We start from the raw sequence: 144,179 nt of genomic DNA, 5'->3' as shown, positions 1-144,179 counted from the left end.
ACTTTTTTTCTGAACTCGCAGGAGCACCCAGGGGCTGAGGGGTGGTGGTGATGCTGACAGCGACAGCAGCTTGATTCCTTTGGATAATCTTTGTTGAGAATACTGTAAAGAATGCTGCTGTGTGAGCCCTGTCCACAAAAACATTTATCAAGACTCACTGATTGGGATACACAAGCCATTTTTAACTGCCTGAAATCCTTCCCTGCCTTATCTGGTTTCACAGTCACTGAACCCTGCTTTTATAGGCTTAACATAACCCCTGTTGTAAGAGTACCTTGAACTTTAGTTGCCCTCAACTACCATTTAAAGGCAAGCCAGGCGTGGCTGATTCATTCAAATTGCTTTTTTTATGTTGATGGTTACCTGATTTCTCTGAATGGAAGGAATGGTGAGAGTTTTATCTCTACAGCATTAATAGCGGATATAATGTTACTCACCATGTATAACCGCAATGAAGGAGACATCCGTACCTTGGTACTGATGACCTCCTCCTGCTGCCTCCTAAAGTGATGTAATGTTTTACAATCATGGGAGTTGCACTAATTTCAAGCTGTCCTTGAAACTAAGCAGGCTGAAAAAAAACCTGTTAAGCATGATTCCATTTTCTTTGGAACTACTTCAGTCAACTTTGTGCCAAATTTTGAATGTTAAGATTTAAACTATGGTGTAATGCTGAAATCATAGCAGCCACCAGGTGAAGTTATGTTCAGTTGCATTGGTGGTTTCCCGAATGGGAAGTATTTCACCTTCAACATAGCTAATGGGGGGAAGGAGGGAGTAGGAGTGGGTGGGGTACGTGCTGAGGGAAGGTCAAGAACTTTCCCAGAGTGGAAAACCTATGGCTCAAAGCTTTCCTTCACACACTTTGTGAAATTGTTTCTGAAGTGAGGGCGGAAGTGAGTCAACTGCTCGTAGAACAAGCTTATCAGGATTTAATACAGCTGTACATAGCCCTCGTGGCTCCGAGACCAAAGCAAAATTTTAACTGAAATACACAATTTGGACATTATCTTACTCAATTCAGAATTAGCTGCTCCTTAAGAACATAGGACCATGAGAAATATGCGCAGAATTAGGCTATTCAAGTCTGATCCACCATTCCGTCATGGTTGATCCTGAATCCCACTCAACCCCATACACCTGCCTTCTCGCCATTTCCTTTGATGCCCTGATTGATCAAGAAATTATCAACTTCTGCCTTAAATACACTCATGGACATCGCTGTATTTGGCGGAGCATTCCACAGATTCACTACTCCCTGGCTAAAAAAATTTCCTCCTTACCTCTGTTCTAACAAGTCGCCTATCAATTTCAAGGCTGTCCCCTCTAGTTCTGGAAACTCCCATCACAGGAAACTTCCTCTCCACATCCACCCTATCTAGTCCTTTCAACATTCGGTAGGTTTCAGTGAGATCCCCTTGCATTCTCCTAAATTCCAGTCAGTACTCTTGGCCATCATCCCCATAGTTCAGATTAAGCAGACAAATTTAGGCAAGGTTCCTGTCCCCTAACTCCAATCCAGTGCAGTCCAATAGGATCTGCTCACAGTTAATATTAGGTGAAATCAAATCAATGTGAGATAGATCCTGTGATTCACTGTCTGATTCACTTCAGCATATTCACATCTTGGCTGTCATAGCCCAGAATTACTATAAGGAGTGCTCTTCAAATGAAGAAAAAGAGAGTTGGAAAGAACATTACAGAAAAAGGAAAGAGAGAGAGAATATTACAAATTAGTGACCGAGGACAAATTAAAATCACATCATTTTTGGAGATGGCTACCACAGTCAGCTGCTCAGCAGAACTTGTCAAAGACAAAGCAGTGGTTATTAAACGTTAGGCTAAACATTTTTCTAGCAATTCCTGCAGACCCACAAATTAGTATTTATTTCCATCATTGCTGGCCTCTGCCTTTGCAAGTAAGAAAATACCCATCCCAGTATCCACTTTACCCCAAGGCTGAATTTGCTCCTAGCCTTTAAAATGGGTCAGGCCTTGTGAGTAGCTCTTCCTCAATGACTCAAAATGGGTGCATTTCAAAAACCAGTTGTCATAAACACAGGCTCAAACCACTCCACTGAATGATCCACACTGCTTTCCCATACCAACTATAAAAATGCAGGTACTTCATGTCTGTTATTTATGAGAGCATGTCATGATGGCCAAAACCATTCAATGGACACTGCAACTCTGGGATCATGATCAGGCACCAATTTCACCAGCAGCGTATTTCTTAATATGTAGATTTAATTGGACTTAGCAACACAGTGTCTCTTCACACATTCCAATCATGCAAGGCAAGTTTTTCTCTGCAGCTCATTACAAGTAACAATAAAATAAACAATTTACAAATTTACCCCTCTAAAAGATTACCCCTCAGTCACCTGACTGCTACAAAGTAAAGTCATAGATTGCTCAAACTTTCCCTGTAACCAAATACCACAAATCCTGGCAACGTCCCTGTAAATGTTTTCTGCACTCTTTCCATCTTACTGGCTTCTTTCCTCAAGCAGGATGACCAAAATTTAGGAACGGAGCAATAACGTCGGCAGAAGTAGTAACAGGAAGAAACCAGTACCTTGGTTTTGCTCCTATATTCAATAGGATCATGGTCAATATGATATTTCTGGGTCGATTTTCTGTCTTTTCCCCATATTGCACAGCTCCCTTTTAAGTTAAAATTTCCTGTGTCAAATAGATCCAAATACTTACTACCTTCTGACAGAACTACGCCTTAATCTCAGTCTTCGGAAGGGAATTGAAATTACAGAGCATTTTAACCTCAAGGGAAATAATGGCAGTAATGCGTTGTTTCTCTTCCAAAGGACAGAGTATCCAGGAATATCTGCCAATTGAATCTACCTACAAGTATGAGAGTATCTCATCAGTTTCCACCGGGATCTGAAAACAAATTTTCCTTTTCACCAAGTAAGTGTCCATAAATTGAAAAAAACTGGCCAAAATGCTAGATGGCTATTTTGGTGCAGTTTATTCCTATGGGTAGCAAATGGCAAATTATGGGTAGAGAATGTAACTCCACTCTTCAAGAAAGGATGAAGTCAAAAGGCAGGGAATTATAGACTAGTTAACCTGACTTCAGTGGTTGGTAAGATGTTGGAATCTCTTATTAAGGGTGAGGTTTTTGGGTTCTGGAAGGCACACAATAAAATCAGCTAATGTCAGCATGGTTTCTTTAAGGGGAAATTTTGCCTGACAAATCTGCTGAAATTCTTTGAAGAAGTAACAGGCAGAATAGACAAAAGTGAGTCAGTGGAAGTTGTTTACTTGGATTTTCAGAAGGCACATGAGGCTGGTAAACAAGAAAAGAGTCCATGGCATTACAGGAAAGATTAGCATGGATAAAAGATAAGCTGACTTGCGGAAGACAAAGATTAGGAATAAAGGGGGCCTTTTCTGGTTAGCTGCAGATGACTATCAGGGTTCTGCAGGGGGTTGGTGTTGGGACTACTGTTTGTCAATGATTTGGATGATGGAATTGATGGTTTTGTGGCCAAGTTTGTAGACAGTATGAAGATAAGTGAAGAGGCAAGTATTGTCGAGAAAGCAAGAAGTGTGCAGAAGGACATAGACCAATTAGCAGAATGGGTAAATATTGTGTACAGAAATATATGGTCATGCACTTTGATAGAGGAAATAAAGGCATCGATTATTTTCTAAATTGGGCACAAATTCAGAATTCAGAGGTACAAAAGGACTGTGCAGGATTCCCTGAAGGTTAACTTGCAGGCTGAGTCGGTGATAAGGAAGGGAAATGCAATGTTAGGATTCATTTTGAGAGGACAAGAATATAAAAGCAAGGATGTAATGCCGAGGTTTTATAAGGCAAGGCCGAGATAGAGTGGATGTGGAGATGGTTCCTATAGTGGCAGAGCCTCAGACCAGAAGCCACATTCTCAGAATACAAGGAATTTCCTTTAGAACAAAGATAAAGAGAAACTTCTTTAGCAAGAGAGTAGTGTATACCCAACGTGTAAGTCATTGGGTATATTTAAATCAGAGATCGATAGGTTCTTGATTAGTAAGGATGTCAAATGTTACAGAGAGAAGCAGGAGTATGGGGTTAAGAGGGATAATAAATCAGCCATGATGGAATGAGCAGACTTGATGGGCTGAATGGCCTAATTCTGCTCCAATGTCTTATAGGTTTACTATTTATTGCAGCAAACAAAGAAATTTAAATCAAATTATCCTAAGACATCCATGGCATTAGTCTGAAAAGACAGGCTGCTAATCATACAGTAATTGGAATGAAATTTGCTCAGTTTTTCCTAATCTGTTTGTAAAAAGAGGATGTTCTGTCTGGAAGGAAGTTTCATTGTTAAAAAAGAATAGTTTTATATTTCTTGTATGTCACTGAAGCTTCTGTGCTCTGCAATATCAGTTGTTGTATGTAGCACACAGCTCTCTTCTTTGTTTGTCATTTCACCATGGGCAAAGTCCAAGACCAATATATGTTTGCTTTGGCTTCTAATTGGAGGCATTAAACATATTTATTTCCTAAAAGACAGAGCAGATTCTGAATGACGATAAGCTACTGTGTCTGACCTACAATGCACTGTGGTACGTGCATCCTTGCTCACTGCAAGTAGCTCTTTATCACCAATGTCCATCAGCCAACGTTTATAATGATCCCATAAATGTAAGTGCAATCTCCTTTCTGAAAGCTGTTCAGGCCCGATAAAGTGTAATATAACATTATAAGTTTCCGTATAAATGTCAGGTTCGGTGTGTAGCATGAATAGTAAAAACAAATTTAGTTGCTAAATTGTGATTTCTTAACTGTTAAGTGTTTTTCCAAATTAACCTAATTCCAGAATTTGAACCTAATGCTCAGATTATGCATACGTAATAGCAGAATCATGGTATCCGTGGTAGTTCTAGGGTGAGGGTTGACCAACAGTGAAAGGGAAGCTAGCTGGCAGCCACTGACATGTATGTGCCCAATCTTAATAAGATTTTTTGCTATTGACTGCTAACCTTAAATCACATCCAGGCCAGATAACCTGAACAGAACAGGCCCGGCACTTGTGCAGCTCCCAGACTGTCTAGAAACAAACAGTAACCCGTCATTCAAGGGCAATGGGCCTAACATTTATTTTAGGCAGGTGTGTGGAAAATAAGCAAGGCTAATACAGCTTTACATAACTTTAAATGTCCTTGGGAGCCAGTGTAATATTGGTCACCTTTTAACCATTTTCTGTTTGTAAAACTAAGCTTACATTATGCAATTTTTACCATCATGCAACTGAGTCAGTAAATAAGTCAAATAGATGACTCCTTTTAGAAATGTGCTACCAAAGTACATGTGATTATCTGGAAAGGAATCACCATTGCTCACTCAACCATTATTATTGGGCTAAATAATCAACTTTAGTTCAATAGTGTGAATGTAGCGCCAATATGCTTAAGGGTGAAGTGCTGACCTGCTGAAATTAGAAACACATAAGCTAAGCAACTGAGTCAGCTTGTTGTCAATAGAGCGAAACAATCCCACATCTAATGGCTTCAATCAAAAGTCTGCATTCCTGTCCCAACCACTTGTGTAATAATAGTTAAACAGCTAACCATAGGATGCCAATGATATCCCCATCTACATCTGAAGTTAGAGCCTGGTGCAAGCACACCTGAAGCTATCTTTAGGTAGATGTGCAAAGCAGACTTACAATCCAGAGTTATTTCTGAGCCCCACCAGCACCAAAACAACTTTTCCAGAAGTTTCACACAATACCATGGAATAGCTGAATGCAGTAAATATGTCAAAGCCTAATTCTGCTCCTACATCTCTGGTCATATGGTCTTATCACTTTTGGAGTTCCTCAAAGCAATGTTTTAAGCCTTTAAACCATTTTATCTTGCTTCTCAATAACCTTCTCACCATGATAAGGTTTAAAATGGCTATGTCTGCTGATATTAAGATAACAAAGTATCTGTGAACAGACATTAATACCTAGACAACATTCAAAGATTGAAAGATTCGAAGTACATTTATTATCAAAGTATGTATGCAGTACACAACCCTGAGATTCATCTTCCGCACAGACAGTCACGAAGCAAAGAAAACCATGGACCCATTCGACGGAAAGCATCAACCACCCCACCTGCTCAAAAGAAAACAAATTGTGCTACTGTAACAAAAGGAACAAACAAAAAACACAAAATATACATCTCAAAAGAGGCCATGCATATTCAGCTTAGCTCAACGTTCTGACAGTAGAGCACTTCTTTACATGAACTGCTAATAAGCCTTCCATCATTTTGTTGTTGGGAATGAGAGTGAAGAGATGAAACTGTAAATGCTGGACTGCATTTATTTTGCTACTAGAGCCTACCTGAGCTCGTTTACTCTATTACCTAGTTGATACAAATGATGTAACCTCCTGGGAAAGTTTGGCAAGAGATGCAGCTAATTCTGGAATGCCTGGCAAGCAAGATGTTTTCTGGTCCTGATTCTCTTGCTGTAGCTACTTCTAGATTTCACAGGGAGTGAATCAAATTGGCTGAAAACTGCTGGCATATCTCCTTATTGTGGCACGTCTGGTTTCTTTAGCAAGATGATGTGAGGAAACGCTGCTTGTCATTTAAACATCAAACTGACTCAATGCCTGGGACTTCAGATTTTACATTCATAAGCAACAATGTTTAAAAGGAAATTAGGCTGCTTTCTTCCTTATGTTAATCTGTTCTATAGCTGTGAATTTAACACCCAAGGGTACACATTGAATTGGAAGGACAGGAAAGAAGGAAGAAGGGCTGGTGTGGCTCTGTTGGAAAAAAATGATATCAAACTATTAGGAAGAGCTGCCATAGGGTCGGAAGGTGTTGAAAGGCTCAACCTATAAATTAACCTTCTGGATGCACAAGGACTCCTGTCCCTCTGCACCTCTGATGTTTGAACCTTCTCCCCATTTATATAATAGTCTGCACTATTGTCCCTTTTACCAAAATGCATAGCATACATTTCTCAGCACTGTATTCCATCTGCCACTTTTTTGCCCATTCTTTTCAGTTGTCAAAGTCATGCTGTAATGCTGCAGCACTACCTACCTCTCCACCTATCTTTGTATCATCCGCACTTTGCCACAGAGACTGTACTGTATAAGATACAGATGGGCTCAACCTTCAGTAATGGTTGATTTTTATTTCAATTCTATTCTCCCCATAACACTTAATCCTTTTACCAATCAAGAGCCTATCAATCTCTGCAGAACATATATCCAATGAGTTGACCTTCATGGCCCTCTGTGACAACAGTTTCCAAAGATTTCATGCTCCTTTGAGTATAGGTCTAGTTATTCATTCCAGGATCATTCTTGCAAAACTCCCTTGACCCACTCTCTTGGACCATGAGGTCTTTAGACTGGTATGATTATCTTCCAATAATCACAACCATCTTCACTCAGGTATGACTATATCTTGCAGAGAGTTTTCCTAATCCCAATGGCTTTAATTTTTACTGATGTCCATTGCCATATTTAATCAAATACAGTTTTGAGATCAAGCTCAAACATTTTTATCTCACTTTTGAAATTGAGCTCTTTTGACTCCTATAATGACTGCAATGCAGGTTGAATCTAGGTGATCCAAGTTCCTCTCCATTTATCACCTCCTGACTTGGTAAAATACTTCAGTCAAAAGATAGCACTTTTGAAAGTGCTACTCTCTTCCATGCCTCCATGGAGGTATTGGTCTAGAACATCTTCAAAATCCCAAGACAGTGTTACAAAGATTAGAAGATTATAGGCTCAGAGGAGAATACAAGTGTGAATTTTTTAAACCAAGCATCACTTTCTGTGGTTACACTGTAGATGCACAAGAATTACACAAGGGTGCTGAGAAAATTCAAGCAGTGGTGGATGCTCCAAGGCCAAAAGATGTGTCACAGTTGTGGTCCTTTTTAGGATTTGTCAATTACTACAACACACTCCTGCCAAATGTGGCTACTGTGCTCCAACTCCTTGAAGTCATTATTACAGATCAGGAAGAAATGGTAATGGACGAAGTAGTGTGAATTGGCTTTTAAAAGATAAAATAAATTGTATCATCAAACACTGTACTCACAAATTCTGATCCCATAATTCAGTGAAGCATGCCTATGATGATTCACCTTTTGAGATAGGTACAGTCATGTCACCTGTTATGAGTGATGGAAGTGAATGCCCCATAGCTTTTTGCATCACATTCCCTTACCGCATGAGAAAAATTATGCATAGATTGACAGAGAGATCTGGAGTCTGGTTTGGGTTGTAAAGTTTTTCAACCAGTACTTGTATGGGAGAAAATTTACCATTGTTACTGATCATCAACCACAAGTGTCCATTTTCAATCTGCCGAAGGGTGTTGCGCTAACAACAGCTGCATGAATGCAGAGATGGGCTCTGTTTCTTGGAGGACACAATTACAAAATCAAATTCAAGAGAACAACTAATCATGGAAATGCTGATGGATTGTCCCGTTTACCCTTGGAAAAGGAAACACCTGAAGAATTTACAAAAGAGAACATTATTCTTGACCTACAAAATGCTGGTGGAACATAGCAGGCCAGGCAGCATCTATAAAGAGAAGCAATGTCGACGTCTCGGCCTGAAACGTCGACATCGCTTCTCCTTATAGATGCTGCCTGGCCTGCTGTGTCTGACAAAGGATCTCGGCCCGAAACATCGACATTGCTTCTTCCTATTGATGCTGCCTGGCCTGCTGTGTTCCACCAGCATTTTGTATGTGTTGCTTGAATTTCCAGCATCTGCAGATTTCCTCGTGTTTACTATTCCTGACCTATTCTCCCTAACGCAAATCAAAAGTCTACCTGTTATAGCAGAGATGATCCAAAGGACAACCAAAAAAAGACCCCACACAGTCTCAGGTCTACATGGCAAACCAGAATGGCTGGAATGTGCAGCAGAAATCCCAGATATTCCATTTTTACCAGCACTGGAATGAACTTGTCCTTGACCGAGGTTGCCTTAGGTGGGATTGAGAGTTGTACCATCCAAGCTGAGAGCTGTAGTGTTGGTGGAGCTCCATGCTGGTCATCTAGGCATGGTCAAAATATAAGTGTTGACTCAACGCTTTGTCTAGTGGCCTGAGATCAATCAGCAGATCAAGTAGCTTGTCATACATTGTGTGGGATGTCAACACATCCAAAAGATGCCAAGAGCAGCACCTCGCCATCATTGGAAATAGCCTGCACTGCCCTGGCAGAGGATTCATGGAGATTTTACCAGACTATTCACAGGCACAAATTTTTTGGTTGTAGTGGATGCAGCTACAAAGTGGCCAGAAGTGTTCCCAATAGCCTCCACTATAGCCTTGCACACTGTTGATGTATTGAGAAGCCTCTTCTTAAGGACTTGTGTTTCTCACAAGGACTATACAGAACAAACAGCTGAGACAAATTGAAGGTTCCTCAAACAAGGAGGTTTGATGTTTCACTCCTGGACAAGCAAGGGACTACAGAGGTGATCAAAAGTAGGTCCTTGAAAAGATTATGGCAGAACTGGACCACATTCCTACACTGTGGATATTGCCTCAGATATCATCTGGAAATTACACATTGATCAGTTGAGGAGAGCTGAGTCAATTGTTGGAGAAGAAAGGTGTCCAGAGCTGCCAAAACCACTTCTTGCAGTCCCAGAGTCAACTCCTACAACCACCATGGAGGAGGTCTCAGAACCTGCGATTGTTTCACAGCCGCAAGTCTCACCTGCCAAACAGAGTGATTTCCCCTTGTCAGGAAAGACATCATCTTACAAGAGGTTTCAAAGGCTTCAAAAGTACATTTAATGTCAGACAAATGTATACAATTTACATCCTGAAATTCTTTTTCTTCACAACATCCACAAAAGTAGAGGAGTGTCCCAAAGAATAAATACCAGTTAAATGTTAGAACCCCAAGGCCCCCCCCAGCTCTCCTTCCCACGCATAAGCAGCAACAAACCAATGATCCCCCTCTCCCACCTACAAAAAAAGCATCAGCACCCCCCACCGAGCACTCAAGCGTGCAGCAAAGCATCAGTAAAGACACAGACTTGCAGTACCCCAAAGACTTCTCGTTCACTCAGTAATTCGACATACCACAGACTCTCTCTCTTCGTAATAAGGGAAAAAGCGAGAGAGAAGACATAACATACAACTCACTGATTTACTATGTTAAAAGTCTGTTGAGTTGCTTTTTCCGAGCTCTGTGACCAAAGAACTCGGGTCCCTGGGCAGATAGCCAGCAGCCAGCTTGCTGCTTTTGATCTTCCGTCTCCCATGACACACCGATTTCCTGCAGAGGCACCGACCTCTGATCCACAAAATCTCAAAACTCCTAAGGCATGCTGCATCTTTGGTATATCGAATAACAGCCAGTCTGAGAACCCCGAGAGCAGGTCCCATTGCTGCAAAGAACCAAAGTCAACGTGTAACTCCAGTTAAGGGTCTTCTGAAGAACCCTGAAAGGAAAAAAATAGAGGTATTAAAGATAGAAATAGAGCTGTTTCTGAAGATGCAAGCACAAGAATCACTGTTAGACACCATAGTCACTGTTAGAGTATGAAATCCTCCTCTGTGTGTGTGTATATATAAGCATTGTTTATTGAGTTGGAGTGTACAGCTAAGCAGGGAGGAGTATTTTGTATGTAATATTTGAGTAGCATTGTGAAAATACTTTGATTAAGTCTTCTTTGTTGTTTGAATAATTCATTACGGTTATATATACAAAGTACACGAATGGCATACATCATCATGCCACCAGGTGTGTACGTCGCTTAGTAAAAATGAAAGGACAGATGTTATCACCCAACTCCCTTGTTTTCCTTTCAATTCGTTTTTATGTTTTGGAGTCACAAACATATCAGTTGCTCCTTTTAAGAACGAAATCAAAAGAGGCAGCACACAATACTGTATAGCATAAATTAGGGGGATTGCTGGAGAAAGCTTTTAAAAACCAGCAAACTGCAACTAAAAAATCAGTAAGGACAGAAGGATGAAATATGAAGGCAAGCTAGCCAATAATATAAAAGAGGGTACCAGATGTCTACTTACAGATATATGAAGAGTAAAAGAAAGGCAAGAGTGGACAACAACACTCTTCTCCCTCCTATATTTGGCTCGATCTGTTCACATCCCCCCCCCCCCATCCACAGGCAACCATTCTCCTCTGGCCTGTGTCATTACTTCCCCCTCCCTTTATACTGATCATGTTCCTCTCAACTCCTGGTCTTGATTCGGAGTTTCAACCTAAAACATTGACAATTGCTCCCCCCACCCCACAGATGCAACTCAACACACACAAAGTACTGGAGGAGCTCAGCAGGTTCGGCAGCACCTATGGAGATGAAAGAAGGCAAAAGTTGCACATTTCTCATCTCACCATTGGAATACACTTCATATGATGGGGAGATATGCCAGAACATATTTGGACGAGATTTACATTACCGTGTTCCAAACAAGCAAAGCAGTAGGATCAAAACAATGGCTGAGCAATTGCCCTACTTTTAACTCTAACTAGAACCAGAGATTTATTTAATTTCTACTGAAGTGTTTGTATTGAAGGAGATGGTGATATTTCTGTGCTGGCTGAGTCACATCATACACAGTCAACAAGGAGGGCATAAAATACATTGCCATTATTAGCAAATTTGTTGTAATGCCAGCTTGTATTTTATTTATAGATTATGTACATTTTCATCAAGGATACATATAATAATCTTTAACATAATAGCTTCAAGAGATGTGGTGACTTTAAGAATGAAATGTTGATATCATTATCCTCAAAAGGATGTGTACAGCAAATTAAATAGTTCCGTCTGCACGAAGCTCCAATTAATTTTAGAATTGTCCCTCCCCCAGCTTTTACTTCATTCCCTGCTTGCATACAAACAACTTACCCCTCACCTGTCCTCACCTATCACTGCTAGCTTATACTCCTTCCCCTCCCCCTGACCAAATTTTCTGGCTTCTGCCCCTTTCTTTCCAGTCCCAATGAAGGGTCTCAACCTGAAACATTGACTGATAGATTCCTTTCATTCTGATCAACTTATCAAAGTTGGTATTAGTAAAAAGTGTTGTCTACAAGTAGTTTTATAACAATACATAAAGCACAGGTCATTTTCAGCTTTCAAATGTTCAGTTACACAATGGAAAGACAGCAGTTTCGACCCACTTTGAACATGTATTGCCTAATAATAGCCCTTCTAATATCCACCAATCTCATTCAGTTCTGCCAAGCCCATGAGTCGAGTGTGACAGCTGGTTGGTTCTTGCAAAGATTATTATATTGAATATATTCTTTCACTGTGTTTTCCATCTAGTTATCTGTATGTATCTACCAAGTAAAACATCTGATAGCTGGATTGATATAAGATGCAGCTCAATATCGTTCACGTAATAGCTTCAGGTAACTTCTCTTTCGTATAGTGGGACAACAGTACTGAATCTCAAAGGAACCAGACTATTCTGGATACTTATCTCATACCTTTAGAGAACAGTAGTAATGCTCCATCTTCAAATTCTTCTTCCTAACCATTACATATCTGAACACCCTTGAGAGGGCAGGATCATATCTCACCATAGCAGTAAGCTTTTGGTTTGTGACTAGAGCTCTATTTGTATAGGGTCATAGTGTAATTCAGCTCAGAAACGGGCCCTTCTGCTCAACCTGTCCAAGGTTACCAAGATGCCCCTTCTGAACAAAATCTGTTTGCTCACAAATACCCCATAATTTTTCCACATTTGGCCTTTCTTTCAGTAATGGGAGCATCTGACCCTGTTTTGAAGTTACATGTGGAATTGCAACAGTTACTAGTAGCTGACTCAGTGCATCCACATTCCAGTTGTAATCTCGATTCTTGGACTTCAGAACGTAATTCAATGCAGCTAATGTTAATGACCATCTCTTGAACTACTTGAGTTTTCTTCCTGGATTCTCCAAAAACTGCACAACATGGTCTAGTGTCCTATGAAAATGATAAAGTAATGGTTGCAGTCTAGTGGCTTGACATTGCCCTAGTGAAACCTCTAAGTGTCAGGCTTTGATCAGAGCAAGTATTTCAGATATTCCAAGACATATCTAGGTTAAAAAAGTCCTCTTCTGCTTGTTATTTTTATACCTTCCTAACAATTTGTGTGATTTCGCTCTCTCATCCTTAATCCATGTCCTTATCTCTTCCTGTACCAAATCAGATACCATTTGCACTGTTTGCTTCCCCATCATTCGATCTGTTTCTTCCTCTTTTTTTTATTTATAAAGGCAATGAACCATTGGGCATGACGTTCATGAGCTAGTGGGTGTGATGTTGACAACATTGCACCAATACATTCTGGCAGATCATCAAGTTCTGGGTCAACAGTGCAATTATAGGGAGTAATCTCCAGAAGAATTTCTGATGTTATAGAATGGAAGAATGTGGTTTAATTGATTTACACCCATCATCAGAACTCCAGGGCCTTGCACCTTTTTATTTGTACGAACTGCAACATTAACGTTGACATCTTGTTTAAATCTTCTTAATTATACTGCAAATTATGCAAATGTATTGACTGCACAATCCTGTAAATTAAGGTGCAGAAATGGTTAGCTTCATTTACTTGAATTAGATTCTGGCAGAATGCCATCAATGTTATGGTGGTCTGTTTGCAAGCAATGTTGTAATATACCAATGTTGTAATTGGACTGTGAATCCTGATCAAGCATGTCACATTCAATTCATCTAAAATAATGGGACCCAAAACAGTGCAGATAAAAAGGACATTCTGGTTTACTTTTTAAATTAAGATCCCAGCTGTCATGTTGATAACACCGCACTGGTGTTATTGTGATTTTTCAAAGTGTAAGGTAATCTGAATATTATAGAAAATAGGATTAACTCTGCTCAACTTGAAAGTTTTTCTTCCAGTTCCTAGTTTATTACACACATTTGTATAAACATTAGTATCTAAGAAAAGTGAAACAAAATCACTTGCTTTCAGGATGAACTGATGTAGTGACACATCTTCAGCTTTCTACCGTCATTGAAACTAATTACTGCTAAAATGACAATATCACTGCAGCTAAGAGATAATCTAATTCATGGTTAATGTGTAAGGCATTTCAGGAACCACAGTGATCAATAATACAGAACCTTGCTAATGTGGGAATAACAAGTAAGTAAAAAAAATCAGATTCATTTCATGTAGGAACAAATGGATCAATTGAGCACGTCTACAAGGAACACGGTCACAGGAAATCAGCATCCAGGCCATGTTCTCTCTCACTGCTGTCATCAGGAAGGAGGTACGGGAGCCTTAGGTCCCACACCACCAGGTTCCGGAACAGCTACTCCCCTCAACCATCAGAGTAGATAACTTCACTCACACCAACACTGAAATAATTCCACAACCTATGGGCTCACCCTCAAGGACACTGCAACTCTATATTTATTGTTTGTTTATTTATTTATTATTATTTTGTTTCTTTTTCTTTTCTATATTTGCACAATTTTTATCTTTTGTACACTGTTTGTTTATGCATCTTTGTTGAGTGCAGTTTTTCATTGATCCCATTGTGCTTTTTTGTATTTATTCTGAATGCCCACAAGAAAATGTATCTTAGGGTAGTACATATGTACTCTGATAATAAATTTACTTAGAACTTTGATCTTTGAATGAGATCTATTGGGAGCATTTGACACTGCAATTTAATGGAACATTAACAGGTCAATACAGTATTCACATTCTCATTGCCTTTAAAAGATTTCTGCATGTTTGCAATATTAGCAGAATAAGAGGATTTACCAAGATGTTTTGTTTAGTTCACTTAACATTGGATCATAAATTGAGGTGGTACATTTACCTCTCTGATTCTCTTTCCCCATAAACAGAATCATCTTTGACTAATGATCTAAAATTATGTGCATAGTTTGTGCACTATATTTCTCTATACTCAACTACATTAATAAACAATAGATAGTTCGACTCTTACAAATTTCTGTAGATGTACTGTGAAGAGCATTCTGATGGTTGCATCACAGCCTGGTACGGAGGCTCCAGAACACAAGGTCACAAGAGGGTCCTCATCACTATTATCAGGAAGGAGACATAGGAGGGAGGCAGAAGAAAGGAAATTATAGGCAAGTGAGACTACTTCAGTGGATGGGAAGATGTTGGAGCCCATTATTCAGGATGAGGTTTCGGGTTACTTGGAGGTACTTGATAAAATAGGCTGAAGTCAATATGGATTCCTTAAGGGGAAATCTTGCCTGACAAATCTGTTTGAATTTTTTTGAGAAAATAACAGGCAGAATAGAAAAAGGAGAGTCAACAATGTTGTTTACTTGGATGACAGAATTGATGGCTTTGTAGCCAAGTTTGCAGATGATACAAGGATGGGTGGAGGGGCAGTTAGTGTTGCGGGAGCAGGGCATTTGGAGAAGGATGTATATAGATTAGGAGAATGAGCAAAGAATTGGCCAATATAATATAGTGTAGGGATCTGTATGGTTGTGTACATTTGTAGAGGGAATAATGGTGAGAAACTTCAGAAATCAGAGGTACAAAAGAACTTGGAAATCCCTGTGCAGGATTCCCTGAAAGTCAATTTGCAGGTTGAGTCAGAGGTAAAGAAGGCAAATGCAATGCTAGCATTTATTTCAAGAGGACTAGAGTATCAAAGCAAGGGTATAGTGCTGAGACTTTATAAGGCATTGGTCAGACTGCACTTGAAATATTGTGAGCAGTTTTGGGCCTCTTATCTAAGAAAGGACGTACTGGCATTGGAGCGGGAAGTTCACAAGAATGATCTCAGGAATGGAAGGTTTAACGTATGGAAAGCGTTTGATTGCTTTAGTCATGGAATTTAGGAGAATGAGGCGGGTCTTACTGAAACCTATTGAATATTGAAAGGCCTGGATAGAGTGGATGTGGAGAGGATGTTTCGAGTAGAGGAGAGTCTAGAACAGCCTCAGAATAGAAGGATGTACCTTTAGAACAGAGATGACAAGGAATGTCTTTAGCCAGAGGAATTCATTGCTACCGACAGATGAGGAGGCCAAGTCATTGGGTATACTTAAAACAGAGATTGATAAGTTCTTGAGTAGCAAGGGCTTCAAAGGTAAAGAGGAGAAAGCAGGGGAATGGGGTTGAGAAGAGTAATAAATTAGCCATGATGAAACAGTGGACCAAATGAACTAACTTTGCTCCTATGTCTCATGGTGTAAGACTCACACTCAGTGAATCAGGCAGCTTGTTCCCCTCTGCCATCAAGCTTCTGAATGGTCCATGAACACTGCCTCATTAATCCTTTATCTTTCTCTATTTACTGGATATATTTTTGTAATTTATAATAATTTTACATCTTAGTTCTGTACTGCTGCCAGTAAACAACACATTTCACATCATAGAAGACAGTGAAAACTCTCCTTCACATGTTCTACCAGTCTGTTGATGACAGTACAATCTTTTATGTGGTGGTGTGTGGTAGCACAGAAAATCCTGGCAATTCTGGACAGTGTTTCTTACCCTCTGCATGTCACCTTGGCTGAACAGAGGAGCACTTTTAGTAATAGAGTAAGATAACTGCACTGCCTCAAAGAGCGCTATATAAGGTCAGCTTATCCTTTAGGCTCTATAATGAGTCAACCTATAGCCAGGGAAGTGATGATCCCCTCCTATTAGATAGTTTGTGGTAACATTTTTTATTCTTTCTACTTCTCTTCTAATACTTATATCTGTGCGCTTGTAAAGCTACAGTGACACTGTAATTTCCTTTGGGATCAATAAAGTATCTATTTATCGATCTTATCTTAAGTTTACTCTTGAAAGGTGTATTCATGCCTCTTAGTTGTAGATTTTCCATGCAATGGAAATAATTTTTCTCTACACACACTATTAACATTCAAATAGTTAAAAATCCTCTGTTACTCTGCCAGATTCCAAAGAATACAGCACAGTTTTGCAAGTTAACCCTTGGTATTGAGGTATCAATCTGTCAATAAATCTATGCTGCCCTCTCTAAGGCTAATGTATCCTTTCTAATGAGTGGTGATTAGAACTGAATACAGCTCTGGAATGGGAAAGGACTAAATCAAACAAGAACATTAAAATGGATTGATAGAACAAACAAATCCATAGGTATTCCAGAAAATACTAAGTTAAATAATATTAAAAATGTCATTACATTAATGATTATTAAAATGCCAGAAACATAAGTAAATGAATATTTTTCTAGTTAATTAGTTCTCCTGCTTAGAGAAGTTTCCGCTCAGACTTTCTAGTTCAATCTCTAAGTGTTTTACCTCCATTTGGCCCTTTTGAAGATAACTGAACGATTTGTACTATGTTAGAAATAAAATCTTGTTTCCACTCTTAAATTTACAACATAATCCAGGAACAAAAGAATCATATTTTGACTGCTCAGGCATATTTAATTCAATGAGATACAAAATGATTTCTCAAATTTAAAAAAGACAATACCTGTACTGGAAGGTAGGAAACTAAAACATACAAAATCACAAAGATATCCTCAGCCATAATTAAATATTAACTGAAAAAGTAAAGCACCAGCTTACAGAGTGCACATTTACTCTTCAACACTAATCGGTCAAGGCTGTAAACAGGTAACAAACCAGAAAATCTTAACTAATTCCTGTGCATCATACAAAACACAAATATAAACTAAAGCACAAAGGAAATGGGAAGACACTGTGCTTAAAACTATTGGTACAAAACCCTGGCTAACTTTTTACATTTCCAAACATCTAAAAAAATTACCTTGAAATGCTTATTGTGACACTTCATAGTTTCAAACCTCCACAACCTGGATCAACACATTGATGTTGTGCAGAGGCCTGTGTCCTTCAAGGTCTGCATCGTATGCAATGTCAACTCAGGGCCACCCACGTTGGAACGACTATGGACGAGAAGCCTGACCAAAACTGATCCAACCCTGGCTCCTGAACTGACAGATTCGTGTCTGTCCCTGTCAGGCCATGCCATACGAAACAACAACAATAGTTTCAAAGCTCTGGATAAATGGAAAAAATATGCAATATGAGCAGGATAAGCTGATTTCAACTGTTTGCCTTCCAGCCTACTGATATGATCCACAAACAATATTAATAGAATTCTTCTTTTTATTCATGTTTTTCAAATTCCATTTATCACCAGTGGAGTTCAAAATATCATTTTTTTGGAGAAAATAAATTATTGTTAAACTCAGTCATGTCAGCTCCTCAGGCGCTGATGATGAGTTGTGAATTGGAGAATTCTGATCCAATGATGAAGGAACAAGACTGCATATTCAATAGGCTCTGCACTCTATACACATGTGACTGCGTAGATAAGCACAGTTCCAATGCCATCTTGGATGAATCACAGATGATAGGGCAGGAAGCTTACCATAGTAAGATCGGACATCTGGTTGAGTGGTGGCACAACAACCTCTCATTCAATGTTAGCAAACTGTAAACACAAGTTAAAACTAGTTGGTACAAAACCCTGGCTAACTTTTTACATTTCCAAACATCTAACAAAATTACCTTGACATGCTTATTGTGACACTTCATAGTTTCAAACCTCCACAACCTGGATCAACATATTGACGTTGATTGTGACTTCGGCAAGTGGAAGGAGGGTGGCCACGTGCCATTCTCCATTGACAGAACAGCAATGGAGTCAGCCACGGCTTTAGATTCCTGAGGATGCACATATCAGATGTTCTGTCTTGACCCAGCGCAGAGATGAAATCAGAAAGAAAAAGTGCTTCATGCATCATGGTGTGGTACTGCAATTCAAATGAGCATGTAAGTAAGGAGCTGCACAGAATAGTGGACTCATATATCACGGGCACACCCCTCACCACCATTGAAAGTATGTACAGGAGGTGTTGTCTCAAGAGGACAACACTCATCATTAAAGATTACCACCATTCAGACCATGTCAACTTTTTGCAGTTACCATAGGGCAGGTTGGGTGGTAGGGTGGAGATGCAACCAAAGGAATTGAAAAGCGCTCCATCCCTCTGCTAGCCTGCAGGTCATTCTTGATCAAGGCAGAGCAGCTGCTTAGCTTCCCTGATCAGGGTCATATGAAGCCATGGAAGCAGGTGTTGGGTTGTCATATGAACAGCTGTTGCAAATCACAAGTCCTGGTTATGTGGCCACTGACGCCAGGCAGACAGTCTCTGAAGGGTATTGACAGTGGCTGGGGTCACCCGTCTTGTAAAGACACTGCCAAGAAGAAGACAATGGCAAACTACTTCTGTAGAATTTGCCAAGAACAATCATGTTCCTAGACTATGATTGTCCACATCATACAATACAGCACATAATGATATTGATGATGAGAGGGCAGCAGGTCCCACATCACCTGGTTTAAAGATAGCTACTTCCCTTCAACCATTCAATTTTTTAACTAACCAGCAGTTAGTCACCAATGCCGTTCAATAACTATTACACAATTGTACTTATTTCTTGTAAGAATTATGTATAATTTATGTTTTTCTTATGAATGCAGCTTTATGATACAATATGCCTGTGATCATTTTTCACTGCACCTCTGCATTAAAGTACTTCTGCACATGGCAATAAACTCAACTTTGAAAACACAAACAAGAGAAAATCTGCAGATGCTGGAAATCCAAGCAACACACACAAAATTCTGGAGGAACTCAACAGGCCAGGCAACATCTATGGAACAAAATACAGTCAAAGTTTTGGGCCAAAACCCTTTGAAACCCAACTTTGACTGTGACTTTGATATTGTTTCTCTTCCTTTTATATTGACAGTGGTGCAGTTAATAGAGCTTCTGCCTCCCATCTCAATGATCCAGATTACGTCCTGATCTCCAGTACTGTCCCTGAAGAGCTTGCATGTTTCCCCCTTGACTGAGTGAATCCTGTCTGTTTCAACCAACATTCCAAAGGTGTACAAGATGGTAGGTTAATTGGTCATGTTAATCAACCTAGTGTGTAGACAAGTATCAGAATCTAGGGAAAGTTAATACGAATGTGGCGAGAATAGCATAGAATAAGATTAGTGTAGAAGTAGGTGTTTGATGGCTGGTGTAGACATAATGGGACAAAGGGTCTGTTTCAACACTGTATCTGTGACTCTAAGGTGAAATTTGTACTCAATACCTGTACACCTGCTCATTAAGGCAAACATCTAATCAGCCAATCCTGTGGTAGCAACTCAATGCATAAACAGATGCAGACATGATCAAGAGGTTCAGTTGTTGTTCAGACCAGACATCAGAAAGGGAAGGAGTGTGATGTAAGTGACTTTGACCATGAAATAATAGCTGGTGCCAGACGAGGTGGTTTGAGTATCTCAGAAACTGCCGATCTCTTGGGATTTTCACACACAGGTCTCTAGAGTTACAGAGAAAGATGTGAAAAATATGAAAAAAAACCTCCAGTGAACAGCATTTCTGTGGTTGAAAATACCTTGTAAATGAGAGAGGTCAGAAGAGAATGACCTGACTGGTTCAAGATGACAGGAAGCTAACAGTAACTTAAGTAACTACCATATCAACAAAGGGATGCAGAAGAGCACCGTTGAACGCACAACACATTAAACCCTGAAGTGGATGGGCTATAGTAGCAGGAGACCATGAACAGACAATCAGTGGCCACTTTATTAGGTACAGGACAGAGTGTAGTGAACTAATCCTGCTAAGTTACCACAGCACATCCTGGATATTGTTCATATTGGAGAAACAACACCCAACCAGCGATAGTGATGATCAGTTATAATGATAACAAGGCAAAGATTCAGTAAACTGATTGCTGTCGAGCCTCTTGGAACACGTGACTTATCCATCTAGTGAGTGGAAACTATACTCCAGACCAGGTTTATACACATTAGACGGTCTAACGGGAATCGGAAAGTCATAGAGTCGTAGATTTGGCATGGCAGTGCAATCATGCTATTGATATTTTGAGCATCAGAGGGGGTCAGTTTTGCTCTGTTAGAAGGTCTCATGGTCAAGCCCTTTTCCAGAAGCACACAACAAATTCCAGGCCAATACCTCCATATTAGTACCTAGGTAACATTCAGCAATGATGAGGGGTAAATCTTACTGAAAACTGCTAAACAACAAAAGGCTAGGACAGAATGGATGTGGTCTAATGGCATAAGCTCAGATGTCTTTTTAAAACTGAGATGAGGAGGAATTTCTTGAGCCAGAGAGTGATGAATCTGTGCAATTGGTTGTCACAGAGGGTCGGGAAAGTCAACTCATTCGATATCTGTATTGCAGAGATTGATCAATTCTTGACTGGTAAAAGGATTTAGCGTCACCAGTAGACTGCTGGAGAATGGGGTTGAAATAAAAACCGGCCATTACTTGAAGGTTGAGCAGAACTAGGCCATCAGCCCATCTGTATCTTATGCAGCATGGTCTTATCAATATGGAGTTCTTCAAAACAATGTTTTAAGCCTTTTAAGCATTTTAACTTGCTTCTCAATCACCTTTCTCATCACCGTAAGGTTTAAAGTGTCAATGTCCACTGATAATTGCACACCTTCAGGAACATAAATTAGTACCTAGGTAACATTCAAAGATTGAAATATTCAAAATACATTTATTATCTAAGTATGTTGTATAGTATACAACCCTGGGATTCACCTTCCCCACGCACAGCCACTAAACAAAGAAAACCATGAAACCTGTTAAAAAAACATCAATCACACCCCCCATGCACAAAAAATAAATCTTGCAAGCAGCTACAAAAAAAGGTGAAAAACGCGAAATTGAAATTGTCCAGGCATATTCATTACACAGTGTTCATTATCTGCAGCCCCACAAGATTCAAAGTCACTCAAATTAGCAACAGAAAGGAACGACCAGAAACCAGAATCACATCATAACGTGAACTACAGAGTCCAGTCCACAATCCAATTCAATTAAACATTCCCCAAGACCCAGGATTGCGCTACCATCCTCCAACACTATCGAGGGACAGAGAGAGGGAGCAGCGAGTGAGAAGGAGAGAGAGATCTTTACATGCAGTTACCTTCCTCCGGCAGCAATGAGCAAGAAGCTGGTAGATGGTGAACATCCCTCCACCTTCTGCAGGCTTAGAATAACTACCAAAAAACTACCCCCAAAAGAGAAAGTTTTAGTATCTATGCTTGACAGATTTTCTGCTGCATGACTCACAGCAGACTTGCCAAATCCTTTAAGTCATATGGGACTTCTGACAGTGAAGCACTACTATGTGAATTGCTAATAAGCCTTCCATCATTTTGTTGTTGGGAATGAGAGTGAAGAGATGAAACTGTAAATGCTGGACTGCATTTACTTTGCTATTAGAGCCTACCTGAGCAACCTTTTACTCTACTACCTAGTTGATACAAATGCTGTAACCTCCTGGGAAAGTTTGGCAAAAGATGCAACTAATTCTGGAATGCATGGCAAGCAAGATGTTTTCTGGTCCTGATTCTCTTGCTGTAGCTACTTCTAGATTTCACAGGGAGCGAATCAAATTGGCTGAAAACTGTTGGCATTATCTCCCTGTTGTGGTAGGTCTGGTTTCTTTAGCAAGATGATGTGAGGAAATGCTGCTTGTCATTTAAAAATCAGACTGATTCAATGCCTGGGATTTCAGATTTTAAATTCAAAAGCAACAATGTTGTTTCAGAGGAAATTAGAATGCTTTCTTCCTTGTGTTCACCTGTTTTATCTTCCCCATAAAAGTTTCTCAAAAAAAAAGTTAAATGTACTTTGCTCTGCTGGGATTCCATTTACTGATGGAATCTGTCACCTATAGCTGTTAAGGAACCACCTAGGCATTAGGATGTTTTACTGTAGTTTTGCTTTGGAAAATACAGATAACCTATAAATAGAATCACCAAGGTCAAATTTCAGCATGCCAAATTAAACAAGTCCTGACTCACATGAATCAATCTTTCCTTCCTGAGGATACAAAGGGGTCAGTTTTGATCCCAGCAGGTGTTTGTTGCTCAGTTGGAATGCTGGAAGGCTTCATTGCTCACCTGACCAATGTCTGGTCCAACCACATTGTGGTGTGCGCCAGCAAATTGGTAGCCTCTGCTCTGGACTAAAATGTCTGAAAACCAAGTTAAACGACCTATCAGTGCAATATTTGTAAAAGAAAAAATGTGTGTGCTGAACAAACATTGCAACCTGAGTAAAACGCAGGCTATGTGGTTTGATTGGTGTCCACTGTGAAAGTCCATAATAATTCTTGAATGACTTTGTAGAGCAAGAATGCCCTTGGCCTTGAAGGACTCTGGCAACCCATCAATTGCCCAGCAGTCCTGTAGGGCTTTTGCGAATGAAAACAACGTTAAAAATCAAAATCAGATAGCAATTATTAGCTGCTCAGCTATCATCTCTGCTTCAGGTCTAAGACCCTCAATCAGAACTGGGAAAGAGGTAAAAAAACAAGACAATCCTCAGCAGCAGAGAAAGTATTGGGTAGAACAAAGGGAAATACTCTGGTAGGGTGACGTGACAGAAACACATTATGTTTCTTTCTCTATGTTATGTTCTGTATGAGCATGTCTTTATAAGGTATTAGTCAGACCACATTTGAAGTATTGTGAGCAGTTTTGGGCTTCATATTTGAGGAAGTACATACTGGCATTGGAGAGGATCCAGAGGAGATTAACAAGAATGTTTCCAGGAATGAGATGCTTGACATAAAAGAATTGTATTTTGGCTATGGACCTGTGTGCAGTTTTGAAGAATGAGCAAGAATCTCATTGAAATCTACCAGATATTGAAATGTGGATGTGGAGAGGATGTTTCCAATAGTAGGACAACTTAGGACAGAAGTCATATATATGTATGCCCCTTTAGAAGATAGGTGAAGAGGAACTTCTTTGGTCAGATGTTGGTGAATCTGTGGAATTCATCAGGAGATGGGTGTGAAGGCCAAGTCACTGGGTGTATTTAAAGTGGAGTTTGATAGGTTCTTCATTAGTAAGGGCGTCAAAGATTCAGGGAAAAGGCAAGAAAATGGGGTTGAGAGGGAAAATATATCAGCCTTGATTGAATGGGGGAGCAGACTCAATGGGCTAACTGGTCTCATTCTCCCTCCATGTCTTATGGCTTTACTGTGTTATGGTCTTACTGTATGACATACTCTGCAGACTGGTATATAACAACAGACAGAACACTGAGCCAAATTCACAGCTGGATATCTGGCAGAAAATCTCAGTTCTGTTACAGAAAAACAGAAAGAATCAGTCATCTGAAGTTGGAGAATTCAATATTGAGGCCAGAAGATAAGTGTTGTCTACGAAGCTTATAAAAGTATAGGAGGCTACAGATGGAAAGGTCAGAGTTGGAGTGGAAGGGAAAATCTGCACTGCTTCTCAAAGGTAGAGCAAACCGAATTATGAACATAATTATGAACAAATTATGCAGGACATTAAATAGAAAAATAAATAAGAAGTATCATTTGGGCCCCTGAAGGTGGAAGGGGGAGGAAAGTGGTAAAAGGAAAGGTGTTACATCTCCAGCAAGTGCATGAGAATTAAGAGAAATTGAGCTTTGCTTGAAGTGGACTCACAACTCACACTGGCATGGAACAATTTGCTCCTAAAATTCCTTCTAATTCCATGGAAAAATAAATCAAGCAAGGTACTTAATAACTCATGCAAGTTAACATCCTATTAATGGATATTATTCCAGTTTAAATAAAATCAGCTGTATCTAGCTAAAGAACTTCTCTAGTATTTGATTTCATATCAGTAAGGGGAAAGTGGTTTCTCAACTGTAATTGACGAAAGAGATGAAATTTTGTTCTTATGCTTTTTCATCCCATGCTACCAGCTTGTTTATTACCACTTTCTCTAAATAACTTATGATTTAATGCTTTATTTACTTTCCCCTGACAAAGTACTTTAATATCTAGAGGTCCTGCACATTATTTAGTAATACATCCCTTTGGGTTAAGGGAACAAAAGTATTAGATTATTCTTAAATTAGCGTAACGTTCTTCTATGCAATACAGGTTGCCTGTAAGTAAAGAAACAGCTTATTTACTTCATAGAAAATTGCTTAAACCTTATTAGAAATGTTGGCTATGAAGCAGCAACTAACATATCAAAAGAGACAGGAAATAATTATCTCTGCTAAGTGTCCTGTGGCATTAAATGGTCAGATTCCCCATCATGAGCATTGTGGAGTTATTGCTGGCTACAACTGGACAGCCACTTACATTGAGTTGAGCAAATGTGAAAGGCTGAGTAATTCAAATCCTGAGTCCCTGAGTATACTTTACATCCACAAGGGCCTAGACAGGAATCTAACGGCTTGTTCTGCACAGCTGGAAATGTGTAGATGTGTCAGTGAATGTTTCAAAGGAGTCATCGTGATGGATAATCCAGTCACCATCTTAAACTCTATCAGCATACATTGTTTGCTGTGCTTCCAAGTTCCTGAGGTAATTTTAGTCATTTTGATCTTTTAAAATTAATTTTTAATTAGTTGATAGCACATACAGTAGTGTAATGAGTATCATAATGACTCTGTGGAGACAGTTGCAGTAATAACTATGTTTTTGTTACCCTTCTGGTTAATGGAAATTAATTGTTATTTCCATTTCTCATTTTGGAGGTTTTTCTAAAATTGTTGGTAGACATGTGTCCTACTTTCATGCATTGTTCTTTTCTCATTGACTCAGACACCAAGAATCTTGATTCGGATAGCATACTGATCAATATAAAATTGGAACAAATTTTCAAAAGGCAATTAGAGAGTTTGGGGGCAACAATGGGAGATATTCAGGGAGTCTTAATTATGGGAACAGTACAAGAAGACACTGATAGAATTGCTTTTGTTATTAAAGAGACAGGTAAGAATGGAAGATGATGAAAGCAGTTCCTTTGAACTAGATAATGGAGGAGAGGCATTGCAAGAAGGTAGACTAATCTGTCTTGTTATAGGCTGCAAAAGGGCTTGGAGTTGGTCACAGCCTCAAAAGACGCCAGTTGTGGAGCCTTTTTAATAATGTGCCTGTAATTCGCAATTTAGACCTAACACCATAACATAGGAGCAGAATTAGCCCATTCAGCCCATTGAGTTGGCTCCACCATTTCATCATGGCTGATTCATTTCCCTCTCAACCCCATTTTCCTGCATGCTCCCTATAGCCTTTCATGCCCTGACTAATCAAGAACCTATCAACCTCCTCCATAAACGCACATAGTGACATAACCACAGTTGCCAATGGCAATGAATTCCACAAACTCACCATCCTCTGGCTAAAGAAATTCCTCCTCTTCCCTGTTCTAAATGGACATTCATCTGTGCCCTAGGGTTCTAGACTTCCCCACCAAAGGAAACATCCTTTTCACATCCACTCTATCTAGGCCTTTCAATATTCAATAGGTTTTAATGAGATCCCCCATCATTCTTCTAAATTCCAGCAAGTACAGGCCCAGAGCCATCAATCACTGCTCATATGAAAACCCTTACATTCCCAGAATCATTCTCGTGAACCTCCTCTGATCCCTCTCCAATGTTAAATAAGAATCTGTAAACTGCTCACGATACTCCAAATGAGGCCTCACCAGTGTCTTATACAATCTCGGCATTAGATCCTTTAATTTATATTTGAGTCCTCTTGAAGTGAATGCTAACATTGCTTTCAACTTCCTCACCACCGATTCAACCTCCAAGTCAACCTTTAGGGGATCCTGCACGAGGACTCCCAAATCCCTTTGCATCTCAGAGTTCTTGAATTTTCTCCCCATTTAGAAAATAATTGATGCTTTTATTCCTTCTATCAAAGTAACTTTCCGTCACTGGATTCCATCTGCCACCTCCTTATCTATTCTCCGATCTGTCTAAGTTTTTCTGCAGACTCTGTTTCCTCAACACTAACTGCCCCTCCACCTATCTTTGTATTGTCCACAAGTCTGACCACAAAGCCATCAATTTCATTACCATAATCATTGGCAAACAACATAAAAAGAAATAGTCCCAACCCAGACTATTGTGGAATACCTCTAGTCACTGGGAGCCAATCCCAAAAGGATCCCTTATTCCCACTATTTGTCTCCTGTCAATCAGTCAATGTTCTATCCATGCTAGTATCTTTCCTGTAATACCCTGTGCTCTTATCTTCTTTAGCAGCATCATGTGCAGTACCTGGTCAAAGGCCTTCTAAAAATACAGGTACACAACATCACCGATTGATCTTTGCGCTATCCTGCCTGTTATTTCTTCAAAGAATTCCAACATATTTGTCAGCCAAGATTTTCCCTTTCGGAAACCCTGCTGACTACGGCCCACTTAGTCATGTGCCTCTAAGTACCCTGAAACCACATACTTAACAATGGACTCCAACATCTTTCCAACCACTGAGGTCAGGTTATCTGGCTTATAATTTCCTTTCTTCTGCCTCCCTTGCTCCTTGAAGAGTGGAGTGACATTTGCAATTTTCCTGTTCTCTGGAACCATGTCAGAATCTACTGATTCTTGAAAGAACATTATTAATGCTTCCCTAATCTCTTCAGCTACTTCTTTTAGAACCATGGTGTGTAGTCCAACAGGTCCAGGTGACTTACCTATCTTCAGACCTGTTTCCCAGGCACCTTTTCCCTAGTAATAGCAACTACACTCACTTATGCCATCTAACATTTCTGAAATACCAGCATACAGTGAAAATTGATGCAAAATACTTTTTCAGTTTGTCTTCCATTTCCTTGTCCCCATTACTAGCTCTCCAGCATCATTTTCCAATGCTATACTTTTGCCTCTACTTTACTTTTTATATATCTAAAAAACGTGTTATTACTTTTGATATTCATGTTTCATCTTTCCCCTCTTCACAGTTTTGTAGCAGCCTTCTGTCATTTTTAAACATTTCCCAATCATCTGTTTTTCTTTTATTATATGCCCTCTTTTTGCATTTTTGTTGGCTTTGACCTCCCTTGTCAGCCACAGTTGAATCATCCTGCTTTTAGAATACTCCTTCTTCCTTGGGATGTATCTATCCTGCACCTTCCAAATTCTTCCCAGAAGCTCCTACCATTGTTGATCTGTCATCATCCCTGCTACTGTCCCCTTACAATCAGCTTTGGCCAGGCCCTCTCCCATGCCTCTTTAATCCCCTTTACACCATCTGACTTTAGCTTCTCCCCCTTAAATTGCAGGGCAAATTATTTCATATGATGATCACTGTTTCAACTTTGCCTTAAGCTCACTAATCATATCCGGTTCATTACATTACATTCAATCTAAAATTGTTGATCCCATAGTGGGCTCAACCACAGGCTGCTATCTCAGAGGCATTCCACAAATTCTCTCTCTTGGGATCCAGCATCAACTATATTTTCCCAATCTATCAGCAAATTGAAATCTCCCATGATTAACATAATAATGTCTTTTTGACCTGCTTTTTTCTATCTCCCTCTGTAATATGTAGACCACATCTTGCCTACTGTTCAGAGGCCTGTAAATAACTCCCATCAGGGTCTTCTTACCCTCACAGTCTCTTAAATCTACCCACAAGGATTCTGTATTTTCTGATCTATGTCACCTCTTTCTAAAGATTGCCAACAGAACTAATCCTCCTCCTCCTCTGCCTAGCTGTGTGTCTTTTCAATAGACTATGTATTCTTGAATATTAAGCTCCCAACTACAACCATCTTACAACTATTACTCTATGATACGCACAATATCATACCTGCCAATCTCTAAATGCGCTACAAGATTGTTTACCTTGTACATTAAACTATAACACTGTCAGTCCTGCATTTGTCACCCTTTTTAATTTTGTCACTCTTTTACACTGTAACCCATCCCACTAACTGCAAGTTTGCCTTATCATCTACCTATCCTTCCTGACAATCTCACTATACACTAGCTCTGCTTGTAAACCGACATCCCAATCATAAACCCTATCACTCTGGTTTTGAACCCCCTGCCAATTTTGTTTAAATCCTCTCTTAACAGCTCTAGTAAACTTGCCCACAAGGGTATTGGTCCCCCTCAGGTTCAGATGCATCCCATCCCTTTTGTACAAGTCATTCCCACCCCAGAACAGATCCTAATGATTCATAAATCTAAAACCCTGCCCCTGTACCAGTTCCTCAGCCATGCTTTCACCTGCCAAATCTTCCTATCCCTACTCTCACTGGTGCATTGCACAGACAGCAATCCAAAGATTGCTACCCTAGAGATCCTGCTTATCAGCTTTCTACCTAGCCCTCTAAATTCTTTCTTTAGGACCTCCTCTCCTTTCTTTCCTATGTGATTGGTGCCAATATGTACCAAGATGACTGGCTGCTCACCCTTCCTTTTTAGAATGTCATGCAGACAAACCGAGACACCCCTGAGTCTGGCACCTGTGAGGCAACATACCAAATGGGTCTCTCTATCATGTCCTCAGACTCTCCTGTCTCCTCCTCTAACTATGCAATCTTCTATCACCACTTCATTTCTCTTCTGGGCCCTTCCCTTCTGAGCCACAGTGTCAGAGACCCAGTCAATGTGGCTTCCCCCGTTAGGTCATCCATCCCCCACCCCCCAACAGTATCCAAAATGACATACTTGTTATGAGGGAATGGCCACAGGAATACTCTGTACTGCCTACCTACTTACCTTTCTTCTCCTGAGAGTCACCCATTAATCTGCCTCCTGCAACCTTGGGGTTACTTCCTCCCTGCAGCCACTGTTTATCCACAAAAATACACCTGCAGATGCTGTGGATGCTGAGAAAAGAGTAGCCAACGTTTCGGGCCCAGACCCTTCATCAGGAATGGCTACTCTTTTCTCACGAATGCTGCCTGACCTGCCGAGTTCTTCCAGTGTTGTGTACATATTCTTTGATCCACTATTTATCTCCTGACTTTCCCAAGGTCATCCATTTGCAGCTCCAGTTCTTTAACATGTTCTCTGAGGAGCTGCAGCTTGGTGCACCTGGGGCAGATGTGGTCATCGGGGAGGTTGGAGGTCTCTCAGAATTCCCACATCCCACACAGAGCATAGAACACAGCCCCAGGAGGCATTCTTACTGTTCTAGCTCTCCATTAACAGATAAAGAACGAGCACGAAAAAGCTTACCGGATTCTTACATCACCCACACATGTCATCGCACAAGCCTGTTGAGCCAAAGCCTAAAGTCTCACCACTCTAACACTGTCCCACTCCAACAATGCCCGCTCCTCTTGCTCCTGCCTTATTTTTATTTGACCTTGTTAATGAATCCAGAAACTCCGATTGGTTGCTGTTCAAGCTCCAAAATAAAGAAAACAGCTGTGAAGCACTAATTTTTAAAGCTCCCTCTTCAACCTGGGTGAAGCCACATTTCCTTTTTACCTAGGAATTCAAATTGGTCACAATTTAATTACGGGGATTAAAATTAGTGCAGATCTCACTGTTCCTGGCAGTACTGGCTCAGAAGGGTAGGAAAAGGAAGAGGATGGCAGCAGTGATAGGGGACTCTATAGTTAGGGGATCAGACAGGTGATTCTGTGTATGCAGGAAAGAAGCACAGATGGTAGTTTGCCTTCTAAGTGCCCAGCTCCGGGATGTTTCTGATCAAGACCATGATATCCCGAAGTGGGAAGGAGAACAGTCAGATGTCATGGACCCAGGCAGGAAAAGGGAGGAGGTCCTGAAAGCAGACTACAGGGAGTTAGGAAGGAAGTTGAGAAGCAGGCCCGCAAAGGTAGTAATATTGAGATTACTGCCTGTGCCACATGACAGTGAGTATAGGAATGGAATGAGGTGGAGGATAAATGCATAGCTGAGGAATTGGAGCAGGAGGCAGGGATTCAGATTTCTGGATCATTGGGACCTCTTTTGGGGCAGGAGTGACCTGTACAAAAAGGACGGGTTGCACTCGAATCCCAGGGAGACCAATATCCTGGTGGGGTGGTCTGCTAAGGCTACAGGGGAGAGTTTAAACCAGGATTGCTGAGGGATGGGAACCAAACTGAAGAGGCGGAGGGAGAGGTGGTTGGTTCACAAATAGAGAAAGCTTGGAGACATTGTGAGAGGGAGGATAGACAGGTGATAGAGGAGGGATGTGCTCAGACTGAGGGTTTGAGATGTGTCTATTTTAGTGCAAGGAATATTATGAACAAAGCGGATGAGCTTAGTGTGGATCAACACTTGAAGCTATGATGTGGTGGCCATTACAGAGACTTGGATGGCTCAGGGGCAGGAATGGATACTTTGAGTACCAGGCTTTAGATGTTTCAGAAAGAAAAGGGAGGGAGGCAAAAGAGGTGGGGGCTTGGTGCTATTGATCAGAGATAGTGTTACGGCTGCAGAAAAGGAGGAAGTCATGGAGGGATTATCTACGGAGTCTCTGTGGGTGGAAGTTAGGAACAGGAAGGTGTCAATAACTCTTCTGGGTGTTTTTTTATAAACCACCCAATAATAATTGGGATATCGAGGAGTAGATTGGGAGACAGATTCTGCAAAGGTTGTCATTGTGGGAGATTTTAATTTCCTAAATATCGATTGGTATGTCCCTAGAATTAGGGGTTTAGATGGGGTGGAGTTTGTTAGGTGTGTTCAAGAAGGTTTCTTGACACAATATGTACATAAGCCTACAAGAGGAGAGACTGTACTTGATCTGGTACTGGGAAATGAACCTGGTCTTTAGAAATGACTTGGATGAGGAAGCAGAGGGACGGGTAATAAATTTGCTGATGACACAAAGGTTCGGGGTGTTGTGGATAGTGTGGAGGGCTGTCAGAGGACGTTAATAGGATGCAAAACTACGCTGATAAGTGGCAAATGGAGTTCAATCCAGATAAGTGTGAGGTGGTTCATTTTGGTAGGTCAAATATGATGGCAGAATGTAGCATTAATGGCAAGAGTCTTATCAGTGTGGAGGATCAGAGGGATCTTGGGGTCCAAGTCCATAGGACACGCAAAGCTGCTATGCAGGTTGACTCTGTGGTTAAGAAGGCATACGGTGCATTGACCTTCATCAATTGTGGGATTGAGTTTAAGAGCCGAAAGGTAATGTTGTAGCTATATAGGACCCTAGTCAGACCCCACTTGGAGTACTGTGCTCAGTTCTGGTTGCCTCACTAAAGAAAGGACATGGAAACCATAGAAAGGGTGCAGAGCAGATTTAGAAGAATGTTGCATGGATTGGGGAGCATGCCTTATGAGAATAGGTTGAGTGAACTTGACCTCTTCTCTTGGAGCAATCAAGGATGAAAGATAACCTGATAGAGGTGTACAAGATAATGAGAGGCATTGATCATGTGGATAGTCAGAGGCTTTTCCCCAGGTCTGAAATGGCTAGCACAAGAGGGCATAGTTCTAAGGTGCTTGGAAGTGGGTACAGAGGAGATGTCAGGGGTAAGTTTTTACGCAGAGAGTGGTGAGTGTGTGGAATGGACTGCCGGTGGTGGTGTTGGAGGCGGAAACAATAGGGTCTTTAAGAGACTCCTGGTTGGATACGTGGAGCTTAGAAAAGTAGAGGGCTATGGGTAAGCCTAGGCAGTTCTAAGGTAAGGATATGTTCGGCACAGCTTTGCAGGCCGAAGGGCCTGTATTGTGCTGTAGGTTTTCTATGTTTCTGTGTTTCTGTAAGAATAGTCGTTTAATAATATATGGAAAAATTTGCAGTTTTAATAGGTGACTGCTGAGCCTTACTACATAGTCTCTTTAAAAACGACAATAAAAAGAACAGTGAGCTATACAACATTTATACTCACTGTATAATAAAGAAAAGGAGCAGATTGTCTCTCTGGTTTGACTGATGTTGAATATGATTGTACTTGGAACTGAAGATATAGCTTCAAGTTTAATTAATTGGTGTGAATGGGAATTTAAATAAAACACATCAAAGGAAATGATTCAATAAAAGAAAAATCAAAAACTATTTTCTCTTTATTGTAAATATTGCCCCTAACTTTATCGTGAAAAGCACAAGGTCTCAATTTTTTATAGAAAAACTGAGAAACACATAGATTCTATTTTCATTGTAATACAGAAACTCAAAGTCCCACCACACCAGGTTCAAGACAGCTATTACTCTTCCACTATTCAGTTCTTGAGCCAAAGCCCTAACCACAGTTTAGCTACACCATGACCACTTTGCACTAAAATGGACTTGATCTTTCTGTTCTAATTGGGATCTTCCTTATAATAATTTATGTTTATACTTTTTCTTGTGATTGCTGCTATATGATGCTATGAGCTTGTGATGCTGCTGCAAGTAAATCTTTCTTTGCATCTGTTCATTCATGTACTTGTGCAAACTCAGGTTGAGTTGAGGTCAAGGCTGGAGCTAGCGAGCTCCCTTTGGAATTTTTGATCAATGTAGGCACAGAGGTGTGTCCCAATGCAACCAAAAGTGCCACCTCACTGAGGTGTTGAAAAGCACACAAGTTCAGTTTCTGTTGTATAATCAATTAGACAATGTTCTGATTGTTATTTTTACGAATAATTTTATTCTGAAATAAATGTAGTTTTTGTTCAGTATTGATTACAATATAACTCACATTTTCGTTTTGAGAACCAATGTTCTTTGTATTACTTCTATTTTATTTGTTTGCCCTTTAAATCAGATGAAAAGGATTATGTAGCACAGTGCACCTGCATGTTTTATAATACCAGACTCTCCCTCTAGCAGCTGCTTGTTAAACATTTATGATTCAGTTACTTTGGCATTATACACACAGAGCTTCCTCATGTGGTATTAATGGTGAGGAAAACTTGTTTTTCTCAATTAAGATTTTTTAAAAGAGCAATTAAAAACTCACATTTATAAATTTAAGAAGGATTAAATTAATTGACCCAGGATTATCAGCTTGGTAAACATTATGAGGTTAAAAAATCTGCAGAGATATTGCTTTTGCCTTCACTTGTGCTTATTGCTCCCTACACTAGTGCACATGGTAAGTTAAAATCTACTGGCATTCAATTAAACATAAATATGTAAGTATTGAGTCCTTCAATTCACAGGACACGTAGATACAGTTTGGTGAATGCCCGAAGTTTTGCATCAAACTATATTTTCTCCACATATGTAATCTGGACATATCATTTAGCTGGCATCTTTAATCACGAGGTACCAAAGGAAATTATGTGCGAAGAAGATATCGCAGGTAGATGAGTTAATTTTGTGGAGTGATATTTCTAAATTTGTCAGAGTTATTATGAATTTCTTGATGTCAACACCAGTTAATGAGGATAAGTATAAACTATTGGATGGAATATGCATTACAAGTGAATAAATAATAGGGGCTTTAGTATTGTAAGATGATACATACTGTACAATCCCAGATTATATGTATCCCAGGCTGTGACAAGAAGCAAGGAAGGAAATCACAAAGGTTATCACTACAACTTTTCAATCCTTCCTGGTCACGGGAATGGTGTCTGAGAATTGGAGAACTACTTACGTTGCACCATATTTTGAAAATGGACAAAAGGGTAAACTAAGAAATGACAGGCCAGTGGATTTATCTTTAGTGTTGAGCAATTACTGTCATCTACAAGACCTTCCTTTAGAAAAACGCAGATTAGAGAAGTGCAGTTGATGTGTATCAAATGAAGGTCATGTTTGACTAACTTCTATGAACTCTTCAAGCAGATAACAAGAAGGTTGATAAGGGTAGTGGCTTTGTTGTAATCCACATGGATTTTAGCAAGGCTTCTGACAAGGCAGACTGGTCAAAAAAAATCTAGAAGCTCATGAGCTTGAGGCAAAATGGATACATAATCAGCTCAATTGCAAAGAAATTGGTTCAACTTCAGAGAGTTGTGAACTCAGCTCAGCATATCACAGGAACCAGCCATATTTCAATAGTCTTCCTGCCTCAGTAAAGCAGCCAGCAAAACCAAAGACTTTACACACCCCAGACATTCTCTCTTCTCCTGTCTCCCATCAGGCAGAAGATACAAAAGCCTGAAAGCACATATCACCAGGCTCAAGGACAGCTTCTATCCCACTGTTATCAGCCTCTTGATTGGACCTCTTTGTATGACATGATGGACTCTTAGCCTCACATTCCACCTCTTTATGATGTTGCATGTTATCATCTATCACTGGACTTTTACAGTGGCTCTTATACCTTCAATGTATCTTGGTCCACTGTATGTAACAATAATAAACGAAAAACAAAATGAAAAATTAAACATATCCATAAGACAAAGGAGCAAAATTAGGCTATTTGGCCCATCAAGTCTGCACCACCATTCCATCATAGCTGATTTATTATTCCTTTCATCTCATTCCCTTTAATGCCCTTACTAATCAAGACCTATCAAACTCCATCTTAAATATACCCAGTGACTTGGCCTCCACAGCTGCATGTAGCAATGAATTCCACAGATTCACCACCCCATGGCTGAAGAAATAAGTATTACTTCTGTGACAGGAAGTAGTCCACGGTGCTCATTTGTAAGTCCCTCTCCTTTTATTGTTACCATCTTCGGATATGGCCCAAGTGCAGAGTGAAAGACACTGAAGCAGGTCGATAGTTCACAGACTTTAATGCAAAGAGTGTTAAAGGGGAAAGAAAACAATATGCGCTAGGCCAAATAGAACCATAGAACCATAGAACACTACAGCACAGTACAGGCCCTCCAGCCCTCCATGTTGTGCCACCCATATAAAAAAAGTACTAAACCCACACTACCCCATAACCCTCCATTTTTCTTTCATCCATGTGTCTGTCCAAGAGGCTCTTAAATACCCCTAATGTTTTAGCCTCCACCACCATCCCTGGCAAGTCATTCCAGGCACTCACAACCCTCTGTGTAAAAAACTTACCCCTGATGTCTCCCCTAAACTTCTCTCCCTTAATTTTGTACATATGCCCTCTGGTGTTTACTATTGGTGCCCTGGGAAACAGATACTGACTATCCAACATATCTATGCCTCTTATAATCTTGTAGACCTCTATCAAGTCTCCTCTCATTCTTCTACGCTCCAAAGAGAAAAGTCCCAGCTCTGCTAATCTTGCTTCATATGACTTGTTCTCCAATCCAGGCAACATCCTGGTAAATTTCCTCTGCACCCTCTCAATAGCTTCCACATCCTTCCTATAATGAGGTGACCAGAATTGAACACAATACTCTAAGTGCAGTCTCACCAGAGATTTGTAGAGTTGCAACGTGACCTCTCTACTCTTGAACTCAATCCCCCTGTTAATGAAACCTAGCATCCCATAGGCCTTCTTAACTACCCTTTCAACCTGCACAGTGATCTTGAGGGATGTATGCATTTGAACCCCAAGGTCCCTTTGTTCACCCACACTCTTAAGTAGCTGACCAATAATCCTGCACTCAGTCTTCTGGTTTGTCCTTCCAAAATGCATCACCTCACACTTGTCCGGATTGAACTCCATCTGCCATTTTTCTGCCCAACTCTGCAGCCTGTCTATATCCTCTTGTAACCTTCGACCACCTATAGCTCCATCCACAACTCCTCCAATCTTCGTGTCATCCACAAACTTACTCACCCATCCTTCCACCTCTACATCCAGGTCATTTATGAAAATCACAAATAGCAGCAGTCCCAGGACAGATCCCTGCGGCACTTCACTAATCACTGACCTCCAGGCAGAATATTTTCCTTCCACAACTACCCACTGCTTTCTTCCTTTAAGCCAATTTTTTATCCAAACAGCCAAGGTTCCACTTATCCCATGCCTCATGACTTTCTGGAAGAGTCTCTCATGAGGGACCTTGTCAAATGCTTTGCTAAAGTCCATGTAGATCACAACCACTGCCCTACCCTCATCAATTTCTTTTGTTACCTCTTCAAAAAACTCAATCAGGCTCATGAGGCATGATCTTCCCTTCACAAAGCCATGTTGACTATCCATGAGTAGACTGTACTTCTCCAAATGCTCATAGATCCTATTCTTAAGAATCCTTTCCAGTAGTTTGCATACCACCAACGTAAGACTCACCGGTCTATAGTTCCCAGGTTTCTCCCTATTACCTTTTATAAACAAGGGAACTACATTTTCCATTTTCCAGTCCTCCGGCATTTCCCCGCAGCCAAAGAGGATTCAAAGATCATAGCTAATGCTCCTGCAATGTTTTCTCTCAATTCCCACAAAAACCTGGTGTGTATCATATCTGGCCCTGGGGATTTATCAATCTTAATGTTTTTAAGAAGATCCAGCACTTCTTCTTCCCTAATCTCCACATTGTCCAGCACACAGGCCCGCTCTACTTTGACCTCATCCTGATGAAGATTCTTTTCACTTGTGAATACTGAAGTAAAGTATTCATTTAGGACCTCCCCAACCTCCTCTGCTTCCAGGCACATGTTGCCCTCTTTATCCTTTAGCGGTCCCACCTTCGTTCTCGTCATCCTCCTGTTCTTCACATAAGCATAGAACGCCTTGGGGTTCTCCTTAATCCTACATGCCAAGGCCTTCTCATGCCCCCTTTGAGCTCTCCTAAGTCCTTTCTTTAGCTCCTTCCTGGCTACCCTATATTTCTCATAAGCCTCTCCTACTTCCTGCTTCTTATATCTAACATATGCTTCCTTTTTCCTCTTGACGAGTTGCCTCGCATGTTTCGTCAGCCACGGTTCCCTTTTCCTTGCCTCAGTGGGACAAACCTATCCTGAACCCAGCTCAAGTGATCCCTTAACTTCTCCCACATTACTTCTGTGCTTTCCCCTTTGAACATCTGTTTCCAATTTACTCTTGCTCGTTCCTGCCTCATCCCTTCAAAGTTAGCCCGTCCCCAGTTAAGAACTTCACCATTTTGTCTGATTTTATCCCTTTTCATAGCTATGCTGAAGCTAAGGGAGTTGTGATCGCTCTCACCAAAATGCTCCCCCACCAAGAGGACTGTCACCTGACCAGGTTCATTACCCAGAACTAGATCTAGTATAGCCTCTCCTCTCGTCAGCTGGTCCACATACTGTATCAGGAATCCTTCTTGAACACATCTGACAAATTCAGCCCCATCTATCCCCCTTGCACTCAGGAGGTGCCAGTCAATATGAGGGAAGTTGAAATCACCCCTAACTACTACCCTGTATTTCCTGCACCATTCTAAAATCTTCCTGCCTATCTGCTCCTCAATGTCGCAAGGGCTATTTGGGGGCCTATAGACTACTCCCAGCACAGTGATTGATCCCTTCCTACTTCTGACTTCCACCCAGACTGACTCCGTGGACACTCCTTCTGCAGCGTCCTCCCTGTCTATAGCCATGATACTATCCCTGAGCAGCAATGCCACTCCCCCCCCCTTTTCTACCTCCCATCCTATTCCTTTTAAAACACCTGAACCCGGGACCTCCACCTCATTCTATTCCTATTCTCACTGTCGCGTGGCACAGGCAGTAATCCCGAGATTACTACCTTTGAGGTCCTGCTTCTCAACTTCCTTCCTAACTCCCTGTAGTCTTCTTTCAGGACCTCTTCCCTTTCCCTACCTATGTCATTGGTACCAATATGTACCACGATCTCTGGTTGTTCTCCCTCCCACCACAGGATATCTTGGATGTGATCAGAGACATCCCGGACCCTGGCACCTGGGAGGCAAACTACCATCCGAGTTTCTTTCCTGCGTCCACAGAATCGCCTGTCTGAACCTCTGACTATAGAGTCCCCTATCACTACTGCCTTCCTCTTCCTTTCCCTACCCTTCTGAGCCACAGGGCTGGACCCTGTGTCAGAAGTGTGGCCACTGTCACTTCCCCCAGGTAGGCTGTCCCCCCCAACAGTACTCAAACAGGAGTACTTATTGTCAAGGGGTACAGCCACAGTAGTACTCTCTAGTACCTGACTCTTCCCCTTCTCCCTGCTGACTGTGACCTATTTCTCTGTCCCCCGTGATCACGGAGTGACCACCTGCCTGTATCTCCTCTCTATCACCTCCTCACTCTCCCTGACCAGATGAAGGTCATTGAACTGCAGCTCCAGTTCCCTAACACGGTCCCTTAGGAGTTGCATCTCGATGCACCGGGTGCAGATGTGGCCGTCCGGGATGCACTCCAGGACCTCCCACATCTAACACCGACCACAGAAAACTGGCCTCACACACACACTACCTCCTTTTGCAATCAACAACTGCCTCACTTTGTCCCGTTGCCGCTGAAGCCCGTGGAGCCAAAGCCCTTTCACTCTGCTGCCTTTCACTCCACTGCCCGCTCCCAACAGCTAACTAAATAGGGCAGCCAACTAAAACTCAAACGGAAAAACGAAGCCTACACTGCGGCCTAAAAGAACCACTAAAATATAAAACGAATACAACTAGTCTTCTGAGTCAGTTGTAATTCATTTCGGGTGTGCAAGAAGGTATAAGAACAAACCAGAACTTAGCAACAAGAGTAGATCACTCTGTCTTTCAAGCCAGTTCAACCTTTTAATCCTATGAGTGAAAAAAGTGAGAGAGAGCTTTATTCTTAAATAGTGACTTCTTGTTTAGATTCTCTCACAAAGGAAAATATCATCTCCATATTCACCTTGTCAAGACACTTCAGGATTGTAAAGTTTTCAGTTAAGTAGCCTCCTACTCTTCTAAAGTCCAGCAGAGACCAGCCCAGCCTGGCAAATAAGTTTCAAGATTGTTTATTGTCACTCTTCAGTGCATGAGTGTAAGAGAATGAAATGATTGTTACTCCAGATCTGATGCAGCATAAAGAAAACACAAAAAGCATGAAGAACACAATAAAAAACACAATAAATATAAAGGCATCCCTATAAAACACAAATGTACAATTAACTGTAAATACATAGGCTGATTGAATGTACATAAAGTGACACTAGGTGATGTAGTAGCCTGCCTATTCCAGGTAAGGGAATTAAGGGATGAAATTGAGTGATATGGAGGGAAAGAAGGCTTAGGAATGTACATCCAGATAACCTTAAAGGTAACAGATTTTACAGTAAGGCAGCTATAAAGGCACATGGGATGTTGTCTCTCATTAGCGGAGCCGCAGAATATAAAAACAGTGCTAGAACTCTCTACAAAACTTCTACACCACAGATTGAATAATGCGCAGTTTTAGGTAATATATTACAGAAGAGATAGGTTTGTACTGTAAGAGTGTAGAGGTTTATGAAGACGTGACCTGCTATGAACTACAACAAAAGCTTAGATAAACTAGGAAAATTTAAAAAGTGTGGAATCCAGATATTTCGGGCATTCTTATTTGTGCCTGATTTCCAGCAGCTGCTGATTCTGTCTTTCACCAGTCCAGCATACACTTTCTTTTCTCACTCTAACTGCTTTGTTAATCTTTTAACAATATGACACTGAAAGCATTGCATCACTTGGGTAACCTTGGGCTCCAACCTGTCACAGACACTCCCTTTGTCCTCTCCACCCTCCCTTCCCCCCACCACTTTCAAATTCTGATGAAAGGTCATTGACCTGAAACATTAACTCTATTTAGACCATAAAACTCTAATACGTAAGGACAAAACTAGGATATTTGGCCATTGGGTCTTCTTCACCATTCCAACATAGCTGATTTATTTTCCTTCTCAGCCTTTGACATCCTTATTAATCAAGAACCTATCAACCTCCCCTTTAAATATACCGATTTCTCTCTCTGCAGATGCTGGATATTTAGTTAACAATTTCCATTAATTTCTGTTTTAATTTTTAATTTAGCTAGGGTTACGTTGTTTGAATCATTAGAGATTGAGGGGAAGCTTAATTAAGATGTGCAAAGTTATGAGGAGTCGAAATACAGTAATTAGGAGGGACTATGTTGCTTAGCAAAGCAGTCAAAAACCAGGAAGCATCGAGTTCAAATAATTGATAGAGAAATTGGAGAAATAAGGAAAAATGTTTTATACAGAAAGTGGTAATTTATGACCCAGAAGAGTAGTATTGACATAAACCCTAACAGAACTCAAATGTCCACTTGAAGAGCTGTGACATGCAAAGGTGTTCCTGGAGCTAGAAGGTGGGATTAGTCAATACAGCTCTTCTATAATCGGCAGACATGGTGGGCTAAATGGTCTCTTACTGTGTGATAAAATTTCTATGGTTAGCCTCTGAAGGAGTTCTATTTTTGTTACACCTTCCAGCAGCCCCCCCCCCCCATCTATTATAATCTTCTCTTCTGCGACATATTCTACTATTCACAGCACTCAGAGCAGACACTAGTAGTGATACTGAGATAAATCCTCGGATGCTCTGGGACACATAGTCAGTGAGGTAACCTGAGCTCATTGGGTGTATCGGGTCTTTCAACATCAGACACCGTCACCCAGGCACCCCCAGCCAGGGTTGATCAGGCCCAGGCTTGTGTCCCAGCTGCTTTGGTCCATGGGTCACACCTCTTGACCCACAGCCATTTAGAGGCTTGCTCAGCAGCCTTTGAGCAATGACATTTTATGAACTACTGAAAATCCCTGTTCCCTACTGGCTCAAAACAGCAATGGAAACTGCCAAAGGGTCTCAGCCTGAAATGTTGACTGTACTCTTTTCCATAGATGCTGCCTGGCCTGCTGAGTTCCTCCAGCATTTTGTATGTGCTGCTTGGATTTCTAGCATCTGCTCTTTATGTCTTGTTTGTGAATGGAAACTGTTTCCAAAGTTACAAAAATTGGGGCAGTTACGAAATTATCCGCGTTAATTATATCTGATGAGAATAGCTCTCAGCTACACTAATGCTTGAGAAAATTCACCAATTCTATAACCCAAAGCCTTTGTGGCTTTGTTGAAGTCCTTGCCTATACTATGGAATAGAATTGGAACAGTTAGCATAATACTAAGACAGAGTTGCTGTAAGATCAGGGTCCAATCCCTGCTGCAATCCATAAGGGGTTCATAGATTTCTACATGACCCTGTGCATTTCCTCAGGGTGCTAATGTTTCCCCTTGCATTCCAAAGAATTATGGTTAGGGTTATTGTGTCGTGAGCATGCTATGTTCATGCCAGAAGTGTGGCGACACTTGCCCTGCACAATCCTCAATGATTTAATCTGACGCAAGTGACAACATCCCTAGTAGAGTGATCAGAGGATGTGCAGACCAGCTAGCAGATGTTCGCAGTGACATCTTCAACATCTCCCTGAGCAGCGCCACCATTCCAACATGCCTCAAGGCTGCCACCATCATCCCCGTGCTGAAGAAGTCTTCAGTGTCCTGCCTCAATGACTACCGTCCCGTTGCACTCACATCCATCATCATGAAGTGTTTCGAGAGGCTCGTCATCAGGCATATCAGGACCCTGCTCCCCAACTCACTGGACCCCCTGCAGTTTGCATACCGTCCCAACCATTCAGCAGATGACGCCCTAACCCACCTGAACAAAAAAGACACATATGTTCAGATGCTATTCATAGACTTCAGTTCAGCATTCAACACAATCATCCCTCAGAAACTGAGCCTACTGGGCCTGAACTGGATCTGCAACTGGATCCTAGACTTCCTGACTGGGAGACCTCAGTCGGTCCAGATTGGGAGCAGCATCTCCAACACCATCACACTGAGCACGGGGGCTCCCCAGGGCTGTGTGCCCAGTCCACTGCTGTTCACTCTGCTGACCCACGACTGTGCTGCAACACACAGCTCGAACCACATCATCAAGTTCGCCGATGACACGACCGTGGTGGGTCTCATCAGCAAGAACGACGAGTCAGCTTACAGAGAGGAGGTGCAGCGGCTGACGGACTGGTGCAGAGCCAACAACCTGTCTCTTAATGTGAACAAAACAAAAGAGATGGTTGTTGAGTTCAGGAGGGCACTGAACGACCACTCCCCACTGAACATCGACGGCTCCTCGGTAGAGATCATAAAGAGCACCAAATTTCTTGGTGTTCACCTGACGGAGAATCTCACCTGGTCCCTCAACACCAGCTCCATAGCAAAGAAAGCCCAGCAGTCTCTACTTTCTGCGAAGGCTGAGGAAAGTCCATCTCCCACTCCCCATCCTCACCACATTCTACAGGGGTTGTATTAAGAGCATCCTGAGCAGCTGCATCACTGCCTGGTTCAGAAATTGCACCATCTCGGATCGCAAGACCCTGCAGCGGATAGTGAGGTCAGCTGAGAAGATCATCGGGGTCTCTCTTCCAGTCATCACGGACATTTACACTGCACACTGCATCTGCAAAGGAAACTGCATTATGAAGGACCCCACGCACCCCTCGTACAATCTCTTCTCCCTCCTGCCGTCTGGGAAAAGGCTCCGAAGCATTCGGGGTCTCACGACCAGGCTATGTAACAGTTTCTTCCTCCAAGCTATCAGACTCCTCAATACCCGAAGCCTGGACTGACACCTTACTGCCCTATTGTCCTGTTTATTATTTATTGTAATGCCTGCACTGTTTTTGTGCACTTTATGCAGTCCAGTGTAGGTCTGTAGTCTAGTGTAGTGTTTTTTTTTACGTACTTCGGTCTAGTTTTTTGTACTGTGTCATGTAACACCATGGTCCTGAAAAACGTTGTCTCATTTTTACTATGCACTGTACCAGCAGTTATGGTCGAAATGACAATAAAAGTTGACTTGACTTGACTTGACTTGACATTTCACTGGGTGTTTCAATGTACATGTGACAAAAAAGCTAACCTTTTGAAGTTGAATGTAGTTAGTACTTTGACTGTGTAAGTCAGCTCCCAGATAGGGTTTTTGGGCTGAGTTTGTGAGGAGGCAGTTGTTCTCAACTCCCTCCTCACATTCACATGGCAGACCATTCCAATCTGGAATTTTTTTAATGTCAGTGGGCAAACTTCACACTAATTCCAATAGCTTCCTTGCAAACTATTTAGACAACACTCCTATTTAAATACTAGTTTTCATGTGCATTTTTCCTTTGCAAAAAGAAATCATTTTTAATACACTTCTGATGTCTGACAATTACTATATTCAGGAGTCAATGGTATGAATAAGCAGATTAGTTTGTATGTTTAAACCTTGTTGGTTTACTGCCACAGTTTATAATCACTTTATCTGTTGCATGCTAGATTTACAGCAGGGCTGTAGGATTTGGACTGTCACCATCTCACTTTGCAGTGATAGCAGATCCACATGACCCAGTCATTACAACAGTTATAGCTCTGCTTATGTTGTAAAAAACAGAGTTCAGGGACATAGCCAAACAGTCAAAAAGTCCCTCCAATTTAGGATCTTTGTTGGGAAGAGGGTGAAATGAAAGGTTCCAGGCTTCATGCAGGTGTTCAGGGAAACAGTACCAACCCCAAGTTAACAAAAACAGGCAAAATTAATTAACATTCACTCTGACAATAATCTAATGCAAATGGTTTCCTGCATCATTTATGAGGAAATAAACTTAATCAATAGGATGTATATTCTGTGTTTGTTTTAGGCAGGTGGCTGCAATTTATTGCTTCACAAGTGGTTTCTTCCCAAACTGCAGGTATTGCCTGCACCTTGCTAATCTGACCAAGATAATGTCAGCCATTTCCAAAACACATAGATCATTGTCAATTGCACTGGGGATTAAGGTGGCTTGTGGTGAGGTAAACATCACAGCCAGTATAAAACATAACACATCTCAAACGTTGTAAGTATATTTCAGATAGGATATTAAACAAGGCCTGTCTGCATTCTGCATTCTCAGAGAGATATAAACAATCCCATGGCAGTATCTTGAAATAGACTTGACATAATCAGAACGACTATGAGGTCATTATTGTATTGCTCTTCACAAGCTGACTGCTACACTGTTTCAGAAAATGTTTTTATTGACAATATCACATTGTGACATCCTGTCCTTGTGACAAGTGCTGCACAGTGGTAAGACTTTCTTTACTATGCAAAATGTTCTATGTGGCAAAGACAGGCACCTATTCTCTGGAAGTGGCAAGCAGCTGTTGGATTTGTGCTAAAATTTAAGAAGTAATCTCTCCTAAATTGCTCATGGTTCTATTGCCTTCACATTCAAAGAAAAATGGAAGATTATGGTCACTATCATAGAACCATAGAACAATACAGCATAGTATAGGCCCTTCGGCCCACAATGTTGTGCCGACCCTTAAACCTTGCCTCCCATATAACCCCCCCCCACCACTTACATTCCTCCATATACCTAGGTCTCATATCACCAAAGTCTCTACTGTGTTTCCTCAAAACCTGGATATATTATATCCAGTTCTGGATACTTATCCATTTTGCGTTCAGCTAATGTTTCCGATGGTTCCATGCTATCAATTTCTAACATAGCCAATTTCTCAACTGTCTTCACCATGATTACTTTGGAAGTGCCCTCTTTCCTGGTGAAGACAGATAAAATAAAACACACAATTAGTACTTAGACCAGAAGGCATAGGAGGAGAATTAGACCATTCGACCCATCGAGTCTGTTCAGCCATTCCATTATGACTGATTTACTATCCTTCTCAACACCATTCTCCTGCCTTCTCCCCGTAACCTTTGACACCAAGCTCCTGCTGAAGGGTCTTGGCCTGACATGTCAACTGTACTGTTTTCCACAGATGCTGCCTGACCTGTTGAGTTCCTCCAGCATTTTGTGTGTGTTGCTCATATGTTGACCCTTACATTCACTGGGCCATCTTCGTGAACCTCCTCGAGATCCTCTTCAATTCCAGCAGATGCTTTCTTAGCTAAGGGGTTCAAAACTGCTCTCAATACTCCAGATGTCGTCCAACCAATGGTTTATAAAGACTTCACATTACATCCTTGTTTTTATATTCTAGTCTTCTTGAAATGAATGCTAACATTTACTGTACCATCTGAAAACATCGTGCTTAATGGTCCCCACTTCTCCGTGTACCTCCTTTTTAATGTGTGTTTCCAGATCACTTTTGGATTCCTATTTATTTTGGCCGCTGGTCTTTCCACACACATACTCTTTTTGCTACTCGTTTTCTTATTCCCCTTCATTCTTTGGCAACATGGTTGGTTTTTGTTGGCATTTATAAACTACCACATGTCATGCGCATCCTTTTGTTTCGCTTGATCATTCTCTGATCTGATCTGTTTCATCATACAAGCTCTGCATATGCTTGTGCTTCTGCCTCACATAAGAATATCCATCAATTATATTTGAACCATATTTTCACTCAAGGCAGCCCATTATTCTGTTACAGTTTTGCCTATCAACTTTTGGTTGCGATTTATCTGGGCCAGATTCACTCTCATCTCAGAAGTCAGCCTTATTAATTTTTTTTTTACTTTAAATTGTAGCTTCCTCTTCTAACCTAAACCTTATGATGTTTTGATAACTTGCTTTTAAATATCCTTTGACTGAGGTATAATGCAATTGACCCAGCTCATTCCTCAGCTTCCACATGGCACCAGGAAACTATTACTACTGTAGAAAGTTATTCTGAATGTGCTCTGAAAACTCTCACCTCTTAACACTTCTATAACTGTTAGATAATTAAAATCACCCAGTACAAGTTCCTGTCCAGATTTTGCAGTTTTCTGTAATCTTCCTGCAAAATTACTCTCTATACATCTCCCACTGATTGTTAACCCATTGACTGTATACAACAATACAGTGACCCCTCCACTGCTTCTTGTCTCTAAGAAGCCACAGAGTCATAGAGCTTTACAGGCCCTTCAGCCCAGTCAGTCCATGCTAACTGTGGTGCCCATCCAGACAGTCCTAAATTTCCTGTGTTCATTTGATATCCCTCTAAGCTCTGCCCCTCCATGTACCTGAACAAATGCTTATCAAAAGGTATTTTTGTGTCTGCCTCATCCACTTTGCCTGGCAGCTTGATCCATATACTCACCACTCTCTGTGAAGTTGCCCCATGGTCCCCTCTCACCCTAAATCTCTGACTCCTACTTTACGTCTCCCCTACCCTTGGGGAAAAAGACGGTTACTTAACTTATCTATCTCTTATAATTTTAAATATTTCTATAAGGTTGTCCCTCATTCCAAATAATAGCCCAGCCTGGCCAACCTCTCCATATAACACAGAGCCTTTAGTCCTGGCAAAATCTTTGTAAGTCCTTGCTCTCTTTCCAGTTTGATCATGTTTTCCCAAAACTGTACACAGTATTCCTACTGTGATTCACCAACAACAAATACTACTGCAAAATATCTGTGTCACTGCTCTTACATTCATTTCCATGACTGGTAAATGTCACTGGTTTTCTTTCCAAAATGCATCACTTCTGTATTGAAATCAACTTGTGCCTTCTTCACTCACTTCGCTAACTGATCAAGATCCCTTGTCATCTATGTTAACTTTCTTTACTATCAACAACACTTCCTTATTTAGTACCATCTGCAACGTACAGATAAGTCTGGTACTTTTGGATCCAAGTCATTTATCTAAATAACAAAATAACAAGAGTCTCAACACATACTCCTGCAGCACCCACTAGTTAACAGCCTCCATACTGAGGAACAATTTTCAACCACCACCTTCTGCTTCCAACTTCCAAGCCAATTTTGAATCCACATACCCAGCTCTCTTTTGATTCCATGGGACCTGTCATAGACCTTGTTAACATAGAGAAATTATCCACTATCCTACCCTTGTCTACCCTTTTGATTACCTCTTCAAGTAACTCTAAAAGATTTATCAAACTCAACTTTCCACTTTCAAAGCCATGATGACTGCTCCTATTCAGCCTTCGCCTATTCAAATGTTTGTGGATCATGTCCCTCAGAATTCCCTGCAGTAACTTCCCCACCACTGACTTCAAGCTGATCAGCTTGTAGTTTTCTGGCTTGTCCTTGCTGTACTTAAAAGGTGGAATAACATTAGCCAACTTCCAGTCTTCAGGAGGTTCATCAGTGGCTAATGATGAAGCAACTGTTTTTGCAAGAGCCTCCACAATTTCTTCCCTAATCTTCTACAACGTCTGAGGATGCACTCGGTCAGGCCCTGGGGATCTATCCACCTTAATACGCTGTAAGGCTGCAAATAACCCCTCCCCAGCAACATGAATGTTCTCCAAAGCATCTCCACTTGTTTCTCTTATCTCTTGAGCAACCTTGATTTTCTCCTTAGTAAATACCAAGGAGAAATATTAATTAAAAAGTCCAGCCATCTCCAACAGTTCTAGACATTGGTGGCCCTCCTGAACTCCAAGGGTATCTACTCTTTCTCTAGGCGCCATTTTACTCTTAACACAACAACATACTTACCTGAGGTCTTCTTTCACCATACCTGCAAAGCTCTAATACTCTGGTGTCAATACTGGGGAATTAAAAACTCAGACTAATACAACCTTATTAATTTTACCTCCATGAGTAATTTCTCTAGACACATACTCCTCAAGTTCCTGCTGAGTATTAGGATGTCCATAATAGCTACACTATGGTGAGCTCGCCATCTTATTTCTGAGATCTACCCATATGACTTCACTGGACAATCCCGTAAGAATATCAAAAAGGCTACAACCCCCTCAATGCCTACCTGTACCTGTCATGCCTGTAGTACCTATATCCTGGAAAATTGAGCTGCCAGTTCTGCACTTCTCCCAGTCATATTATATATTTTTACACTGAAATTTAGTAGGATGAGAGGGGATCTGATTGAAACATATAAGATTATTCAGAGATTGGACACGCTAGAGGCAGGAAACATGTTCCCAATGTTGGGGGAGTCCAGAACCAGAGGCCACAGTTTAAGAATCAGGTGTAGGCCATTTAGAACAGAGTTCAGGAAAAACTTTTTCACCCAGAGAGTTGTGGATCTATGGACTGCTCTGCCTCAAAAGGCAGTGGAGGCCAATTCTCTGGATGCTTTCAAGAGAGAGTTAGATAGAGCTCTTAAAGATAGTGGAATCAAGGGATATGGGAAGAAGGCAGGAACGGGTACTGATTGTGGATGATCAGCCATGATTACATTGAATGGTGGTGCTGGCTCAAAGGGCTGAATGGCCTACTCCTGCACCTATTGTCTATTGTCTATATTTCTGCTATGGTCGAAACATGCTGGTCCTCAGCTAAACCATGCTCTCAGTTTTTCCACCTTACTGTTATGCCTCTTGCATTGAAACATATGCTTTTAAGGAGCCCCTGGTGATCCTGATTGCTTGCTCTCGCTGGCTACTTCTTTATCTCAACACTCACTCCTCTTCAGAGTCCCACCAATCTAGTTCAAGCACATTGTAATTGGTAAGACACCTCTGAAGGTATAAACACCATTTTGGGGAGAAAATAATTAGCACAGCTATTCTAAAGACTTCTGATGATGGAGATTCAGACATCCAAAATGAGTGTTGCCTATACCTGTGACCATGCTAAGTGACAACATCGGTTTGGTCTGCCAGTTTGAACTCAAGTTACAATGGTGTAAATAGTTTTCTCCAGCACGTTGTGGGTGTTGCTTAGCCCATGTTACCTGGTTTGATGCAAACCAATGAACACAAGCCATCGTGTTAGCACTTGACCATGCAAATGTAAATGTCTCATTGTCACTATTTTGCAAACCTTATCTCTTAATCTGTGGGCTTTTAACTTTAGTTTACTGCTTGCAATTTACAATAAGAAATGAGGACTGGTTCTTACTTGATCTAGCATCTGCTATATTAACATAATTCAAGAGTATTCCTAGCACCATCCTACCTAAACTAAATCATGTGTTAAGCGTGAAAAGGAGATTGAAACTTAATCTGCTCCTCCTTGCTGAGGCAGCTTCGGCCAAAGCCTCAACTACCCATTCTTACACAGGTCACTCTCACAATGGCATCTGCTTGATCTTTCCTTTCGCCCATTGCTGGCATTAATTTGCCAATTAGCCCATCAATGAGTCTTGCTTCTTTTAAACGTCCCCTTTCATGTTCCAAGTCCAGAGAAACAGGAAGTGTGAAGAGGGCAATAACAGATTAGGAGAATGAGCAAAGAAATAGCAGACGGAATCCAGAGCAGGGAACTGTATAATCAAGTACTTTAGTAGAAGCAATAAATCCCACCCAGTAATCCCCTCATTTAATCTGAGTCTAATCATGGGACAATTTACAATAGCCAGTTAACAAACCAACTGGTATGTCTTTGGACCGGAGAACCCAGAGGAAACCCATGTAGTCACGGTGAGAACGGACAAACTCCTTACAGTCAGCACTGGGAATTGAACCGTTTCACCTGTACTGTAAAGTGCTGTGCTAACCACTATGCTACTGTCCCACCCTTAATGTCAGAGACTATTTTCTAAGTGGGGATCAAATCCAGAAATCAGAGTTGCTAGGGGACTTAGGAGTTCTCATGCATGATTCTCTAAAGGTTAACTGGGTCAGTGGTGAGGAAGGCAATTACAATATTAACATTCACTTTGAGAGGGCTAGAATATAAAAGCAACGATGTAATGCTAAGGCTTTATAAAGCATTCGTTAGACCTCACTTAGAGCATTGTGAACAGTTTTGGGCCCCTTATCTAAGAAAGGATGTGCTTACATTCGAGAGTGTCCAGAGGAGATTCATGAGAATTTTTCTGTGGATAAAAGGATTGACATATGAGGAGCTTTTGTTGACTCTAGGCCCATAAGTTTAAGAGAATGAGGAGTAGGGATCTCATTGAAACATATCATATAATGGAAGACCTAGATAGAGGGGATGTGGAGAGGATGTTTCCATTAGTGGGGCAGTCTAGGACAGAGGGTACAGCCTCACAATAGAATGATATCCTTTAGAACAGAGATGAAGGGGAATTTATTTTAGCCAGAGGCTGGTGAATCTGTGGAATTCATTGCCACAGGCAGCTATGGAAGACAAGTCATTGGGTATATTTAAAGTGGAGGTTGATAGGTTGAAAGGGTGTCTAAGGTTACAGGGAAAGGACAGCAGGTGTGGCTGAGAGTGATAATAAATTCAATGGGCCAAATGGCACAATTCTGCTCCAGTGTCTTGTGTTTCTGGTAGATGAAATAGCTCAGAATAGCCACTCAAGGAAAAGCTCTGTTTTTGTTTTGTAAAGGGGATTTTTACGAAGAGTGGAAGCTACAGCTAGCCTGGCTTTGGAATTGACTAATTTTCTACCCGATCATAATAGTTGATCCCTAATGAGGTACTGGTTAAGTACTACAGAATTTCACAGCTGCCTACATGGCACAAGCAATTTATAAATATACAGTATTGATTGAAATAGTTTTGACAATCCCATAACTTTGTGGTCACTAGTTTGCCTATATTTTAAAATTCCAGGCTGGTTTTACTTCTCAAACCATCTTGCAACTTTTATGTAGATTATTAATCTGATTCCATGACTATTGTATTAATGGTTACATGTGTAGGGAGTGTGCAGAAATATTATAGAGATTTTGCCCTACGTTAACCATACTGGGTGAATCTAATTTGACCCTGTATCAGATCTAAGGATTATCGGTGTGCAAGTGTGCAATTTGTGAAAGCAGATCTTTTCAGAAATGAGTGAAGTTTGTATTACTCTGATACTAAGATTACTATAAATATGTGCATAATTATGAAATAGAGATAGTGAATCCCTTAGTATATACAGGAGAAACCCATGAACAGAGAGGGAAGAAATAGCATTTGCTTCTACATGGAATTGGAGCAAATGACATAAAAGGATAGTAAGATATGATGACCAAATATGAAGGGGAAGGATGTTAAAGGGAATAGGAGGGTACTTTGATAACTTCAGATAAGGAAATGTGGAAAGAAGTTTGTGTGGATCATGAAACTAACACCTGGACGATTAGCCAGATTATGTGTTACCGACGCAATTTGTACGTTGAAAAACAAAGGTTGACATTTGACAGTGAATGAGAATTTTCCTTTGGTTGGCTTGAATTTCCATTACAAAACTTTAATCAATGTGATATGTGAAGGTTCTGTTGGTCAATATTCATGTTTGATCATCTGTGCTAAATATGCACAATATTATCAGTCAAGGCAGTTGTCACCTGCATGTACCAGGTAATAAATATCTTGGACGTGTTTAACACATACAGCTGAAGAATAGGTTCTTACCTCACATCTCCATTCATTCTATCACCTTTTGTTAGGTTTTCAATTCTGTCATTGCAGAATTTCAAGTAAATAATGTCTACATCTAAGATCCTCTGCTTTATCAGTTTGCCCCCCATTTTGTGAATCTGCTCCACATTGTCATATTCCCCAAAGTCAATATAATGCACTCCATATAAAACACAACAGACGTTTATAGGACTTGAATGATAGTAAAGTCCAATCCAAATCTTCATGTAGCAGATGGTGTAAATTGCCTTATCCATAAATGATGTCAATTAATGACCCACAGAGATACAGAACAATGGTGCATAGCTCAGGCTTTAGAGACCTTATCAGCCTTAGGACAACCTGTTGCAGTAAATAAGATTCATAAATTAAGGGAACAGCTGTCAAAAGTCTCAATTAAAGAATAATCATTATTTTTAAAGAAACTATGAACCTTCTTGCTGAAAAACAATAAAAGAATAATAACAAGTTAATGGAGATGGAAGGAAAAGATTTAAAGGGCACAATATGAAAGTTTAAAAAAGATGAGGAAACAAACCAAACAACAAAAGAAACAAGTATTTTACAAATATTTAGAAATACTTTAAAACGGTGAGAATTGAGAACAAAAGATGGTCAATTTCTAGAGGATAATGAAATAATTCTACTCAGTAAAAAAAAACTATCCTTACTTAAGAAAATATTACCAGGCAGGAGATAAAGAATCATTAAACCCGGCAAATTCATTTCTGTATTTATTGCATCCAAGGGAGTAAAAATCTTTGTTGCATCTCCGTTGCAATGTACAGGCAATAAAAAGGGGAAATGTGGAAGGATATTGTCCAAACACTAAAATTGTATTCATAATTGTTTTGTGTACAGTCAGATATGCAATTAGATCACTATGTATTGATCACTCTGATGGCCTGGTGAAAGAAGTTGCCCTGGAGCCTGTTGGTCCTGGCCTTAATGCTGCGGTATGACTTGCCAGAGGTAGCAGCTGAAACAGTTTGTGTTTGGGGTGGCTGGAGTCCCTGACAATCCTCTGGGCCTTTTTTGCAGACATGCTGTAAATGTCCTGATTAGAGGAGCAGGAATAGGCTTTCTCTTCCCTTATTGGATCATTGCTGATCCGACTGCAACCTCGATTCCACATTCTCATCTTTACCCCACCGTGCTTTTGCATGGGTTTTGGAAAGGAAAATTCTGTATGAAAATCCATTAGAGTTTTTGTTTGAGGATGCAGCTGATCTATCAGTGAATGTTCAGATTTAGATTTAGATTGTATTATCACATGTACATTGAAACATACAGTGAAATGTGTCATTTACGTTAATAGCCAACACACCCAAGTCTGTGTTACAGGCAGCCTGCAAGTATTGCCACACATTCCAGTGCTAACATAGCATGCCCACCATGCTTGGCAGAACAACACAGAACACAGCGAAACAGGACATACCAAGCAACAAAGCAACAACAGCAAAACAAGCCTGATTCCTTCCTCCCAACACATGTAGAGTCCTCCAAGTCCAGGACAGACCATCTTCTTTGGCCTCCAGCAAAATGTAAATTCGCAGATATTGAGCTTTTGACTTCCCACTGGACTCACAGGGAAGTGCAGATTCAGGCCCCAGCCACTGGGCCTTGTTTTAATGCATTTTGAGTTTCAGAAGGCCTTTGATCACAAGAAGATAACCTCTGACACAAGTGGTTAGTGTGCAAAATTGAGGTTTTTGTATTCAAGGTAATATACTGAAATTATTGAGAATTAATTGGCAGGAAACAATTGGAATAAACGTTTCTTTTCAGAGTAGCGTGATATGACCAATGGGATGCAATGGGGATCAATGCATGGGTTCTAACTGTTGATGATCCACATTTATGATTTGCATGAGGGAACCAAATGAAGTTCAGTGTATTCTGGTTCATTGGGACAAGTACATTCTGACCCAATTAAACAGCTGCCCCAATTAGCCGAAGTTTCATGGAAATAGTTAGAAAGGTATAAAAAGACAAATTACCATTTAACTGGTAACAAATTATGTATTTAAATGAAATACATCTCCAAATCTGAGTGCTTGAAACCACAGGCAGCAAAAAAGTTCTGAATTGTCTCACTTTCTTTTTGCCAACTGTCAGTGAGAAAAATTGCTGCTTTTTGAACAGAAACACACACAGCTGGCGCAATTTAAAATCTGTTCTTGCTAAGCACAGTGTAGTGTCTAACCACCATGCAAATGTATGCAACTGACACAAATTAGAAACTGTTTGGCAACAGTCTTCTGTCACAATTAAAAGGCATCGTGTCCCAAATAAACAAAGGCTATCCCAGCCATTTTCTTAATTAATTTTTGTCCTTAAGAGGTGTCCCTAATAAGTGGTTGCTCCAGTTAATAGTGGCTCAATTAACTGGAATCCATCCATTCCAAATTTGCCATCAACATGAAACTGCATAGAATTGTGAATTATACAGAGGATACAAAGGCATTTTAAGTTGATTTAGACAAAGTTGAAAGTAGAACTTATTATCAGAGTACATACATGTCACCACATACTTCTCCTGCTGGCATACTTAGCAAATCTATAGAATAGTAACTATAAACTGTAAACATGAGGAACCATTAACTATAAACAAACTGTGCAAATTTATAAATAAATAGCAAGTAAATAGCAATAAATAATAATATAACAGAGTCCTCAAATGGCTGTAGCTATCCCCTTTTGTTCAAGAACCTAATATTTGAGGGGTAGTAACTGCTCTTGAATTTGGTGGTGTGAGTCCTGAAGCACCTATCTGATGGTAACAGTGAAAAAAGAGCATGGCCTGGGTGGTTGAGGATCTTTGGTGATGCATCCTGCTTCTCTAGTGCAATGTTTCATGTAGATGTATTCAATGGTTGGGAAAGTTTTACTAAGCTGAATCCACTAATTTTTGTAGGATTTTCTGCTCAAAGGCATTGGTGTTCCCATACCAGGCTGTAATGTAGCCAGTCAGCACACATCTATGGCACATGCAAGACAATGGCCACACATTTTAATTCCACGTCCCATTCCCATTCTGATATGTCTATCCATGGCCTCCTCTATTGTCAAGATGAAGCCACACTCAGGTTGGAGGAAGCACCTTATATACCGGCCAGGTAGCCTCCAACCTGATGGCATGCACATTGACTTCTCTAACTTCCGTTAATGCCCTTCCTCCCCTCCTTACCCCATCCCTGATATATTTAGTTTTTTTCCCCCTCTTTGTTTTCTCTCTTTCTGCCCATCACTCTGCCTGTTCTGCATCTCCCTCTGGTGCTCCCCTCCCCCTTTCTTTCTCCCTAGGCCTCCCATCTTACGATCCTTTCATTCTCCAGCTCTGAATCCCTTTTGCCAATCACCTTTCTGGCTCTCAGCTCCACCCAACCCCCTCTGGTCTTCTCCTATCATTTCGCATTTCCCCCCCTCCCCCTCCCCCTCTTACTTTCACATCTCTTACTATCTTACCTTTCAGTTAGTCCTGACGAAGGGTTTCGGCCCGAAACATCGACAGTGCTTCTCCCTGTAGATGCTACCTGGCCTGCTGCATTCCACCAGCATTTTGTGCGTGTCCTTTGGAGTATGCAAGCCTCTCCTTCGCATGTTCTACCAGTCTGTTGTTGCCAGTACAATCTTCTATGTTGTGATGTGCTGGGGCAATGGTGTCAACAGAGGCGATGCCAGCAGGCTCAAAAAACTGATAGAAAGATTGGCTCTGCCAGAGGAGTCAAACTGGACATACTGGAGTTTATGGGGGAACGAAGGACCCTCCAGAACATCCTAGCAATTCTGGGCAATGTTTCTTAACCCCTGCATGTTATCTTGGCTGAACAGGGGAACACTTTTAGTAATAGAGCAAGACAACTGTGCTGGTCCAAAGAGTGTTATATGAGGTAATTCTTACCCTTGGCCATAAGACTCTGCAATAAGTCAACCTAGAACCAGGAAAGTGATATCATGGTCTTTGATGAGTAAATATTGTATATCTTGTTTTTAAGGTAACTTATTTCGTATTCTTTATTTCTTCTCTTCTAATATTGTAAATCTGTGTACTTGTAATTCCACCGTGACATTGTAATTTCTTTTGGGATCTATAGAAGTTTGTCAAAGTTTTAGATGTCATGCTGAATGTCTGCAAACTCCTCAGGAAGTAGGGCACTCCCTTGCTTTCTTTGAATTTGCACTTCTTTTGCAGCGATTGTGTAAGGTGTGGGAAACAAGTAAGGAAGTTATGGAACCTATGACAATTAAAGAGGTGGAAGTACTGGCGCTTTTAAGAAATTTAAAAGTGGATAAATCTCCGGATCCTGACAGGATATTCCCCAGGACCTTGAGGGAAGTTTGTGTAGAAATAGCAGGAGCTCTGACGGAGATCTTTAAGATGTCATTAGAAACAGGGATTGTGCCGGAGGATTGGCGTATTGCACATGTGGTTCCATTGTTTAAAAAGGGTTCTAGAAGTAAGCCTAGCAATTATAGACCTGTCAGTTTGACATCAGTGGTGGGTAAATTAATGGAAAGTATTCTTAGAGATAGTATTAATAATTATCTGGATAGACAGGATCTGATTAGGAGTAGCCAGCATAGATTTGTGCGTGGAAGGTCATGTTTGACAAACCTTATTGAATGTTTTGAAGAAGTTACGAGGAATGTTGACGAGGGTAAGGCAGTGGATGTAGTCTATATGGACTTCAGCAAAGCCTTTGACAAAGTTCCACATGGAAGGTTAGTTAAGAAGGTTCAGTCATTAGGTATTAATGCTGGAGTAATAAAATGGATTCAACAGTGGCTAGATGGGAGATGCCAGAGAGTAGTGGTGGGTAATTGTTTATCGGGATGGAGGCCGGTGACTAGCGGGGTGCCTCAGGGATCTGTTTTGGGCCCAATGTTGTTTGTAATATACATAAATGATCTGGATGATGGGGTGGTAAATTGGATTAGTAAGTATGCCGATGATACTAAGGTAGGAGGTGTTGTGGATAATGAGGTGGGTTTTCAAAGCTTGCAGGGAGATTTATGCCAGTTAGAAGAATGGGCTGAACATTGGCAGATGGAGTTTAATGCTGAGAAGAGTGAGGTTCTACATTTTGGCAGGAATAATCCAAATAGAACATACAGGGTAAATGGTAGGGCATTGAGGAATGCAGAGGAACAGAGAGATCTAGGAATAACAGTGCATAGTTCCCTGAAGGTGGAGTCTCATGTAGATAGGGTGGTGAAGAAGGCTTTTGGAATGCTGGCCTTTATAAATTAAAGCATTGAGTACAGAAGTTGGGATGTAATGTTAAAATTGTACAAGGCATTGGTAAGGCCAAATTTGGAATATTGTGTACAGTTCTGGTCACCGAATTATAGGAAAGATATCAATAAATTAGAGAGAGTGCAGAGATGATTTACTAGGATGTTACCTGGGTTTCAGCACTTAAGTTACAGAGAAAGGTTGAACAAGTTAGGTCTCTATTCATTGGAGCGTAGAAGGTTGAGGGGGGATTTGATCGAGGTATTTAAAATTTTGAGAGGGATAGATAGAGTTGACGTGAATAGGCTGTTTCCATTGAGAATAGGGGAGATTCAAACAAGAGGACATAAGTTGAGAGTTAGGGGGCAGAAGTTTAAGGGAAACACGAGGGGGTATTTCTTTACTCAGAGAGTGATAGCTGTGTGGAATGAGCTTCCTGTAGAAGTAGTAGAGGCCAGTTCAGTTGTGTCATTTAAGGTAAAATTGGAGAGGTATATGGACAGGAAAGGAGTGGAGGGTTATGGGCTGAGTACGGGTAGGTGGGACTAGGTGAGAGTAAACGTTCAGCACGGACTAGGAGGGCCGAGATGGCCTGTTTCTGTGCTGTGATTGTTATATGATATAGTTGAAGCCTGCTGGAAGTAGGTGGGCACCACACACTGCCAAAGTGAGAGGTTAAAGATCTCAATGAACGCTCCAGCCAGTCGGTCAGCGCAGAGTTTCAGTATGAGGCCAAGTACATCCATCAATTTGGATGCTTTCTGTGTTTCACTTTCCTGAAAGCAGCCTGCATGTGAGCTTCAGAGACTGAGAACATAGGGTCATCATGGCATGTGGAAGTTCATAATGGTTTCTCCATACTCTGACAGTCAAAGCAACCATGGGCTTTGAGCTCATCTGGATGTATCACTTGATTGAACTTTATAAGAGGGGATAGCATTCAAGCCCTGCCACTACTGTCAACAATTTCTTATTGTTTCATGTTTGGTCTGGAATTTCCACTTTGAACATGAGGTGGCTTTCTGGAGATCATATCTGTACCTCTTGTAGCTTTCTTGGCCTCCAGACCTGAATGCCTCTGATCTGGCCCTCAGCAGAATTTGGATCTCATGGTTTATCCAGGGCTCCTGATTGGGGAAGACCAAGTGATTTAGTGGAGACACACTTGTCCACACCTGTTTTATCTACTTTGATAGGAAACTATGCAAGTTTTTAATTGGTATTAGATTGGGAAATGTTGAGATGTACCCACAAAGCATTTCAGCAGGGGCAACAAGGAAGAGCTCCTGCATGGTTTTGAGGTAAGGTGCGGAGATGTCATGCTGAGATCACACTCAAGAAAGTGCAATAGATGTTCATCAGGTTGATCAGGAAGAATATTGCATGAGAGATTAGCTTGCCCAGGCCTGTATTCACTGAAGAATGAGACAAGATCTGACTGAAACATACAAAATTCTGACAGGGTTTAATATCCTAAATGCAAGGAGGATATCAGTCCTTGCTGGATGATCAAGAATTAGTCAAGAGATATGGGACAGACTAAAATAATAGAATTCTGGTCCATGTTAGATTTAGATGAGGACACTCAGTCCTCGTTTATTGTCGTTTAGAAATGCATGCATGCGTTAAGAAATGATACAATGTTCCTCCAGAGTGATATCACAAAAAAACAGGATAAACCAAAGACTCACACTGACAAAACCACATAATTATAACATATAGTTACAGCAGTGCAAAGCAATACCGTAATTTGATAAAAGCAGACCATGGGCACGGTTAAAAAAAAGTCTCAAGTCCCGATCGACTCCGATAGACCCCGATATCAGGCAGCAAAAAGGGAGAAACTGTCCCTGCCATAAACTTCCAGGCACCGACAACTGATGCCTTGGAAACACCCGACCACAGCAGACTCTGAGTCTGTCCGAAAACTTCGAGCCTCCGACCAGCCCCTCCGATGCAGCCTCCCGAGTGCCTTCGACCTCGTCCCGGCTGCCGAAACAAGCAAAGCCGAGGTCTCGGCCTTCTCCTCCAGAGATTCGGGACTGTACAGTAGCAGTGGCAGCGAAGCGGGCATTTCAGATTCAGATTCAGTTTATTGTCATGTAGAAACCACAAATGCAATGCAGTTAAAAAATGAGACAATGTTCCTCCAGAATGATATCACAAAAGCATATGACAAAACAGACTAAACCAGAAAATCCACATAACATTGGCAATCCCCAATCCACAGTCCGGAGAGGCTGCTGTGTATTAATATCACGCTACCGTCTTAGTGCGTTCCCCGGAAAGGAGCTGCAAATCCACCAGACAAACAAGACCAAAAACTAAAGCTACAAGACCTGCACAAAACCATATAGTTACAACAGTGCAAACAATAGCATAATTGATTTTTAAAAAATTAGACCATGGGCACAGTAAAAATAGTCCAAAGATGTTAAAGGACTATAAGTTCAAAAGACATCACCACACAATTTCCACAAGTCCCCAGGGTCCCGACAGACTCGCCATCCCACGCTGACGGCAGAAGGGAATACCCCCGCTATAGATTTCCACGGCGCTGCCCAACTCAGCCTCGCAGATGCAGCAGACAATGAAAGCTCCATCTAAACCAGCCTCGCAGACACAGCACACACCGACAGCGACCTGACCACAGCGGACTCCGAGCCGACGACCATCCCCTCCAGCACAGCTTCTCTGAGCACCATCCTCTGCCAAGCGTATTAAGACGGCCCTGCCAACGGCCACTGGCAACGTGACCCCGAGGACTGGGGATATGTTCTTCCCAGCAGAGACCCGGACCTCACAGCAACAGCAATGAAGAAGGTCTTCCTGGAATTTCCTGATGTTCCTCCGTGCTCCCACAACTGTTTTCAATCGATTATGATTGCACACGGCACCCCACTTCACAAATAACAGATAATCAGTTCCGGAGTGACCGCTGCAAGCTGCGTCGCGCTGCCATCTTAGATTTCAGAAGTTTCCCCAGATGTTCCTCCATGCTCTCACGTCTGTCTCCAACAAATCAGGATTGTGCACGGATCCCTACTTAACAAGTAACAGATATCATTCTCCAGAGAGGCCGCATGCATGTTAATAAATCTATTCAAGGAGATGGGTGTATTTCTAGACATAAATGGCATTGAGGGGACAAGGAATGAGTGGAAATATGGTACTGAGAATCAGCCAGTCCAACCAAATGGAGCAGCAGGCTTGTAGGACCACATATTCTCTTCTGCTCTATTTTTGTCTGCATATCCAAGAACCATTATTTCAGCTAGAAAATATTTATGGACACTGCTTCTGACACCCCTTGTGATACTGCTCCAAAAACCTTGGAATAAAAGCAGTGGACAGAGAAGAAAGATTTCCAGAAGACACTCAATAATGTGCTGCATTATATACTTATCCAATAAGATAATTGATGCATAGAGTTGGGGTTAATGGGTAGAGGATTGGCAAACAAATAGAATGCAGAGAGCTGGGATACATGGGTGTTTACCTGGTTGGCAGTCAGTGGCGTGCAGAGTGCCACAAGTTTTGGTGGTGGGCCCACAACTGTTCACAATGTATATTAATAATATGGAAGAAAGGACTAAGTGTAATGTATCTAAATTTGATGATGACGCTAAATTGAGTGCTAAAGCAAATTGCATGGAGGGTGCAGAGATATAGATTGAGTAGGCAAGAATCAGAGTACAATGTTGGCAAGTGCAAGGTCATCCACTTTGGAAAGAAAAAAAGATCTGAAGTATTGCAAAATGCTGTTGTGCATAGGGATTCGGAAGTGCTGGTGAAAGAATTGCAGAAGGTTGGTTTGCAGCTGCAACGGGCTATCAAGAAGGCAAATGGACTGTTGGCCTTAATTGCAGGAGGGATCAGAGAAATTATGCTACAACTGTATAGAGCCACACCTGGAGTACCATATGTAGTTCTCTGTTTCCTTATGAAAAGATATCTTGTCTTTGGAAGCTGAGCAAAGGAGGTTCAGTAGAGATGTGAGGGCTAACCCATGAGGAAAGCTTGAGTCACCTGGGAGTATGCTTGCTGGAATTTAGAAGAATGAAAGGGGATCTTACAAAAACATAAAATTATGAAAGGAATAGTTAAGATAGGAAGTTGTTTCCACTGTTAGGTGAGACAGAGAGGACCTACTCTCAAGATTCAGGAGAACACATTTAGAGTAGTGATAAGGAGAACTGTGAAATTCTCCACCTAGAAAAGCAGTAGGAGCAACCTTATTAAATAGATTTAAGATACTGTCAGACAGAATTTTGTATAATAGGGGAATTAAGGGTTATGTGGAAAAGACAGATGAGTCCACAGTCAAATCAGCTATGACCTTACTAAATGGCAGAGCAAGTTTGGCAGACAAAATGGCCTAATCCTGCTCCTATTTTTTATGTTCATATGAGGTGTTATGAATGCACCACAGCTCTGAGGGGCCGAAGGAGCGGGGGAGCCCCCTCCTTTGTGAGAATCGCAAGATTGGGTTGGCTCAGAGGACCCAGGAAATGAGAGAGACCTTGCCATTGTCTCCTGGAGACCACGTTTGTGGACTGGGGACTATGCTATGTGCAAGCCCTCGGGCAAAGTGGGCTGGTTGAGAGAGGGATTGCATCATCCCAACCTGATTGACATCTGAGACCCCGTGAGGAAGTATAAAAGAGGGTCTGGGGGAACAACTCCCTTCAGACGCACCAGAAGAAACGCTAGCGATCCCGCAGTAGCGGGAAGCCATTTGAAGGAAGCCATGTGCGTTCAGTTCCCTTGCCTGGGGATTGGTGGCTGGTACCACGGAAAATGACTTGGAACTAACAACGGGGAACCCACTTCCCCAACGCAACGGATTGGCCTCATAAAAGTCCCGGGCAAGTTTAAAACCATCTCTCTTAAACCCAAAAAGCTGCAGCTTGAAAGGACAGTGACTTTTATCTTTCCATCGGACAATACAATATCCCCTAGACAAACGATAGAGCTATTGCTTAACTGATGATTATTATTATACCCGCATTTTTAGATTGAGTATTGACGACGTATTTTATCTGAATGTCTGTATTAATCTTATTTTTGTGCCCCTTTACAAATAAATACTTTTAAAAATAGTACCATCAGACTTCAACGGACCTCTCTATCTTTGCTGGTAAGTGATCCAGTTACGGGAATTCGTAACAGAGGAAAAAAATTGCCACTTACCTTGCATTCTATGCCTGAAACAGGGACGCCTGCTTCTAGATTCTCCCATTTGAGGAAACATCCAATTTATAGCCACTATCAAAATCCATTAGAATCTGGTGTTTCAGTCAAGGACTCATCACTCTTCTATCTTTTCCAATATTTTTATTAAATTTCATTTACACAAATACAGAGTTCATAAGGATACTTACTATAAATCAAAATAAGATAGCACAAAATGCATACAATCACGATCTCCCATATTGATGATTAATCAAATAAAATAAATTGAATGATGAAATACACTATTATGGTTATTTATATTATTTTAAAAAAATCTACACCCCCCTACCAAAACAAAGCTGGTTGGAAAAAAAACAAGAGAAAAAGAAAAGAGTATTTTACCATATAGTGTTTTATAATAATAGCCCAGATCTGTATTTTAATAACAATTCAAAGATTTTTAATGTAGTTCAGAGAGGGTCCCCATAACGATTGAAAATCTTGGTTAGAATCAGAAATCGAACAACAAATCTTCTCTAGAATTAAACTTGACATAAAATTACATAACCGTTGAGCATGTGTAGAGGGAGCAACCTCCTTCCATTTAAGCAAGATCATCCTCCTAGCCATTCTTCTAAACTGCAAATGTATGAACTAGCTTATCAACCCCTAAGGCAATCTGCCCATGAGCCTAGGGAGCCTGTGTTCTTCCAATGTAGTAATACTCTCAAGTAGTTGAATGAAAACTATATTTTATCACAATGAATAGCTAGAAAATCTAGATATGATATTCAAAGTAAATGGAGGCATTTTAAACAACTAGGCTTGACAGAATATACTTAAGTACCTTGAGGGCATTGGGAAAGTAGTTACAAGAGGGTTTTTGGTTGACAGGGAAGTCAAAGATCAAAAAGAACAAATAGGAAAGTGGAGTTATGCCCAAGATCGAATCAGCCTTCATCTCACTAAATGAATGGGCTGTTTTGAGGGACTATTTGGCCCAATCCTGCTCCTATTCCAAGGCTCTTACGTTAAATTTTGGTCACTAATCTCAACTGTATTACTCCTGAATCTGCAATTTCTACTTTGCTGCATCAGACGAAGTTGAGTGGGTGGGAGGAAGGCCCAGTCTTCATTTCTCAGTCCCCTAAATATCCATGCTCACATTCTGTTGTGTATATTTGTTGGAATGAAATACATTATACATATCCATAGAGCATGAATGCATGCCAGATTATTAATAGAGTGGATTTATGCCAAATAGCTCAGCCCTAAATATTGGGTTAACCATTTATTCATTGGGAAGAACAAATCGTCTGCTGCTCCCTCTGATAAAAAATAGCACAATTAAATGGTAACCTCTATTGCTCCTTTTCTCAAGGTTGTGACATTTTCAAACATTTTTGTTATTATAGTTTATAAAAAATTTTGTCGCTGGAATTGTTTAATTGAAGGCACAGCAAAATTGACACAATATATTCATGAGGGCAGCCTAGTTGACCTGGTACTGCAAATAAATTACTTTGGCGCAAGATGTTCAAGATGAGGTTGCATGCAATCTTAGATAGGAGAAGTGGAAAAGCAGAAAGACATCAGCACAGCTAATATAAATGGTAATGCAATGGAATTGTTCAAGTTTCATTTTTAAAACCAGTTGTTAGCAATAATGTTCATTGATGGCAAACATCTCCCTCTGGTGGCCTAATTGAAGAACTTCTTACTCTCCAATGAATGAGACTTAAATACAAACTTGTTTTCAAACAGATTTTAGATTATTATTAGCATGGATGTACAGTACTAAACCGCACAATTCACACCCCCTTCACATCAGTGGCATAGCAAAAGAAATTTCCAAGCAGTTTGAAACTCCTGGTAGTTCACATCTTACACAACCGCTTATCAAAAGGTTCAAAGCTTCATTTTATTGTCAAAGTATGCATGTGTAATACAACTCTGATATTCCTCATCTCCAGGTAGCCATGAAATTAGCAAGACCATGGGATTTGTTTAAAGAAAAGATATGAATTCCCCTTCCCCCCACCCGGCACGAAAAAAAAAGTAGACCCTCACCCTTCCCTCACAGAAAAAATAGCAACAGTAGCATCAAATCCCCTATTTTCCCTCACAGAAAAAGGTCAACAACAATATGAAATCCCAGTACCCCTCACTCGCAGAAAAGAACAGTGACAATAGCATCAAAAGCCCCACCCCCACACAAAAACTAACAGATCACTCACACAGGAAAACGCCAACAAGAACAGACACCAAATCCCCAACCGCTCCATCACACAAAAGCTATCATATTGGCCGCAAGAAAGGAAACACCAAAAAACTGAAAGAGACCAATATGAATCTCAGAATATTGAAAAAATCTTCCCATCACCATTCAAGAAGAGTGGGTGCATGATGTCAGTTCTTCTGTGAAGAGCGACTGCCATGCTGGGTCCAAACACTGCTAACCCGGCTACCAATCTGCATCACCCGTCGCCTTCATTGAGATCAATGATCACTGCCACCTTGCATTCACCTCGATGCTTCAATCTTCATCGACACTTCGAAATAGAGTCATTTATGGCCTCGTGCCCTGCTCCGGTCTTTTCCAGCTCTACTTAACTAATTAGGTGACTTCTAAAACCAATTAGCTGCACCAGTGATGACTTGGTGTGTCATATTAAAAGAAGTGAATATTTATGCAATCACTTACCTTGTGTTTAATATTTGTAATTAATTTAGATCACTTTGCAGAGATCTGTTTTCACTTTGACACCAAAGTCTTTTACTGTTGATCAGTATGAAAAAAGCCAAATTAAATCCACTGTGATTTAAATGTCATAAAACATTAAAACTTGAAAACTTCCAAAGGGTGAATACTTTTTATAGGCACTATATGCAACAGCTAAACATTAAGACAACGGGGTTGTGTTATTTGGCTGGCATCAAACCAGGCAACATGGCTAAGTTACTTGCACCGTTGCGACTTGAGTTCAAGTTGGAGACCAGACGGTAGCTGTCACTGAACATATCAAACATGGTCACAGATGAAGGCAATCAATAGTTTTTATGTATTTACAATATTTATGTACTCAAAGACAGCCCTGACAACATTAATATTGGATGCTTGGCATTGGACCTTCAGAGATGTCTTATCAATTACAATGTGCTTCCACTATGTCCCTCAAAGGAACCATTTGTCAAGCCCAGGGTATTGAAGTAAACAGTGTTATTGTAACTACTGCAATTGCATTGAAGCATCTATTATTACCTTTGATCTTAAGGGTATAAATCTGATGTACGTACCTTTGGGTTTGTGAGTTTCTACTGAGAGCATCTCCATGGAAGTGCCTGCTTGTTGTGATGAATAACCCCTTTTATATCACCAGCTTCAGTGATTTTGATCTACAATGGATAGGCATAACTGCCCAATGCATCACCAGCACCATCCTACCCAACATCAAGTGCCAGACAAAGGTCAGCAATAGCATGAATCACACAGTGTGATTATAGACTGTTTGTCCCACTCTCACCAAGGAAGGGGCTAAGTACCACCCACACCAGGACCACTAAACTCAAAGTTACTTCTCCCAAACCATCAGGTTGATCAACACCTCCACGACCTCTACATACAGATCAGCATCAGTCTATGTACAGTATACAAAAGTTATGCGTGCATTGTGTTTTATAGGACTGCTTCTATATTTATTGCAATGCACACAAAATGCTGGAGGTACTCAGCATCTCAGGCAGCATCTATGGAAATGAACAGTTGACATTTCAAGCTGAGACACTTTTTCGGGACTGAGAAGGTAGAGGGGAGACACCCTCTCCCTCTCAGTCCTGAAGAATCTCAGCTTGAAACTTTGACTATCTATTCATTTTTTATGTGTTGCTTTGAATTTCCAACATCTGCAGACTTTCTCATTTTTGTATAATTTATACTTAAATGCATTGTTTTTATTGTGTTTTTTTTGCTTCGTATGAGGGGTGATTGATAAGTTCATGGCCTAAGGTAGAAGGAGTCAATTTTAGAAAACCTACACACACAAAATGCCGGTGGAACACAGCAGACCAGGCAGCATCTATAGGAAGAAGCACAGTCGACATTTCGGGCCGAGAACCTTCGTCAGGACTTCATGTTTGCGCTTTAGAAAACCTAGCACATTTATTTTTCAACATAATCCCCTCCCATATTTACATACTTAGTCCAGCGGTTGTGGAGCATACGGATCTTGGACCTCCAGAAAATGTCCACAGCAGGGGTGATTAAGTTTGTGGCCTAAGGTAGCTGTAGATGAGTTATACAGCTCTCATTATATGCACATGCAGGTCAACTCTTTGAGTGATTATGCAGAAAGTTTTAAGTTAATAACTCATCAGGGGTGATTGATAAGTTTATGGCCTACAGTAGAAGGAGATGAGTTATTAACTTCAAACTTTCTGCAATCAGTCAAAGAGTTGACCAGCATGTGCATGTAACAAGAGCTGTATAACTCATCTCCTTCTACCTTAGGCCACAAACTTATCAATCACTCATCTGTGAACACTTTCTGGCGGTCCAAGATCTGTATGCTACATGACCGCTGGACTAAGTGTGTAATTGTAGAAGGGGATTATGTTGAAAAATAAATATGCTAGGTTTTCTAAAATTGACTCCTTCTACCTTAGGCCACGAACTTATCAATCACACCTCGTATTTTAAATTCAGCTTTGGATCCAGAGTAACAATCATTTTGTCCTCTTTTACAATTATGTACTGAAAAATGACAATAAACAATCTTAAATAACAATGGATTTAACCATAATGTTATGTTATAATTAAAAGAGCAATATCTTTGTGCAGTTCAACTCGTATCTTGGCTCAATGTAAACCTCCTCTATCTAAATACTTCATTTTTTCCCCATTCTTCACAATCAAACTGACAACATAACCCCTTTTGCAGTCTCTCTCACAGCGGTGTGTGCTATTACATTTTCTCATTATTCCATATTATAGTGTGAACTCCAACTCCTGCCTGCCACTCGATGCAATAAATAGTTTTGGCCTACAAAAAAAAACTGATGATCATGATCAAAAGCTTGGCAACCTCTGTTCAACATACCAATAGCAAAATGCATTGGTTGTTTATTCGGAAGTCCTTGCTTACCCAGCTATAACTTCTGAGATCCGTAATTCTTTCAACATGCTTTTGAAAATTACATTTTAAACTTCCCCATTTTTTCATTAATTTACTTGTTGCATGATACCCAGGGCTATTTTAATAGTTTAAGTACATAAGAAGTGCTTGTGCAAGCAAAGTTTTCTTCCATTTTCCATGGCCTCTTTAGTATTTCATAGCAGACGATCTCAAGAACCTCCAACCAAAAAAAAACTGTGAACTCCATAAGGAAAGGATTGCTTTTTAGAGAAAACTGCCATCCCTTACCAGTTTGTCTTGTACTCATAAAATTGACTTCTCAAAAGAAAGACAGACAGTATGGACCAAATTTTATAATGCCAGGGCATATGCAAAAGCAACAATGAGGATATTTTCAGAAATTTAACATCAATTTATTTCTTCAACAAAAGAAAGCAGATCAGATTTATGATGCAAAATTACAGCATAAAGTGTAGTCACAGCTTTTCTGAAAAAAGAAATCAGAGCGATGGGGATGCTAACCTCATATTACAGGCCAGCCTCTGCTATTATACATCACTGGGCATCATCCAGGTAAGAATTATTCATGGGCACACTCCAATCAAGCACAAACTAAATTCTATTTGTGTTGATAACTATTATTTTATACCATCATATATTAACTATGTAGGAATACATAAAACTATTTATTATTGGTGTCTAGTTGAATCACTTACGCTCATATTAGCCTTTCATTTTTCCTCATTGGCTCATCTCCAAAATCAATTCCAGACTTAATTCTGAAACAGTGATTTGACTGACAACCTACCTATAAATGGTCTTGTCAACTCAATAGTCTCAAATAGCTGTCAAACCTAGGCTGGACCAAGGATTTGATCTATGACTAGAGAACAGCTTAATACCCTGTATCTTCAAATGCAACCTAAAAAGGCAACTTTCCTTAGGTCAAAAGAAATTATAGCCTGGAACTCCTTCCCCAACAATAAAGTAGGAGAAACTGCAGGGTTTCCAGATTGGGATTCATCTTCTCAAGGTAATAATGCCCAGATGTTGAAAAATCGATAATGAATTTAAAAAATTAATAGGTTGAAAATTTGCTTTGAAATCTGATTCAAAGTACAGTTTTAACTATTGTAATTAGGATGTGACGCAATTTGGATAGACCACATAGCAAGCAGGAGTTCAGTCGATCATTTTTTTGGACAAGTAATTTTCAAAGATTCAAAGTGCATTTATTATCAACGAGAGTATAAATTATACAACCTTGAGATTTGTTTGCTTACAGGCAGTTGTAAAACAAGGAACCAACAATTAAAAAACCCCCCAAGAGTCCACAGAGAAAGAGATAAAATGCAAAGAAAAAACATGCAAACAATAGAAGCAAGCAATAACAGCATTCTGAACCAAATTGACAGCTTAGATTAAAATCGCTGGAGCAGCCACAAAGCCTCAGTATTCAGTTCATCATAGTAGTGGGGCAAATTGCTGCAAAGTTTGCAGACACAAAGCACAGCAGCCGGGGGCAGTCTCACAGCCCTAGCACTGCAGACAGAGGAGTCCCTCTGTTGGAATTGTCAGAACTTCACACTAGGACCTGGCACCACTGTGGCAAATTGCTCCAGGCCTAGATTTCGCTGCCTGAAAAGCCATTCTCGACCTCTCCAAATTGGCTCGGCACCCAGAGCAATCCAACCTCACCCGGCACCCTGCCTTCCAGTCTGTCTGGATTGTTCAAACAGCATACTGAACCTCACATTAGGAACCAGGTCTTGGCACAGAGAATCGTTCCAGCCTATAACATGCTTTCCAGCGATTCGTGTTGGACTTTCAATAGTTTACTTGCATAAATGCAAACAATGACCAATTTCAAATGCAAATTATACAAGTTTTTAAAAGGATGATGCAATTTAAAGCTCTGTTGTCTGTCCCGAAATTAAGCTAGTCTCTGGTTTTGAGTATCATTGCAAAATAACTTTCCTACAAGAAATAAACTAAAAATTGTGTAAAGACAAATCAATCCTTCTCAAATTTCAGCATGTTAAAATGACTGAACTAGCTGAGCCAGTTAAACAGCCAGATAGATAGCTTTACTTCATTACTACTACATGATGCTCCAGTATACATAATCAAAAAGCTTTTCTGCAGCATTCCTGATAAATATCTCTGATGGTTGGAAGAGAGACCCCAATAGCCCTTGCAATATTTGTAGGGTCTTGCAGTGAGATGCCTTGCAATTCCCATATCAGACAGTGACGCAGTTGGTTAGATTGAGAGTGGGGCAGGTAGTCGAACCCCGCTCGCTTCGATCTCCTCAGGAAGTGGAGATGCTGCTGTGCCTTACTGCCAGAGATGGTATTGAGGAGGAACCAGGTGAGATTGTCCATTATGTGCATTGCCAGATTCTTAGTGCACCGAACTGTCTCCATGGAGGAACTGTTTATGTGCAGTGAGGAGTGGTCAGCCTGCACCTTCTTAAAGTCCACGTTTATCTCTTTAGTTGATTAGCACTGAGAGGATGACTATGTTGAACACTGGGCTAAAACTGAAACAGCAGCCTGATTCATGTCTAAGTGTTCTAAAGCTGAGTGGACAGCCATTGAGATCGTGTCCAGTGTAGACCTGTTGGTGGTCTCAAAAATGGAAAAAATTATTCATCCACTGTCACAATAAATTAGCCACAAAGTACTTCACCCCATTCATGAAATTGGAAATGATTTCTGTTTTATGTCAATATTTGTCAGGATACACTGTCAAATGTTACCTCAATTTCAAATTTTAACCTCAATTCTAGAATTCATCTACATTATCCATTGTACATCTTCAGTGTTAGCTAAAAGTGGAGTCACAAGTAGACAGGGTGGTGAAGGCAATTTATAGCAGACAGGCTGGCATTCATCAGTCAGAAGTATAAAAGTTGTTAGATCATGGCGCCATCATAAGGACATTGGTGAGGACACACCTGGAGTATTTTGTTCAGTTTTGGTAACCATGCTGTATTAACCAGAAAGGGGGCAGAAAGAATTCACAAGGATGTTACAGTACTTGCAGGACTGAGTTATGGGAAGAGACTGGACAGGCTAGGACTTTATTCCTTGGAGCTTATAGAGGTGTATAAAATTATGAGGGGCATAGACAGGATGAATGCATTCAGTCTTTTTCTCAGCATTGAGGAAATCAAGAACTAGAGGGTATAGATTTAATCTGAGGAGGGGAAAGATTTAAGAAGAATCGGAGAGGCAATGACAGACAGACACCTCCCCCCCACCCCCGAGGTACATATGGAATGAGCTGCCAGAGGCAGTTGGACAGTTAAATGGATTGGAAAGATTTAGGTTATGCACCAAACACTAGCAAAACAGGACTAGTTTTGATAGGGCATTTTGGTTGGCATGGACCAATTGGACTGAAAGGCCTCTTTCCTTGCTGCATAACTATAAGTGAAATGCTCAAGCAAAAGGAAATAGCTGATTGTTTTATTTGAAGTATGACTATTTTAGCTATCAATTTACACCTTTAAGTGCAAAATAAACTGCTCACAGCAATAGGGAATCTTTCAAAACAGAATTAAATCGTTTTAAGCAAATGTTGCTACAAATTGTTAAGTCTTTACTTACGTTACATTTACATTACAAAATTCAATCAATGTCAGTTACTGGTATTACCAGTTATTTAAATGGAGGGAAAGCATAAGCAAAGTAATTTGTTAAGTAGTCTCCTGAAGGGATCAATTTAAAGTTACCACAAATTACTTAAGAAATTCTACAATGACAGAATCACATCTTCAGTTCTTGCAAGTTTCACAAGGAATAACTATTACAAGATAAAATTATAACCACTACACAGGACACTTATGACAAATTCATCTCAGACAGTTAGTTTTAAGTACAATGCACTTTTTGCAAGTTTTTTATTTGCATTTATAAATTTGGTAATGTACATTAGTAACAATTGGAATTAGTTAAATCACAACATACTTTGAGCCAAGAGTATTTTTTTTAAAAAAAACAGTACTACATATACATCCAGCATAGATCAATTTTAATAAATGGCATAATCAAAAGTATTTACAGATCAACTCAGCGTTGTGAATAGTGTTAGCTGGAAAGTACATTACAAACATTAATCTTACATGAAAGAAAACACTGGCACAATATTTCTCTTTAAACAGTTCAACTATCAACTAATGGAACAAATTTCAGCTCTGAAGCTTCAAGTGTGAAAGTAACACGATGCGTTAGAAGTTTTTTTTGGTAATTCTGGTGCTTGTGTTAAACTCTAACTGAAAAAAGATTGAAATGTACTCTATGGTATCTGTACAAGAAAGAATTTGGATGGTCCCCATTTAGCTCAAACAACAGGAACTCACCCAAAATTATCATAAAACCTACAAAGGAACGGGCAAGTGCAATAGCAATTGGTCTTCCAAGATTAATGAAATAGTATGAATTCTATTCAGCCTCAACTTCTAAATCTGATGTGGAAACACTTGAAATACATTACTAGATTTGTAAACACCATGAATAATGTGCAATTTCAAAACATTAGTAAATTTGTGGTTGCTACCTTAGTCTTTCCACTTTGTAAATCAGCTGTATTGTATACTACTGCTACCACAGATAAAGATTCAACATTTTCAAGACAAAATGTTGGGATATTACACAAACAGGCTTTACAAACCAGTAGCAGCAACACACCTGCATGACATTTTCTAAAGGATCTTATCAATGTTCTATAGTTCTACATGTTTCTGTGATTGCAAGATCCAAAGCCCAGTCCAAAGACTCTGCTTTTCTCTGGCTTGATCACATTTTTCCTTGGAGGAATACATTATATCTGCTATAAATTGTGCTGGGATGGTTTCATAAAGGCAGACACATCAAGATCATGACCTTTGTTACACTGTTCCCACAAGGCCTAAAAACAAATGAGAATTAAGAGTTATGCATGACAAGTTCTGAACACATTACATCTTGGCAGTGATGAAACAGAATCAAATATGCAATCAATGACACAAACCCTGAGTAAAAAGCATGAAAATCGGATGCAGGTACAATACACAAAATTTCTATTTATGATAGTTTTGATATACTGTGCATGATGCTCATGCCAAACAGACAAGAATCATACAAGCAGTGATAAAAAAAATGCAGTTCACATGTTACATTCACTTTTGGCATATTTAGTGCAAACTGAAAAACAAAGCACTGGTGAATTCTCAGTCTGAGCAATGGTGCTATTTCAGCCAACCTGTTGTGGCAACCGGATGAATTGGGGTGATAGGAAATCCAAGTGGAGTTTCCTATTGGTTGCCACAACAAGGTAATCAAATGTACAAAACATCTACAGCACTCAAATTTGCACTGCATCTTTACTTATGGAATCAAGGAATTCCAGGCACTTGTACCCTTCTTTCAAAATAAACTGCAAGCTACTATCTGTTCTTTAAAAAGTAAATATCATTGCAATAATCACAAATACAAAATATTTGATAAAGTGTATGATACGACTTACTCTGGTTGCCCTTGTGATGCTGTTTGGTGAATTCAAAGCTACCAACTGACTTAAGATGTGATGCATCTCTTTTCTGGATTCCTTGTTGGGTTCCATTACTGTGCAAAATAAAATATTCAATAATCCAATTTCAGTACATTCCTCTTACAAAATCGTTTCTTTAATTTCAAATCAGACTGCCTACAATTATTTTAGCATTTCAGGCTCATAACCTTCACTCAGATACACATTCCTAATGTTTTGTATTCAAATGCTAGGTATACATTTTTGAAAAATTATGTTTTTAACATATCCTGTACCTGTGCAGAGCTCGTACCCACCTTTACATGAACAATTACATTACAAATGTCATTCAAGTCAGAGAAGATTCTAAGCTCAGTTCCCATTTAAGAAATGAGCAAATATCTACACTGATATTTCAATGCAGTATTAAAAGGAAAAACACACGACTGGGTATGTTATCATTTGGATAAGACAAGCATCTGATCAGCCCTACCAGATGAATGTAAAAGACCCCACTTGTCACCATGAGTTTCTGCCAACAATGGTTGCATCATCAGCAGGTTTACGGATGGCACTTGAGCTGTGCCTCCTCACACAGTCATGGGTGTAGAGAGAGTACAGCAATGGGCTAAGCACACATTTCTGAGGTGTGTCAATGTTGATTGTAAATTTATTATTGAAGTACATACAGTAAATATCACCAGACACTACCTTAAGACTCATTTTCTTGCAGCCAGTTACAGGAAAAAATACAATGGAATTTTATAAAAATTTCATATCAACACCAAAAGACAAACTGCACAAAAAAGGGGCAGGTGGATTTTACTGCGGACAAGTGTCAAGTGTTGTACTTTGGGATGATAAACCTTTGGGACAACTTAAACAGTGAGCGTTAGGATGCTGAGTGCAGTAGAACAGAGGGATCTGGGAATACAGATTCCTAATTCCTTGAAAGTGGTGTCAGAGGTAGACAGCATCATAAAGAGTGTTTTTGATACATTGGCCTTCATAAATTAAAGTATTACAGCAGTTGGGATGCTTTGCTGAAGTTGAATAAAGCATTGATGAGGCCCAGTTTAGAGTGTTATATGCAGTTTTGGTCACCTACCTACAGGAAAGATGTCAATAAGATTGAAAGAGTGCAGAGAAAATTTATAAGGATGTTGCCAGCACTTTGATAGACGTATACAAAATTATGAGGAGTATAGATGAGGTAAATTGCAAGTAGGTTTTTCCCATTGAGATTGGGTGAGACTGCAACTAGAGGTCATGGGTTGAATGAAAGGTGAAATGTTTAAGGGAAATATGAGGAGGAACTTCTTCACCCAGAGGGTGGTGAGAGTGTGGAATGAACTGCCAGTGTAAGTGGTGTATGCGGGTTATACTGTATTTCAACATTTAAGAGAAATTTGGATAGATACGCACATGGACAGCTGGGGTTTGGAGGGCTATGGTCCATGTACTGGTCAATGGGATGAGGCAAATTAATAGTTCAGTATAGATTAGATCGGCTAAAGGCCTTTTTTCTGCTATGGTGTTCTATGAATCTAAAAATACTGAGATCACGAGTTATGAAGTGTCCTTGAAAGTGACTTTGCAGATCATTGAATCTTCGCAGAGTACTCGTGAATACGTTATCCACACTGACTCAGGAACCTAGTAATTGTAGGGCAATAACTGTTTCTGAACCTGGTGCTACAACTCCTAAAGCTCTTTCTCCTCCTACCCAATCATAGTAGCGAGAAAAGGGCAAGGCCTGAATGGCGAGGGGTTTTTTAATCATGGATGTTCCTTTCTAATGTGTATCTATAGAAGATGCACATCACAAACAGTTATTCTGACCAATAGAACATGGATGTTTACTGAAGCTTGGGGTACACAAATACCTTTCCACATTTCCTACTTCCTACATTGGCTATTCCACTAAAGTGCTTTGAAATATCCTCATTGTGAAAAGGTTTCACACTGAAAATCATTGATTGATAAAAATTCAGGCAATCTAAAATTAAAGAGAAAATTGCTCTCCAATTTCTTTGATTACTGAAACAGATCCTCATAATTGGTGTATCTTGTACAAAGCATCTAGCCTTCCTTTAAAAGCATACAGAAAATCAGCATTGGCCAGAGGTAGTAAACTATTTCAGAGATCCATTATTCAGTAGATAACCAACCAATATTCTCTTTGCCTCTAATTAACATGACTTACTGTCCACTTAGTCCAACCTTCACAAATATAACCCCTTAATTATTTTACGCACCTCAAACTCTACAAATGATCTCCAAACTTTTAATTTCCTTAAAATAAAGAAGCAATTCTTGATAAATAATTTACTTAAAATTGGAAATTCTTACAAGACCATTTTCAAAGCTTTAAATTCCCCAATATAGTTTTCTGGAGTCCAAGTAGTAGGACATCCCTAATAAATCCTAAACATCATACCTACAAATAAAATAAAACTAAACATGTATGTAAATTTTAAATGAGGTGTTTAAATAGGCTTACTTTTACTTGTTTTTTTTCCTGCCTTTGACATGGTCTTCTACACTAACAAACTAGAGTTGGTCCTCTTGATTAATGATAATGATAAACTGAGGGATATGTTGATGTGAGCTTACTGACACTGAGGTGCTATATCTGTGATTAATTTGTTCTACAGGCAGTCCCTGGGTTACGTACGAGTTCCGTTCCTGAGTCCGTCTTTATGTCAGATTTGTACGCAAGTCGGAACAAGTACATCTGGTATTATTTAGCATCAGTTTGTGAAACGTTTGTCTTACTATATAGTATAAATTTTACCTTTCTATGCATATAAAACACTTAAGAAACGTATGTATTCCAATAATCAAACCACTGCGTTGCTTAGTAATAATTGTAGCTTTCATCAGGGCAGGGCTTTTCACATGTCCCATTATTCTCACTTTATCCGTTATCCTTTAAAATTGTTCCAATTGTTGACCGACTGTAGCTTAACACTTTTCCAATGACCGATGGCGTTTCACCTCTTTCCAAGCGCTTTATTATTTCCACTTTATTTTCAATCGCGATCGCTTCCCGTCAATGGAACAGAAACACTGCGGGTGACGGGTCCCAAGCTGTGCCGGCTCCCGAGGTCCGCTGGATCCTAAGGACCACCGCACTACAACAGGCTAAATGGGACAAGTGGGGGCTGTGCTGAGTTCAGGTATTTGATCCTCCACAATATTCTGCGGGGGAATTTAAACTGGAGGTGGCAATGTTTTTTTTTACGAGGTCGAGTCGCGATCCGACTTAAAATGGCGGACGGCGTCGCGATCTGATTTAAAATGGCAGACGGCGTTCGCCTTCCTCGGATCGTAAGTACGAGTTGTCCATAAGTCGTACGTTCGTAACTCGGGGACTATCTGTATTTAGGAAAATGATTTTAATACCACACAACAAAAGTCCTCCTGAAGGCGGGCTGCAAGAGTGTTGATGAGGTTATAGCTTATTCTATAAATGCAGTCCAGTTTGGTAGTGCTCCCTTAAAATTTGGCCAGCTGACTTACCACTGGTGCTACTGTGCCACTTTTAAAACAGATGACATACTTCACCAAATTTAGTACATTTTGCACTTCCTTTTCATACACTAGCAGCCACATATGATTTACTCACCCATGGCCGACTTAACACCATGAGATTTCATGGAATATGTAATCAATTTTGAAAACTCAGAGCATTCTCTCCCTCAACTGTTCCCACTATGCCATCCTTTTACTCTCCCCTCTTTGAAAAAAGGGAAATATCAAAACCATAATGAAAATAATAGGTTGCTGTTTAACTAATCTGTGGAACTAAACCACTGATGCCCAGAAGAATAATTTTGCTAAGTTAACTCAGATTCCAATAGTTTGTTTTATCTGCATGTTAGCTTTGTATACAAACTACAGGTTCCCCTTATTTGTCTTTGAACAGAACTGGTTACTCTTGTCTTCTTTTTACCACACATTTTTCAGGAATTTAGGGAAAGGCATACATTCCACACTTCAGTCTGCTCTTGAAAACTTGCCTTTGGGATTCCACATATTCCAAACATTGGTCATTCTATTCAAGTTAAATCTTTTGAAGTATGAAATTGGTTGAAAATTTTCAGAAATTTTGGGATGACTTGCCAATTCAAATTTTCTACTGGTAACAGTTTCTGAAAGCATTCTCCCAGGGACAAAAACCACAGTAAATGCTGTTAGATGACTGAGCCTGGTTTCTTCTTTTGACATATTGTATGTGTCTTTACATTAAAATGTATAAGTCATTGAATTTACAGTCCACATTAGCCTATCGTACCTGGTGCAGTTGTTTTTGAAAATAAAAAATACTACTCGATAGATCTCCTCCCCATCTTTTTATTCTATTTAAATTTCTCTTTGAAGGTTCATAATGAGTTCAGTGTCTTCAAGACCATAACTCTGAAAATAAAAAGAAAACTTTTTTCTTTGCAAAACGCCTTTTATCTGCATCCTTTGCTTAGAGTTCAAAAGTAAATTGACTCTTTGCAGTTTTGTTTGTGTGACCTACCTGATTGCTGTTGAACTTGGAGATGTACATAAGGATGTTCAAGTAGTGCCGAAACAGATATCCTTTCCTTTGGATTCCGTAATAAGCATTTCTATCGATATGAAATAAGTTTCAATTTGTGCAGTAAGCAGAGACCACACAACACTTCTAGATTACAAACCATGATACAAATGAAGACCTTGACTTTGAAATGAAAAATTTTCAACAGTGAATGTTTTCCTCACAAATAGCTAACACATTGATATTCACTGCACCGCAAATCGTAAATAGATTACAACATCAGATTCAATAGCAGCCAGCTAAATTTTGGAATGTTTAATATGTAGGTTTCCCTTACATTCATGACCAACTCAAAGCCAAATCACCACCCACACAACTGCAACAATAGAGCATCTTCCTTTGGCTCAAATATCTACTGCTCAGTACAAATTCTCCCACACTCACTTGCCCTCTGTTTCTTTTTATTATTTGATAGAAAACTACTTACCTTCAGTACATCAAGCAGATCCTGTTCTGCAATAGCAGGGAATTGAATTTCATGGTTTAGGTCTGTAATAGCCTGTAATTTGCTGATTTGGTTTGTAAGGTGTTGAAAAGGAGTCTTTCCATAAGTCATGTAGTACAAGATGCAGCCCAGAGACCATACATCACTCTTTGGACTTATCTGTAATGAAATACACAATGAAATTTGAATTATTCTACATATACTTCTTGTAAAGACCATAAGACATAGGAATAGAATTCATCCATTGAGCTCTGACTTTACTCTGACATTCGATCATGGATTGTTTATTCTCTCCCAACCCTGTTCGATTGCCTTCTCCTGTAACCTTCGATACACTTGCTAGTCAAAAAACTATCAAACTGTTTTAAATATTCCTGGAATAGGGGAGAGAAGAGGCTGTCATCAAGTTGGAAGAGAGCTCTGCCAGTGTGAAACATAAGACAGTATAAATTGGAAGGAAAGGACTGTCTATGGGAGTGGACGGGCTGTTGTCTGAAAGAAACAGATCAAGAGAGGGCATCCATGTGACTTGTAAAGGAGGCAGCAATGGACACCCGGTCAAATGATAGGGAGGATTGAGCTGAGGGAAACAGAAAATTACTGGTGAGACTTCATTAGAAAAAGTCACCAGCTGTCCACTCTATCCATGCCTCTTGTCATCTGTACGCCTCTATCAAATCAGCTCTCATCCTTCAATCACTCCAAAGAGAAAAGCCCTAGCTCACTCAACCAAGGTTCCAGAAATAAGGTTCCAACTGTTTTGATCTCATTTGAGTGACCAACTGACCAATCCATTCCTGTGGATTGACCCAAGGTTCTGCAAATTGCGCCTTCACCTCTGAATAAGGTTGTCAACACAAAGTCTCATCCAGGCTGCAAAGCACATCCCAGACCCAACCCTTCTCTTCCAATGTAATACATCATTAACTTCTTTAATTTACCACGGATGGATCATTCTGCACAGAGCAATTATTTTCTAATGGAATGCACTCTTGTCGAGAATTTAAATACATCTCCTTAAACGTGTCTTTTTGTAATTAGATTTTACATCTATTTTTCCAGTGCACAGTCAGGAAGGACATACAGGAGCCTGAAAACACACACTCAGTGTTTAAAGAACAACTTCATTAGATTTCTAAACGAACCATGGATGCTAGCCACCCCACTTTAAACTTTTTTTTTACATTTCTTGTAGTTATTTTTTAATGTATTATACTGTACTGCTGCCACAAAACAGATTTCATGGCTTATGTCAATGATAATAAACCTGATTCACATTAGAAACTCTATACAGTATTCACACTTGTATAATATTTATTTAATTCTCTAGTTTTACATACTGTGGCTGCCAAAGAAAATTGGCCGAACCTGAAGGGTTAAATATGAGAGTGATCTTCTTGAGGCCACCCCAGCCTTCTTATACTTGCCTAAATGTCACTTGTTTATCAATGCTGCCTGATGCACAGTCTATTACATCTGCTGTTCTCAGTTCTCACATTGCATCTTTCTCACATCACAGTAAGTTATCCATGTGTTCTTATCCCAGTCTTTGCAACAGCAATTTGCACACATTTACTCAAGTCCTAGATTACTAGTTGCCATTTTTCCCTTCTCACTTCTACTTAAAACATTTTCAATCTTTTGTAATCTTTCACCTCTCGTTATTCAAGAAAAGGTCCCACTCACTAATATCCCTCTCTCATTACAATTACTTCCAAATGGACACTTAAGTCAAAATCCTAATTAATTCTTTATTCATTGGTCCCGATCTGTGGCAGATCAGAATGCTCTTTTCCTTTATGCCATTCCTCACAAGTTTTAGTTTTTATTGTAAACCAGTAATTCATTTTCAAAACACAAGGACAATTTTTCTAGTAGTTTCAACTACAATACATACCAAATAGCAAAATATATATTTACATGCATAGATGCAACTATTCAAAATAGAATATGTAGGCAACAGTTCTTACCTTTGACCTAGGCCTACTTTCACCATTGGAGGAGATGCCCTTAATGGTTTCAGGTGCCATGAAATTTAACGTGCCCACCTAAGAGAGATAGAACATCAGTGAACCAACCTCAGAATACTCATTAGGCTTAAAACCATATCATGACCACATTTTTAATGTTCTTTCTTTTCCTGTGAAATTCCTTCAAATGTTGCGGCAGCTTTGTATTCATGTGTACTTAAGACAAGAAGAACAGCAAAACAATTTGTTCATTTGTTATGTGGCGTGGTGTATGACATAGTCTATCATAGTCTTTCCATGACCAAGATTGTTCTTGGCAAATTTTTCTACAGAAATACCATTGCCTTCTTCTGGACAGTGTCTTTACAAGACAGGTGACCCCAGCCAATATCAAGAGCCTTCAGAGATTGCCTGCCTGGTATCAGTGTTCACATACAGTAACCAGGACTTATGAAATGACCCAGCTGCTCACACAACCACCCACTATCTGCTCCCATGGCTTAATGTGACCCTGATCGGTGGGCCTAAGCAGATGCTACACCTTGCCCAACAGTGACCCTGCAGGTTAACTAAAAGCATACAATCAGCACATTCTTTCCAAAAAAAAGGGAAAGCCTCAGTCATTTCATCTCCTATTATAATTCAATGATGGACTAGGCACTGCATGTTTTTGCAGTACATTGTTTTTCTTACAATTGACTCAAATCTATGCACCATACAATTTCATATAGTGGTTTCTCATTGGCATGGGTCTGAGGAAGCTTTGGGTTGGTGTAATGTATAGATGGTACGAGATCACTTCTAAACCAGTAGATACGGATATCTGTTTGGTTGAAATCTGTGTTATAGAATTCCAGATTTTCTTGAGATGCAAAAAATAATTTTGAATTACCATAAGTAAAAACACTTGCTAAAGTATAAATTTAAAAGGATGGGAAGTGCTGGAGTGCTCAGTAATCAAACAATGCTAAAAGAGGAAGTTACTGCTTTAGACTGAAGTTTTCTTTCAGTTCTCTTTTTTTTTAAAAGCTGTGCATTTCAGTCAGAGATACAACAAGGAAATAGACCCATTGTACCTCCAAGCCAACACCATGCATCCATTTTTACTGACAGACATACTTTATTGATCCCGAGGGAAATTGGGTTTCGTTAGTCGCACCAACCAAGAATAGTGTAGAAATATAAAACCATAAATAATTAAATAATAATAAGTAAATTATGCCAAGTGGAAGTAAGTCCAGGACCAGCCTATTGGCTCAGGGTCTGACACTCGAAGGGAGGAGTTGTAAAGTTTGATGGCCACAGGCAGGAATGACTTCCTATGACGCTCAGTGTTGCATCTCGGTGGAATGAGTCTCTGGCTGAATGTACTCCTGTGCCTAAACAGTACATTATGGAGTGGATGGGAGACATTGTCCAAGATGGCTTGCAACTTGGACAGCATCCTCTTTCAGACACCACCGTCAGAGAGTCCATTTCCAGCCCCACAACATCACTGGCCTTACGAATGAGTTTGTTGATTCTGTTGGTGTCTGCTACCCTCACCCTGCTGCCCCAGCACACAACAGCAAACATGATCGCACTGGCCACCACAGACTCGTAGAACAACCTCAGCGTCATCCGGCAGATGTTAAAGGACCTCAGTCTCCTCAGCTCTGACCCTTCCTGTAGACAGCCTCAGTGTTCTTTGACCAGTCCAGTTTATTGTCGATTTGTATCCCCAGGTATTTGTAATCCTCCACCATGTCCACACTGACCCCTTGGATGGAAACAGGGGTCACCGGTGCCTTAGCTCTCCTCAGGTCCACCACCTTAGTCTTTTTCACATTAAGCCGCAGATGATTCTGCTCACACCATGTGACAAAGTTTCCCACCGTAGCCCTGTACTCCGCCTCATCTCCCTTGTTGATGCATCCAACTATGGCAGTCATCAGAAAACTTTTGAAGATGGCAATACCCTGTGCAGTAGTCTGAGGTGTAGATGGTGAACAGAAAGAGAGACAGGATAGTCCCCTGTGGAGCCCCAGTGCTGCTGACTACTCTGTCTGACACACAGTGCTGCAAGCACATGTACTGTGGTCTGCCAGTCAGGTAATCAATAATCTATGACACCAGGGAAGCATCCACCTGCATCACTGTCAGCTTCTCACCCAGCAGAGCAGGGCGGATGGTGTTGAACGCACTGGAGAAGTCAAAAAACATGACCCTCACAGTGCTCGCCGGTTTGTCCAGGTTGGTGTAGACACAGTGCAGCAAGTAGACGATGGCATCCTCAACTCCTACGCTAATGCTACTCCAACTTATTCTCATAACTCCACGATCTTCCAAGCTTCAACACCACCCCCCCCCAAGATTCTATCACTCACCTATTCCAGAGGAAATTTACAATGGTTGTTTAACCTCACAACACATACTTTTATTTAGATGGAAGAAATTGGAGCATCTGCAGAAAATCCATGCCCTCATATGTTGAAAATGTGCGAATTCTACAAACAGCATTAGTGGTCAAGATTGAACCTCTCCCCGCTAAAGTAGTCAACCCAAATAGTGATTAGCATTTTATTCAATTAGCTAACATGGCTGCATAATATCAAGCCACCAAATTCTTAGTAAAACTCTGCAATACTTACCAATGCATCTTTACTAATACTTGTCACATCTGGTTGTATCTCATTTGCAATGCCAAAATCTATCAACTTCAGCATTCCCTCAACCATCAGAAAATTAGCTGGTTTCAGGTCACTATGAATAATACCTTAAAAGAAAAACAAAATGCTTTCTTATAAGCCAAGGATGAATTTACAACAACTTTGAAATGTCCATAAATCATGCTGAATAAAATGCATACTCTAGTAAATTTAATTTAGATTTCTGCAAGCTCTCTAAATTGGGTATAATAGTTTGAGTTAAGTAAATAATACCACTTTCTGCTAATACTATTGACTAACCAAACTGCAGGACAAATTAGTTTGTACAAGGCTGTAAATAATAATATTAAGTACTTTATTGATCCTGAGTGGGAAATTATTTTGTTGCAGCAGCAACATTTAAAAGCACACTATGAAATAATAAAACAGACCATTGTACTATGATTCATGTTCACCTGTTGCACAGAGCTGAATGGTTGCATATGTTTATCGCATTGGGTAGGAAAAAATGTTTTAACAGTCATCTGCATTGATCTATATGCAAACACAGAGGCTAAACCAGAAAAGGATATCTTGTGGCGACCCACTTTCTGTGCAGGCAAACTGGCTCACAAATAGTCAGCGCGCGGGAGGAGACTTTGGTAATGCACCTCCAACGTCATTTCCGCCCGGAGAGGGCGGGCGCTAGGGATTTAAATACCAGCACCACAAAGTTTGAATAAACTAGTCTTGAAACGACTTACCGACTGCATGTCATTATTTCAGTGCTGTGTGTAGCACATTGCTACATTGGTGACCCCGATGGTCCAAACGGGATTTGGACCAAAGATGACTGACTCTTCATCTGTTCACGCAGTTTCGCTCAAACTGCCAACTTTCTGAACGCTGCGACCACGCGTGTGGTTTAGCCAAGCAGCAGCCCAATTCCAGATTCGGCAGATATCCTCTGATTCCACGCGTTACTACCACGTGGTGAGCGCCCTTGACCAGCAGACGGCCGCCCAGGTTGAGGATTTCATACAGTCGCCCCCGGAAGAAAGCAAATATGAAGCATTCAAAGTGCTGCTCATTGGGACCTTTGGCCTCTCACGGCGTGAGCAGGTGCCCGCCTGCTTCACCTGGACGGTTTGGGAGACAGACTGCCGTCAGCATTGATGAACGAGATGCTGTCCCTGGCTGACGGACACAAGTCCTGCCTAATGTTCGAGCAAGCGTTCCTGGAGCAACTGCCCAGGGACATACATCTGCTGCTGGCCGACGCAGATTTCAGCGACCCCCGGAAGGTGGTGGCCCGGGCAGACGTGCTGTGGAAAGCCAAGAGGGAGAGCGTGGCATCCGTCGGTCAGATTACCAGGCCACGCGCCCAACAGCAAACCAGACCAGGCCCGGCAAGGGACCACACACACAGAGGCAGAAGTGAGGAGGACAGTGAACAGTGGTGTTTCTACCACCAGCGGTGGGGCACAAAAGCCCGTCGTTGTCGCCCGCCCTGCAAGGGCCAGGGCCAGCTGCTGCTAATGACTATGGCGGCAAGCCACCAGGACAGCCTCTTTTACGTCTGGGACCAACAGTCGGGAGGCCACTTCTTGGTCGACACTGGAGTGAGATCAGCGTTTTGCCCCTGATGGGGTACAACAACCGCAACAGAAAGACAGGACCCACCCTGAGGGCCGCAAATGGCAGCACGATATGGACCTACAGCACCCACACAGTGCAGCTGCAGTTCGGCGCCAGCCGGTTCACTTGGGTCTTCACACTGGCCGCCGTGGCCCAACCATTCCTGGGGGCGGACTTCTTGCGAGCTCACAGCCTGCTGGTCGACTTGCAAGGGAAAAGACTGGTACATGCTGAGACTTTCCAGACATTCTCCCTGGGTGAAGCCAAGTTGCCGGCCCCACACCTGGACTCCATCACGCTGTCAGACAATGAATTCACCAGAATCCTGGTGGACTTCCCATCGATTCTGGCACTGCAGTTCACGGCAGCCATGCCCAGACACAGGGTACAGCACCACATTCCGACCCAGGGACCACCCCTCTATGCCCGCGTACGAAGGCCCCCCCCGGCGAAGGATTTCAAGAGGATGGAGGAATTGGGGATCGTACGGAGGTCCAACAGCCCATGGGCCTCCCCCCTACACATGGTGCCCAAAGCAGCCAGGGGTTGGAGACTATGCGGCGACTACCACAGACTGAATGAGGCTATCACTCCAGACAGCTACCCCGTGCCACACATATAGGACTTTGCAGCAAACCTGCACGGGGCAAGAATCTTTTCCAAAGTAGACCTCATCCGGGGATACCATCAAATCTCGGTGCACCCTGAAGACATCCCCAAAACAGCACTCATCACCCCGTTCGGCCTGTTCGAGTTCCTCTGAATGCCGTTCGGCCTGAAGAATGCCACACAGACGTTCCAGCGACTAATGGATGCGGTGGGACGCGACCTGGACTTTGCGTTCATCTATTTGGACGACATCCTTATAGCCAGCAGTAGTCGTCCCACCTCCGCCAGCTCTACTCCCGCCTGAGTGATTTCGGCCTCATGATCAACCCAGCCAAATGCCAGTTCGGTCTCGATACCATCGACTTGCTGGGCCACAGGATTACCAAAGACGGAGCAACACCTCTGCCCACCAAGGTAGACGCGATCCGCCACTTTGCCTGGCCCAACACGGTCAAAGGCCTGCAGGAGTTTGTTGGTATGGTGAACTTCTCCCACCGTTTCCTCCCCTCAGCAGCCCGTATCATGCGCCCTTTGTACACCCTGATATTGGGTAAAGGCAAGGACATTACTTGGGATGAGGAGGCTGAGGCCGCTTTCGTTAAAGCCAAGGAAGCCTTGGCAGATGCCACGATGCTGGTGCACCCCAGAATGGACGTTCCTACCGCCCTCACGGTGGACGCATCCGACACAGCAGTCGGTGGGGTGCTGGAGCAGCTCATTGAGGGGCTCTGGCAACCCCTGGCGTTCTTCAGCAAGCACCTACGACCACCCGAACTCAAGTACAGTGCTTTCGACCGGGAGCTGTTAGCACTGTATCTGGCAATCCGGCATTTCAGGTACTTCTTGGAACGCAGGCCGTTCGCCGTGTTCACGGACCACAAACCGTTGACCTTCGCATTCACGAAGGTGTCCGATCCCTGGTCGGCTCGCCAGCAGTGACATCTGTCCTACATCTCCGAGTACACGACAGACATCCAGCATGTCTCGGGGAAGGACAACATCGTGGCGGACACATTCTCCAGACCAGCTGTCCAGGCCCTGTCCCTGGGGGTGGACTTGGCGCAGCCGGTGGAGGTTCAGGCACCGCGGCGCAGAGGCAGACCTCCCAAACAGAGGCTGATACAGACTGCGGACATTGGGGGGTGTATCGCCGGTTCTGGGGGGGGGGTTATGTGGCGACCCACTTTCTGCACAGGCGAACCAGCTCACAAATAGCCAGCGCGCAGGGAGAGACTTTGGTAACGCACCTCTGATGTCATTTCCGCCCGGAGAGGGCGGGCGCTAGGGATTAAAATACCAGCACCACGAAGTTTGAATAAACTAGTCTCAAAACGACTTACCGACTACGTGTTGTTATTTCAGCGCTGTGTGTAGCACATCGCTACAATCTGATTATTTTCTATGAACTATAGTAAATCAAATAGGTTTCTAAAATGAGATACCAACACTCACAATTACTAAATGAGTTATTTTTTAAATAATGAGATTCAGAAACAATTGCCCATTTATGTTAAAGGTAATCTAAACTAACACTTACCATGCTGATGAATTGTGTGAACAGCTTCCAACATATTTTCCCAGTATAGTTTGCGCTCCAGTGGATTGATTACCTTTTTCCTTCGCAGCAAAGTGTTCAAATCTATGTTACCACATTCCATCACCATGTAGATACAATTATCTGTGACCTCACTATATTAAACAAATAAATTTTAATGTTTTAAAAACACAGACAGTGGAGATGAGATAATGGAATAATGGAGAGCAGCTGGTCAAAGGGGAAGGATAAGTCTTTGCCTGGGTAAAGGAAAAGTTCAGTCATTTGGGCGGAGTTATCCATTGGTTGTAAGGGAACCAACAGGATGCTCCCAACAAAGTCATTGATAAGAGCAATATATCTGGCTCCCTTACAAGTTAAGGCAGGACATTAAACGTCAATATGTATAATATATTGTTTTTAACATAGCCACATCTTATATTTATTAATAAATTTTATACTAACTGCAGAATTTAATAGGGCAGCGTCTAATAGTTTGATCAAAAAGTAGAAAATTTACAGTAGAAGCTACAGCCTACAAAAAAGCAAAACAAAATATATTTAAGAAATATTAGGAGAGTTTAAAATGAATGTTTTGCAATCATTGATCATTTTCATTTATTTTGGACAATTCAAGCTAAGAAAATGGCCTGGTCAATTCATTGGACATTTGAGACCCTGTCCCAAAATAACATGTCATGTTCTGACATAAATTACATAGTTACTGATAATTAGATACCACAATGACAAATCTGTGTAAATAGTGATTATACCATGATAGATTGTCGTTTTGAATTCAAGCATGACACTTGGGATGAAAAGCAAACTGGGACACCGCGAGGTACAAACTTTTTTAAGCAATGCAAAAAACATGTCATAATACAACTGCAAAATGAAGAACATGGGAAATGTTATCTATTGTGGCAAGGTAATGAAGTCAACATTGAAAACTGTATGAAAATGTAATACAGTAGATCCCAGTTAATTGGGTCACATCAGGACCAGTACATATGGCCAAATTAGCTGAAATAGTTAAAAAGATCAAACTACCGTTTAACTGAGAATTAATTAAGGTATTTATTTAAAGTGGATACATTTGAAGATTGACCATAGTATTGAATAACAAAGCAAGTTTAAGGAGCCACATGCCTGCCCCAGCTACAATTAAAAAATGTGCTTAGAAGTTAGCCTCATTAATTTTGACCACAACTTATAAAACCCAACACCACCTGAGTAGCTTGCCCTTGGTTTTTAATTCCCCTGCTTTGGAGTTTGTATTTCATCACCATGTTCTTACATTGCTGCTGGCACAGAAGATATTACATAATACACAAAGCCAAATTTCAACAAGCTACAAAGTAATCAAGCTTACTAAAAAAAAAATCTACTCACTAATCAAAGAGCTTGATTATCTTGTCACTGTATGGTTGTAGACGTTTCAAGAATTCAATTTCATCCTTGTAGCCAGCTATTGCCTGGTCATCTGCATTTTCCAGGTTCACTTGCTTAATAGCATACAGTTGTTTCTTCATATCTAAAACTTGGTATACCTGGTAGGAATAAAACAGTATACTGTCCAAATAAAGAATGCTTCTAACTCAGTTCCTTCAATCTGCACCCAGATTTAAACAGAAACACAACATTTCAACTACCATCCATGAAAACTCCTTTATCTTTTCTAATCCCACTTAGTTAAATTGTTTAATTTATTGGGAAAACCAAAGGGGGGGGGGGTGGAGGAGTGAAGGAACAATATGTAGAAACACAGTATTTTTGTTTTTAACAAAAAGGTCTTTCAGTAAGCAGTAACTGTAACTACTCGGACACTACGTCACAGAAGCAGGTGGTCATCCATTTCAAAGATTCAGATTTATACATAATCAAAATCAGGGTGAACTTGGGACCATCTGGGAAGCTGAAAACATCATCGATGAAACCGTGGTCACAGTGGAGGCGTCACTTAGTAGCTGGGTGACCGTCAGAAGTAAGGGGAGTAAGCAGTTAGGCTTTCCCTCAACAAATATACCCCTTTGGATACTGCTGGTTTTGCAGTGGAAATTACCTACCAGAGCATTGCAGCAGCAGCCAGGCCAGTGGCCAGCTCTGAGGCTCAGCAGGAAAGGATGTCAGGGAGCACGATGGCAATAAGGGACTCAATACTTCAGGGAAACGAAATGGGGATTCTGAGGCCCTGTAGGTCATGCCAGGATGGACTGCTGCCTACCAGGTACTAGGGTCCAGGATGTCTAAGAGCTGCTGCATTTTATACAATGTGAGCAGCTAGAGGTTGTGCCACACTTGCACCAATGATATAGGTAGAAAGGTGGTTAGAGTTCCTGCGCTGTGAGTATAGGGAGCTAGGAAAGAGACTGAAGAGTAGAACATCCAAGGTCATAATCTATAGATTACTTCAACACTATGTGATAGTCAGGGCAGGAATAGGATATTAGTTCAGACAAATAAAAGGCTCTGTTTCAGGTTATTGGATAATTGGAACCTTTTCTGCAGCACAAAAGGAACGGATTAGAACTAATTTGGAGGCGAACCAATATCCTCACCAGGAGGTACACTGGTGCTACTGAGGAGGATTTAAAATAGTTTGTCAGGGGAATGGGAACCACAGCACCATGCCAGAAACTGGACAGATGGAAGGATGGTAGATATCAAAACCAGTTAAAAAAAACAAGCAAGAGAAAAGTAATAAATACGATGGGATGGAAAGTTTGAAGTGTATGTATTTTAGTATTTTAATGCTATTGGCACGAAAGGTAAAGGTGATGATAAGGAGAGTGCAATCCCGCCCCAATAGCCACCGTGACATTGAGGAACAGATAAGCAGGCACATTAAGGTGCAAAAACAATAGGGTTGTTCTCATGGGGGTCTTAAACTTCCCTAATATAAACTAAGACTTTGGTAGTGCAGGTGGTTTAGATGAGGCAGATTTGTTAGGTGTATCCAGAAAGGTTTCTGGAATCAATATTTAGTTAGTCCAACAAGAGAAGAGGTTGTACTGGACCAGGTGTCGGGTAGTAAGCCTGGCCAGGTGACTGACATTTCAGTGCTTGAACCATTAGGGAACAGTAATCACAACTCCTTAAGCTTTAAGATAGCTATAGATAAGGATAAGAATGGACCTTGCAGAAGAGTATAAAACTGGATCATGGCAAATTACAAGAGCATTAAGTAGGAAGTTAGTCCAACAAGAGAAGAGGTTGTACTGGACCAGGTGTCGGGTAGTAAGCCTGGCCAGCCGACTGACATTTCAGTGCTTGAACCATTAGGGAACAGTAATCACAACTCCTTAAGCTTTAAGATAGCTAAAGATAAGGATAAGAATGGACCTTGCAGAAGAGTATAAAACTGGATCATGGCAAATTACAAGAGCATTAAGTAGGAAGTAAGGGGAGTCAATTGGGAATAGCTGTTTTTGGGCAAGTCCACATCTGACATGTGGAGGATGTTTAAAGGGCAACTGCACAGAGTACAAGGAACATATGTTACATTAAGAGGGAAAGACAAGGATGGCAAGGTTGGCAACCTTAGATGTTGAGAGAGGTGATGAATTTAGTCCAGAAGAAGAAAAAAAGGAAATGTATGTAAAACATAGGAAGCTAGAATCAAACAGAGCCCTTGAGATTATAAAAAAGCCAGCAAAGAATGCAAAAAGGAAATTAGGAAAGCCAGGAGGGGCCATGAAAACTCCTTGGCAAGCAAATATAAAGAGAATCCTGAGGCATAAAAAAGAGAAAAACTGCAGATGCTGGAAATCAAAGTAATACACACAAAATTCCGAAGGAGCTCAGCAGGAAAGGCAGCATCTATGGAAAACAGTAAACAGTTGACACTTCAGGCAAAGACCCTTCGTCAGTACTTCATAGAATCCAAGGCATTCTATACAAGCATTTGGTTCAAGATGGCACTAGTGAAGCATAGCAACAACTTACTGGTGGCAAACAAAACTTTTGGAGTTGAGCTTTAGAACCACTGGTACAACCTGGCAATGTGGTGTGAAGTCTCAAAGGTGCAGAGCAGTTGTGGCATGTTGTTGGTTGTTGTGAACTCATTTTCATGTAATTCAGTTCTGAATGTTACTTGCTTACTTTTATTGCTTGTATGATTTTTTTTCCCCCGGAAGTAGGGTGTTAGACTTTTTTTTAAAAAATGGGTTCTATTGGGTTTATTTGTTTTGTGGCTGCCTGCAAAGACACGTATCTCAAGGTTGCATATAGTATACATACTTTGATAATAAATGTATTCTGACCTTTGAACAATAAGAACAAGAAGTTAACTATAGAGCGGGTAGGAAACAAAGGAGGAAACATTTTCTTGGATGTAAAGAATGTGGGTGAGATCTTTAATGAGTACTTTATCTCAGTACTTAACACGGAGAAGGATGTGGAGGATAGGGAGATCAGTGTTAAGCAGTAAATAAAAATAAAAATCAAGTCCAAATAAGAATGATGAAATGGCTGCTTGGATTTAGAACTGGCTTGTCCATAGAAAGCAGAGGGTAGTTGTCAAAGGGACTTATTTTAACTAGGAGTTTGTGAATATTGAGTTCTGCAGGGATCTGCACTGGGACCCCTGTTGTTTGTGATGTATATAAATGACCTGGAAGAAAATGTAGATAGGTGGATTGGTAGTTTTAGATGATACAAAGATTGGTAGTATTGCGGATAGCATACAAGACTGGCAAAGAATACAACGGGATATCGATCAATTGCAGAAATGGACAGAGAAATGGCAAATGGAGTTTAATCCAGCAAAATGTGAAGTGTTGCACCTTGGTAGGTCAAATACAAAGAGACATTACGTAGGCAGAAGAGATTAATTTAGTTAGCCATTTGAATACTAATTTAATTGGTTCAGCATAACTTGTGGGCTGAAAGGCCTGTTCCTGTGCTATACTGTTCTATGGTCATATCTGCATGTAGTACTAAAGCTAAAGGCTGGCCAAGATTTCATAAAATGTTGGAGCATAATCTTCTTGCTATTGTATTCAATGCATTAACAAAAAGACCAACATTGCATATGCCTTCTTAACCATGTTATCAACTTATGCTGTCACCTTAAGGAGCTTTGCAATTTCATTCAAAAACATGCTAATTGCTCTAATCTATCTTTCAGACACAAAAACATTAATTATTTAAATTAAAATACAAAATATATTTCCTCTGTACTTCAATACTCCGTGGGAACCTATCATTCACAGTGTACATTCTAGCCGTGTGTTTTGGGACATCACTTCATGTTTATCTGGATTAAATTTTATTTGCCATTTATCAGCTCATTTCAAAAGATCAATAACATCCTATACCCTAGGATTACCCCCTGCACCATCAAAACTTTCACTAACATTCATGCCATCTATAAGCTTACTGATCCTGAGAATTGGGGACAACAACCAGCCTTAAGTTTAAATTTATATCAGATAAATGACCTGACAAAGTGATTGAGAATACAATCTTTAGTATAGCTACACAGTGCCTATAAAAAAGTATTCACCCTCCTCAGAGGTTTTCATGTTTTATAGTTTTACAACATTAAATCACAGTGGATTTAATTTGGCTTTTTTGACACTGATCAACAAAAAAAAAGACACTGGTGTCAAAGTGAAAATAGATCTCTGCAAAGTGATCTAAATTAACTACAAGTTGAAAACACAAAATAGTTGATTGCTAAGTATTCACCCCCTTCAAGTCAGTATTTAGTGGAAGCACCTTTGGCAGCAATTATAGTCTTGAGTCAGTGTGGATTGGTCTCTATCAGCTGAGCACATTTGGACCTGCAATTCTTCCCCCCACCCCCCCGGCTATTTTCCTTTACAAAATTGCTCAAGCTCTTGTCAGATTGCATGGGGATCATGAGTGAACAACACTTTACAAGTCCAGCCACAAATTCACAATTGGATTGAGGTCTGGACTCTGACTTGGCCACTCCTGAACTTCAACTTTGTTGTTTTTAAGCCTTAACTCCTCTGTAGCTTTAGCTTTATGCTTGGGGTTATTGTCTTGCTGGAAAGCAAATCGTCTCCCAAGTCATAGACTGCATCAGGTTTTACTTCAGGATTTCCTTGTATTTTGCTGCATTCATTTTACCCTCTACCTTCACGTGCCTTCCAGGGCCTGCTGCAGTGAAGCATCCCCACAGCATGATGCAGCCACCACCATGCTGCACAGTAGGGATGGGGTGATTGTTGATGATGTGTGGTGTTTGGCTTATACCAAACATAGCATTTAGTCTAGTGGCTAAAATGCTAAATTTTGGTTTTGTCAGTCCATAAAACCTTCTTCCAGCTGACTTCAGAGTCTTCCACACGCTTTCTCTTTGCCACTCTTCCATAAACTGTGACTGATGAAGCATCCAGGCAACAGTTGTTCTATGCACAATCTCTCCCATCTCAGCCACTGAAGCTTGTAACTCGTCCAGAGTTGTCATTGGTCTCTTGGTGGCCTCCCTCACAAGTCCCCTTCCTGCACGGTCACTCAGTTTTTGATAACAGCTTACTCAAGTCAGAATTACAGCCGTGCCATATTCTTACCATTTCTTGATGATTGACTCAACTGTACTCCAAGAGACATTCAGTGATTTGGAAATTTTCTTGTATCCATCTCCCAATGTGCTTTTCAATAACCTTTTTAATGAATTGCTTGGAATGTTCTTGTCTTCATGGTGTAGTTTTTGCCAGGGTACCGACTCACCAGTTGGACTGTCCAGATACAGGTGTATTTTTACTATAATCAATTGAAACACGTTGGCTGCACACGCTGGTCTCCATTTAACTAATTACGTGACTTTTAAAACCAATTGACTGCACTAGTGATGATTTGCTCATATTAAAGGGGGTAAATACTTGTGCAATCAATTATTTTGTTTTATAATTGTAATTAGAAATAAAGTGGATGACCTTGTTGTACAACTACAGGTTAAAAGATATGACATAGTGGCCATCACTGAATTATGGCTAAATGATGGATGTGATTGGGAGCTAAATGTTCAAGGATGCGCCGTGTATAGGCAAGTCAGGAAGGTAGGTAAAGGGGGTGGCGTGGCCCTGATGGTAAACAATGATATCAAATCACTAGAAAGAAGGGACATAGGATCAGAAGAAGTAGAATCCCTATGGGTCGAGTTAAGAAATGGCAAGGGTAAAAAGACACTAATAGCAGTTATATACAGGCCTCCAAACAGCAGCCGGGATATGGACTACAAGTTACAGCTGGAAATAGAAAAATCATGTCAGAAGGAAAATGTCAAGATAATTATGGGAGATTTTAATATGAAAGTGAATTGGGAAAGTCAGGAAGATACTGGATCTCAGGAGAGGGAGTTTGTAGAATGCCTACGGGATGGCTTTCTGGAGCAGCTTGTCCATAAGCCCACCAGGGGATCAGCTGTTTTGGATTGGGTGCTGTGTAATGAGCCTGAGGTGATTATGAAGCTAGAGGTAATGGAACCCCTTAGAAGCAGTGATCATAATATGATCTAGTTCAGTTTCAAATTTGAAAAGGAGAAGCTGGTATCAGGTGTATCAATATTTCAGTGGAATAAAGGAAATTACAGTGGTATGAGAGAGAAACTGGCCCAAGTTGATTGGAAAAGTAAGCTAAATGGAGGGACAGTAGAGCAGAATTGGATGAAATTCCTACAAGAAATAAGGAAAGTGCAGGAAAAATATATTCCAAGAAAAAAAATCATAAAAGGAAAAATGACACAAATGTGGCCAACGAGAGAAGTTAAGGCTAAAATAAAAGCAAAAGAGGCAGCGTACAAGGAAACAAAAATTAGTGGGAAAACTGAGGACTGGAGGAATTTTAAAAATTTACAGAAGGAAACTAAGAAAGTCATTAGAAAAAAGATGAATTATGAAAGGAAATTGGCAATTAACATAAAAAAGGACTAAGTTTTTTTTAAATATATGAAGAGTAAAAGAGTGGCACAGGTAGATATAGGACCTATAGAAAAGGATGCTGGAGAAATTATTATGGGTAACAAAGAGATGGCAGAGGAACTAAATGAGTATTTTGCATCAGTCTTCACAGTGGAAGACATTAGCAACATACCTGATAGCCAGAGGTCTCAGGGAATAGAATTAGGTACAGTCAAGATTACTAGAGAGGAAGTGCTTGAGAAGCTAAATGGACTAAGGATAGATAAGTCTCCCGGACCGGATGAACTGCATCCACGGGTTCTGAAGGAGGTGGCTTTGGAGATTGTGGAGGCATTGGAAATAATCTTCCAGAAATCAGTAGATTCTGCCATGGTTCCGGAGGACTGCAAGGTCACAAATGTAGTTCTGTTGTTTAAGAAAGGGGGGAGGCAGCAAAAAGAAAATTACAGACCTATTAGTCTGACATCGATAATTGGAAAGTTATTGGAGTCAATCCTCGAGGATGAGATTATGAATTACCTTGAGGTGCATGACAAAATAAGCCCAAGCCAGCATGGTTTCATGAAGGGAAGATCCTGCCTCACCAACCTATTGGAATTTTTTGAGGTAATCTCAAAAAAGATTGACAAGGGAGACGCTGTGGATGTTGTGTCTTTGGATTTTCAAAAGGCCTCTGATAAGGTGCCGCTTAAGAGGCTGCTTAATAAGATGAGAGCCCATGGAATTACAGGAAGGATATTGGAATGGGTGGAGCATTGGCTGACAGGCAGAAAGCAAAGAGTGGGAATACAGGGATCCTATTCTGGTTGGTTGCCAGTTACTAGTGGTGTTCCACAGGGGTCTGTGTTGGGGCCTCTTCTTTTTACACTGTATATCGATGATTTAGATTATGGATTAAATGGTTCTGTGGCTAAGTTTGCGGATGACACCAAGATAGGTGGAGGAGCAGGAAGTGATGAAGAAACAGAAAGGTTGCAGAGAGACTTGGTCAGTTTAGGAGAGTGGGCAAAGAAATGGCAGATGAGATACAATGTTGAGAAATGTATGGTTGTACATTTTGGAAAAAGAAATAATCGGGCAGATTATTATTTAGATGGGGAGAAAATTCAAAAATCGGAAGTACAAAGGGGCTTGGGGGTCCTAGTGCAGGATACCCTAAAGGTTAACCACCAGTTGGATTGGCAGTAAGGAAAGCAAATGCTATGTTGGTATTCATTTCAAGAGGAATAGTGTATAAGAGTAAGGAGGTGTTGATGAGGCTCTATGGGGCACTGGTGAGACCCCATTTGGAATACCGTGTGCAGTTTTGGGCCCCCTATCTTAGAAAGGATGTGCTGATGTTGGAGAGTTCAGAGAAAAGTCACGAGGATGATTCCTGGAATGCAGAGACTAACATATGAGGAGTGTTAGTTGGCTCTTGGATTATATTCATTAGAGTATAGAACAGGGGTCAGCAACCCGCGGCTCCCTTTGGCTTTGGAAAATAAATGATGAGTATTTAATTAAAATGTATTTTATGTTAGTTTGTTAGTTTTTGAAATGTAATTCTAAATTTGAAGATTATGGTGATCTTGTACAATCTAAATAAAACGTGTTTTTTGTCGCTATTAATATACGTCACCACTGCCAATGCCTGACACCCGCCAGTGCGCGATTTCTTTAATTTTTCGATCCAAGGTAGGTGAACTATGGAGAATTCTAAAAAAAGAAAAGTGACTGAAGAAAACAGAACGTTTAATGATATGTGGGCAGATTCATTTGCTTTCAGTGCTGACGAGACTGGTTTACCGGTATGCTTAATATGCAACGAGAAACTAGCAAACAAAAAGTCAAAAGTCGCAAGACATTTTCAGCAAACACGCAGCCTTTGCTCAAAAATATCCGGATAGAGATGAGAGAAAAAAAGCCGTTTCGGAACTGATGCGGAAGGTTGAGCTGAGCAAAAATCATTTCAAGAAGTGGATGAAGTCTGGAAAATCAACTACATATGCTAGTTCTGTTGCCACTCAGGAAATAGTCAGGCACAGGAAGCAGTTTACAGATGCTGAATATATAAAAGAATCTTTCATTAAGATTTCAGAACATCTATTCACGGACTTTAAAATCAAGAGTGAAATTGTGCAGGAAATCAGGGATATGCCCCTCTCTGCAAAGACTGTCAAAGACAGAACCATAAAAATGGCAGAAGACATCACAAGACAGTAAATTAAAGACATCAATTCAGCTGTGGCCTACTCGATTGCCTGTGACGAGTCTAAAGACAAAGGTGATATTGAACAAATAGCGCTGTTCTGCCGGTATGTAAACTCTGCCTGGCCACACAGGAAGAAATGATTGAGTTAATACCTCTAAAAAGCCAAACACGGGGGGGGGAGGACATCTGTGAGGCTGTCTTGAATTGTTTAAGAGCCGAAGTAATAAAGACCACCCAGCTGGTGTCAGTAGCTACTGATGGGGCACCAAGTATGGCAGGAGCGTACAAGGGATTTGTGGCTTTACTGCAGAAGTCGCTGGGCAGAAAGCTGCTGACTTTTCACTGCATCTTGCACCAAGAGGCACTGTGAGCTCAAACATTTCCTCCGGAATGCACAGAAGTAATGGATGTTGTCATTCAGATTGTCAATAAAATAATGGCAAAAAGTTTAAATCACCGTCAATTCTGTTTATTACTGGACGAGCTGGAAAGCGCATATTCTGATCTCCTGCTGCACAACAAAGTCCGGTGGCTGTCAAGAAGGAAGGTGCTGAAATGCTTTGTCGTGTGTCTGGAAGAAGTGAAAACTTTCCTGGCCAGCAAAGGGCTCACCTTTCCTGAGCTGGAACAGCCAGAGTGGCTGGAAAAGCTACACTTCATGGTAGACATGACAGTGCACCTGAACACGCTGAACACAGCTCTTCAGGGGAAAGGACGCACAGCCCTGCACATGTTGGAGGATGTTTTGGCACTCGAGCGCAAGTTGATAGTGCTTGCCAGAGATTTACAGAAAGGCACATTGTCTCACTTCCCCAATTTGAGAGAGTTCAAACAAACTCATGACATGATAAATTCAGAGTATTTACATTCTGTAATCAGCGCAATGCAAACATCGTTTGGGAAACGCTTCTGTGAGTTCAGAGAGGAAAAAAACACATTATCCTTCCCGGTCACTCCCCTAAGCATCGATCCATCCCTACTGAATATGACTGCATTGGCAGGTGTGAGTCAACCTAATCTTGAGATGGAACTGGCCGACATAGCCGACAAAGACATATGGGTGTCCAAGTTTAGACGCTTGACAGCAGACCTTGAAGATGTTGCCCGTCAGAAGGCTATTCTAGCTCAGAATCACAGATGGAGTGATATTGAAAACCTCCCCATACCGGACAAACTTGTGTTCGAAACAGAATGCTATCCCCGACATTTATGTAAACATTAAGAAGTATGCACTTGGAGTCCTGTCGATCTTTGGATCCACATATGTATGTGAGCAGGTGTTCTCCAACATGAACTTTATTAAAAACAAACATCGCGCACGCCTCACAGATGACAGCTTGCGATCCTGTGTAAAAATGAAGGTGACGTCATACAGCCCTGATGTGCAGACGCTGTGCGCTGAGGTCCAAGAGCAGAAATCCCATTAACCAAGTATGATAAATATTTTAATTGCCTATTATTTTACATATATTCAAATGTTTTCATTGTTCAGTGAAATAGTACCGTAAATTCCGGACTATAAGCTGCTACTTTTTTCCCCACGCTTTGTACACTGCGGCAACACTGCGGCCTATAATACGGTGCGGCTAATGCATGTTTTTTTTCATGCCGCCAAAAACATTTTGCCTCGTAACAGTAGACCAATAAAATTGATGAGTAGTTCACAGAGGTCCAATGAAATTGTTTGATAAATCAAGTGCACTTTCACAATTAAATTATTGTAGATCAGTCATTTATACTCACCCTCATCAACATGGAAAACACTCGAAGAAAAGCATATGATGCAGCTTTTAAGTTAAAGGCGATCAATCTGGCAGTTGAAGAAGGAAATCGAGCTGCTGCACATAATCTTGGCATAATTGAATCGATGGTGAGACGGTGGAGACACCAGCGTGAAGAACTGAGTCAATGCAAAAAGACGACAAAAGCTTTCAGAGGTAGACATAGCAGATGGCCCGAACTTGAAAACTTTCTTGAAGACTGGGTTAACACACAGAGAGCGGGCAGCCGCGATGTTTCCACCGTGCAGATCAGACTGAAGCTAAAGCAATCGCCACCAAAATGAAAATCGAAGATTTTAGAGGTAGGCCATCGTGGTGTTTTAGATTTATGAGACGAAAAGGCCTGTCCGTCAGGGTACGCACGACTCTGTGTCAGCAGCTCCCTCCCGACCACGAGGAAAAACTTGCTAACTTCCGCACATTCACTCAAACAAAGATAGCGGAGAATTCCATCGGGCCAGATGATATCATAAATATGGATGAAGTACCTTTGACGTTTGACCTGCTTCTCACTCAGACTGTTAATAAAAAAGGTGACTCGTCCATCACACTGAAGACAAGTGGCCATGAGAGAACGCATTTTACTTGTGTTCTGAGCTGCACAGCACCCGGACTAAAGCTTCCACCGATGGTGATTTTTAAGTGGCTGACAATGCCAAAGGAAAAATTCCCAAAAGAAATCATGGTGAAAATCAATAAGAAAGGTTGGATGACGGAGAGTCTAATGAAGGATTGGCTGAGAGAGTGCTACGCCAAGCGACCAGGGGGATTTTTTCACAGAAAAAAAGCATTGCTCGTTATGGACAGCATGAGGGCACATATAACAGATTCAGTGAAAGCTGCCATCAAGAGTACAAACTCAATTCCAGCTGTGATTCCTGGGGGCACCACGAAGTATTTGCAGCCACTGGATATCAGCGTGAACCGGGCATTTAAAGTGGCGCTGCGCGTTGAGCGGGAGGCTTGGATGACGAGCGGCGAGAAATCCTTTACCAAAACAGGCCGCATGCGAAGAGCATCTTTAACTCAAGTCTGCCAGTGGATCCTAAATGCGTGGAGCCGTGTCACAACATCCACCATCACCAGCGGGTTTCGAAAGGCTGGACTGCTGCGTGATGAAGAGGACCGCGTGTGCTCAAGTGAGAGCGACAACGAAGAGACTGAAGTGAGTGACAAGATCCTGAGGTTGTTCAATTTGGACACTGAAGAAGAGGACCTTGATGGTTTTAGTGCGCAGGAGGAAGATGAAGAAGGCGATCGATAACTTTTCCTGGTAGGCTGCAGTATATATATTTTTTTTACCAGTCGTTAGGAGATATTGGAATGTTGTTCGTGCACTGTTCAGTAAAAAAGTATACACAACGTAATTTGTGTGTTACCGATACGTATGCATATTTAAAAGTAGCCGTGTTACAGGCACTGTTCGAAAAAAAGCATTTGCAATATGTATTTGTTTATGTTACCATATGGATTTAATTAAAAGTTAAAAAATCCTCACGTGTAATATCTTTCTGTGTAAATATCTCATATTACAACGTGGGACACCTGCGGCTTAAAATCCGGTGCGGCCTGTACAAGTACAAAATTGATTTTCCTTCTAAAATTAGAGCGTGCGGCTTTTAATCAGGTGCGCTCTGTAGTCCGGAATCTACGGTACTTTTATTTTCAGGTTGACAGCTGGCTGACGTTATTTTTGGTTTGCTGCTGGTGGACAATTGAAGTTCGGCGTTTTTCATAAATACAAGAAGGACTCAAATAGATTGAGTATTTTACTTAAAAGTAACCTTCAACCCAATGTCTTTTTTTCGGAGTTCAAAATGTTTTTGTTGCATGCAGAAATGTAATTTCGTTTTCTCTGCAGGAGTTCATCGATTTCATAATTGCAACACATTATAGTTTGTTTATACATAGCATAAAGGCAAAAAAAACGTTGTATGCAGTGTTATTTCATTTTAAATGTCAAACGGGTTTTGTGGCTCCCAGTGTTTTCTTTTCTGTGGGAAACAGGTCCAAATGGCTCTTTCAGTGGTAAAGGTTGCCGACCCCTGGTATAGAAGAATGAGAGGGGATCGCATAGAAACATTTCGAATGGTGAAAGGGTTGGAAAGAGTAGATGTGGAAAGGCTGTTTCCCTTGGTGGGTAAGTCCAGGACAAGAGGTCATGGTCTTAGAATTAGAGGGTACCCATTTAAAACAGAGATGAAGAGAAATTTTTTCAGCCAGAGGATCGTGGATTTGTGGAATTCGTTGCCACATACAGCTGTGGAGGCCATCATTGAGGGTTTTTAAGGAGGAGATTGGCAGGTATCTAATTAGTCAGGGTATCAAGGGATATGGGAAAAAAGCAGGAAATTGGAACTAGACGGGAGAATAGTTTAGCTCATGGTGGAGTAACGGAGCAGACTCGATGGGCCAAATGGCCTACTTCTGCTCCTTTGTCTTGTGATCTTGTGATAATTTAGATCGCTTTATAGAGATCTGTTTTTACTTTGACACGATTTTTTTCCCTGTTGATCATCGTCAAAAAAAAGCCAAATTAAATTACTCTGATTCAATGTTGTAAAAAAACCAAAACATGAAAACATCCAAGGAGTGTGAATACTTTTTATAGGCACTGTAACTGCTTCGCTCCACTGTTCTACTCTCCATTCTCATTTTTCTCTCCATTCAAGGATTTATCAATTTTTTTTTGTTGATTAGCTATTCTACTTTCACCATCCTTCCAAACATGTCTCAGCAGAAAGTTTTACAATTCTTCTACCAATAATAAATAAGCATCCTAAGGTTATTGACCACTCCACCCCCACCAATGGAAACAATCTTTCCTTTTAAAAAATCTCCAAAATCCTTTACATGATTTTCAACAATTAACATTTCCTGAATCTTTACTGTTGCAAGGAGACCATCCCCAAGTTCTTGCATCTTTTAATTGAAGTCTTTAGCAAAAGTCTAGTAGATCTAAAAATACAGGATATGCAAGCTGAAGCCCAGGACATACCTTAAACATCTTAATTTCCTTTTGAACTCAAAACCTCTACCTCAAAAGACATTAATGTTTTTTAAAACTTTCGACTTGCTATACCACAGAAAATTTATACACAATTATTGCAGTTGTCAAGAGTTTTTCAGCTCCTTAAAAATTCTCTCATAATCCTATCCAACAAAACCTATGGCTCCCCATTTCCTCAATTTACCAGCATTAAATTGAGGGGATCTGCCAATTGCAGGAAATTATATTCTCCAAGCATGCATTTTGCTTGTTTTTGGTCAGGTGCCCATGCTGAAATTGTACCCTGGTGTGTGCCATCAAGTCATATATTTCAAATGAAACCTGTCTTAACTTAGATCCCTTAAGACCACGGCTATTTTTTTTCCCAATCAGGGGTAAAAAACATTTAATTCTGCCTGATCCTTTCAGCAACTTTAAATACAGGCTGCACTACTCTTTTAATTCCATCTGTTGAAAAGTAATTTCTTGTTCGGAAAGTTGAATAATCAAATAATTCAAATCTTCAATCATGACAATTACAACTGAGCATTCAGACCATTGCAGTTTCTTTTAAGAATGCTCCTAAAGTCTTCTTCTGCAGCATCAAGTTAACAGTTCAACATGCAAGGAGTCTCTCTTGTTTCTACTTGCTTCTTGTTTCTCATTGGTTCTACTTGCATCACTGTGTTTTCCATCATGTATCACAAGATTTACTGCATGAGTTATTCACACTGAAAATAAAACATTCAAATGAATATGAACTTACCTGTGATCTGTTCTTGACTATAAATGTTGCATTGATCTAGCTTAAATATACAAGCCCTTGAACTCAATACTACAGCCAGCTGCTGCAAGTCATTTAAAAATGTGGTGAATGAATTAATTGCAGATTACCTTACTTGACCCTCCTGTTCCCAGTAACTTTATTATGGTGTAGATTTTCTTTTTAACTGCAATACTTTCATTAGTGGAAAACGCCCCTGCAACCTAACCAAACAAAACAACATGTTAAACTCATAACAGTTTAGCTTCAAAGTTACATACTGTGTTTAAAAAGTGTAATACATTATTACCCCCAGCTGCTGCAGAAATTGAGAAGATCCATATTGCTGAAACTGACAAAGTTGCTGCGGTGTTGCTGCAGTTGGTGGAAAATTGGTGGAAAACTGGGAAACTGGAGTAAAATTGCTTGGAGTTGAAACCTGTATCATTGCAGATTTGCTCACAATTGGTGTCTGTGAACTTAAAACAAAATCCATAGTAGTACACATTAGAGATTAAATACAAGAGAAGGCACAAAACCAGCCTTAAGCAACTATTGCATACGTTATCAATTTAGCAGAAATCATCATTACCTGCCTGCATAGCTATGGGTCATTTTGGTGTTTGGTGTCTGACAAACAGACACTTTTGAAGCAGCACTTTTACCAACACCCTTAGTGGATGGAAATCTCCTTGGAACAAGCATTACACCAGCCTTCTTCATAGTTGCTTCACTTGCCTGTGACTTAAATCAAATAATTATACATTTCACTTCAGAATTTTGTGTAGTGCTCTTTTATTAATTCTCTCATTTATAATTCCAGAATGGCTACCAATTTTAGCAGAAGGGAGGTTAGTAATTATTGTTTAATTAATGAGGCCCATCAGAATTATAGTCATACAGTAAAACAGTATGCACACGTGTCTTTTGTCCCAACTCATCCAATCCAACCAAGATGTTGATCTAGGCTAGTTCTAAATGTTTCTTATCTGTATACCTGGCTAAGTGTTTTATTACACTGTCTTAACCACTTTCCTTGGCATCTTGCTCCATATACACATCATCCTCTGTGTGAGGAACATTCCTTTCAGATTTCGTTTAGATCTTCTGACCATTAACAATCAAAATCTTGGAATTGATAATTAATACAAAAGATCAATTATCTTACACATAAACCTGACCTCTAATTTCACCTAATCATCATGTTTGGCATTTCAAACATTACAGTGACTACAAAAACCAAAAAGACCATAAAATTGTAAAGGTGCAATAAAATATTAGTTCTAGTCTGCACAAAATGAACTAAGAAATGAAAAACAAAGTAAGCAATAAATACAAAAATAATCTACTACCTCAGGTGACATGTAATCAAAACCACTGCTGAACATCTCTTTCCCCTTCATAGCAGGACATTCTTGCTTCTTTTCCACATCAACATTGTGAAACTTAAATTCCTCCAATTCCTTTTCTTTAAGGTTGCCAGACTTTTTCTCACATTTGACCTTAATTTGGTCAGGATTTACTGAAAAAATAAAAATAAAATCATACTTATGCATTTAATTTTGGTACGAGTGAACTGCGTGATATATTTTTTTAATTCACCATTAGTTTCACAGAAGAGTCCTTAACATAAAGCTGAACACACCACATACATGGTGTTACATAGAATAAGATATCAATTTCCTCCAATGGAAGACTTTGAAAAAATAATAAACAAATACAATTCCTCCTCTCTTTCCCCTTCAAATCTTATTTACATATCCATTATTGCACTTAATTTCCAAAAAACATCATGAGCTGCCATTACTGCAAGCCAAAAATGAATCAATAAAAGCAGATACAATAGCCCTTGACAGTCAATGCAGAAAAAATAAACTTCATCTACATTTAAGATAAAAGCAGACAATATATTAAATGTCACAAATGAACTTAAATAGTAAGCCAATCCAATGACTTAAAAAACCTAAAAAAATAAACTACAAAGCTGAAAAACTTCAAGTAGCACCAGTTAGATGTGTTGCAATAAAATATGAAAAAGTTGAAAGAGAAAACGTCTAGCATATTGAAGCAGAATAAATGGAGTAATATACCAGCCATAATAATTACAGGAAGAATGAAAGGTGGCTTTATGTTGACCAGGAATCTTTCATGTGTCAGTGATAGGTCTTGCCGAACGTGTGTGTGGATTGAGCAGCCATATGTGTATGCTGTGGATACTGGCTGCTGAACCAATCACCCAGGAAAAAGTTATGTATTGGAAGATTACAACCACAAACTAGAGATCTGGCATTTAATCAGATTGATTTAGAACTTTGTTGTCAGCTGTTTTTGGGAGTTAGATTTCAATAAAGGAATAATTCCTGCTGCTTCTATCTATAAGAAGTCATGTACCTGCTGGATCCAGCTGTTCTCGTCTCCCTTCAGATACTGGTTTTTCAGAGTCCTGAGGAATCTGACTTTCAGGAGTTACATCTAAAAAAGGTTAAAATGTGAGGTATATAGACACAAGGATCAGTTAAAGTTAACCTGTCTTTTCCCATGTTCTCCATGCAAGTGTCATTCCTGTATGGCTATCTGACTTTGTCGATATCATCTGCCTCCCTGGATTTAAAAAAATAAATAACCACCTTTTCCCCACTTCACCACCATATAAAATAATAGTGTTTAAATTTCAGATTTAAACACCATTAGCCCTCAGCTAGTGGACTATACAGTTGACTTGTACATATATCCCCTTCATTCTGCCAAATAATAAAAAATGTAAAATAATCCTTTCATTGTCATTGTTCATTAATAATCAATACATAATGCTAAAGACAATAAAGTTAAACTAGATGATTTTATAAAGCACATACCTCCTGGCTTTTTTAAAGTAAATTGTCTGCCACAGGAAAAGCTGGGGGAGTCATTTTCCCCACCATCTGTTGGACTTTGCAAATCAGGGAAATTGATACCAGATGAACTATTCTAAAAGCATAAAATAAGCATTAATTAATTTGTAATACTCGGTTGTCAGAACATAATAAAAACGCTAGTAGGCTATTCAACTGTTTGTGCTTTTCCTGTTATTTAGTTGTTTTACCTTAGCACCACCTTCTTGCACTAACCCACATTCAAAAGAGGTAACAGATTATTTTTTTAAAGACATTAAGCAGTGAATAAGTGTTCACAGCATTCACAGAAAAGGAATTCTGAAGATTCAGCATCCTTTGGGTAAACATTTATCAATTTTATTTATTTTCCTATTATAAGAAACAGACTTTAGATCATCAACAAAAAATGAGTTAGTGAATTGAAGTAAAACTACCGCATTCATTATTTCTATGATTCGATATTTTTATTTTCTTAGATATTCTCTACAAGTCAGTAACACCTCAAATCCAAATTGCATTATTTACATTTGAGCACAAAGTAATTTTGGAATAGAAACAATAAAATATTGGAAAAAATATACAAGCTTCAATGTCCAGAATTTGCCTTTCATCTGTCAAGAGCTACAGTAGAGCTTGTAGCTTTTCTGACATAATACTTCATACACTTGTACTACTAAAGAATTCAAATCAATGACGAGGGCAGAGACTGTACTGTTTATCTGAAATATTGCAAGTTTTCAATATCAATTATGACATTATTTGGAAGCACTCAAGAACCACATGTTTTATAAGAAGCTATGTCTTTACAAGGAGCTGACTCAAAACCTGTCTTGGCTATCCACCTACAATATTGGTGCAAAATATAATTTAAGTTGTGAAATGAGTTACCTTCAAGTCAGAAGCACACAAATCTGCTTCAGGTAGGGCTGACAACTGAGCATGTGTTGTTTTAGTTGGACGAGTTTGACTGAAAGGTAATAGAACAAGATGTTGTCCAATAGATGAAATACAATTAGATTTTAAAGGTTGAAGTACTTAAGCCTTCTAATTGCTATAAGTTTTTTTATTAGTATTATATTGCCACAAATTTAGTAACGCGTTTGCTGTATTTCACAAGTCACTAAATGCCAAAACTCTGAACCACTGTCACCAATACATTTGAAATAACTTGTTTTCAAATACATCTTAAATTCACTAGTTAAATAATTATAAATTTGTTTAATATTTACATATTTACAGAAGAAACATTCAATCTCCTTGAGCCACTCACTGCTTCACTTATTGTTGGCTGAAGGGCACCATCTGCTTGCAAGATCTAGGAAAATAAAAGATTTTTACGTTGAAGGGCAGCTAAGTTGGGACTTGTAGCTGCCAGTGTTCTTTTTCAACAAATACTAACCTACCAACATTGTATAAATAATAATTGTGGTTTAACCTAGATTCAATAACCATTGAATATTCAACAGCAGATTATATTTTGTGTAATTTATAGATAGATCAAAAGCATTCACCGCTTTTACCAGACCAAATGCAACTACAACTTGTATGATTAACAGACATACATTTACTTTGTAGATAAAGGCTCAGCACTGAAAACAAAAAGGTTGCGTTTTACACAACAAATACAACTGAAAATGTAAGATTTGATGCATTTAAGAGTACAAGGTCTTTGTGTCATAATTACTGCCCACTCACTGGACTTCGCTTTAGAGATTTGTTACATGCTCTTTTCCTGCTCAGATTATTTTCGATGCATGAGGTAAATAAACATGTGTGAGCTTGATGTCAAATTTGAACCAGAATCCATGCAAAAATTCTGAGCAATGCTCAAGATGACATCTTCTTTGCTGATTCCCCAATTCAAAAATGATTCCTTGACACAAATTTACTTATGAGTCAAGATGACTTGGAAATCTGATTCCGGAACCACACACCTACTCACTGAAGGTACACTAGCTGTTGACAGAGATTCTCTCTTTATCCTTTCTCAAATTAGCCATTTGCCTGAAAAGGATATGGCATCATTAAGGCTAAGTAGCTTTCTCCTCCCCATTTGTGATTTCTGAGCTTGCATTCTTATATTCTCTTAAGTAGTGTCTTTCTAGCTATTCTAACCACAAGGAGATCACTGGCCATGTACAGTCAGCAACTAGATGACTTCTTTAGAGACTGCAAAACAAACCACTACTGTTACTTCACTGCTTATCACAAAACCCAGACCACTCAGCAGATGTGAAACCTCATGCTTCTGAATCCATTCCAGTTTAAAATGGTGTTGGTGAAGCACATCAACAACTTGCTCACAGCAACAGCAACTATTAACTACTTTATTAATCACAGCCTTTCTCGAAAATGATCACTGCAATCAGTGGCCTCTAACCTCCCTTCTGGTGTCCAGCTTTCAAACCACCTACCCGACCTGGTATTTTTGCAGTGTCTCAGTTAAGTCTCAGAGGTAGAGGATGGTTGTGACTTTGTGTATACGGGCCAAATCAGGGCAGCAGGGCTGGGTCCTAAGAGTGGGGAACAAGCCATTGCTTGGCTGCTGGAGCAAACTCTGTGGTGATTCGAAGCAGCATAACCGAAGTAAAACAGAGTCGAGGCAGTGGGGCCCAGGCCTGAGAGTGAGGAACAAGCTTATGTTTGAATGATTTAAGCACCAGGCTGAAATGAAAAGGTTAGTTATAGGCCAAATTGAGGCTGCTGGTTCCGGGTCTGAGACCATATTGAAGTGGCAGGGCCTGGGTCTGAGAGCGAGGAATGACCCAATTTGGTTGATTTTAGCACCAGGCTAGAATGAAAAGGTCAGGGTGGAAGTGAGGGACAGTCTGGTTTCAGGTCTCTGCTCCACGAGGAAATGGCATACAACGGATGAGCTCCTGGTTCAGCTGTGTACTGGCTTCGTAGCTGTTGACTCCCTTTTGTGAACTTCAATCCTGAATGTCATTTGCTCATTTTAATTGCATGATTTTTTTTTGCATATTGGGTGTTTGACAGTCTTCTTTTACTTAAATGGGGTCCATTGGGTTTCTTTGTTTCGTGGCTGTCTGTAAGGAGAGGAATCTCTTGACTAGCTACATACTTCTATAATAAATGTACTTTGAATAAAAAACAGGACAAATCAATAAATTCATCTCAAGCAGGTGTAAAGATAAATTAATTTCCCCCCAGAAAAATCTTCAGAATGGGTGGGGTGGAAGAGGAAAGAAACACAATCCAATGAAACCATAAGTTCCTACTTATACAGCATGTGTACTATAACAACTAAAGCTATTTCGATAATCTATCTTATTCCCTATTTATTATGATTTTTTTCATTCATCCTAAATAGCACCCGACAGAAATATAAAGAGAATAATGGTGCACTGGAATTAACGTATATAATTTTTAGACCAATAAGTTTTAAAGTATTTCCATGTTTGTTCCCAGGTTCAAAACCTGCCTCCCAGCATCACTGCTCGAGGCAATGTCCATACTTAGATTTTGTAAAACATATGGTCTTCAAGTAAATTTCTTTTATAAAGCTGTTTAAGAAAAAGCAGAACAACGTACACAGGCAAACGTGTCATTGAACATCTTTGTATTTAGAACTTTAAAAAGTTAAAAACTGGCTTAAAATATAAACAGTCTGTTTTCAAAACAAATTGATCACAAGTCAGTAAACATTCTTATCAACATAATCATTTAAATTGGAAGAAATTGCGACAATTATTTGATTAAGATAATAGACAGTTATGAAATACAATGAATTCTGATTAATTGGGTCATCAGTTAACAGGGGCAGTCGCTTACTTGGGTTAATTCTTAAAGATCAAAAACTAAATCATGAAAATAGCCAGGATTCTCTTAATTTATTTTGGACATTATGTGCTTAATTGCGGCAGGAGACTGTTGCTGAAGTTTCTATCTAGCATCAGTTGCATGCAATTGTATGGCCGTTAGACACTACACCATGCTTAGAGTGAACAGCTTTTAAAAAGTGTTAGTTGTGCATTCATGTTCAAAAAACAATGATTTTTGTCATTAAGAGTTGGTGAGAGATAAGCAGCAAGATAATTCAGAACTGTTTTGCTCAAAGCAGTTTCTAGCACTTAGGCTGAGAGATGCCAAAAACTGTCAAGAGTGAAAATGAAATGTCACTTCTTCAACATGTTAGGAACTACAAAAGAATTGGAAGGTATCAACAATCATCTTGAATGTTAGAATGAAAGTGAAGTTTGAGCATGGAAAGTATGCTATGAAGGCAGTCCATTGTGTCCCCAGTAGACACTAGATGTGTATAAACATGAGAAAGTCTGCAGATGCTGGAAATCCAAAGCAACACACACAAAATGTTGGAGGAACTCAGCAGATCAGGCAGCATCTATTGAGAGGAATAAGCAGTCAATGATTCAGGACTAAAGAGGGGTCTTGGCCTGAAATGTCTATTGCTTATTCCCCTCAATAGATGCTACTAAGTATCAATGGTGATTTTGTACACTGCATTAATTCCCCCATTGATAACTATTAGAAGTATAATTTTATAGGACTGTAGTAATATTGATATTCTAATTTATTCTGTTTTTCATTTAAATACATGATTTATTACTCAGTTGAACAGTAGTTTGTTTTTTATATACCATTTTAAGTATTTCCATGAAGTTTGTTCACTTGGGCAGCTGTTTAACTGGGGCAAAATGTACTGGTCCTGATGAGTCCTGATTAACTGGAATCCATTGTAAATAAGAAATTAGATAAAGTTTGGGAATTTTTCTACCTTGGTGCCAGTACTGTTTTTCAGCTGCTTGACTGTTTTCTGCTCCAATAATGAGACATCATTCTCTTTGTCCAGGTTACCCACATCAGTCCTAATGGTATGTAAAAAAAATAGTAACTGTGTTGTGACTTAATTCTATGCTCAAAAAAAAAGGTTTTAGTACAAGAAACAGTAACCTTTTGCAAGTTGTTAAGTTTTTCTTTTTCAATTCTATTCACATCACCTCAGACAATGCAACACAGCAAGACCTGGACAACATTCAAGCATGGGCAGACGTAGGGTCATAGATGTAGTAAGTAACATTCAATATACATCACAGTCTAACATGTTAGCCAACGACATTTCAAAAGCCCATACCATTAATATCCATATTTATGGATGATCCAGTAAAAGCTGGGTATCCTGGGCTAACTTTTTCTATCTCCTAGCAAAAACCACACTAACCTCTAAAAGGTTTAAATCAGGAATATGCTTAACTCCACGTGCTTCCTTGAATGTGCTGCAACACTCATAACTTAATGTCATCCAGGACAAAAACATTCTTGGACTAGCCCCTAAATTACTACTCTTTAAATTCATTCACCCCACCACAGCATAGCTGTAATGTGTATCATATACAAAATGAACAGTAAAGTTTCTTTGACAGCACTTCCCTAACCTGTATGTTTTTCCAAAGGAAGATGCTTTTAAAAACCAACAGAAGCTTATTAAAAAAAAACATTGAGAGAAAAGGTGAAATACGAAGGTAAGCTAGCTAATAAAATAGGATACTAAAAGCTTTTTCAGATATATAGTGTAACAGAAAGACAAGAGTGACTATCAGACTACTGTAAAATAATGCTAGAGAGTTCATAATTGGGGAACAAAAAAAATGGCAAACAAACTTAAGTATTTATGTCAGCCGTAGCTGTGGAAGACACCAGCTGAATGCCAGAAATGTGAGAATGTCAGGATTTTTCAAGAATCAATAGATTCTGGAAAAGTTCCACAGGACTAGAAAATTGCAAATTTTACTTCATTCTTTAAGGGAGACAAAAGCAAGGAAATTATAAGGCAATTAACCTGACTTCAGTGGTTGGAGTCGATTATTAAGATTGAAGTTTCGGGATTCTTGGAGCTGGTGATAAAATAGGACAATGTCAACATGGTTTCCGTGAAGAGAAATTGTGCCTGACATATCTGTTGGAATTCTTTGAGGAAAGAAAGGGTAGAATAGACCAAGTAGAGTCAGTGGATGTTGTTTATTTGGATTTTCAGAAGGCCTTTGACAAGGTGCTGCACATAAGGCTGTTTAACAAGATAATAACCCAAGGTTTTACAGGAAAGATATTAGTATGGATAGAAGATTGGCTGACTGGCCAGAGGCAAAGGTGATAATAAAGGATGCCTATTCTGGTTGGCTGCCATTGACTAGTGGTGTGCCACAGGAATTGGTATAGGGACCACTTCTTTTCACATTATGTCAGTAAATTTGGATGAAGAAATTGATGGCTTTGTGGCCAAGTTTGTGAACAATGCAAAGATAGGTGGAGGGGCAGGTAGTGTTGAGGAGTCAGGGTGTCTGCAGGACTTAAGACAGATTGGGAGGATGGGCAAAGAAGTGGCAGATGGAATATAATGTGAAGTACATGGTCTATTGTTCTACACAAGAAGAAAATTCAAAAATCAGAGGTGCAAAGCAACTTTGGAGTCCTAGTACAAGATTCCCTAAAGGTTAACTTGCAGGTTGAGTTGTTGGAAAGGAAGCCAAATGCAATGCTTGCATTCATTTTGAGGGGACTAGAATACAAAAGCAAGGATGTAACGCTAAGACTTTTAAAGGTATTGGTCAGACTGCACTTGGAGCATGGAGTAGTTTTAGGCCCCTTATCTAAGGAAAGTATTGCTGGCATTGGATAGGGTCCAGAGGTGTTTCACAATTATCCCAGGAATGAAAGGGTTAACATTGAAGAAGCATAGTAGCTTTGGGCCTGTACTCACTGCAGTTTAGAAAAATGAGGGGGTATCTCATTGAAACCTATCAAATATTGAAAGGCATTCTTATATAGATACAGTGGATGTGGAAAGGATGTTTCTTATAGTGGGGAAATCTAGGACCAAAGGACAAAACCTCAGAACTGAGGGACGTCCATTTGGTACAGAGATGAGGAAAGGTTTCTTTAGCTGGAGGGTGGTCAATCATTGCTACAGATAGCTGTGCAGGCCAGTTCATTGGGTATATTCAAGGCCAAGTTTGATTGATTCTTGATTAACCAGGGCATCAAAGATTATGGGGAGAAGGCAGGGGAATAGAATTGAAAGGGATAATAAATCAGCCATGATGGAACGGCACAGCAGACTCGATTGGCCAAATGGCCAAATTTTGCTGCTAATTCTATATCAAGGACACGTATACAGAAAGCTGCTGGGGAAAGGCCAGCAATATCATGAAGGATTCCACCCATCCTGCTCATGAACTGTTTGTCCCAATCCCATCAGGGAGGAGGCTACACAGCAAGCATGCTACGATCACCAGACTTAAAATGCTTCTCAATCTCTCCACCCACTAACCCACCCCTCCACACCCCCAACCACAACTTCTTTATCACTTCCCGAGTTGCTGTACGCAGACATTCCTGTAGCATACATATAATCAATGTATAGAAACTATCTTACATTATTTATATTTATCACCTTTTTAAATTGTTTGCTTTATCTTACTATGTTTATGTGCTGTATCATTTTCCTTTACACTTGTAAAGGAAATGACATTAAACAAGTGTGAATGTTCAATGCCCATATATCACTATTTTGTTGTCATTTACAAACTTACAAATCATACCACTATGATCATTTCCAAACCATTAATATATATGACAAACAATAAAGGACCCATTACCAACCCTTGTGATACATGCTGGTTACAGCAAACTCATCCCCAGCAAACTCATCCCTTGCTTCCCAAAGTGTCCTAGGATATGCCAGTTCAGGCCCCGTGGATTTATCCTGATTTATGATTTTCAAGACCATCAACACTTCCTCCTTCATAATGTCAAAAAACATCAGAATGTTCAATGAAATTCCAGTTTCTACTTTCAGATACAGTAATTCCTGATGCCACTATTAGATCTCCTTGGTTATGTTTTGAATTTTGAGAGCTTCATTATTATTCTATGTTTCAATAGCAGGCAATATTTCCTTTAAGTTCGCTTGTTCTTTATTTATATACAGCTATGCAAATGAATAAACACTCGACATTTCAGGCCAAAACACTCAATCAGGTGCCCTGATGAAAAAAAATCGCACACGTATTCTAGAGCACAAAATATTCACTAAAATATTCCAAACAATTTTGAAAGTTGAAATAAAATATACTCACCTCAGTGATGAAACAGGTTCAGAGTGCAATTCTCCAGAGCAATTGCTGTTTTTTCCAACCTTGTTTATCATGACACTGTTGGCTAATAACACACTTTGTTGGCTGATCACAGGCACTGAAATTTTAAAAAAGTTTTAAGATATAAAAAAAATTCTATTACCAAGTGAGGAATTTTACTTGAGACTTGAACAGCTTACAATTTATTTTTTTTTATATAAACACATTTGCTCAATTGCACACTGACAAGTTTTGCCTTATAAAAGCAGGATACTGTCTTTGCATGCATGGAAAATGTATTTATTCCAAATTACTCTCCAAATTAGTGCAAATATATATGCCTGCAAAATACTAGCTCACTCCCGGTCTTGGTCACATTCCTGTAATACTCGAATCAAGTGGTGATAAAAATTATGCAATTACATTCTGATAAATGAATTATGGGCTCATTGCGAATAATCCAAGAGAAAGAAAATGCCAAAAAGTACTAGAGGAGCAACTTATTCTTTCAATGATGTCTTGCATATACTTCCAGTGCAGTCTCAAAACAACTTACCATATACATTTTCTTTATCCCAATCTTCACACAACACAAGTTGTGCTTTCCCCTGATTCAGGTTTTGAAAAGCTACTTCCAATAACTCCAGTGGTCTTGCTTTGATATCCAATGCTTTCTGAAGAATGCTTCTACACTTTCGAACAGAGCCTGTCAAATGTCAATAAATTAATTGCCTACTTTTCACAAATCTATAACTGCACTGTTTTTGAAAATTTTCAGTGATAAAATGGGAATTGATACAGACCTCGACTCAACTCAAATTGTGCATATGCTACATGGACAAAAGCGAATTTCTTACAGTTGACTCGAGCCAGGTTAAACTGCTCCTGTGCTTCATCCATATCCACAAAACTGAGGGAGAAAAGGCAAGCAATTTAAGAGCTTATATAGAGAAATAAATGAAACTGGAAGTTAATTTTAATTTATTGACTCTATTTTTAGTGCAACTCTTAACTTACTGGACATTATTTGCCAGAAGATGATAGACTATTTCTGTTTTGAGATTTTCATGCTTATTCATAAGACCATAAGAGATAGTAGAAGAATTAGGCCATTCAGCCCAGAGTCAACTCTGCACTTCATCTTGGCTGATCCATTTTCCCTCTCAACCCCGTTCTCCTGCCTTCTCCCCGTAACCTTTCGCACCTTGACTAATCATGAATTCATCAACCTCTGCCTTAAATACACCCAATCACTTGGCCTCCACAGCCACCTGTGGCAACGAATTCCATAGACTTACCGCCCACTGGCTAAAGAAGTTCCTCATCTCGGTTCTAAGTGAACATCCTCTATTCTGAGGCAGTTCCCTCTGGTCCTAGACTCCCTGCCCCATAAGGAAACATCCTCTCTATATAGGCCTTTCAATATTCTATAGATTTCAATGAGGGTAGCAGACACCAACAGAATCAACAAACTCATTCGTAAGACCAGTGATGTTGTAGGTATGGAACTGGACTCTCTGACGGTGGTATCTGAAAAGAGGATGCTGTCCAAGTTGCATGCTATCTTGGACAATGTCTCCCATCCACTCCATAATGTACTGCTTAGGCACAGGAGTACATTCAGCCAGAGACTCATTCCACCGAGATGCAACACTGAGCGTCATAGGAAGTCATTCCTGCCTGTGGCCATCAAACTTTACAACTACTCCCTTGGAGTGTCAGACAATCTGAGCCAATACGCTGGCCCTGGACTTATTTCCACTTGGCATAATTTACTCATTATTATTATTTAATTATTTATGGTTTTATATTGCTATGTTTCTACACTATTCTTGGTTGGTGCAACTGTAACAAAACCCAATTTCCCTCGGGATCAATAAAGTATGTCTGTCTGAGAACCCCCACCCATTCTTCTAAACTCCAGTGAGTACAGGTCCTCATTCTATAACTCTTTCATGGCCAGAATCATTTTATTGTACCTCCTCTGAACAGTTTCCAATGTCAGCACATCCTTTCTTAGATAAGGTGCCAAAACTGTTCACAATATTCCAAATGAGGCCTCACCAGTGCCTGCATCCTTGTTTTTATATTCTAGTCCTCGTGAAATGAATGTTAACATTGTATTTGCTTCCTCACGATCAACTCAACCTGCAAGTTAAATTTTAGGGAATTCTGCAGGAGGACTCCCAAAGTCCTTTTGCACCTCAGATTTTTGAGCTTTCTGCCCATTTAGAAAATAATCTATGCATTTGTTACTTCTACCAAAGTGCATAACCATACACTTCCCAACAGTGTAATCTATCTGCCACTTCCTTGCACATTCTCCTAATCTGTACAAGTCCTTCTGCAGCCTCCCTGCTTTCTCAACACTACTTGCCCCTCCACCTTTCTTCATATTGTATGCAAACTTGGCCACAAAGCCATCAACTGCATTATCCAAATCACTGGAATATAACGTAATATTCAGTAATCATTCTAAATATTTGTCATAATCATTTAGACTTTGATAGAGAAAAGTGCTAATATTACTTTAAATACACAATTAATTTTTCATCACAAGCGAATATATTGGTGTTTTATATAAACATTAAAGAAAAATCAGTTTTGATGCATATATTACCCATATTCGTTGCACCTCATGATTGTAGATAATCTGATAATTTTGTGAATGCATATTCAAATTGCCCTTTCACCCCCTGCATTCAATTTTCATCTCTTGATACTTCCTGGCAGTTATTTTACATTTCATGCCACTACAATAAAAAAAAACTTGGGACTGACAAATGGTTGAAGGGAAAAAAAGAAATGGATGAACTCCTGGAGTAGTGTAATATGTCAAGAATTTATACAGTATACATTGCTCTCCACTATTTAGCCAGCATTTACTTAACAAATCTTTGCCACGATGAACATTTTCTTTTAATTTTAAAAATATCACCGGAAGGTTTTGTTCAAAACAAAGTGAAGGAAATTAGGATACACAAGTACAGATGCTAGAGTCTGGAGCGGAAACAAATTGGTAGAAGAACTCAGCATTTCTGTTTTTAGCAAAATTATTTAGTTTTTATTTCCAATGAAAGTAAATCCTAAATATCAACTTACTTCCTTACAGATGTTACTCAGTGTTTAGAGTAAATATATTATCAAAGTACCTATATGTCACCATATAGTACCTTGAGATTTATTTTCTAGCAGGTATTTATAGGAAAAATAAAAAATACAATAGCATTTATGAAAAACTATACATTACAAAGTGACAAACAGACAATTTACTAAAGAGGATGGATTGTGCCAATAATAAATAAAACCACAAATAAATAATATCGAGCACATAAAGTAGTAGAGTTCTTGAAAGTATCTCAACAACAGTTCAGATTGGCAATGCTATTTGGAGTTTTAGATGAGCTAAACTTTACTGAGAGCAGAGACCAAGATGGCATCATCAAAATGAGTTTGACTTAACAGAAGGTGTAAAATGTCTTATGTGAATACAGCTGAAGTACTGGCTAATCTTGATGGTCTCAAAAAGAATCTGGCAAGTGTTTATTGGGACAGGTTGTTATCTGGGAAAGGTGTGCTTGGGAAGTGAGAGGCCTTCAAAAGTGAAATTTCGAGAGCAGAGTTCATACGTTCCTGTCAGAATAAAAGGCAAGGATAACAGGTTTAGGAAACCTTGGTTCTCGAGAGGTATTGCGGCCCTGGTTAAGAAGAAGAGGGGGCATAGCTGATTTAGGAAGAAAGGAGAAAACAAGGTACAAGAGTACAAGAAATGCAAGGGAACTCTTCAGGAAATCAAAAGGGCTAAAAAGGCATGAGGTTGCTCTAGCAGACAAGGTGGAAGGAGAATCCCAAGGGCTTTTATAGATATATTAAAGAGCAAAAAGATTGCAAGGGACATTTTTGTCCTCTTGAAGATCAGAGTGGTTTTCTATGTACAGATCCGAAAGAGATGGATGAATATGGATTTTTGCATCTGTATTTACTCTGGAGATGGCACAGAGTCTATAGAAGTGAGGCAACACAGCAGTGAGATCATACACCATATTTACGAAGGAAGAGGTGGTGCTTGTTGTCCTGAAGTAAATTAGGGTGGATAAATCCCCAGGACCTGACAAGGTGTTCCCTTGGATCTTGTGGGAAACTAGTACAGAAATTGTAGGGGTCCTAGCAAAAGTATTTAAAACATCCTTAGCCACAAATTAGGTGCCAGAGGATCGGAGGATAGCTAATGTTGTTCCATGCTTGAGAAAGACTCAAAGAATAAGCCAGGAAATTATAGGCTGATGAGCCTGACATCAGTAGTGGGTAGGCTATTGGATATACTCTAAGGGAACGGATATACAATTACTTCGATAGACAGGGACTGATTAGGGACAGTCAACATTGCTTTGCACAGGGTAGGTCATGTCTAAACAATCTTGTAGAGTTTTTCAAAGATGTTAGTAGAAAGTTAATGGAGGCAAGGAGTGGATGTCATCCACATAAACTTTTAACAAGGTCCCACATGGATGATTGGTCAAGAAAGTTGAGTCGCTTGGCAGTCAAAATTGGATTAGACATTAACTTCATGGGAGAAGCCAGAGAGGCAGCAGATGGTTGTCTTTCTGTCTGGGGACCAGTGATTAGTGGTGTGCTGCAGGGATCAGTGCTGGGTCTATTGTTGCTTGTCATTTATATCAAAATCTAGGTGATAATCTGGTTAACCGGATCAGCAAATTTCAGATGACACCAATATTGAGGGCATAGTGAGCAGCAAAGAAGACTACCAAAACTTGCAGTAGGATTAGGACCAGCTGGAAAAATAGCAGATGGAATTTAAAGCAGACAACTGTGAGGTGTTTCTCTTTTGGATGATAAACTCGGGTAGGATTTACACGGTGAATGGCAGGACACTGAGGTGGGTGGCACAACAGATGACCTGGGAATACAGATCCATTATTCCTTGAAAGTGCATAACAGTTAGACAAGATCCTAAAGGGGGCTTTTGACTCATTGGCTTTCATTAATCAAGTATTGAGTACAGGAGTTATTTTGAAGTTGTACAAGATGCTAGTGAAGCCTAATCTGGAGTATTGTATGCAGTTTTGGTCAGCTCCCCACAGGAATAATGTAAATAAGATTGAAGGAGTGCACAGAAAACTTACAAGGACTTTGCCAGGACTTGAGGAACTGCATTATAGAGAAAGGTTGAACAGGTGAACTTTATTCACCAAAGCAAAGGAGAATGAGAGATTTGATAGGTATATAGAACTTCAGGTTTCCCCCACTATCTGAAGGTAGAGTGTTCCTATGAAACCGTTTGTAAGCTGAAATGCCGTAAAGTGAAGAAGCAATTACCATTAATTTATATGGGAAAAATTTTGAGCGTTCCCAGACCCAAAAAAAACCTACCAAATAACACATAAAACCTAAAATAACACTAACATATAGTAAAAGCAGGAATGATATGATAAATATACAGTCTATATAAAGTAGAAATATTGTATGTATGGTGTAGTTTCACTTATCAGAATCGGGAAGACAGTGAGCCAAAATTGATTTGGAAAGAAAAAAAAAATCAGCACATACACGCATGTGCACACAACTGCCCACACAAGGCTTCATGGTCATGGTAGTCATTCTTGGGGTAAATACACATATAAAGCAGGCATCTTTTTTTCGTAAAAGCAAAAATTCTCTTTGGTTAGCGAAAACAGGTACTAATGTAGGTCTTTCGTAACAGCAAACTGTCGTAAAGTGAACATTCGAAAAACGGGGGCCACCTGAGTATAGATAGGGTAAATCCAAGCAGGCTTTTTCCAATAAAGTTGGGTGAAACTTGAATTAAAGGTCACACAGCAAGTTAAGGGTGAGAGGTGAAATGTTTAAGGGAAACATGAGGGGGAACTGGCGAGTGTAGAATAAGCTGCCAGCGGATCTAGTGGACTCTGGCTCAATTTCAATACTTAAGTGAAAATGGATTAGGTATATGGATGGGAGGAGTATGGAGAGCTTATAGTCTGGATGCAGGTTGAAGGGACTAGGCAGATAACTAGTTTGACGTGGTCTAGATGGGTCAAAAGGCCTGTTTCTATGTTATAGTTTTCTATGACCGTGACCCCACTTCAGCAATATGACAAACAGCAAATACATCCTGACACTGAACAAGTTCAGTTGCATAACAGAGAAAAGTAATGATTCAGAATTTACCCAAGTAAAGGAACAAGTTCCGAGGAGAAAGTGCTACATAAATGCAGATAGTACAATGCAGGTAAATTTTAATTGTGTTAAGCATATACACAACCCAAGAAAAAGTGGCAAACCCAAGATGAAATTCATAACCTCAAATAGGAATGGGATAGATCTTGCATATCATGTTTTCCAAATAAACAGTTATAATCTCACACTTCATTTCACCCAAACAGTGTGTTAAGAAATTTGATAATTACTTGCAGCAGTAAAAAAATAGGCAAATGATAGTTTTCCCATAATCCATTCCCATTGCAACAATCAATAACTTATGTATATACAGAGTAAATTCAAACAATAATTGTTTCTTAAACATCAATGATAATCTAAATAGGTCATAAAAATTTGAGATAATCTACAAGATGATAAGTGAATATTCTTCAAAAAGAATCAGTACAGTATAAAGAACGGACAACCTTTCCCCAGCATTCCGCAATCTTTCTGTAACGTGAAGCCGCATCACTTCCACGTGCGCAAAGAAATAAGTTGAAAACAAATTAACTTCGTATACATTTAGTTTTCCAGATAAAATGTCATAAGATCAAATTGTTGGACTGTATCTCAGATTTCTTGAATGATGAATTCCAACAGGATGAACTTCCATCACATAAAATGCCATATTGCTGTGGGTCCCTGTATTTTCAATTTTTTATGAATTCAAATTACAAAATGAATAGTTGTTCCTTAATATGCTTCCTCATCCACAAACACTTCTTTTAAAAAACAAATACACTAAAATAGACTTAAGGGCATAGGAAACGTGTATCCAAATCATTTTATTTAAAAGAAATCAGATAAAAATTAAAATACTTGCCTTTTAAGCTTTGCAAAAGAGATCAGGATGCGAGCATAACATTCATTTGCATGATGTTTCTCAACTGGTAGAGCAGCAACTGCATCATCATATAGCTCTATCAGCTTATTTAATAAGCTTGCATTAGTTTGTGGATCACCCATCTTTCCCACCTTCTGAAGATATGCAAACCAGTCTTCTGGAAAATTTCCATCAGCCATAATTTGTCTAATTGTACCAGTGTGGTCTATTAAAAAGTATAAGGCAATGTTTCATGATTATAGATTGACAGTAAACTTACTATAAACATTAAGCAGCAAAGTATTACTGACATTTTGCTGGGTTAATATCACAAGACTAGAGAATTAGAAATTATTTTACTCAACTATACTTTGTCTACACTTCTCACTCCCTCAGAAAAACAGCCAAGATCATTGCAGACCCCACTAACCCAGACATTCCCACCTCTGGCCCCTCCCATTGAGAAGGCACCAATGCTTCTATCCCACTATTATGACTATATAATATACTTCTTGTATTTTAAAAAACACAAGAAGATCTGCATATGCTGGAAATGCATGCGTTGTTCTTGTATGCTAAAATGGATTCTTGACCTCTAGACAAAATACAGGCAACTATAGGCAAGTTAGCTTAACATCTGTCATTGGGAAAACGCTTGAAGGTGTCATTAAGGAAGAAATAGCAAAACATTTAGAAAAGAGTGGTTCTGGTAGACAGACACAGCATGAATTCAGAAAGGGCAGGTCCTGTTTGACAAACTTAGCGGAGTTCTTTGACGACATAATGAGTGCAGTGGACAGAGGGGAACAGGTGGATGTCGTAGACTTGGATTTCAAGAAGGTGTTTGATAAGGTGCCACACAAGAGACTTATAAATAAGATACGGATGCATGGAGTTGCAGGAAGTGTATTGGCATGGATAGTGGATTGGTTAAGTGGCAGAGAGATGGCATAAATAGGTGTTTCTCTGGTTGGCAGTCAGTGGTGAGTGGAGTGTATATTTAAGATACAGTTAGATAGATTTTTGCATAGTAAGGGAATTAAGGGTTATGGTGAAAAGGCAGGTAGATGTAGCTGAGTTTACGGACAGATCAGCCATGATCATATTGAATGGAGGGGCAGGCTCGATAGGCCGGATGGCCTACTCCTGCTCCTATTTCTTATGTAGATCAAGAGATTGAAACATTATCTTCCTGCACTTTCTCTGTAACTGTAAACTTTATTCCGCATCTATTACCGCTCTTCCCTAATATTGATGTGATGATGTAATTGGTATGAATAGTAATCAAATCTAAGTTCTTCCCACTGTACCTAGAGACATGTGATAATAATAAATTAATTTATCAACTTTCTAAATAGTCTTTGGCTGCATAGTCGTAATAGAGGGTTGTATAGAGGAATTTTAACCATATCCCTATTCTGATAAACAATAAATCTGATTAGGACCATAATAAAGGCTTATCAGAGCACTTCATCTATTTAGTGTTATTAATCAGTATGAAATCCTATTCCACAAAATGCTGGATGAACTCAGCAGGTAAGGCACCGACAATGGAAGTGAACGTTTCGGACTAAGACCCTTTATCAGGATCCTGTCTTGGCCCATGAGGAGACTGTTTATTTCTCTTTGAAATGCAGATTTTAAAGATGCAGCCTGACCTGCTGGGTTCCTCCAATATTTTGTGTCTGTTCCACTGGATTTCCAACATCTGCAGAATGTTCTGTGCTTACAAGATCCTATATTTCTATATGGGGGGGGGGGGGGGAGGGGGAAGACATTCTATTCTTATACGTAGTTCAATGTTCAAATATTTATACATGGAAAAATTGTGTTATTCCTTTCATAAATTAAGTAAATGCACTATACCTGTAACATCCAAATTAGATTTCAATTCTTCAGTTTTGTTTGCTTCCCCATTTTTTGTTCGAAGGTTAGCTAATAAACTTGTAAGGCGAGCAAGTCGCATCCGTGAATCATTAATTTCATCCTCCATAACTGCAAGAAAAGGGAAAAGCTCTAAAATATTTCAATGATATAGAACATAGAATAGTACAGCAAATTACAGGCTCTTCGGCCCACAATGCTGCGCCGACCGTCAAACCCTGCCTCCTATATAACCCCCCACCTTAAGTTCCTCCATATACCTGTCTAGTAGTCTCTTAAATTTCACTAGTGTATCTGCCTCCACCATTGACTCAGGCAGTGCATTCCACGCACCAACCACTCTCTGAGTGAAAAACCTTCCTCTAATATCCCCCTTGAACTTCCCTCCCCTCACCTTAAAAGCCATGTCCTCTTGTACTGAGCAGTGGTACCCTGGGGAAGAGGCGCTGGCTACCAATCTGTCTATTCCTCTTAATATCTTGTACACCTCTATCATGTCTCCTCACATCCTCCTTCTCTCCAAAGAGTAAGGCCCTAGCTCCCTTAATCTCTGATCATAATCCATACTCTCTAAACCAGGCAGCATCCTGGTAAATCTCCTCCTTACCCTTTTCAATGCTTCCACAGAACTGGACAGAGTACTCCAAGTGTGGCCTAACTAGAGTTTTATAGAGCTGCATCATTACATCGCATCTCTTAAACTCTATCCCTCGACTTATGAAAGCCAACACCCCATAAGCTTTCTTAACTACCCTATCTACCTGTGAGGCAACTTTCAGGGATCTGTGGACATGTACCCCCAGATCTCTCTGCTCCTCCACACTATCAAGTATCCTGCCATTTACTTTGTACCCTGCCTTGGAGTTTGTCCTTCCAAAGTGTACCACCTCACACTTCTCCAGGTTGAACTCCATCTGCCACTTCTCAGCCCACCATGTTTATCATTACCTTCAAAACAACATCCCATAGAAAGGTATATTTAAGTTTTAGTTTTCAATATTCACGTTTAAAAATTACTTGTATGCAACTCATATTATATTGCCTCTCAAGAGTAAATTGCCATTGCAATAAGAGGATAATAAATCTCAATGTTATTACATATTCCACTTATTTAAAATAATTTCAATCTAACATTCAATTAAAATGCAGACCAAATTTATTAAATAATTGAATCAATTTCCACCTTGGGACCTTTACTTCATTGCTTTATGAAATCGGGTTTGCAACTAATAAAAATCTTAAACTATAACTAATTCTACCACTGGTACCTGTCTTGCAATGCCATCTAAATGAAAAGTTATAATTGTGTATCTAAATCAATGCAATTAGAAAATTCAAACAAAAACTCCACAGATAAAGTTGGAAGGATAAAATTCAATATTAGACTACATAAAAGAGAGGACATTTCAACAATGAGAACTCAGCAGAAACAGGGCTTAACCAGTCAGTGTAACAGATCAGAAGGCCACTTGGAACTATAGCCAAACCACAAGCTGCAATCAGAACACTTTATATAACTTGGGGGATAAAGTTACTTCCAAATGGATCAATTGTAATGAGAAAATATTGAACTAGAGAATCTGAAATTATATCTGAAGTACAGAAATCTTAAGATTTCTATATGAACCAAACCTTGTGCCGCATTGCTCTGAGGTATTTCGCAAAGAGGTAAGAGGGTAACAACATAGATGGAAGCATTGAATGTTAAATTCAAGAAAAAACACACAACATAATGAATTGCTGCAAGACAAATTCCATTGAAGGGCTTTAGATTAAATTCCAATTCACCATGACAGCATTACTCCGTACTTTCACCAAGCTGAAGTGGAAAAGATGGTCTTACTCACATTGAAGTAGAAAATGGATGTCCTCTTTAAAGTAGTTGATAATCAATTTACCTACCTTGGTATTACAGTTACTAGGAAATTTAAAGATCTTTTTCGTGAAAATTTTGCCAATCTTTTGCACTCTACAAAACAGAGTTTGTCACAATGGTCACCTCTATCTACGTCCTTAGTAGGTCGTATTAATGTTATTAAAATGTATGTTCTCCCTAAATTTTTATATTTATTTCAATCTATTCCAATTTTCATTTCTAAAACCTTTTTTGATTCCTTAGACTCTATTATTTTGTCCTATCTGTGGAAGAGTAAGCGTTCTAGAATTAATAAAGTTTATCTTCAAAAATCTAAAAAAGAGGGTGGCATGGCCTTACCTAATTTTTGTCTATACTACTGGGCAGCTAACATTCATTGTCTCATCTTCTGGTCTTTTTTTCATAGCCAGTCTGAGTGCCCTAATTGGGTAGCAATGGAGCTGAATTCCACTAAAGATCTATCTATTTCTGCACTTCTTGGTTCTGCACTCCCTAGTAGTTTGTCTAGACTAATTGTTAATCCTCTTGTTAGACATACTTTGCGAATATGGGCCCAGTTTAGGAAATTTTATAGTTTTTCCCTTTCTAGTCCTATTTTACATAATCATCTTTTTCTACCTACTATGTATGATTCAACATTTTATGATTGGTATAGAAAGAGCATTAGGTATTTTGAAGACCTTTTTATCGATAATCGCTTCACATCCTTTCAACAGCTCTCCGCTAAGTTCAATCTACCTAATGCCCATTTCTTTAGATATCTCCAAATTAGACATTTTATCAATCCTTTATTTCCCAACTTCCCTGAAATGCGCGAGAAAAATGCTATGGACTTATTTCTTTCTATTAATCCATTGGGTAAAATCAGAATGACTTGGGAGCATGACTTAAATATCACTTTGTCTGATGAGGTTTGGGACTCGATTCTCAAATCGGTTAATTCAACTTCCCTTTGTGCTCGCCGCTGTCTTTTACAGTTTAAGATTGTTCATAGGGCCCATATGTCCAAATCTAAACTATCTTGATTTTATCCTAATATTAGTCCTTTTTGTGATAAATGCAGAAGTGGCGAGGCTCCTCTTATTCATATGTACTGGACCTGTCCTGGTATAGAGAAATTTTAGAGAGATGTTTTTATAATCTTATCCTGTATTCTGAATCGCCACTTAGAACCTAACCCTTTAATTGCCCTGTTTGGTTTCTTGGGTGAGACAGATATACGCTCGAGTTCAACTAAATGTTGAATATTATCTTTTGCTTCTCTCCTGGCTAGACATCTAATTCTTCTTAGATGGAGAGATGTTGCCCCACCCACGCATGCTCAATGGCTTAACGATATTATGGCCTGCTTAGACCTTGAAAAAATTCATTATTCTATTCTTAATTTGGATATAAAGTTTCATAAGGTCTGGGGACCTTTTATTGAGTATTTTCATAACTTTCCTTCTAATTAAGTTTTCTTTTCAGTCCCTTGCTTTCAGCTTTTTTGGTAGTAGGCATTATTATTGTCTGTTTTCAATTGTATTTACAGTTTTGGGGGTTTGAATGTTTTGATTTATATTTTCTACATTTTGTTTTGGTTGGTCTGGAGTTTTTTTTGTGGGGTTGGGGGTGGACACTAACTTTACACGACTTCAACAGGTGCTTTTTCATTTTTATTTTGTGTTATATTACTATTGTATGTTTATCTTGCACTGTACTAATTTCCTATTTTGTTTTTGGGGTTTTTTGTTTGTAGTGTTGTAGAAAATGCATTAAAAAAAATGGATGTCATGCAGATTTTTTAAAAAAAAACAGAAACATTACAAATGCTCCAATTACACCCAAAATGGTATAACAAAATATTCAACCCAGAGTTCAATGCATCAGAGCAGCACTACTGAGCTGCTGAAGCAAGCAGGCAAGCAATAGGCTTAGTATGAATTAACAGGAGCACTTCTATGTGAACAGAATCCAGAAGGCAGCTACTGTACATGATTTCTTGATTCCAATCAACCCGTCTCCTGTGATTAGCCCCATTGTGCAAATCAAATGGCACACCAACTCCCCATAACAGGAAAGCACGTGGCCAACCAGCTAGACTGGCAATACAGCAGAGTTTTGATGCTGGAATCTGGTGCAATAATTTAATGGAGGTACACAGTGGGTCAAGCAGCATCTGTGGAGTATATTGTTCATTGCAACCAAATCTTCAAGAGTCCAACAGCACAGAAACAAAAGCCCCAACTCACTCATGCAGAACAAGATTTTCATCTAAGCTTGCCCCAATTGCCCACATTCAGCTGGTGACTATCGACACCTTTCCTATTCATGCACCTATCCTAACGCCTATTAAATGTACCACTACCTTCAGCAGGTCAAAGTACAGTTGGCCCTCCTTATCCGCGAATTCTGCATCTGCGAATTTAACCAACTGCAAATGGCGAAAACCCAGAAGTGCTCTTCCAGCACTTGTTGTTCAAGTATGTACAGACTTTTTTTTCTTGTCATTATTCCCTAAACAATGCAGTATTACAACTATTTTACATAGCATTTACATTGTATTACGTATTATAAGCTATCTAGAGATGATTTAAAGTATACAGGAGGGTGTGCGTGGGTTATCGTGGATTGGGATCGAGAAAAATCGTAAGTTCTCTTACTAAGTTGGAACAGGTACATTCAGTATTATTAAGTGTCAGTTAGTCAAACGTTTGTCTTAGTATATAGTACATATTTTACCTTTCTATGCATATAAAACACTTAAGAATGTATGTTTCAGCGTCAGGCTTGGGAACTGTTCCCGAGTGCGAGCCAGTGACAGACCGCTTTTGAGTGCGCTCTCCATCCATGACGGGTTGATGTGGAGGATCAAAACCTCAAAACCCCAAAACCCAATAATTAAACCACTGCGTTCCTTAGTAATAATTGTAGCTTTCATCCGGGCAGGGCCTTTCTCACTTTGTCCTTTAAAATTGTTCCGATCGTTGACCGACTGTAGCCTAACGGTTTTCCAATGACAAATGGCATTTCACCTCTTTCCGATCGCTTTATTAATTCCACTTTATTTTCAATTGTGATCCTATTATTTTCGTGAACAGAAACTAATAGGTCCTAATGTCCACCGCACTGAGACAGGTTAAATAAGGTCTGGGGTTCCGCTGGGTCCCAAGGTTTACCGCATTGAGACAGGTTGAATAAGGGTCTTGAGAATCCGCGAATTTTGGTATCCACGAGGGGCCCTGGAACCGATCCCTCGCAGATAAGGAGGGCCGACTGTAAATATATTATCAAACTACATATGCTACCTTCAGATTCATTTCCTTGCAGCTATTTACAGCAAAATAAAGAACACAATAAAATTTATGAAAACTAAACACAAAATCCGACAAACCATGCGCAAAAGACAAATTGTGCAAATAAAAAAATAAATAATACTGAGAGCATGCATTGTGGAGACCTTGAAAGTGAGTCTAATGTTGTGGAATAAGTTCAGAGTTGAGGCTGAATGAAGTTATCCACAGTGGTTCAGGAGCCTGATGGTAATAACAATAACTGTTTCTGAACCTGATTATTTTGGGTGTTAAGACTCCTGAACCTCCTGCCTAATGGTAGTAGTGAGAAGAGTGTATGGCCTAAATAGTGAGGTTCTTTGATAATGGATGCTGCTTTCTTGTGGCAGCACAGCTTGTAAATGTGCTCAATGGTAGGGTATCCACCACTTCCTGTGAACTTCCCTTTCTGGGCATTGGTGTTTTCATGCCAGGCCTTGATGCAACCAGTTAGGATACTCTCCACTGTACATCTATAGATGTTTGTCAAAGTTTTAGATGAGACGCCAAATCTGCACAAACTTTGAAGAATATAGAAAGAAGAGTTGTTGTGCCTTCTTTGTAATAACACTTGCATGCTGGTCCCAAGACAGATTCACTGAAAAGATAACACTAAGTTATTTTAAGTTACTGACCCTCTTACCTCCAATCCCCTAACGAGGACCAGCTCATGGATCCCCAGCTTCTTCCTCCTGCATTTGCTAATCAGCTCTTTGGTTTTGCTGACATTGAGTGAGAGGTTGTTATTGTGGCATTATTTGACCAGATTTTCAATCTCCTTCCTTTGATTCAGCCAACAACAGGGTTATCACCAAACTTAAATAAGGCATTAGAGCAGTACTTAGCCACACAAAGGTTAAAGTGAGTAGAGCAGGGGACTCACCATGTAACCCTTTGGTGGACCTGTGCAAAATGAGATTGTGGAAAAGTTGCTGTTGCCAATCCATACTGACTAGGGTCTGCAAGTGAGGGAGTTGAGGATGCAGTTGCACAGAGAGGAATCAAGGCCTAGGTCTTGAAGCTTAGTGATTATTTTCAAGGGGGTGTTAGCATTGAATGCTGGCATTGCTGTAGTCAATGAAGTGCATACTGATGTAGGCACCTTCATTGTCCACATGATCCAAAGCTGAGCGAAGTCTCAATGAAATGGCATCTGCTGTTGACCTTTAGTGGTGATAGGTAAATTGGAGTAGATCCAAGTCACTCCTCAGGAAGGAGTTGATATGTTTCATGACCAACCTTTCAAAACACTTCATCACAGTGGATGCAAGTATGACTGAACATAACCATTGTTACTGTTTTTCTTGGGTGATAGAATGGGTGATATGATAGAAGCCTGATTGATGCAGATTGGTACACCAGAATGCTGCAGCAAGGTCTTGAAGTTGTCTATAAACAATCTAGCCAGTTGATCAGCACAGGCCCTCAGTTCTCAGCCAGGTACACCATCTGGGCCAGATGCTTTTCACGGATTTACCCTCCTGAGGGGGCTCTATGTTCTATCGGTCAAAGCAAGCTTAAAAGGCACTGAGCCCATCTGGGAGTGAAACCTTGTGTCATTTACCCATTCCAATCAGGCCAAAGCTGTTAATCGTCCTCTCTGATTCAAGTTTGGTCTGGAATTGCCACTTCACATGTGAGATAGTTTTCTGGATTGTTGGACGCCACCAATCTAGCCCTCAGCGGAATGCAAATCTCTTGGTGCATCCAGGGCTTCTGGTTGGGAAGACTCTGAATGATTTTGTGGGGACATACTGGTCCACAAGTGTTTTTTTATATATAAAATCCATGACGTCAGCTGCATATGCATTCAGAACTTCTGATGAGTCCTTAAACATAACCCAGTCCAACTCGAAGCAATCCCGTAGCCGCGCTCTTCTACCGGCTGTGACTACCTCCTTGCTGATTTACGTCTTGTGCCTTGCTCTTTAGTCTCTGCCTATATGCAGATAGGAAGACGACAGCCAGGTGGTCAGTCTTCCTGTAATGCGGTTGAGGGATGGAATGGTAGGCATTCTTAATGACAATGCTAGAGTGGCCGAGCGTGTTGGATCTTCTGGTGCTGCAGGTGATATGCTAACCGTAATAAGGCAAAGGTTTCTGTTCATTTTCAACAAAATAAACCCTTCATGAGAGTACAATCCAACAAGGAACGACCAGCACGTATAAAACGAATCAAAGGCTTCTGTGCTGTAACAAATTAGAAAGGGACTACCATGTACAAATCTCGGGAACGCAGTTGTATGCTAAAGGGCGGTAAACGTTGGGAAAAGGGTAAAATGTAAACCTGAAACGGGTATTGTTTATTACCAAGAGGGTATGAGGACGGGAGAGGAAACGGATATGGGGTCAGTGGTTATGGGGACGAGGGAGATATAGGGGACCGCACTACATTCTCATGCCCCTCTGATCTTCATAGACCCCAGAGACTCTGCCCCCGATCCCTTCAGCTCCCATGCCGCCCAGCCAACCCCAGCCACTTACCGAGCTGGACGAAAGTTGCTAACAAACATCAACGCCAGCCGCCAACCGCCCGTGTTCAAAATTGCCGCACTTCTCAGCAACAAGCCCTGCTATTGGCCTGAGGCATAGCAACGATTCCGATTCGCTACCGAAGGGCTGTTGAACCCGCCCCCTGACGCAATACGAACTGTAGGGGTCGGGGGAGCATCGAGGACGAGCGGAGCGGGGCGCTGGGCAGCGCAGGCTTACAATTCAAAGTGAAATGCAGTAACAAAACACGTAAGAGAATCTTGATATTCATTTTCTCTCAGGCATTTACAGGAAAACAAAAGACAGTAGAATTCACGAAAAACTGTACATAAATAAACCGGCAAACATACCAATGTGCAAAAAAAAACAAATTGTACAGAAAGTAGGACTGAAAACACAGTCTTAAGGAGACTTTGAAAGTGAATTCGTAGAATCAGTTCATATTTGTCATGAATAAAATTACCTAATCCAGGTTAGGACCCTGATAATTAGTCTTGAATTCGGTCTGAAACGTCGGCTGTACTTTTTTCCATAGATGCTGCTTGGCCTGCTGAGTTCCTCCAGCATTTTGTGTGTGTGTTCCAGCATCTGGAGATTTTCTCTTGTTTGTAATCTTGAATTTGATGGTGTGGACCAAAGGCTTGTGTACCTCTTGCCTGATTATGGCATAGCTTGGATGGCGGGGGTCTTGAATGATAGATGCTGCCTTGAGTCAGCACTCCACGCTGATGATACTAAATTGAGTGGGAAAGCAAATTGTGCAGAAGATACGGAGAGTCTGCAGAGAGATATAGATAGGTCAAGTGAGTGGGCAAGGGTCTGACAGATGGAGTACAATGTTGGTAAATACAGCATCCTGCTGTGCAGAGGGACTTGGGAGTGCTTGTGCATGAATCACACAAGGTTGATTTGCAGATGCAGCAGGCTATCAAGAAGGCAATGGAATGTTGGCCTTCATTGCTAGAGGGATTGAATTTAAGAGCAGGGAAGCATGCTGCAACTGTACAGGGTACTGGTGAGGCTGCACCTGGAGCACTACGGGCAGTTCTGGTCTCCTTACTTGAGGAAGGATATACTGGCTTTGGAGGTGGTGCAGAGGAGGTTCACCAGGTTGATTCCAGAGATGGGGAGGTTAGACTATGAGGAGAGATTGAGTCACCTGTGACTCTACTTGCTGGAATTCAGAAGAATGACAGGAGATCTTACAGAAACATATAACGTTATGAAAGGTGTTTCCACTGGTAGGTGAGACTAGAACTAGGGGACATAGCCTCAAGATTCAGGGGAGTAGATTTAGGATGGAGATGAGGGGGAACTGCTTTTCCCAGAGAGGGGTAAATCTGTAGAATTCTCTGCCCTATGAATCAGTGGAGGCAACCTTAGTAAATATATTTAAGATGCTTTGATAGATTTTTGCATAGGAGGGAAATTAAGGATTACAGGTAGGTAGGTGAAGGTGAGTCCATGATCAGATCAGCCATGATCGTATTGAATGGCAGAACAGGTTCAATGGGCCAGATAGCCTACTCCTGCTCCTATTTCTTATGTTCTTAAGTGTGCTCAATGGTGAGAAGCGCTTTGCCCATGATGGGCAGTGTACCCACCACTTTCTGTAATCTTTTCTGTTCTTGGGCTTTGGTGTTTCTAGACCAGCCTGTGATGCAACCATTTAGGGTCTATAGAAGTTTGTTAATGTTTTTGGGTGCATGGCAAATCTCTGCAAACTCTTAAGAAATGTCTTTGTGATGGGACTTACATTCTGGTTCCAGAACAGATTTTCAGAAATGATAACTGCATGGAATTTAGAATTACTGACCCTATCCACTTCTGATCCCCTAATGTATACTGGTTCATGAATCTCCGGCTCCTAGCTCCTATAGTTGATAATCAGCTCTTTAGTTGAGCGAGAGGTTGTGGTTGTGGCACAATCAACCAGATTTTCAATTTCAATTTGGATCATAAAGTAGGTGGGGATACTAGTGTGCTCCCAGAGATTTTTGACTTGTTCAAGGTGCCCCCTAGGACATGCTGGTTACAGCCTGCAGATGAGTGGAGAGATTACGCTATGATCTTTGGTATTGGTGAAAGATGTCTCCACTGCATAATTCAGTGTTCTGCAAGAGTCTCTTCTTTGCATGGCCCATACCATTATTCTTTTGAGAGATGAACCAAACATTTAATCAGTAAAATATTTTAAGTTTTAATAACAAACTGTAATTGGAATTACAGATGCATATCAGAGAAGTAAGTGAAATGGGCGAAAAATTTGCTAATTAAGTTTAAAGGGGGGAAGAGGAAGATCCAATCAGAACAAGTGTGAAACTATGGAATCATTCAAAGAGGCAAGCTGTATCTATGATTTTGGAAGTACATATATAACTTCAAACATAATTCTTCAATATCTTAACTGTTCATTATTTCAGGGATTGTTAGCACTCCAGGTTTGATTTCTACTTCAAGAAACCTGGGAGGGTTAACAATCTTGAAGATCTTAAAGAGCAAATTAACTTCTTCATTTGTTTTAAAATCTTTCTTTCAAAAAAAAACTTTGACTAGAGATTAATTGGAAATATCAAGTCAAATATTACAAGTCTTGTTTGGGTTCAAGCAATTTATGAGTAGAGAATGTTTAACAGTTTAAAGAGTATGATTATTGGAGGCTATCACTGATAAGAAACAATAGCTTCATGGAATGGTAGCTGAGACCATCTCCAGAACAATTGATGGCTTTAAAAGGATGACTCTGGAAGTAGTATTTTTCCTCAATTGTGAATAGGTAACAAAAAGCCATTAATTTAAAATTGTCATTGAAGTTAGGAAAAGTATCCACATAATCTTTAAATAATTCTGTCTGCTTCACCAAGAGATAAATCAAAGCAGATTGTCTGTTCCAAAGGAGTTGTGGTAAAAATCTGAAACAATGAAGTTCTCTTCTTCCTGGGCAGTTCGCTGGCTCAACAATAATCTGATGTTACTCCTGTTATGTGTATCCTGAGGTAAGTGGAAAGACCTAGATGGACGCTGCAGACTTGTGGGGCAGGTAGTACTTAATTATGTAAGTGAGTAGTTTTGGATACACACACAAAATGCTGGAGGGACTCAGCAGGCCAGGCAGCATCAATGGGAAAGAATATACAGCCGACATTTTGGGTCGAGACCCTGTTTACTCTTTTCCATGGATGCTGTCTGGCCTGCTGACTTTCTCCAACATTTTGTTAGTGTTGTTTTAGATTTACAGCATCTGCAGATTTTCTTGTGTTTGTGTAGTTTAGGTTGTTCTATTCATAGAGACTTCATCATGCCCTCACAGAAGTTCCTCCTTCATTATGATTTAGCACTGGTCTGAGATTCACATGGGCTGGTGAGATGGTTACTTTTTTTTTCAACCTTTTCAACTAGAAAGGGGAGGAGGGAAGAGAAGAGAGCGATAGTTTTAGGGGACTCTATAGTTAGGGGGGCAGATAGGAGATTTTGTGGGGCAGATCGGGAGTCTCGGATGGTATGTTGCCTCCCTGGTGCCAGAGTCCGGGACATCTCAGATCGGGTGCAGGCTATTCTTGAGAGTGAGGGCATGAACCCAGATCATGAATCCATGTAGGGACCAATGATGTAGGTAAGGTGAGTGAGGGGGTCCTGCTTAGAGAGCTCAGGGAGTTAGGAGTGAAGCTGAAAGGCAGGACCTCCAGGGTGACAATCTCGGGATTGCTACCTGTGCCACGTGCGAGTGAGGTGAAGAATAGAATGATTATGCACATTAATATGAGGCTGAGAGCATGGTGCAGGAAGGAAGGGTTCAGGTTTTTGGATAATTGGTCTTTGTTCCAGGGACATTGGGATCTGTTTCGAAGGGATGGTCTACATCTGAACCGGAGGGGTACTAACATTCTTGCAGGAGTATTTGCCAGTGCTGCTCGGGGGGGTTTAAACTAGATGTGCGGGGGGCAGGGATCCAGATCCAGAGGGTTGGTCAGAAGGTGCATGGGGTTAAATGTGTACAAGGTTTGGGTGATCTTGAGAAGGTCATCAAAATTCAGGGTGCAATTTGCCCGATGGAAGTTTAAGGAGCTGGGTTAGGTACAGTAGACAGTGTTTTAAGCAAAGAGAGGAGAAATGGGCTAAGAATTCTATACTTGAATGTGCGTAGTGTCAGAAATAAGACAGATGAGCTTGAAGCTCAGATGAAAATGGGGAACTACGATATTGTTGGGATAACGGAGACATGACTGCAAGGGGATCAAGCCTGGGAATTGAGTGTACCAGGGTATACGTGCTATCGTAGAGACAGAAATATGGGAAGAGGGGGTGGGGTGGCCCTGTTGGTGAGGAATGAGATTCAGTCCTTAGCAAGAGGTGACTTGGGAACAGGGGAAGTAGAGTCTGTGTGGATTGAGCTGAGGAACAGTAAGGGTAAAAAGACCCTAATGGGTGTTGTGTACAGGCCTCCAAACAGTAGCGTGGATATTGGGTACGTTGATTAGGGAGTTAACATTGGCATGTGCTAAAGGTAATGCAGTCGTTATGGGAGATTTCAACATGCAGGTGGATTGGGAGAATCAGGTAGGTGCTGGACCCCAGGATAGGGAGTTTGTGGAGTGTCTAAGGGATGTATTTTTGGAACAGCTTGTGCTTGAACCAACCAGGAATGAGGCTATTTTGGACCTGGTGATGTGTAATGAACAGGAATTGATAAGTGATCTTGAAGTAAAGGAGCCATTAGGAAGTAGTGATCATAACATGATAAGTTTTTATCTACAATTTGAGAGGGATAGGGGCAGATCAGATGTGTCAGTGTTGCAATTAAATAAAGGAGACTACAGAGCCATGAGGGATGAGCTGGCCAAAGTTAAATGGGCAGATGCCCTGGCAGGAAAGACAGTGGATCAGCAGTGGCAGATATTCTTGGGCATAATACAAAAGATGCAAATGCAGTTCATTCCAATGAGAAGGAAGGATTCAAAGAGGGGGAAGGGGCCACAGTGGTTGACAAAGGAAGTCAGAGATTGTATAGCATTAAAGAAAAAGAAGTATGACAGGGCTAAGATGAGTGGGAATACAGATGATTGGGAAAGTTTTAAGGAACAGTAGATCTTAACTAAAAAAGCAATACGGAGAGAAAAAAATCAGGTATGAGCTCAGTCTAGCCAGGAATATAAAAGGGGATAGCAAAAGCTTTTTTAGCTATGTGAAGAGAAAGAAGATAGTTAAGAACAATGTTGGCCCCTTGAAGAATGAATTGGGAGAAATTGTTATGGGAAACAGGGAAATGGCAACAGAATTTAATGCATACTTTAGATCTGTCTTCACCAGGGAGGACACAAGCAATCTCCCAGATGTATGGATGGGCCAGGGTCATAAGATATCAGAGGAATTGAGACAGATTGACATTAGGAAAGAAACTGTGATGAGAAGACTGGTAGGACTGAAGGCTAATAAATCCCCGGGTCCAGATGGTCTGCATCCGAGGGTTCTAAAAGAGGTGGCTCAGGAAATTGCGGATGCATTGGTAATCATTTTCCAATGTTCCTTAGATTCAGGATCAGTTCCTGAAGATTGGAGAGTGGCTAATGTTGTCCCACTTTTCAAGAAGGGAGGGAAGGAGAAAACGGAGAACTATCGCCCTGTTAGCCTAACGTCAGTCGTGCGGAAGATGCTTGAGTCCATTATTAAGGACGAAATAGTGGCACATCTAGATGGCAGAAATAGGATTAGGCCAAGCCAGCATGGATTTACCAAGGGCAAATCATGCTTGACTAATCTGTTGGAGTTTTTTGAGGGTGTAACAAGGATGTTAGACGAGGGTAAGCCAGTAGATGTTGTGTACCTAGATTTTCAGAAGGCATTCGATAAGGTGCCACATAGGAGATTGGTGAGTAAAATCAGAGCTCATGGCATTGGGGGCAGGGTTTCAACATGGATAGAAAACTGGTTGGCAGATAGAAAGCAAAGGGTAGCAGTGAATGGGTGTTTCTCAGACTGGCTGGAGGTGACTAGTGGGGTACCACAGGGCTCTGTATTGGGACCACAGCTCTTTACGATTTATGTCAATGATTTAGATGAGGGCATTGAAAACTATATCAGCAAGTTTGCTGACGATACTAAACTGGGTGGCAGTGTGACATGCGAAGAGGACGTTAGGAGAATACAGGGAGACTTGGATAGGCTGAGTGAGTGGGGAGATACTTGGCAGATGTCATTCAATGTGAATAAATGTGAAGTTATCCACTTTGGAAGCTGGAACAAGAGGGCAGAGTATTGTCTGAACGGTGTCGAGTTAGGTAAGGGAGAAATGCAAAGAGACCTAGGAGTCCTAGTTCACCAGTCAATGAAGGTGAATGAGCAAGTGCAACAGGCAGTGAAGAGGGCAAATGGAATGTTGGCCTTTGTTACAAGGGGAATTGAATACAAGAGCAAGGATGTTCTTTTGCATTTGTACAGGGCCCTGGTGAGACCACACCTGGAATATTGTGTACAGTTTTGGTCTCCAGGTTTAAGGAAGGACATTCTGGCAATTGAGGAAGTGCAGCGTAGATTCACTAGGTTGATTCCTGGGATGGCAGGGCTGTCTTACGCAGAGAGATTGGAGAGATTGGGCTTGTACACGCTGGAATTGAGGAGATTGAGAGGGGATCTGATTGAAACGTTTAAGATAATTAAAGGATTTGATAGGATTGAGGCAGGAAATATGTTCCAGATGTTGGGAGAGTCCAGTACCAGAGGGCATGGATTGAGAATAAGAGGTCAGTTATTTAAAACAGAGTTGAGGAAGAGCTTCTTCTCCCAGAGAGTTGTGGAGGTGTGGAATGCACTGCCTCGGAAGATGGTGGAGGCCAATTCTCTGGATGCTTTCAAGAAGGAGCTGGATAGATATCTGATGGATAGGGGAATCAAGGGATATGGGGACAAGGCAGGGACTGGGTATTGATAGTGAATGATCAGCCATGATCTCAGAATGGCGGTGCAGACTCGAGGGGCCGAATGGTCTACTTCTGCACCTATTGTCTATTGTCTATGTCCCTGAATTTTCTCTGTCCTCCTGGAAATTTCTTCCCATTCCAGACAGGCTGTTTAAGAAAATGAGGTCCATCCACCAGAGGTGGTTGAGCATGATCAGTGCTGCGGAGGTGATGCTGACATTAGTTTGTAGATCCTGATACTTGACTTGGAGGATCTTGCAGAGCTGGTGGCATTACCACATTGAGCACTTATTATTGCTTGTCTATATATATTTTTCCTTTTCTGAGCTTGTAGGATTGTGGAGAATCAATGCAATTTGATACACCATAAGCTGCTGCTGGTTTTGGGTTTAGAAGAAACTTTTCTTCAGTCATCTCGATGTTGTGTTAGTGTACTGGAGTTGGGGTGAACATCATGCACATTTATTTGGATCTTGTTGAATCTTTTTGTCACTGGTAGTATTTTGCAGAAAGGGCATTTATCTTCCAGATGTTTTAATTAAGACCTATCTTTTTGTATGCTTTTGGTGGTGTTGGGGGAAGGGGAATCAATGGTTACTCGTAGCTCTGTTTTGAAATGTGGATTGCTTGCATTCAGTGATTAAAGGTTAATGAATCTTCATTCAGAGTGAAAATGATAATTATCAAAAAGTGAAAAAAAACTGGAACTCAGAAGAATTTAGGAAGTAGTCATTATAGTTGATAAGTGTGAGAGGACTAAAGTAGGTAAGGTTGAGTAGGTGGGCTAGAAGATGCTGACATCAGATTTTTATTCTACTGGGGATCCGGAGTGTGTTGGTGGTACTGCTCCAGAGCCTTGGCACACTTACTGTTAACAGTTCAAGTCCCATAAGTATACAGAAAGAAAGATAGAGAAATACCTGCAAGAAGTGTAGCAAACTACCTCAGATTACTTTATTTATTTATCACATGAACATTGATACATACAGTGAAATGCATCATTTGCTTTTCCAACCAACATAACTTAAGGATCTGCTGGAGGCAGCTCACAAGTATCACCATACATTCCAGTGCAAATATGGTATGTCCACAATGTTCAGTAGGAGCAAGTAACAACAACAGAATGACAGCAGCAAAACAACAACAGCAAAACAAGCCCCCTTTCTCCCTCCCAAACACCCACTCACACACAGACAGCTCTCCAACCCCAGAACCAGCCACCTCCAGCCATTAGTGAACTTGCAGATGTCAGATGTCTGACTCCCCCAGCAGACTCTCAGACTTTCAGACCCAGAAATTCGACCGTCAGTTTTCGACTTCTGGACTTCCAATCATCCTTTCGGGCTTGGATCTTCAGGATCAACCCCAGGACTCGTCAATGATGGGACCCGATATCTCAGGTCTCGATCTCCCAACTTTAATGGGGCTAGTTGGTTAACAAAAAAGATCCACAAAACCCAAAAATGGACCAAAAGCATGATATCCCAGTAATGCATAGTGTGAAAGAACTGAAGCCCTGAAATATACAAACCATGAGGACAGGATAAGAGAGGCATATTTGTGTCTGTCTTCCTGTGGTTTTGACATCCACAGTGCAATAAAATTTACAATACTGTCATAAAATAGAAATTTCATGTCTTTGAGTTCTATCCCGGAAGACTCAGAAATGCTAATAGTCAAAAATTATTAAGTCAGTTAAAAGGCCTCTGAAAGAGTGTTTCAGTTACACAAGTAAAAGTACGCTATTGAATATCTTGAATACAGCCGAATATAGCATTTCATTTTCTATAGGATTAGTTTACTTTTATAGGTTGCAGTAACGTTTTTGCACTGGAATGTATCACCCAGCCGATATGTTATTCTATGCAGACTGTGTTTTCAACATTGGAGTGGGAAAGCACTTTTCACTTATCATTACGAAAGCCCAGCGGAGGTTGTTCTTCCTATGCCAGCTTAGGAAACCTAACTTCTCAGGGAATATCCTGCGAATTTTTACACGGCTATCATTGAGAGCGTTATGTCCGTCTCTATAACTGTTCAATTTCCCCGCCGCTTTCTCCCTCTCCTCATCCAGGTTGCAACAACCCAGTGGAGAAGTTCATTGACTCACAAACATGAGAAAATCTACAGATGCTGGAAATCCAAAGCAACACACACAAAATGCTGGAGGGACTCAGCAGGCCAGGCAACATCTATGGAAAAGAGTAAACAGTTAATGTTTGGGCGAGACTCTTCATTAGGACTGTCAACTACCAATACTAAAAGATCTGTTCAACACCAGAGTAAAGAAAAGAGCTGAAGAAATTACTGCTGCATCCACCTACCCTAAAAGCCACCTATTCAACTAGTTGCCTTCAGGGAGAGCTACAAGTCCATCACCACCAGGACTAAGTGTCATCTCTGAAGCTTCTCAACAAAACTGAGGTGTAATACCCCAACTGCTCCTGCACAACATCCATTAACTGGTCTCCTTGTTCTGTTACCTAATCTGTTCATATGTTCACACTTAAAAATTTAATCATGATTATTGATGATTGCACATGTGGGCGTCCTGCTAATTGTTAATAGCTCATGGCTGCTTGCATTATCGGCTTATAAATCGTTGGTTGCTATTGGGCGTCACTTATGGTGTTGCCCTGTGCTTTATGCATGGTACCAAACCACAGTCAATTCTGGTTTTCACAAACTGGCAATAAAGTGCTTCTGATTCTGATCCTAAGATTAATTTCTGACTATTGAATTTGTGTTTAACTGCCTGAAATATAATTCAGAAATAATGAATGGGTAGTCAAAACTGCCCAAAGCATCACCAACACCAGCCTACCTGCCATCAAGGACATGTATGCAGAAAGGAGCCGGAAAAGAGCCATGAAGGATCCTACCACCCTGCTCAAGTACTATTTGTCCCACTCCCAAAAGGAAACATTAACGTAGCATGCACACTACATCATAAAACTCTAAAGCAGTTACTTTCCCTGAGCAGGAAGGCTGATGAACACCTCCACTCACCAATCTACCCCCTACACACCTCCAGCGACTATTTCTTTATCATTTCCTATCAGTCACCTTATGTACAGACACTCTGGTGCCTAGTGTCACTTTATGGACATACAATCAATCTATATACAAAGGCTGTCTCAGAATCAGAATCAGGTTTATTATCATTGGCATGTGACGTAAAATTTATTAACTTAGCAGCAGCAGTTCAATGTTAATCTAGCAGGGAAAAATATATAATAATAATAATAACAATTAAAAAATAAATAAACAAGTAAATCAATTACATATATTGAATACATTTTAAAAATGTGCAAAAACAGAAACACTGCATATTAAAAAAATGAGGTAGTGTCCAAAGATTCAATATCCATTTAAGAATCAGATGGCAGAGGGGAAGAAGCTGTTCCTGAATTGCTGAGTGTGTGCCTTCAGGCTTCTGTACCTCCTATCCGACAGTAACAGTGAGAAAAGGGCATGCTCTGGGTGCTGGAGGTCCTTAATAATGGACACTGCCTTTCTGAAACACCACTCCCTGAAGATGTCCTGGGTAGGCTGGTGCCCAAGATTAAGCTGATTAGATTTACAACCTTCTGCAGCTTCTTTCAGTCCTGTGCAGTAGCCCCTCCATACCAGCCAGTAACGCAGCCTGTCAGAATGCTCTCCATGGTACAACTATAGAAGTTTTTGAGTGTGTGTGTTTATTTATCCACTTTATTTATTTATTTATCTATTTATCTATTTGTCTATCTATTTATTTATTCATTCACTCTATTTATTTATTTGTTTGTTTGTTTATTTATTTATTTATTTATTAATGTGTTCTTTAACCTACTGTGTTTTTTATGCTGCATTGGATCCAAAATAACAATTAATTTCTTCTCCTTTACACTTGTGTACTGAAAATGACATTAAACAATCTTGAAATTTTGTTACTCTAAAATTTGTACTAAACAGCTGACACTACAGGAGAGGACAATATTGCTGAAACCTGTTTGTTAGGACCACGTGAAGAGGCTTCATGTCAGATTAGATCCTGGAACAAAGATGATACTGCAGTTTCACTTATTTAAGGTAATTTCCTTCAAGCAATAAAAGTAAGACCTCTTGGCCTTGTGCTCAATAAAGGTAATCTGATTAGTCACTGATAGATGGCAGCAGGTGGATTAATGAAGCAGACTGAATCAAGGAGCCTGGCCTGCTCAGTTATCTCAGCTGGAAAGATCAACTGTTAATTCATTTCCGTCGATGTTGCCTGACCTGCGAAGTTCCTCCAGCATTTTTGTTTGTGTTGCTCTCAAATACCAAAAGTTCTGTCTCATCAGTTTGTCAACAGATTAATCTCCAGGATAATGGTAAGGATATATAGAGAATTCTGCTCATAGAAAAGAGAGTTGAGAAAAAAGGGAAGGATATCTTCGTGTCAGCAGTTACATTTAAGGTTGTTATAATCTCTCAAGTTTAAGTAATAGTATTTCACCATAGAATAATGAATGTGTTTTATGTCCTTAAGAGAATCCCTTGTCAGGGCTAATTCAACAACCAACCCTGGAGCTTTTCTCCCCCTGAAAACAATAATGCCCATTTTATGTAAACTTCAGTGAACAAGTCAATGATATCTTGGAATGTGTACGTGTACAATCTTCATCTGTGTGCCGCATCTCAATTATTGAGGTTGGGGCAACCTGGTATTTGGACTGGAGGCTTTACAGTTTGATGGAAAGGATTGAAAAAAGTGCTATGGTTAGCATGAAGAGCATGAACAAAGTGCTGGAGGAACTCAGCAGGTTAGGCTGTATCTATGAGAGGAATAAACAGTCGATATTTTGGGTTGAGATTCTTCATCGGGACTGTCTACGGAGAATAATAAACAGTCTTGATGAAGGGTCTCAGCCTAAAAGATCAATAGTTTATTCTTTATAGATGCTGCCTGACCTGCTGTGCTCCTCCAGCACTTTGTGTGTGTTCCTCAAGGTTTCCAGCCTCTGCCAGAACCTTTTGTGTTTATGATTAGGGCGGCCATGCAGCCTTGCCTGACACCAGCCTGCACTGAGATTGAATATGTGTTTTGGACTCATTGGTTATGATCATTGCTTGCATTCCATCATGAACATAAACTGAAGATGAGATTCTGCTGGCAACCAAACTTGGGAAGTATGCTCCAGAGTCCTCTTCAATGGAGTAAGATTTAAGACCATGACACAGGGCATTTAATCAAAATAGACAATTCGCAGTTGCCAGCACAGAACGTGAATCTATCTAGACATAGCGAATGCATGTTGCATAGAGTTCACATGTACAGAGGTTTGCTGATCACTTTGAAAAAAAAAACACTTGAACCTATGAAAGGGACATAGAATTAGGCCATTTTACTCCTAAAGCCTGGTCTAACATTCATCAAAATCATGACTGCTGCTTCATGCACCCATGCTGGGCTCGTCAATTTCATCAACTTTGCCTCCAATTTCCTCCCTGCCCTTGAATTCACTTGGTCCATTTCTGACACCTCCCTCCCTTTTCTCGACCTCTCTGTCTCCATCTCTGGAGATAAATTGTCGACCGACATCTTTTATAAACCTACCGATTCCCACATTTATCTTGACTATACTTCTTAGCAACCCTGTCTCCTGTAAAAATGCTATTCCCTTTTCTCAATTCCTTAGTTTCCACCACACCTGTTCCCAAGATGAGGCTTTCCTTCTCAGGACATCAGAGATGTCCTCCTCCTTCAAAGAACGAGGTTTCCCTTCCTCCACCATTGATGCTGCTTTCACCCACATCTCCTCCATTTCCCAGACATCCACCTTAACAGTGATAGAGTTCCTCTTATTCTTACCTACCATCCCATAAGCCTCTGCATATAACACATTATTCTGCGCAACTTCCGCCATCTCCAAAGGGATCTTACTGATCTCACTCTGATTTCCGCAGGAGTCGTTCCATCTGTGATTCCCTTGCCCATTTAACCCTCCTCATTAATCTCGCTCTCTGAAATTAACCCTATAAGCAACCAAAGGGCTATACCTGCCCATTCATCTCCTCTCTCACCTCCATTTAGGACCCCAAATAGTCCTTCCAGGTGAGGCAATGCTTCACCTGCATTTCTGTTGGAGTCATCTATTGTATCTGGTGCAGCCTCCTCTACATTGGTGAGACCCGTTGTAAATTGGGGGACCACTTTGTCAACCACCTCCTCTCCGTCCACCAAAAGTGGAACTTAATTGTAGCCAAACCTTCTAATTACCATTCCAAAACATCGGTCCATGGCCTCCTCTTGTGCCACAATGAGGTCACACTCAGGGTAGCCTCCAATCTGATGGCATGACTATTGATTTATTCTTCTGTACTCCTCCACTTCCCGCTTCTTCTATTCCCCATTCTGGTCTCTTACTTCTTCTCACCTGCCTTTCTCCTCCTCATGGTGCCCCTCCTCCTTCCCTTTCTCCTTTCTCCATAGGACCTTTCTCCTATGGTCCACTCTCTTCTCTTATCAGATTCCTTCCTCTCCAGCTTTTTACCTAACACCTGGCTTCAAATAGCCTTCTGGCTATTCTCCTCCACCCCCCCCCCCCCACCATCCTTTTAATCTGCAATCTTCCCCCTTCTTTTCCAGTCCTGAAGAATGATCTTGGCCTGAAATATAGACTGTTCATTTCCATGGATGCTGCCTGGATGCATTTCTCCAGCATTTTGTGTGTTTTACATGATTATGGCAATTGTGGATAAGATGTCAGGCTAAAATGTAGCAACTGTGGACAAGAATATACAGTAGCTCTACTTATGTATATAAGAAAGCTGTGGAAGTGCAGCATGTTTGGGTGGAAATGGGCAAAATAGGGGTATATGGTGTGGGGGTTTTAATGCTCATTGTACTTTGTGGGACTGTTGTGACACAAAAATGGATGGAAAGTTGATGGAAGACTTTCTGAAAAAGTATTGATGTGCTTGAATGATGTAAATGGTGTTAATGCATCTTATGCTTTTTAAGAAGAAGAAAAAGATAATAGTCCAAAGTGGGGAATAGAGAAAAATATCCTGGAAGGAGAAATTGATGTTAATATAATCAGATTGGATCTTTATTTCCCACTCTGACTTTTCACTTCTCACCTGCCTGTTACTTCCCCCTGGATCCTCTCCCCCTCATTCCCTTTCTATAATGTTCCACCCTCCTCTCCTGTCAGATTCATCCCTCTCCAGCCTTGACCTTTCCCGCCCGTTTGCTTCACCTATCGCCTTTCAGATAGCCTCTCTCCCCATCCTTCCCCTTTTTATTCAAGCATCTTCTCCCTTTCTTCTCAGTCCCGAAGAAGGGTGCCTCGGTCCAAAACGGTGACTCTTTTCCATTCTGTGCGTGCTGAGTTCCTGTAGCATTTCGTATGTGTAGTTTTGGAATAGGAGGTGTTGCTCTTCCAATTTGAGAGTGGCCTCATCATGACAGAAGAGGACGACAAGGATGAAAACATTGGAATGGAAATGAGAATAGGAATTTAAATGGTTGCCCACCAGGAAATTCCGCTTTTTGCAGATGGAGCGGAAGTGTTAACAAAGCATTCAGCCAATTTATGCCAGGTCTCACCAATGCAGAGGGGGCCACATTAGGAGCACTGCATTCATTAGACAAAAATTATGCACCGGTGTGGTGTTGCCTCACCTAGAGGGATAGTTTGGTCCTTGAACCGATGTGAAGGGGGAGGTAAACGGGCAGATGTTGCATTTCTGTCGCAGGAATATGTACCAGGAGAGAGAGGGGCGAATTTCCTTTCCTATCAGAGTCTTTCTGATAGTATCACCTTCTCGCTATTCTTACCCTCCGCTACCTTTTTTTAAAGTTC

At 40.3% G+C, this 144,179-nt stretch overlaps 2 protein-coding genes across 2 annotated transcripts in view; both read right to left on the bottom strand.

Annotated features, from left to right (window-relative positions):
• The window catches only part of LOC132400316 (nuclear receptor subfamily 0 group B member 2-like), a 2,977-nt gene extending 2,775 nt beyond the window's left edge, over nucleotides 1-202 (bottom strand). Inside the window, exon 1 of the mRNA XM_059981277.1 lies at nucleotides 1-202. This exon is cut by the window's left edge and continues 389 nt beyond it. Coding sequence (XP_059837260.1) covers nucleotides 1-179 — 179 coding nt within the window. The 5' untranslated portion in view covers nucleotides 180-202.
• A 70,985-nt stretch (nucleotides 203-71,187) lies between these two features.
• Nucleotides 71,188-129,477, bottom strand: ttk (ttk protein kinase). The gene is made up of 23 exons (XM_059981276.1): nucleotides 129,428-129,477; nucleotides 121,739-121,867; nucleotides 119,873-120,098; nucleotides 113,634-113,740; nucleotides 113,387-113,536; nucleotides 112,834-112,948; nucleotides 109,476-109,566; nucleotides 105,949-106,034; nucleotides 105,608-105,686; nucleotides 104,702-104,813; nucleotides 104,238-104,318; nucleotides 103,199-103,368; nucleotides 102,439-102,590; nucleotides 102,157-102,325; nucleotides 101,978-102,070; nucleotides 87,620-87,777; nucleotides 86,231-86,382; nucleotides 82,450-82,574; nucleotides 79,820-79,897; nucleotides 77,832-78,008; nucleotides 77,345-77,435; nucleotides 72,811-72,908; nucleotides 71,188-72,213 (listed from the first exon to the last, which is right to left on the bottom strand). The coding sequence occupies exons 2-23, from the start codon at nucleotides 121,863-121,865 to the stop codon at nucleotides 72,136-72,138; spliced, it is 2,715 nt and encodes a 904-aa protein (XP_059837259.1). The 5' UTR covers nucleotides 121,866-121,867; nucleotides 129,428-129,477; the 3' UTR covers nucleotides 71,188-72,135.
• Between the last annotated feature and the right edge of the window lie 14,702 nt (nucleotides 129,478-144,179).

Source organism: Hypanus sabinus, chromosome 10, assembly GCF_030144855.1.
Source record: "Hypanus sabinus isolate sHypSab1 chromosome 10, sHypSab1.hap1, whole genome shotgun sequence".
NCBI lineage: Eukaryota > Metazoa > Chordata > Chondrichthyes > Myliobatiformes > Dasyatidae > Hypanus > Hypanus sabinus.
This window is presented reverse-complemented; position numbering and strand designations above follow the sequence as displayed.

Excerpts from the sequence above, each read along its gene's own strand:
- ttk (XM_059981276.1), bottom strand. The coding sequence starts at position 121,865 with ATGGAGGATGAAATTAATGATTCACGGATGCGACTTGCTCGCCTTACA. Across the intron at positions 105,687-105,948 it reads AATGTTTCTTCTGTAAATAT|TCAAACTCGTCCAACTAAAA; the intron begins GTAAATATTAAA and ends ATTACCTTTCAG. Across the intron at positions 102,071-102,156 it reads AATTTCTGCAGCAGCTGGGG|GTTGCAGGGGCGTTTTCCAC; the intron begins GTAATAATGTAT and ends TTGTTTGGTTAG.